This window comes from Strix uralensis, chromosome 8, assembly GCF_047716275.1.
Source record: "Strix uralensis isolate ZFMK-TIS-50842 chromosome 8, bStrUra1, whole genome shotgun sequence".
Classification (NCBI taxonomy): Eukaryota; Metazoa; Chordata; class Aves; order Strigiformes; family Strigidae; genus Strix; species Strix uralensis.
In genome coordinates, this window is record NC_133979.1 from 10231675 (window position 1) to 10372058 (window position 140384).

The following is a 140384-nucleotide window of genomic DNA, read 5'->3' on the forward strand; positions in this document are numbered from 1 at the left end:
GAGACTAGGAGCTGGGCTGCCATGTGTGGATTATTTAGAATAGCTCCTGGCCTTGGAGGGTGTTAGCACCAAGAAGAGCTTTGTGTGCAGATCTGATGTTGGGTTTGGGTATGGGACTGCAGGGGGAACTGTGTTTGGCTCCCTTCCTGTGCCAAGAAGCCACAAGCACAACGCAGAGATGAGGATGGGAATGCTGTAGAGCACCTTTCTTTTTCCTCTTCAGATATGAAGAGACAGGTTTTTAGTGAATCCTAAAAGTCACGTAGGGAACAATGACTGAACAGGGTGAAGGCAGGAGCAGCCTGGCTTTTCCTTCCTAGGGCCAGGAACATTCCCGTGTTGGATGATACAGTTGGGAAAGCAGCAGTGCAGCCCTTCCTCTACCCCTGATTCAGTTCACTCCCAAAAGCCAGACCAGAGGTACCCTGCTGTAACCTTACATCACATTCATTAGCTTCTTAGGGCTTTTGGATTATGCAGCAAAAATGGTGACCTGCTCTTAAAACCTCTGAAAAGGCAGATTCCCCAGGCCACCTATGTCAGGGCTTAAGAAACCTTAGGGAGTGTTTTATGCTATATAATGTGTATCTACCTAAATGCAATTTAGCAGCTGCCATTTATTTACATGAGGACTGTTATGTCAAGTTCCCCTAGTTTGATCCCCTTTTACCTACTTTCTTTAAGTACACCATGATTTCAGCCTTGCACTCCTCATCAGATGTTCTTGCTTTAATCTTTCACATTTGCATGCCTAGGTTCATCCACTCCTTTTTAGATAGCATTTTTTTCAAATCTTGTCTTTAAAAGAAAATTGAATCCAATATAGAGATGCATGTCATTTCCTTCTAGTGACTTCAGCTATTCTGATTAAAAATGTTCTCATTCTACACTTTAGAATATGTAGGCAAGGTACATTTTGGAGTAAATGCAGTTGCCTTTATACTTAAATCTCCAAACAGGGTTGAAGGACACCGTCTCATTTCATCTAGTGAAAGGAGATGCAAGTGAAAAATTTTTGAGAAATATTTGTGTTTATGTATCCAAGTATGATGTTTGCTTTGATTACAACAGCAAGATATTATTGATTCGTATTACCTTTGTCAGCCTCTAAATCTACAAAATACCTTTCTCAGAGATTGCTGCCTATCAGTCATTTCCACTCTCGGTTTTGTGCAACAGCTGTGCCTGCTCTTGTGCTTTGTGCTTGTTCTTATGGACTTGCATTCCATTCACTTCAGTATTTTTTCAATTTATCAAGATAATTTTGTATCCTAATACCGCCCTCTAAAGAGCTTGCAGTGTCTCATAGTTTTATAACATTTTACATTTTAATAAGTATACTCTGTTTCTCTCCATTGCAGAGATATCTCTGATTTCAACTCAAGAGCTGCACCTCGTGTCTGAAGAGGGGACAGGCAGCTGGAGTGAGCAGGCGTTTGCCCGGGCTGCCCTGGTGCAGTGGCTGCAGCTGTGCGAGCATCCCCTGCAATGTGGCCTCCGTTCCTGCTTCTTTGAGAGGAGCTGGCTCAGGCTGAAATAAATTGGATTAACTTGGAAGCGAAAAAAAGTTGAACTGGGATTCAGTTTTCCTGGCAAAGGCAGAAAGCCAAGATTGCTGAAGGGCAGGTAATAGAGACGAAAAAGCACATGGAAAAGCACATTTACTGAGAAATCTTATTTTCATTTTACTTTCTAGTCTTGATCCTTATGTATATAAATGAGGGCAATGGCTAAGGCTGCTTGCTGATTGAGCTGCCATTTGACAAGGGCTGCCTTTACACATAAACCTAAATATATTTTCAAAATATATCTTTCTCAATATAAGTTCACATTTGTTCTTTTGGTGGAATTCATTACAAAGGAAGGGAGTAGCATCATCATTCAGATTGTAATATGGGGCTCAACAAGTTTCTGATTTTTTCTTAAGAATATATTTTTCTTCCTGGGAGACTTTACCTCCAGAAAGTCCTGATTTTCAAAGGAACAAGAAATTTGAAAAGAGAAATGGTATTTTGAATATCTTCTGCTTTTAAGCCCAGAAAATAATTATCAGGTTAGAATGAATTCTGGCCTGTTGTTTGTTTTTTTCATGTGCTTTTTTGCCAGACAGTATGGCATATAAAATAATCTGCCATATTCTTACCCACCCAGACTAGCTAAGGGAAGTAGTGTAGCCTCAATGGCTCATGCTGGCCCCTGAGGTCCCCACTTTCCCAAGCTTCATTCATGCTCTTTCATGAGAAGTTGCTGGAAGCTTCAGTTTTTAAATTATTATTTAGTTATTATTATTTATTTTTAAATTATTCTTTTTTTGAATTATCAATTCAGTATCACAGATTTTCAAGTCTTTTGCCTAAAAAATAGTAGGTCTTCCTGCAAACCCTTTCTAGGCAGCTGTAGTGCTCTCAATAAGCAGGATGGACTCATGAAGGTGTGTGCAGGAGTGTTGGGGGATGCTTCCAGCACTGCCGATGGCTCGTGATGCTGAGAGTGCATGCGCTGCCTGGTTGGGCAGATGCTCTCCAGCTGCTTTCTCAAGGTGATGATAACAGTGAAAAGTTGTCCTCTTGCCTAGGTGGCTTGGGCTCTGCACAGACCTCCACATCAAACTTCGGCTCTGATTCCAGATATCTGGTGTCACTAAACCTTCCTTCAGCTTTAAATCCTCTGCCCTTTTCAAACTCTAAGTGTGAATTTTAAATTGCACTTGCAATTTGCTCCTGTTCCCACTGGTGGGATGTCTGTGTGTTTCCATGGCCCTGCAAAATAGTTTCCATGGGTGTATTTTCCATGGACATAAAGAGCAAAGGAGTTCCTGGTGGGTCACAGCCCAGGATCAGCTTCATTTGAGGCCAGTTTTGTTCATTCAGACTCTGGCTGTGGTGGTTGGACCATAAACTCCTCAGCACAGGAGGAGAGAGGAAAGGGGCTTGATTGGCACCTCCTCTTTCCTGGCAGTTACATGCTGTCTCAGCTCACTGGGTGACAATCTATAGCTCAGGTCTCACTTGAAATGGTAAGTTAAGGGGTTATAATACATTAAAGGCAGGCAGAGGAATGGCAGGTACAAGGTGATGCAATCTTTCGCCATCCTCCTATCATCAGAGCACAGTTCTTCTGCTGGTGAGCCATCTGCCCTGTGGCCTTCTTGGCACAGGGGCCACCTGCCTTATATAAATATTTTCCTCAGAATTCACCAGTTTTACTGCTGTCACTTGTGTCCTTGGTCATTGATATGGGCCATTTTTGCCATCTTTGCTTTATGTCATTCTTTCTAGTGCTTTCACACACAGCCATTTCCATTCACGCTTCATGTACAGCACTCCTGCTGTTTCTGTGATGCGTTTCAGCATGGCTCTGGTGTGCTGAGCTCCACCGTTCTGGGGCTGTTCAATGTACAAGAACAGTTGTGGGTTTGCATGGGGATATTGGCATCACCCCCGATACGTAGCTCCTCAGCTGCTGTAGCTGGAACAGCCCTAGTTTAGTAATCAAGGTGAGGTGAGTTTGCAACTTTTACCCAATGAACTTTTACCCAGTGACCTTGAAATATGGTTAAGCATAACTGAAGAAGTGAGGTGAGTTTGCAGCTTTTACCCAATTAACTTTTACCCAGCGACCTTGAAATGTAACTGAACGTAACTGAAAAAAATGGCTTTTATCAGCTTATTACTTGCCATATCACTGAGGCTGTGGCTGAGCAGCTGTGAGCCAGGTGCATTTACTGCTTTCCTCTTGGATCAGAGCCTCATCAGGAGGAGATAAATCATTGTTTTCCTTTAATTTATTCCAGGATATGGAGTGACCCAAGTTTTGCTCCTTGCTAGTTATGGATGCAAATCCATGGCAGGGTGGGAATCTTCTGGTATTTTTTGTGTACTCAGGCTTAACAAAGTTGTAACTGAATTCAGGTGAAGCTGGATGATGCAGTCTTGTCCTTCGTCTTACCCATACATGCAGGTGATTTCTTTCTTTTATCATTTCTTCTGAAATGGGATATTACTGAATCATAGGTGTTGCTTTAGCAGCCTGGAGGTTTTGCTCATAGGTGGAAATAATTTGTAGCTTGGGTGCCTGGAGCACCATGAGGTATGGAGATCAAAGGTGAAGTTGGTTGATGGATGTGTCTTCTCGAGGCTGCTTCGCTAAGCGAGCACCCCACGATGGGCAGGTTTTATCTACGGTGGCTGGGTGTGCTGGCACAGAGGTAAGTGGAGGGGACACACGAGGGGTTTGGGGGAGACTTGGCGGTAGCTGTGGATACAGCTGTGGTTAGAGGAGGTAAGGGTAATGTGGCAGAGAAGGCGCATGGGCAACCCTATTTGCACAACATACTGGCCTGGTTTTTGCAGCTTCTCAGTTACAGCTGTTCTGAGGACACCTTTGGTGTGACATTTGCAGTGGGTTGGTAGTATGCTCAGAGTAAGAGATGACACAATTTATTTGTATTATGTCTATTATCTATTGTGGGCACCCTTTATATATATAAAATTAAAATTGGACAAAACATTATGTTTGATATAACCTTCCGTTAATGGGGCTCACCGGTGACTGGACTCATGGTGTTGATAGTCTAGCACAGTGTATCGCACAAAAAGGTCCTCCTGTTTCCCCTGCTGCTTTCTATCTGCCTTATCTCTGCAGATGAGAGCTGTATGAAGTCAGCTGCTGTCTTACGGCACAGAGGCCTGCTCACAATGCCGGAACCGCAGTTGACATCACCATGACACTAATTGCAACAGCAGCATTTGGGATTTCCCAGTTTGACACTTTCTGTCCCAATAACGACTCCTGCAGAGGCAAAGGACAGCTCACTAGTGTCCTCCGGTGTACTTCAAGCATACAACTCTCGTAACTTTATCAGCTTACAAAAATTAGAAAAAAAAAAGAATATAAAAACCCTTTCTAACTATCAGAACTCCTCCCTTGCAGCTTTAAATGAAGATTGCACATTGGACGGGGTTGCCCATGGAAAGAGATGCTCCGTTGGCTGCGGCTGGAGACACACAGGCAGGAGTCCAGCCAGACACCCCCAGGGTTGCCTCTTGCTGCTCATGGGTTTCCTCTCCATCTCCCACTTCTAAAGGGCTTTTACACCATATTTGTGATGAAGCAGGAAAGCATCAGCAATAAAAACTGACGCAGCTGCTGTTACAGGAATAATTATTGGTTTATTAACACAAAAATTACAGAATATTTTGGAGTTTAGGCAGAATTTCAGAGCCCAAACTGGAATCAGTGATTTCAACAAAACAGAGACACACTGAGTGTGAGAAGAGAAGACAGAGGTCTGCCACGGGCTGTCCCTGCTGCAAGAGAGAGCTGACCTCTAGGCACTGAGGAAGGTGCTGATGACGGAGCAGGGCTGGGAACGGTTAGTTTCAGCCAGGACATGAGTGCAAAGGCAGGATTTGGTAAGGAGGAAGCTGGTGGGACCTGCAGATGTTCCCAGGCCAGGCCAGCCCTTACGGCAGGACAAGGGGACAGCCAGAGAAGAGGCTTGGCCATGCCCGGCTGCTCCAAGAGCAGCGCTCGCAGAGCAGATGGCAATGGGTCTGTGCAAGGTCACCTAGGCTAGCTGGGCCCAGGCCGAGAAGGGCTTTCAGCTCGTGGAAGAACCACAGAAATCAGGAATCCTCATGCCCAAATCCTGCCCTGCACTTTTTGCCCCAGAGAAACATTGTCCCGCCATCTGCTTGGTCCCTTCCTCTGGCGAAGGCAGGACGTTTTCCAGCATCAGCGGATTTTCTTTAGATACAGGTGAATCCCATTCTTGGAGCGAAGGATGATCTGAGGTATTTTGCAGGGAGGCTTGGAGGGGTCAGGAGAGAGCTCAAAGCGGAGCAGGGTCAGGGCCAGTGCCACCTTCATCTCATTCATGGCGAACTGCTGCCCAATGCAGTTCCTGGGGTAAAACAGAGCAGCTCAGCCACTACATCTCAGTGCTGGGCACAGCAAACTCCCGTGGCCAGAGCCCAGCACTCACACCGGCACACAACCCTTCCCCTCTGCAGCTCTGGGGGCCCCAGGCAGTATTTTGGGTAGCAAAAGCAGGGGCATGGACTGAGCAGGGGGAAGGAATCTCGGGGAGCATCTGGAGCTCCTGGATGTGTGTTCATTGAGCACGAAGAGGGAGGGGAGATGGGGAAACCAAAGGAGACGCCAGCAGAGCCGAGGTGGTGGGTCCCCAAGCAGGAGGGTCTGCAACATTTTTACCTTGGCGGGGTGAGCACAGGACGAAGGGCAGCATTGGGGCCAGGGGAGAAGGGGGAATCAAAGGGTGGGGCAGGGGGTGGGATGGAGTCTCCTCATCAAGGAGAGGAGGAGAGCAGGTGAGCCAAGGATGCTGCAGGCTCCCCACACGATGCCAGCAAGATGCTCCACAGCTTTGGGACCTGGTTCCCTGTCCCCAGGAGGGGCCAAGGATGTTTCCTTCCCATTTAGCCTGCTGGTATCAGAACCACTCTGCGGCACAAATGCTTGTTATATGCTCATGAACTGTTTAACGCTGCAGGGCCAGGACTTCAGGTGGTGGTCTCTGAAAGCACTCTGTGAGTGCTTCCCTGAGAGCAATTATAACAGCAGCACACACTTTTCAGGCTCAGCAGTTTCCAGGGTTGCATTTTTTCTCTCCCTGCTACTCCTTCAGCGTTCAATATACTTTACCTCATTCCAGCAGAAAAAGGCAGAAAAGCATGAGAGTGTCTGCCAGAGATATTCTCTGGGGAAAACCGCAAAGGGTCGAACACCTGTAAAGGAAGAATATGCAGCAAGAAAAAGCGAATATTTAAGGAGCACAGTACTGACTGGTATCTTCAGAAACATGACACCCCGTAATTTCTGAACAACCCCATTGGAGAGAGAATTCAGAGATGGACTGAAACTCATACACCAGACTCCCTTGCTTTCCACTGAGCCTGGCAGCGGTGCTGCCTAGATAAACCAGACATAGATATGCTGAAAACCAGGGAGCTGGGATTCAATTCTCCATGTGCAGGCTGAGCAAAAAATCATCTTTTTGCCTGTTAATACAACAAGCTCTTCGGAGCACTCTGTCTTACTGTTTGGGCAGCACCCAGCCCTAATTCTGCTGTCCGCCCTGTGCCACAGCTGGACGAGACTAACACAAAGCAATTGCTTCTCAGCATGATTCCCATGGGCAAAGATGTTCGGGAGCAAGGGGGGGGCTCCGTTCTCTTGCTAACACATGGGGGGAACATTGGAAGAGGCACAACATAAATGAGAAAAATTATTAGAAGGGCAAAAGAAAACTCACCAGAGGGTCTTTCCATACGGCAGGGTTTCTGTGAATGAGATAAATGCTTATCGCGGCAATACTGCCTGTAAAGCAATTGAGGAGAAAAGGGGTCAGTGACAAAGAAACTAAAGGGAAGGTTGCAGCATGCTCACACATAGATCTTTCTAAATCATCATGGTCTTATCTGTCAACTGGAAACCTTTGAGGGTTTTGTCATTGGCTTGAGAGAAAACTAAACATCTTCCATTTGTTTAGTTGTAAGCAACCAAATGGTGGAAATGAGGAAGGCACTGGCACTGTAGGCTCATCGTCCCCCCACCAACACTGCCCACTTGTGTGTCAAATCAGAGAAGGAAAGGAGGAGCACAGGGCAATTCACATGTTGTGAGCTGGGATGGGACCAGTCCCTGTCCCTCTGCGCCTGCAGTTTGACAAAATGTGCTTGGCCAGGAAGAGAAGGGGCTTTTGGCACAGGCACAGCTGCCCTATAGCAATGGTGGCAGGAAGGATGTCACAGGGATGCTGCTGTACAGCCCAGACCTCAGTCTATCAACAGGATGCCAACATCTGGACAGCACTATCTGAACGTCTGTGCCAGCAAGGAGCAGGTCACAGAGGCAGGGCTGTCACCTTTGTTCTGTGGCAGGCAATGAGGATGAGGCTGATGCCCGAGAGCACAATTTTGTGAAGTGGGAATGGTATTTACAGACCTTCTGGCAAGGTGCGTCCATCAGGGAAGGTGATGGGTTTGCTGAGCTGCCGGGACACGCCGGGCACTGGTGGGTAAAGGCGAAGGCTCTCCCTGATGCACATGGTGCTGTAAGTCATCTTGCCCAGGTCCTCCCTGCCGGGACAGAGGCAGGCTGATCCCCGTGCTCCCCCCGCTGCCCTGTGCTGGGAGGCCCCTTGTCCCATGGCCAGCAGCCCCCTGGGCAGATCCCCTTGCAACAGATGGGGCGTATGGAGGGACTCACAACGTCCAACCACAGACTGCTGCGAGCTGGGGACCCCAGGACACCTCTGAACAGCCTTAACAGCCTCTGAACAAGCTCAAGTGCAAAGTGACAGCAGAAGGTGAAAAGCCACAACTACAACATCCTGTGGTGAGAAAGCAGGAGAGAGCAAAAAGTAATGTTGGTGGCCCATGTCTTGCACGGCATCCAGCATGTCCCTCCTGGTCTGGGGTGGTTTGTCTTGTGTCTGCCCTGGTAATACGAGCCCTGAAGGGCAGGGAAGCAGGTTTAGCTGAAGGATGCAGTGTCTGCTCCATCCTATGAAGTCCCTGTGCATGCAGCAACCTTTAGCACCCCAGCTTTCAAACCCTGAAGACATTGCTCACTTAGAAATAGCAGCAATGGGAAAAAAGTTACCAGCTGAGGAAATGTGCAAGCTTACCACTGGAGCGTCTCCCGGTGCCCCAGGATCCCCTGGATCTCCTCCCGGCACCGTGCCTGATGCTCGGGGTGTGACGCCAGGCAGTACAAGAGCCAGGAGATCCCACTGGCTGTTGTATCGTGGCCCTCAAACATGAATGTGTCCACCTCGGCCCGCAGGTCCTCATCGGACAGTCCAGCTCCGTTCTCATCCTAACAGTCCAGAGATACTTTCAGTGGCCCATATATATAACAATGATATATAGGACATATAGAATACAGATAATACAGATTATCTATATTATAGTGGTCCATATATATATATATAAAAAAATATATATAAAAAAGATAATATCCCTGAAGGGACCATTATATTCTTTCAGCTACTGGAAAGTGGGGTGGCGATGACCCTGGGATATGTATAAACAAAATCAATCTCTGTTTAGACTGAATTCGGGGCGCCTGTTCCTTCACTTATAAATCCCTTTATCCCTGCCATATTAAACCACCAGGACTATAAAATCTCTCTGTGTGTTGCATTCCCCAAGAGATGCTACCAAGATTTCAGTGATGGAAAACTGGATCATCTTGGCTCCTCCTCAACTGGGTGGGACTGGGCTTATTTATTATAATGGCTTGTGCACTCCTGAGGGTCTCTGGTGGTTTGTGGCACCCCTGCAAAGACTGACTGGCTTTTCACAGAATCATAGAATCATTCAGGTTGGAAAAGACCCTTGGGATCATCGAGTCCAATCATCAGCCCTACTCTACAAAGTTCTCCCCTACACCATATCCCTCAGCATCTCATCTAAATGACCTTTAAACACATCCAGGGATGGTGACTCCACCATCTCCCTTGGCAGCCTATTCCACTGTCTGACCACTCTTTCTGTGAAAAATTTTTTACTAATGCCCAGTCCCCTGCTGCCCTGCTGCACACCTATTCCTCACCACTCACTTTGGCACACAGCAGAATGTCCAAGAAGTCCAAATGTCTCTTCTTCTGGATCTTCTCAAATTCCTGTTCATCTTTAAGGGACTCCTTTCGCTCCTGTATCACCTTGTCTGGGGAAGAAAGAGTTTAAAGTTCCAGCAGGGGCAGGAGATGCTGAGCTGCAAAATCACACTGCAAATGCAAAGCTCACCCAAGGGGGTGACCACCACTCAGTCCACGATGCATCTGACGTGAGCTTCTGCATCTCAGGCAGCTTGGCTTTTTCAGCAGCACGGCAACAAATACCGTGCACACTGCCATCCTCTTCTGCACACTTCTTTGTCCACCACAGACTCCACAGCCTATTTTACCCACCCCTCCTGCATTAAAATCACACCTGGCCTGGAAAGGAAAATCATTCCTTTCATCAGTGTTGCCTGCAACACCCATCCCTTGTCTCACCAGTGTCTGGCCATTTAACAGGAGCGTTCCCAGAGGGGAATTCCTCCATTATAATAACCAGTTTAATAACCCAGGAGCTGCGAGAGCCCCTTGCTTCATGCCTAGATCAGACCACTGCTGCAAGCAGATCCCAGCTCCAAGCCTCTGGGCAGGATCACTGGCAAGGAGGCAACTTGATTGTCTGCAGTCAGCCACCACTCACCCTGTTTGAAAGCTTTGGGAGAGGATGAAGGCAGGGAATACCTGTGTGGTCGTGAGCGAGTTGGCAGACCTTCCTGAACTGATATCCGTGGGGGCTGAGCCAGTAAATGATGTCATTGTGGTAGGGGAAGATGCGAAGGCGCTGGTGCACCATGAGGCATAGGCTGTAGACAGCCTGGATGTAGGTGTTTTTCCTGGGGAGAGGGGAATGGTGGAAGTGTGTAAATTTGGGAGCATCATGACAACCAATTTGCCCATTTCCCTTTTGAGCTGCAAACTTTCTGCCAGGGTTTGGGGGAAGCCAGCACTGACCTGTTGGTCTGGCAGTTGCTGTGACAACTGAAGGCACATTTCATGATGTTATCGAGAGTCATCAAACTGACGTGCTCAAAGAGCTCCACTGGTTCCCCGTCTGTGATCAGCTGTTCCCATTTATCCTAGGAGACAGAAATGAGAAGGCAAGGGACAGTTCTGCACAATCTGGAGTCATCCTCTGGTTAAATGAGTGCTCAGCTAGGGATACATCCCAGAGAAATGGTAAAAAGAAGAGGATCTCTTAGTTGCTGTCAAAATCCCAGAGCAGGATAGTTAATACAAGATTTGCCTTAGGCAGCTGTTACTCTCAAATCCTGGCAGCCTTGAGCCCTGGTACACCCTACCCTGGGGCAAGGGCACCCTGGAGAAGCCCAGGATGGGCGCATTGCTGGGTGATGGGGTGTGTTACCAAAGTCTTTCTCAGAGTGCAGTGTCTTTCCTGCACAAGAGCAGCACATGTCAACATTGGGCTTCACCAAATCTGTTCTCAAACACATATGAGTTTGGTGCCTAAGTTGCAAACTGCTGACCAAGCTTTTTCCTCCATCCCATGATCTCTCTGCCGCTGTGCTTTTCCAGCATATAGTATAGGAGCTCTTGCTCAGCTCTTCCCACAGGGGATCCTTAGAGAAAATCTAAGTGTCTTTCTTGCCTGGCAGACATGAAATGATTCTCTGTCCCTTCATGGCTGTAAGGAACCAGTGGACTCAAAAGCCGAGAAGGGGAGGAGATGGAGGAGTACACCCACATCTGAGCTCCCACAGCATGAGACCAGGCTAGGGAACAGGGCTTATATGGACAGATTTATGTCCTTAGCACATTCAACGATTGCCACCTGGTGGCATGGATTCCCACAATAGGCGCTTTGCATTGTCTGCAAGGAATTATAAACTGCCAGGCAGTTGTGTGCATTGCAAAAGCCCTCCTGGCTCTCCAGCCCTGGCTCCTGGCTGCTCCCTGGGCTGGAGGGAGGGAGGACAGCCAGGATCCATGGGGAGCTGCTGGGGAGGTTGGATGGAGTGAGGCAAAGGAGAAGGAATAGATTCGGCACCCAAACTCCTGCTGGTCCACATGCACAAAGCCCCTCACTTGTCATTCACACTGGTTTCCACTGTGCCCAACACTGATGGATGGAAGAACAGTGCAGTTTCACTGTTTATTAGCCAAGGCAGGGATTGCAATCCAGTCATGGGTATGCTGACAGGAAATGATACCTTTTAACCTTAGGTCACAGTATAGCTCTGCTCCAACCTGTATATTTTGAGCATTTATTACAAACCTTTATTTACTTCAATTCTTCATTTACAAAAACACCTTATAAGCAGCTGCAGTTGGGATTGAGATTATGCGCAGTTTGGGGATGGCAGTAACATTAATCTTCAAATTTTAGCCCCAGAGCCCAAAGCAGTATCAGAGACATAGTCCCTGTAGAGAACTCACGGGCAGGAATTTGTGGTGACTCAGAAAGCTTGACTGCCAGGACACAGCCTGTCCTTAAAATTACCAGGTTGTGAGTAAGGGCACTGCAAGAAAACCCTGCTCCAGCATTTACCTACCAGCCAGGATCAGGGTAAAGAAAACAGGGCAGAGAAAGGAGGATCACATATGAGTCCTACCAGCATCACATTAGTAGACTCTGCCATCAGGGCCACGTATGGTTTCAAGATGTCATAATGAAACCCTGGAGTCAGGAGTTTTCGATGTTGATGCCATTTTGGTCCATGTAAGATCAGCAACCCATTCCCTGTGGAAACACAGGCAAGGCATGTTTTGCTGGGCACAAGCAGGCTGCTTTCACCTGCCTGCAGATGCAGCCTCTGCCTGCAAGGAGCATGATTAAATCTGCTGTCTGAGTTGCTATGAGAGTGTATTTCCAAATGCTGCCACCAGCTCCAGGGTTCCCAGGGCCAAGCAGAGCCCTGCTCACTGAAATGACACAGCACTGCCTCTGAAAAGAAGCACCAACACTGCTGGAGCTGAGAGCTTCAGATCATCAGATGCATTTTTCACCGGTCCTCCACTGAATCTGAGTTTTTCCCATCACCACACTTTGCTATCTATGGATGTGTAAGTGGTTCTCATTTGTACGTATGATTATGTCTGAACTTTCTTTCCTTGAATGACAAAAAATAGCATTATTCAGTACCTTTTTAAAAAAATGTAAAAATTTCAGGAAGCTTTTAGCTATAACTGCATCAAGGAACAAACAGAATGCTGTTTATTTATAGCATGATCTTGACTAACTTCAGAATCATTCCTGGTAGACAAAGCCCTGGGAATACATACCAATCCACGGGACAAGGTGTTTATAGCTGATGTTATCCTTGGGATCTGTAAAAAAATCATCAAGAAAGAGAAAATAAAATGGTAAATGTTTCAGTAGCATCAACCCACTGGTTTGCACCTGAAAGCTCCCTCTGGGCTCTCACTTTTGGTTGGGTATGAAGCAGAATTGGTGGCATCCCTGCAGAATTCATCAGTATTTCACAACAAAACAACATCGTTTGGCCCAGCTGCAAGAAATGCTTATAACAGCAGATGCCCAGAGTGGAGTAAACAAGAATACTGGTAGTCCAAAGTCTAGATAAATGATTAACCCACCCAGACAGCACTGGTTAGCACCCTTCTCTCTGGATGCACTAAAGATACAGCTCTACAGTAGGAGCCAGGGGTCTGAGCTTAGAAAAAAGCTTTTAGCTCTCTTCTCCTTGCTGGGATCAGGAACCAAGAAGATAACTTTTCAAGGAACACTTGAGGAAGTCTGATTTGTCAGATCTGGAGAGGCCCCTGTCACCCCCATAGCCCTGTGCCTGATGCACCAAGGGCATGGCACAAAGAAGGGGTATTTCTCCATGACTTTAGATGATTTCTGCAAGACAAGCTCTCTGCAAAACCCTGCCTTGCTGTGAATTTTTAGGTTGGCATGGGAAATCTGCAGGCTATGGTTGTTGCTCCACAGCTGAAGGCACCATCTTCTCACCTCCTCTGGCCAACAGAGCCTTGGCATAGTCAGGATCGGTGACAACCAGGAATGCTGAGAAACTCCCAAACCAGAGAGGGTGAGCATATAGGTACTTCTGTGCCCAGATCTCCACCTTGTCCAGCACCTCTTCCTCCTTGAGAAACTGTAGTGGTGTGGAAGTAATAAGAGAAAGAATACTTAGATTTGGTGGAAAAAAAAAATAATCTCCCAAACCACTGTCTTAAAAAGCTCAAGGTCTTTCTGTGTCACAAAACCAGGCAATGGCAAACAAGGTGTTGTCCCTCTGGTTTTGCAGAGCATCAGAAGTAGAGATGCTTGTTACTTTTAAACCTCATACAAAATAATTCTTCCTTATCAATTTACCCTAACCATGGAGAACATCTTTAGGGACAGTGGTGGTGCCTATCAGTGCACATACATCTTCTGCTCTTTTTCCATGGCCACCCCAAAGAAGACTCAGATTTGCCCCAGACAGCACCTGCATTTTGTGGCGTGCAAATATGTTCTCACTTGTGCATGGCTGAGCAATTAGCATCCTGCAGTCATGAGAAAACACAGCAGCACTTTACAGCAGCGAAGGACATCGCTGCTGTGTCTGCCCTGGTGCAATGATGCTTCTCGACTGGAAAACCTTGGCCACAGCTTCCTCCAGACATTTAGGTGGAGAAGGCCAGTGTCCAGGTAAAATTCAACAGAATGAGTCCAAAGTCACCAACAGACTGTACAGATGAGGGGACACTGGTTAATAATGTCAGGTTAAGATTTCACTGATTTTCAGGAATTGAATGTAATAGGTGATGAAGAGCTGGTGCTCCCAGAAAGGTTCATCTCTGGTCCTTGGAAGCTGCACGCTGAGGAGTAATGTGAGCACCAGCATTTGTATCAGCGACACTGGCAGGTTTACTCTTCAAATGAAATCACCGTTTTATTGCTTTTATAGCCAGTGTTGTTGTATATTAAATAGGCAACAACCAAAGAACAAGTGGAAAGATCAGTGGAAAGATCCAAAGTCCCAGGCAGAGTAAAAAAGATCACAGAAACAAAACCATTTAAGAATTCCCTTTTCTTTGAACAGAAACTATTCTGTCACAATATGCAGGGAGAAGGATTTTGGTGAGCTAGGGCTGACATAGCTGCTGCTGCTTTGACTTGAAGCTTGAAGTTCAATTACATCTATCTACTGGTGTAGAAATCAGCCAGAGAATCACCCTGTGGACTGAGTCAAGTGAATATTTGCTCAATTGCTTTGGTGCTGAGTTAGCTCTGCTCATCTTTTAGTTTGGCTAGTGTTTCTCAGTCTGGGAGATGGCTTGTACTCAAATAATCACCCATGTCAGGCTTGTCTCAGAGAGTATGCTCAGGAGCCACGGGGCATCTGCCAGGGGACTGCACAGGCTGTGTGATGGCACAACCAGACTCTGTGCACTGAGGCTGATCCCCCTTCCTTGTGAGCTGGGGGGTTCCCTGCAGCACATCCTGTGTGTGTCTCTTGCATTCAGCAGAATGACGAACTACATCCAGTTATCATTAATGATAGAAAGTTATCATTCAACTTCTCTTGCTCAGGTTCAATATTTTGGACTTATTAAAGAGAAACATCCATTTCTCTGGTTGCAGGGTTCAAGTTTTGGGGTAAAAGGAGGCAGCCCTCCGCAGTGGCCACCCCTTTGGCAATGCCAGCAGAAGTGGGGCTTGGCATGGTGCCTTTAGCTGAGTGACACTTCAACACAGAAAAGTCCCTTTGATATGTCTGCTTGTGCTTCCTCCCATCATGAAATCACAGAAAACATAAATGGAAGTAATTGGGAGATGCTGAGTAAGCCTCACTGGCAGAAGTCCTAACGCTAGAAGCTTCTGCATCAAACCTTGTTGTTGGAGCGCCAGCCTTGGCTTCTGCTATCAAGAACCATCCCTATGTTGGCAGAGGGTGGGATGGGTTTATTTGTGAGGAGATGTTACCCCAAGGTGAGTAACCTCTACCTGCTGTGCTGAGCGCTCCCCGGGCAGAGGGTGTAAAGAAGTCCTGTGGGCTGCAGAGGAACTGGAACAGAAAGCTCCTGCTTCTTAACCAGGCCTCCAGCTGCCAGGCTCTGCATGAAAGACCATCACTTCTACTTCTTCCCCCCTTGGGGGCTTGAAAAGAAAAGTATAACCCCTTATCGGATCTAAGAAAGAAAGGTTATAGCATGATTTCATGCTGAAATGTGTTTTGAAATAGATCCAACACCAAAAGCATCTGGGAAGTGGTGCTTAAAGGCGCTTTTAATGACTACGCACTGATAGCAGATGAAACAGAAAAGACAGGAACTGAAATCTGAGCACGAAGCTGCGCTGTGCTCAGTCAGAACCAGGCTGGCTCCCCTCCACCAGCTGCCCGCACAGGGCAGATGCAGGCAAAGGGCTGCCAAGGGACTGACAGCTCCCCTACACCCGTGGGGCAGCGACCCTGTTCTCCTCTGCTTCCCACCAACTGTGGCCATGGGAGGTCGGTTTGGCCAGCTCGGGACTGGCACCATGGGTTTTAACTAAGGCTTGCTGCTGCAGTGAGGCTGAATAGCTCTACACAACCTCCCCTGATATTTTAATGTGATTTCTACCAAACGTTTTGGATAAGCAGAGACTAATACCTAAGAATGCTTTAAAACAAAGTGAGGTACTCCCAGAAGATCCACCCGAAGTATGACAACTATAGATACTAAACTGGCCTGAATCAAAACTGGCAATTAATTGCTTTAAATCAACAGGATAGGAAATGTCAGTGCTCTCCCTGAATACAGCTCTCAGGTCCTCCTCTGAGATGCGTATAAATGTTGTATTCAGTCTGTACCCAGAGCATTGCCAGTTTCCTCACTGGCTCAATGAACTGTTGGGCTCTGGGGAATTCAGCAGCATTTAACCAGCAAATGATCAAATTTGCAAAACAGGAACTCTTCAAAAAATACTGTCTGAGGTAAAAAGCCGTGAACAACTTAGCCATGATGGGAGCTAGTGATTGGCCCAAATGGTTAAATCCCATTCCAGGATAAATAGTCACAACTGACAAAAAGGCAAACATACTGTATTTAACTGCAGTTTTAAAGTCTAACTGGCAAAGCAACAAAGTCCTGAACTGGCCCATCTTCATGCTTACGTCGCCAAAAGACTGCCTGTCTGGGGCCACCACAGCACAGACACAAGGCCTAGGAGATCTCCTCCAGATTTGCCAGCTACTTTTCAGGGTGCCAGTTTTTTAAGATGCCAAAGATTTGGCCAGAGCAGGGCATCAGCAGAGCCCAGCAGAGGTCAGGGCAATTTGAAGCAACCTTTAGCATGTATGGAAAAGCTTTTCACATCAGGCAGCTCAGTACTCCTCATGAAGCTGCCGATGAGTTGTGGCAATCTGTTTGCCAAGGCAGGCATGCTGATCTGTGTGGGCAAGCACGTACCTTGGAGAATTATCATCCACGTCGTGAGTGCCCAGAACAAGGCTTAGTTAGTCATGGTTTTAATGCAACCTTAAAAAGATCTGTGGCCCCTGTACCAGACGCTATAGCTGGGATGTTTTGTAGCTTAACGTGGCTCAAATTGATCAGTGCCCTGTCTGGCTCACCTTGCCATGAAACCAGTGCAAGCTGGCAAGGGAGAGAAGGTGCCTCTGGATGCTGGGAGCAGCGTGCATCTGCTCAGGGTCGCAGCGACGGCTGCAGCGGCCGTGCCCTGACTTCCAGAGGCACGGAGAGGTGACAGCTGAGCCTGTCCCGGGACGGAGCAGCATGGTTGGTTACACGCCAGGACGACCTTGCCCACACCCCATTCTACTATTGCTTTCTTTACTTGCGAGCCAGCTACCACCTCTTTCCACCGTGCATTTTGCAGCAGCCTGAGCGTGCTGTTCTTCGGCATCACAAGCAGAGAAAGCGGTCTGTATGGCTGAGAAAAAGGATGCCCACCTTCCCCTTCCCCCTGGGACTGGCAGAAGCAATTCTCCTGGACCACGGGTGTGAGTCCCTGCAGCACCATTCCCCGCGACGTGGGGAAACGGCTCCCCGCCCTCCCCGGCAGTGCAGACCCGGCTCTCGCCCTACCTCGTGGACGTGGCCGAAGAGCCAGTGGGTCGGGTGGCCGGGGAAGTCGGCCAGCGCCCTGAGCAGCTCCCGCCGCCGGTGGTACAGCTGGATGGCCTTCAGCAGCACGCAAGTCAGGCAGAAAACGGCAGCCAAGTGCAGCACCCGGGAGACATCCACGCCAAGCCAGGAGAGCTTCATCCCTCCCGGGGAAAGCAAGCACCGGCCGTCTGGCTCCAGCGGAGGCTGCCCACCCCGCCCGGGCGCCCCGGTCGGCACCGGCCGCGATCAGCCAATGCCGGGCGGAGAGGCAGGTGGAGAGGCCGAGCGGCTGCCAAATCACGACAGCGCTTGTTGGGAGGGAAGGAGCCCACGGAGCCTTGGGAAATGCACCACTTGCCCGCAAAATGGGCTCAAAGCCCTTGCCTGCCCTTCTTCCCCGCTGCCCGCACCGGATTGCACCTCACCGGCGGCGGTGGATGGGGATGAGGAGGAGGGAAGGAGGAAGTAAGATGCCAGCCTGCTCGCATCCCCCACCCCGCCCCGGCTGCCGGCCTGTGCACCGCCACCGGGGAAAGCTGCAGAGACCCAGCCGATCGGGGCTTTTAGGGAAGAAAAAAAAAAGAAAAAAAAAAAGGGAAAAAAAAAGAGCCTGGCTGAGTGGGGGCGTGTAACCACCATCCCACCGGGCGTGGGAAACCGGCATTTGGGAATATCGCTCCTTTACATGTAGGGCTTTAGGCTTTTAGTGCACGCAAGCCTGAAGGAGAAAATAGGCATACCGTGGGCTTCCTCCCCCCGAGGTCTTCATCACATGTTCCTGCCTCCCAAGCTTTCACCCTCATCTCCATCCCGGCATCCCGGCTGACAGCTCCACCCCTCCTCCCCTGCCCGCTGCCAGCCCCCCGAGCGAGATATCATTTCAAGTCGCGTCTTAAAAACGGCCGGGACAACATCTCCTCCACAGCGAGCGCCGTGAATCCTGCACCGGGCCGGCTTTGCGGTGCTGTGTCAGCCGAGAGCCTGGCTAACGTGGCAGCTTTGGCACAGCTCTGTGGCAGGCAGAGGGCAGGCAGCTGCCAGGCAATACCGCTTCCCTGTCACCGTTATCTCCGGGAGGAAGGGTCCCCGCCGAGCCTGGTGGGCGAGGGGGCGGAGGGAGGCACCAGCCGGGCCTTGCCCCTCCGCTCGGCCTCTTCTAGGCTCCTCCCTCACCGCTCGTACCCACCCGCCGGGGGCGGGACGGGAACCCGCGGGCCCTCCGCGCATTCCTCGGCCCCCGTGGAGGCCGCGCCTGGGCCTTTAAGCCCCGAGCGGGGCGGTCCCGCGGCGCCCAATGGGAGCGCGGCTTGCTGGTAGGTGGAGGGGGCGGGGCGCGGCGGGGCCGGGAGCAGCCATGGCGCGGGCGGGGCGGGCGGCGGTAGCGGCGGGGCCGGGCGTGCCGCCGCGGGGCCGGCGGGGGAGCAACGGCCGCGGCCCCGCGGAGCGCCTGTAGCCGCGGCCGGGCTGCAGGCTGGCGAGCCGAGGCGCGCTGGCGGCGGCGGCCGCCGCGGCGGCGGAGGAGGAGGAGGGAGGCGGAAGCCAGCCGCCGGCCGCGCCGCCGCTGCCGCCCCACAAGAGGATGAAGAAGCGGAAGGAGCTGAACGCCCTCATCGGCCTGGCCGCCGACGGCCGCAGGAAGAAGCCCGCCAAGAAGGGCTCGGGCCACCGGCTGCTGCGTACCGAGCCGCCCGCCTCCGACTCCGAGTCCAGCTCCGAGGAGGACGAGTTCGCGGGGACGCGGGGCCGCTGCGGCAAGTGAGTCCCCGGGGTTGTCGCTGCGTCCCAGGCCCGGTCCTACCCGCTTGGGGCCCAGGCCCCGGCCCCGCCGCGGCGGGAGCCCCTCGCCTCGGCGCTGGTCTCCGGCGGGGAGCTGGAGACGGCTGCGTTGCCGTCAGCGGGGCAGCTTCGCGGTTGCGGGCGGGGTGTGGGGCGCTGGGGGCTGTCAGGAAAGATCTGGGGCTGCCCTGAGTGTGTCTGGCCCAACAGGTCGCCTGGCTGGGGGTGAAAGTAGGTATAAACCATTTTCTGGCTTTTTTCTTGGTTTTTCTGTTTTACGCTCACTACAAGTGAAGTGCTTGAGTGGTTTGGGGGCAGTTGCTTGAAGCGTTGGGCGCAGTTATCCGTGTGTGCTCAGCATGGCACAATCCTGTATCTGCCAGCTGACGCAGGGCTGGTTTCCTCGTGGACACGATGTTCTTTTGCCAATAAATAAACTTTTCAGTTAAGTAACAGCGTTATTAATGGACCTCTAAGAATAACTAAAAGTAGGCACGTCGCAGAGAAACTTAAGCTTTTGCAGTTTAGGATAATCTAGAGTACTTGTCATAACATTATGGTAATACCCTTTCCTGAAGCCTGCCTTCCAAGCTATCAAGCAGATGTTCTGAACATAAGTTTATGTGAGCAGAGGGAAAGGGGAGTAAGGGAAACCTGACAGCTGCTCTTAAATATGCTAGATGTACCTCCTGAGAATAAACTGAACAGAGTAATAGCCCTGATCTCACCGTATAGGCTTATTTATTCTTGGAAAAGCTCTTCATTAGCTCTTGTCAGCCAAAACGTGCTGTTCTAGCACTTCCCTTACTTTGATAGAGCAACATTTAAAATAAAACTTTTCTAGGTACTGTTGAATGTTCACAGTCTGTTATTTTGTTTTATTTAGAGGCGACTATCTACGATGCTGCAAGTTCTGTTACCCATTATGCGCGTTTGTCATTCTTGCCGCTTGTGTGGTAGCGTGTGTTGGCTTAGTGTGGATGCAGGTGGCTCTTAAGGAGGATCTGGATGCAATAAAGGAGAAGTTTCGAACTAGTAAGTATAAATGTAATGATGGTATTTCACATTTGCTTTGGGCAGTATGAAGAGCTTTAGTTGCCTACCTGCTTCTTCAAAGTCTGAAGGTACCGAGTAGACAAACTGCCCCTGAGTTGAGGAGCCCTCTGAGCCAAAAACACTTGGAGGCTGGACAGATCTAAGGCAAATGTTATATATTCTTGCCTGCTCTGTATCTTCTGAGGAGCAGGGACACTGGACTAGGTGGGCCTGTAGTTACTTGTACATACATTTCTGAAATTCCTGACTTCAGTCTTGAGAGTGCTCTTTTCCAAAGGAAGCTACTATTTAAAAATAAAAAGTTCTGATCAACCCTGTAAAAGCAATCTAGGGGATTTTGATTCATCCCTTAAAAAAAATTAAAGGAAAACAATGTTCTTGTCTTGAGCTCTTTTAAAAACCTCTAATGCTTGCTATGGTGTTACTCCAATTTGAACATGGCTTTGGTATTATGTTTTTTCTTTGTATCTTCTGAATGTTTATCTTGCTTGCATTGACCTTTTTCTTCAACTTTTATGTTGTGTTGCGTATGGTGTGGAGTTACGTTATGTTTAGTACTTTGAGGTACGGAGTTTATGTGAAGCATTTTGCTTGTAGGTCTTGGGTTGTCTCTGTCCATGTTAAGATTTCAGTATTACAACTTCTGTAGTGCTGAGGTGTAACAAATGGTGAGATTTGCATGTAACGTACACTCTCGGTTCTCTATACCTCACCTCTGGACACAAGATATGTTTTGGTGCCTTATTTAGTAGTATTTAAAATGCGATGTATTGAAAAAGGATAAGCTGAGGAGCTGTGTGAATGGAGCAGAAGAGAGTGAAGCTTGAGCATTCAGATGGTCTCTAGCTGCTTCAGAAAGGCTAGGTAGTCACGTTTTGCTTGAGGAGCGCAGCTGTCCCATAGCTTTGGTCTTAATCTTAGAATTTTTGTGCCCAGGCCATGAAGATGACCTTAAAAATAAGGCTGATGAAATCAGTTAAAAGATTAGGAGACTGCTAGGGCTGGAGGTAAGCAAAGGGCTTGATTTGCTTGTGGTGAAAGAGTTATTGAGGAAATGTGTGTAGAAATTATTTGCTGTTGGTGTTTAGGGCTTCCTGTTCAAATGTGTAATTCTGCTGTGAGGTGGGGAGTTGTTGGTCGAAGTGGAACCTCCTGGCTGGCTGGGAGTGAGAAGAAGTGTTGCTGATAGATGTGCTTTTATATTAACTGATACTGAACTCTGAAAGTTAGCCGTAACTGATTTCCACCAGTTACGGAGGATACCTTTGGTTGCAGGTGCTGCTTTGTGGCTGTGAGGGTACTGGGCAGCTCTGCAGTAGCTGTTTCTGTGTTCTGGGTAAGCTGGCTGCCCAGAAGCTGCTCTTGGACTGGTCTCCTTCAAGTATGTACTGGTAGTAAAAGTTTTGCACGATGACAACATTTGTTGGCTTTGGTGTAGTTAAGTTTCATCGTTCCTGTTCTACATAGACCTCTTTGTTAAAGCAGTTGCTCTCTCTGTGCTTACTGTCAGACTTACAGATGTGCTTGTTTTTTCCTGAATAGCTCTGGTAGAAAAGCTGTGCATTTAATACTTTGTCTAGTGATAAAATAGTCTCAGATGTCCTTGCCACTGTAAGAGCATGCCTAGTTGCTGGATGGGAGACTCATAATGAGGTACAGCGTTAAAAACAACAGCAACAAAAAACCAGACAGCAAGAATAACCTGGTTCTGAAAGGTAACACTGTGCTTTGGTGAGATGTGTGGGTGGATGGAGAAACAAAGGCACAGGATCAGTCTGTCCTACAACAAGTTTGGGAAAAGAACCTTCCTTCTCTGAGTCTTCATCCAGATTTTTTCCCCATAAGAGCAGATTCTTGTGGTAGTATTTGTTAATATTCTGCCATCTTTTGAACAAACTGAGTATGGCATGAATGCTTTTTAATAAGACATCTTTGCATCTAGTATGTTTAGGATAGGGGGAAATCATTGTGGTGTTTCCCTTCAGTTGTTAGTAATGATGCTAAGAATGCATGTAGTACTTAACCTTCCTAGCACTGCAAGAAACTCTTAAGTGGAGTCTCACTGTACACAGTGAGAGCAGCAAAACAGAAAATAATTTCTCTACAAGAGCCTCTGAAACATCAGATTCAGTGTGAACTGCTTGTGTCAAATGCACAATTAGCTCTCAGCCTGTTTTGGCTAAAATACATCTTTCAAGGTCTTACTTAACCAAAAGTGTTATTCAGATCTTGGGTGATCCATGTAGATTACTCTGTACCTAGAAGTGACTTTTAGGACTTGTTTCAAGATAAGTGAAGTGGGTTTTTGAAGATGCACGACTTTCCAGTTGTAGGCATCCACTCCACAGACATGAAGCACTCCAGAAGGCTTCCCCTTTTGACCAGATGGGTCACACATGGAAATTTGTTCTGGGAGCTGCCAGCTACGTACCACATAGGTCCCACTGCTCTTGGCAGTCTGGTCTGAACGATGGTGGTTTGTTGTGGAGCATTCCAGTGCTGCCTTACAAGGTGGAGGTGTATGTTTTGGAGAACTCTGTCAGCTCCATCTCAAAACCTTTGCTTATTTGTTCCCCAGACCTAGGGATTTAGGATTGCCTAATAGTGCTTGCGGCTAAACAGCTTAGTCACTGCAGACCTGAAGAGCTGCATTTCTGAGGCTCACTTGCATTGGTTTGAGCTGTGTGTTTCCCCCTTGCTGTAGTATTAATTGCAGTAATAACTGACTTTACTTCCCAAGGACCTTGTTTCCTTATTTGTTTACCAACAGACGTTACTGTGTAAGCTTATACATTTTTTCCAGTTGTCTTTCTGTCACACGGAACAACTGTAATCACGTTAATCTCTTTGGAATTCACTTCATTGTCAATTGCCCCTTTGCAAGCTTGAAAAGGGCACTGAGGTTCATTTCATGTGCCTCCTTTGCCCTGGTACTGTTGGCAGTTCTTATTCACACTCCCATTACTATTTCATGCTCCTCCCTGAAAGTAATGCAAAATAACTGCACTAAATAAAGACGTGCTGAGGCTTGCCAGAATGACCGTACTATCGCAGAGTGTTAAATTTAGTATGATCCCTCTGGGTTCTCTGCAGATGTTCATACTCTTAGAAAAAAAGAGCTATTATTCTGAACAAACACTTAATTCTGAATTGGCAATAAACCCATATGTAGAAACTGTTATTGCCTTCTTTCACTGATGTAGATGTTGCTGCTTGTAACTTGTTTTCTGCCTTTCAACCTCGTTTACCTGGACTTTTGGGGGTTTTTTAAAAGCAAATTATTTTTTTCACTTTTTTTAGTGGAATCTAATCAAAAAACATCATTCCAAGAAATTCCTAAACTGAATGAAGATTTGGTGCAGAAGCAAAAGCAACTAGAGCAAATTGAGACTGGAGAACTGGGGCTAAATAAAATTTGGATAAATATCACAGAGATCAACAAACAGGTGAGAGGGATCAGTGCTTGGTTTTGAAAAATAATGAAATACTCCCAAGTTTTATTTTTACAGGAATTAATTTCAAATGCAGGGCTGAGCTTTTATCTAAGGACTTTTGTGACCATATGCTACACTTTAAAAATAAAAGTTAAAATGAAGTATGAGCCTCATTATTAAACAAGCAAAAAAAGTTTCAGCATCCAGTTGGACTGGAGACTGATCGCAAAGAGAAGTTACACAACTGGTGGAAAGACTTCGGGCAGAACTTCGAAGAACCTGAGAACCGTGCAGTTTTTAATTTTCCTGCCAGACACTTGTGATAATTATAATGAGAGATTTGACATTGCAAATTTCTGGGAGTGTCCGCAAATGTTTCATAAGCGTGGAAAGGAGTTACCCATATCAGTGCAAGTTCACGTTGCTACAAATGAAGTACTGGTGTCTCGTGAATATAGAATCTGCTAATACACACCCAGAATCTGAGCCAGTGTAAGTCTTAGCTCTGTTTGTGGCTAGAACTAAGCCACTTAACAGAAAGCTGTTTCCTCAGCTGCTGTATTAACTCACGCTTCAAACAATGCATCCAGCAAGGCTGTTACTGAAATTCTTGCCTTGGAGGGTAAAAGTTCAGAGCTGCTCACAGTTAGTGGTATCAAGAGGTGTGGGTATGGAACCCTCCCTGACACTGGTGCTTTGGGTTTAATTTTTAAGAATACTGAGGTGCCTGCTCAGACTGGGTTTTTTTCAGTCCCATGCAGTGGTAAAGTGCTTAATGGGGCATATAAATATATTTGAAAATTTGACTTGCTTTCTTTGGCATCTGTCAATATGCATTACCCACAGATATTTAAGTGCTTCATTGGACTCTTAAAATGCTATCATCTGCACCTGCATGTTAAAGATACTTGCACATGGTTCTTGCAGGCCCTCAAGTTACTTCAGAGACTGGTTACAATCTGAGCTAGCTCTTCTGGGGATCAAAATTTAATTACTGTTTTTCCATGAATTGTTGGGATGTGCTGCCTGGGAATTACTTCAGCCAGTATTCACAGCTGTGGAACCAGAGGCTCTGCATGCCAGCTGATCATCATTGGCGTAATGTAAAATTAGGACCTTGCCCATTTCCTCAGCTTGCGAAACAACTTTTTTTTTTTAAAGCAGAAGAAAGTAGGCTTTATCTGCTCTACTTCTGTGTTGTCAAATGTGAGAAGAAATTATTTTTGATGACTAATGGCTACAAATTGGTCTTAAAGTGATAGTGTTAGCAATTAATGGCTAGCATGTAGTTAGTTTATTTGACAGCCTCTCAGTTGGAATGAGTAAGTAATCTTGAAGACTCATTGAATAATTTGCTGCCTGGGTTAAACAGTTAACAGAAAATTGAGCTAACCTGCTGCGTTTAGGTTGTCACTGTTTCACTTCTGTGGCAGAAGGTTCGGGTGGTAAGTGCAAGTTCTTTGCCCATCACTCAGCTAGAGGAGTTGCATGGCTTTTCTGGGTTTTGCCAGGCAAGTTTGATTGCTAAATACAGAAGTGGATGATTGTTTCCTCCATGTAAGGGTTTGTTGCACAATTTTTTTAAATCTTTCTTGGTCAACAGCCTCTCTCTAAGGGGATGAATGTAAAATGGGCAGAGGGTACCTTATTGAAAAGAGGAGGCTTCTATGTCTTTCATTCAGTTTTAAAAAAATCTTGCTTCTGTTGCAAGAGGCAGAATATTTTTAATGTAGCCTAGGAAGGACTTCTGACCTAGATGGGGGTGTGTTGTGTGTGTACATATATAATTTTGTCTTGCCTTATGTTTTAGTGTTACAAATTAAGTCATTAGTACTGCCAAAGGTCAGAATCAATATTATGTTGACTAATTCTAAATATTCCTCTTTGTTTTTAGATATCACTATTGACCTCAACAGTAAATCATCTCAAAAATAACATAAAGTCTGCTTCTGATCTGATTTCTCTTCCTCTCACAGTAGAGAAACTTCAGAAGGCAAGTACTATAAATGTTGCTGTTGCTAAATGTGATCTGTGGTACTAAGCTGCAGCTGGGCTCCTGGGGACAGCAGTGACAACAGGAGTTACCTGAATTACATGTGAGGAATATTTGCTTCTCTTGTTTTTAAATTGGACTTCAAATACTTGATATTGTATGGTCTTACGATAATGTATGGCAGGTAGAAAATGTGAAGGCCTTGTTTCTTCTTGTTTCTTATGGAGATGCATTTGTTTGTATTATGTTGTCACTTCAGCTTGGAGCTGATCTTTCTGGTTGCTTTCCTTCAGGTTGCTAATCTTAATATCATTTAAGGCACTTGCAAAAAGTCTTGTCTGCAGTTTTACAACTCTGCTTGCAAATAGGTGGTTTGTTTAGCTTTTTTAATTGGAAGAGAAAATGGATTGCTTTCTGGAAAACTTCCTCATCTTCAGCAGCATATAGTTCTACATCTGGCTTTGCATTTACAGTCTTGAGGTGGGTGGGGGTCTAACTTGGGACAGTGGGCCTGGAACATTAGCATGGGAGCTTTCTTGGTGTTCAGTACACACACAGCAAAAGATGAATTGTACTGGGATGGTTTTCTGACAATCCCTTGAAAGATGGGCCCTACTGGGGACACAAGCTGACATCTGAAGTGACTTCTGTTAATACAGTGTCTTACTGTATGTCTTAGCTGAGCATTCTTTACTGAAGAACTGTTCTGTTTATTTTGGGAAAAAGAATGGCTTGTTGAAACTTCCTGGCTCTTCCATGCAGTTCTGTTTTATTTAGTGATAAATGTTTATATTGGGCTAACACCTAATGTCAGTCCAGTCTTTATGGCTTTTATGGGTTTCCACTTCTCATCTTCTATCCCTACAAAATTAATGTATAATCAACAAGCTAGTCATATGCAAAGCAATTAGTGCGGTTTGGCTGATCAGGCTGCTAGGATTTCTTTTTCTGGGAGGAGTACAAAGCTATTTCCTAAGCTTCTAATTTGCTGTTATGAGCATGCTGGATTTTCACTGTGTCATATCAGAAGTAATTCTTAAGGCAGTACCTAGTCTGGAACCTACAACTATTTTTTTTTTTTTATATATATAGTATAGAGAAACCTTGTTGTCATCTTGCTGCCTTTGGTACAGTCAGGACAAAGTGTTAGGGCCAACAGGTTTCAGCTTGCAGAGATCTGCTGAACAGCAGGGGTTTTTCTTGTTGAAATAAATCCACCCTTGGTCATACTTTGTGAAAATCAAATATCTTGGGAATTTTTGAGTTTTTGCCAGTCTCTGCTGTTAAGTCTAAGGTGTTAGTTGTGACATCTGTTTCCAGTGCTCTCTTGATGCTATCTTGTTTGCATTTATGTTTTGAAAGGTTGATGTAATAAAAACAGAGCTGAAATCCTTCCAGGAGATATAGTGTGAGGTGTTGAGTGTAGAAGAACTATTCGGAGGTTTAAATACAATAGTTTTAATAGTTTGTAAGTACGTGTTAATGAAGAGTGACAGGTTTCAAGACCTGGACTTTTTTTTGACCTCTGTGTGCGTGCTGCACTGCCTCCTGTCATACAGGAGAACTTCAGTGGGTGTAGGTGGGTAGCCTGGCTTTTGATAGCCCTGGTGAAAAATCTCCTGCTCAACTGTCCATTGCATCCAGCTGTCTTTGGAATTGCCTGCCATTCCTGGGAGAAATCATCTATCAGCAGTCCTGGCTAACTGGGGAGGTCCCAGTTGACTGGAGGTTAGCAAATGTGACACCCATCTACAAGAAGGGCTGAAAGGAGGATCAGGGGAGCTACAGGCCTGTCACTCTGACCTTGGTGCCAGGGAAGGTTATAGAGCAGATCATCTTGAGTGCTGTCACGTGGCACATACAGGACAACCAGGTGATCAGGCCCAGTCAGCATGGGTTTATGAAAGGCAGGTCCTGCTTGACTAACCTGATCTCCTTCTATGACAAGGTGACCCACTTAGTCGATGAGGGAAAGGCTGTGGATGTTGTCTACCTAGACTTTAGTAAAGCCTTTGACACTATTTCTCACAGTACTCTCCTGGAGAAGCTGTTTGCTCATGGCTTGTATGGGTGTAGTATTCTATGGGTAAAAAAACTGGCTGTGTGGCTGGGCCCAAAGAGTTGTGGTGAAGGGAGTTAAATTCAGTTGGTGGCCAGTCACAAGTGGTGTTCCCCAGGGCTCAGTGTTGGGACCAGTTCTCTTTAATATCTTTATCAATGATCTGGATGAGGAGATTGAGTGCAACCTCAGTGAGTTTGCAGATGACACCAAGTTGGGTGGGAAGGTTTAGCTGCTTGAGCGTAGGAAGGCTCTACAGAGGGATCTGGACAAGCTGGATTGATGGGCCGAGACCAGTTGTATGAGGTTCAACAAGGCTCTGTGCTGGGTCCTGCACTTTGGTCGCAACAACCCCATACAATGCTACAGGGTTGGGGAAAAGTGACTGGAAAGCTGCCTGGTGAAAAAGGACCTGGGGTTGTGTTGGCTGACAGTGAACTGAATATGAGCCAGCAGTGTGCCCGGGTGGCCAAGGTGACCAATAGCGTTGTGGCTTGTATCAGCGATAGTGTGGCCAGCAGGACTAGGGAAGTGATTGTCCCCCTGTACTCAGCACTGGTGAAGCCACACCTTGAATACTGTGTTCAGTTTTGGGCCCCTCGCTACAAGAAAGACATTGAGGTGCTGGAGCGTGTCCAAAGAAGAGCAACGAAGCTGGTGAAGGGTCTAGAGAACAAGTCTTGTGAGGAGCAGCTGAGGGAACTGGGGCTGTTTAGTCTGGAGAAGGCTGAGGGGAGACCTTATCGCTCTCTACAACTACCTGAAAGGAGGTTGTAGTGAGGTGGTTGTTGGTCTCTTCTCCCAGATAACAAGTGATAGGACAAGAGGAAATGGCCTCAAGTTGTGCCAGGGGAGGTTTACATTGGATATTAAGAAAAATTTCTTCACAGAAAGTGTTGTCAAGCATTGGAACAGGCTGCCCAGGGAAGCAGCATTTTAAATACCCATGGAGGAATTTAAAAGACGTGTAGATGAGGTGCTTAAGGACATGGTTTAGTGGTGGACTTGGCAGTGTTAATGGTTGGACTCAATGATCTTAAAGGTCCCTTCCAACCTAAGTGATTCTGTGAAAAGGCTGCTATTCTCAGAATAGGATTTTGGTTTTCTTAAGCCTTTTTCCCTGCAGGTATTGTTCCTGAAAATGGGGAGCTGCCTGCTGGTGTTAGAGTCCTGAAGGATTATTGAGGGAGTTCCTCTTGGACAGCGGCTTTTGTTCAGACTGATGAAAGGTGCTAAAGGTGTCCTAAGGTCCTCCAGGGTGGAGAGGTTGTCTCCTGGACCTGTGTTCAGACTTGCAAAATTAAGAGCTGGAGGAAGATTTGGGTGGATATTGTTTGCATGTAGTCTGGGTAGCTAGAGGCTCGCTTCAGTGCCTTAAGAGCTTATGAGCATAACAGTCATAGGAAAAGGGGATTTTAAAATGGGTTCTGTTTGTTTTAATGATTGAAGAAAGTATTAAAAATGGAATAAGAAGCATAGGGGCATGCTCTGTCCTGCTACTGTAACTTCCACTAGTTTGCAGATATCCTAGCTGACAATCTGACTCTATGTGCAATGCTGTCAGCTGCTAGAACACCAGTACAGCTTTACAGAATAGTTACTTTCTAAAGTTAGAGCTGGGGAGAAGTAGGGGGAGTTCACATAGGTGAAGGCAAGGGAAAGATGAGACAGGAGTCGTCAGAAGCAAAGGCAGCTGTCAGAGCACACTGACTGTACCCACAGAATTCACAGCGGCTTTCCTGATACTTCAGAGCTATTCTTTCATTTTAAAAAAGGCAGTCCTTGCCTGAAAATCTAATCTGCAACTTCTGGCAGACTGATTTTTTTCAGTGTATGATGTGTCTGAAAGACAATTAAGGCAGGATAAATCGGTGATGTCAACATCCTTGTATTCAATAAAAATACTCCATGTAGAGAGGAGGTAAGATGTCTTAATATCAGGATTTTTTTTAATTAATGCCAGAACATTTGTATTGTTTTAGGAGTGAGAGTAGCAAACCTGTAATTGTGGTTATTTAGCTTAAGCTCTCATGGTGTAGAGTGTGTCTTTATTGGCCTGGAGATGTGATGGGTATAATTTACAGTTTTGTCTGCAAATAAAGTCCCAAATACTTCAAATTCACATGCATATTTTTGTGGCAGTCTGCCTGCAGTTTCACTAAGAAAACATTGTTTAGCAGGTTGAAACTTTGGGACAGTGCAGCTTGAGGAAGGCTGAGATTTTTTTGTCATGTTCTTTATTCCAGACTGTAGCGAACATCGGTAGCACGCTTACGAGTGTTTCTCATGATGTTGAAAATATACAGACAGCTATTGAAGAATACAAGAAATCCATAGAAATACTCCAGAATGATGTGGTAAGAAAATGTACTGATTTAACACTGCATTTTAACGGTTACATTTATGAAGCCAAGTTTAAGAACTGTGTGGAGTTCTGCCTTATGCCTTCAAAATACTTCTGAAGTTTCAGTAGGTGCTGGTTGGTACATTAATACTCTAATCTTCTAATCCCTGTGTGGCATCTCCTATATGGTACCGAGTATGTATTTCTCTGGAGCCAGAATTTTTGGTCCCTACTACACTTACCCTGCAGATTTTTTGCTTCCTACTACACAGATGTGGAACCTTGGGAATCTCTGCTTCTGTGTGATTCAGGGTACTGCTTGTGGTAACTCTCTGCACTGTTTTAGGATTGGGGATGCTGGAAGTGTTGAGATAAAGGTTGTTGGTTGAATTAAGGATGTGTATAAGGATGAAATTATTGACCAACTTTACCAGAACCTACTCTCTGTATTTATACTAACCTCACACTTGGCGTTAACAAACTGAGCCAATAATTAAAGCTTTTCGGCTAAACTGCAATACAGCATTACTTTAATAAGAATACTTGCAGATAATATCTAAATTAGACACACTATAAAACTTGATTTAGTCAGTGGGTGCTACAAAAACATTGCCGATATGGCAGTATGTATGGTAGCAGTGAAAAGTGTATCATAATACTTCGTTAAAGGGAGAAGAGCTAATTAGGAGGGTTTAATTAAAATAAATTTGGACCTTATGTGTTTTAAAGAAAACTCTGTATTAGCCTGGTTAAAATACTGCATGCACAACAGACACAAGTGACTATAATTGTAGCAAAACATTCTTAGCTACAGCCTGCCAATTGTTAGAAGCTTAGTATTTTTTTTTACAGGCATTTGGTAACAATTTTCTACTTCTTTCCTTAGAAGGAATTAAAACAGATACCTTCACTTCCCTCCACTGTTGTGCCAAGGACTGAGAGAAATCAGACAGAAAATTGCAAAAAGGTATTTTTCTCCCTTGCATAAGGAATATAGGTACAAGTATCACTGATATGTAACTTTTTTGTGTGTTTTGCAGTACTGTCATGTACAAAAAAGTATGGCTTTTATCAAGACAATACAGATGGCATACTTCAAAACAAAATATAAGATAATTGTTCCTGTGTACGTGCAAACAGGAAAGTATCCTAGTCAGTATTTTTTTGTGTTCTAACTGGGTGAAGAGTAAAAAGACTGAAACCAATATCCAACAAATTATAGGTGTACTTTGCCCATGTAAATGGACATGAGTTAAAGGCTTCTTATGGAATGGATTTTATGGCAGGTACTTGCCAATCAGCAAATTTGGGAGTGGCATGTAGTGAGTCACCCTTAATGTAATGAGGTGTGGAAAGCAGGGATTCAGCAACAAAAAAAAAAAGGATAAGGTGTGCGTGTTTAGCTGAATGGGTTGGAATGGAATCACTGCTTTTATTTACATTTAATACAGTTGATATCTTCCTGAAAAATGAATCTTGTATATAAATATGCCTACTACATGCTTTCTTGGGAAAAATGGTTGTTGTGGTTACTAAGCTTGCCCTGGAAAATTAGATGAATAGGCTTTCTGTGTTGGCTGGCACAGCTGAAGTGATTACATTAGGAACAAAGAGGTTAGCCCTGAGGAAGAGTCTCAGTTTCAGACTTTGAAAGCTGGAATAACTTTCTGGAAGCTTCCAGTTAGATGTTTTCAGCAGTGTCAGTAGAGAACCAGTCTGAAGTCTGCCCAGTTAAACTGGGTCAGTCACCATGTTGTTAATAGCAAGAGCGCTGCAGAGGTTGAGTAAACTGACATGTGCTGGTTTTGTATTTCAGGAAAGCCAGTCACTGCATATAGCTTTGGAAGAGCTAAACAATACTGTAGTGGTGTACCAAAAGTTGAATGACATAAATCTTCTAAATGTGGATTCAGCCATTGGTAACCTTAGCCGGAGGGTTATGCTGTTAGAAAACTCTCCCCTTGCTGTGAATAATCTGGACAAAAGAGAGAACTTGTCTACCAATGTGGTGAGTATTTGATGACTAAGGGTGTCTACTCAGGCTAGTAGTTTTAATACTTGCTATACACTACAGATACAACTTAACCTAACAAAAGAAAATGTCAGAGTGAAACTTGGGACACCATTTTAAAGGCTGGAATTTATTCCATATTTCCGAACAGATAACCAACATAAGAGTATCTCTGAGAGTGGTTATTTCTAGCCTTCAGAATCTACAGAAAAATGTCCAAAGCACTGTGACATTTAAAACTTGTGTGACTGTTTAATGGGACAGGATTCACAAACCTTTTTATGTTTTAGGAAGGCACTCTGGCATGGGTCTGTTAAGACCACTGAGGAGCTAGGTGGGCCTCTGGATTGTTCATCAGTGCTTAGATGTTTAAAAAAAAAAAACCCAACCAACTAATTATGTTTGTAAATACTTCCAGTGCTTCTGTATGCCATACTGGGGCCAGTCTCTGAGAACGTGTTCTGTATGTTTAGCAATAAGGAACATGCTGATGTTGCTGTGGTAAATTACATAACCCACTGTCTTCCATGTTTATTTTAGCATGTATTTGTCCTGTCTTTTTCCTGCTTCATGTCTGCCAAATTTGAAGTAAAGAAACTCAATTGTAGAATATAATAAGCACGTGAATAAACTTGGCTGTCTTCCATTTTTCCTGTAGGATGCAACTACCTCTCTAAAAGTGGAAAATGAAGATCAACTAGATAATGAAACTCATTCAAATAAAGAAACAAAGGTAAAGAAACCCAAATTACACTGGATTAGTAGAGCATGTCATTGTCTTTATAATCATGTTTTAAATGAGACTTAATTGAGGAAAGATCTGCAAGTAGGCTAATCTGATGAAGTTTCTTTTAAAGAAGTCCAGAGTAGGACATCTTATCTACCCCATTCTGGGGACAGGAAGTCAGTTAAGATGGGAGAAAAGTTACAATAGTTTAAAGTTTTGCCATTCTGACTACATATGGGGTAACGTAGCAGAGGTGCTGTAATAGCCTTCCCTGCAGCTGAAAGAATCTTGGGAGGTTCAGACCATGGTCCAGTGGAACAGGGGACTGGCAGCCAGCTCATTGGAGCACCCACTGCAATGCTCTCAGCAAAGCTAGCTCAATTTTTGTGGGTTCACATCGCAAATGGGGTTGCAGCATTTATCCAGCTTTAAAAACTTTCTTGGAGAAACTTTGCACTAGTGGAGTCTAGGAATTGCTGAAAGCCACCTCTCAGTAAGGATCTGACGACTGGTTGTGAGTGAGTTTACCAGACTGAATGGCCAAATTGTGGGCTGGGTATAAGAGGCGGCACTGCTGAGGTTAGTTTCCATGTTCTGGAAAGAAGGCAGGTGACTGAACTGGCTACGGTCAGTTCTAGGCTTGGATTGGATTGATGTGAACTCAACCTATCTTCTGGAACTGACTCATAAAAAGAGCAAAGGAGCTCCAGATTAAAAAATGTGGTGTTTTTACTTTGACAGAGGTATGTGACTCCTGCACTAAGGTAGTCAGTACTGCAGACAAACATTTCAAATGATTATGCAATTCAATTAATGTTCACTACAAGTATGTTTGACTGTTTTATGTGATGATTTTTCAGAGTCTTGATCATTTATATAAGAAATACAGAAATTAAATGTTAGATTCTTTTAAATTGGTGTCTGCAAAATAGTTGCCTACTCTTCAGGTAGGTACTGACTCCGTTTTCTTGCAGACCATGTGAATTTATTCCTTACATCTTTTTAATTTAAAATCTTGTTTATAATTTTAAACTTGATCAGCCTGGAGACCTCCAAGTCTCACTCAAAAGTACTTTTCCCAATCCTCTCCATTTACTGAAGAGGTGCTTCTTAAGAATTTTTTTTTTCTACATATGCAGGAAACAGAAACTAGAGATTCTCAGGTATCAAAACTAAAAGAGAAGCTTCAGCTGATCAGTGCTCTCACAGGCAAGCCAGAAAATGACAGACCCATTGAGACATCAAAGAATGGTAAGAATGTCTTACGGTAGTAATCCATAAACCGGAAGGTTCCCTGTGTAATTCAAAGAATAACTAATGACGGTGGATAACTTAGATTGTTCCTTAAGATTTTGGTGAAGATTAAAGTGGTAGGAAACTGATGGCTTTAAAATAGAAAACTGTATATGACTACAGAAGTTTGAAGGTGACTTTCCATGTCTATAGGAGGATCCACATGTATCAATAGCTTGTATTTGAAGGCATACTGTGATTAACCTGTAGAAATTTATACCCAGTAACATCTATTTTTGCTTTTTCAAAATCTAAGTGTAACATAGAAGAAAGGTCTGCATCTCTGCTGACTTGTCTCAGTTCTGCACTTTTGCTGTATACAGGTAGTGCTGAAGATCAGATCTGAAATATTTCATTACAACAGAACTGTGCTTGTTAATGTGCTAAGCAGCAACTTGGAAGTTTAGACCTTGCTGTTGGGGAAGGTAGATACCTGCATTGGCATGGTGAAAACATCCTGGGTGGGCAGATGTAATTTGCTTAATAAAGTTTTTTCAGCACTTTCAGACTGGGAAGTAGAAAGCACTTCCCAGTCATTCTTTGTATGGGATTTACAAATACACATCTCCTAATACAGCATGAAAGATTAAAGCTGTATAACTGTCCAATAAGTTCTTTCTCTGCTCTTCTTTTTACCAGTTACTGGTAAAAAGAGACAACACTGCTGTATTCGGAAACAGTTTTGCAGCATTCTTATCGCATACAGCATCTGTGATGCAAAACAACCTGAAAATTAATTAGTTTTTTCAGATTTTTTTTTTTGTTTCTACTAACTGTAATTCTGTGGAATTAGTAAGACTAATAGAAATTGTTTTGTAACAGTTGAAAGTAGTCTGAGTACTACAGCAATGCCCACAGACCTTTCAAGGCTGGCTTCAAGGACAGCTGATGACAACACAGAGAGTAACAGACAGCTGAGACATCTGTCCTTACCAGGAGTTTCCAGCATCCAAGGTATGTGTCCTTTGTGGACTGACCTTTTCTTTTTCTGACTATTTCATGTAAATGTTTAGGAGACAGTAAATATAACTGGAATTATGGTGGCATGTCTGGGCGGTCTGGGAGATGCAAGGTCAATTTTAAAAGCTTGAGAACTACATGCTTTTTTTTAAAAAAAAAAAAAAAATTAAAAAAACTAACCAAAACCTAAAATGAAAGAACAGTATGTAAAGAAAAGAAACTGGGATTTAAACAAGAGTGTGAATTATAATTGTTTTGAGTGCCAAAGTATTATACCAAGTGCCCCAGAGATTATGAGAGAAGTCAAGGGCAGAATGCGGGTGCTGAAGAAAAATGAAGTGGGTGTGAGTATGTATGTTTTGGGGTTTTTTTCTTCTTTATTTTAAGAGAACACTGCCTGGTCAAATGAATAGTTCCTGGATCTTGCTGTTCAGCCTCTCCAGCTACTGAAAGGCCAATGCTTTGCATCAGGAAATGAATAGACACTTTTCCCTTTATATCATCTGTGCTGTTGGTATAGCAACAGTCATTCAGAGCTTGCTTTTGTGGAGGATAACTGCATCTGTATGCAGTTAGTGGTTGTAGAATGGGCTATTAGTCGTGGCCAGAAATAGGGATTACTTTTCTCAGATTTAATGTAACTTAATCCAGAAATGTTCATGGGTTTTTTTTCTCCTAAACTGTTACTGACAGCTTGCAACAATGCAGAAGGCAAACTACGTACTTGAGGATGCTTTATTTAGTGCAGTAAAACTGGAAGAGCAGCTTATAGGATATTCCTGTGTATTTAAAGGAGCTACTTTTCAATCCTTGTTCTCTTTGCAGATCTTCAGAATCTGTTTGAAAAAGCAACTGAAGATGCTAATGGAAAACTATCATATGAAGATCTTCAAAAGCTGCTTGGCTCTACAGCCCAAGAGTCACAGAGCTTTAAGAAATTTGATACAGATGGAGATGAGAAATACTCATTACAAGAACTGAGATTAGCATTAGGTGTATAGGATATATATGTAGATATGTGATAATGATGGATGCTACTGTAGCTAAAGGAAACTATGGGACATGAAAAACTATGTCTGCACTTTCCCAGCGTTTTACTGATCTTTGGAGCTAAATTACTGTACACATTGTCACCTCTTTATTTCATTTGCATTTATTGAGAAGAAATTTACAAATTTATGTCGATAGGACATAATATTGGGACTGTGTTAAAATCCAGAAAATTCCCAAACTTGGAAACATTTTCCTCTCATTCTTTCCTTTTCAAGGAATTCTTGTTTTTAATTTAAAATGTGTACATACCAAAATAAAACTATGGTTTTATATTTCACTGAAATTTGCCTTAAATTAGAGAGCTGCACTTTATGTAGAGCAGAAGGAAGTCTGTCTTGTAAAGATAGGCTGCTTCTGCTTGTAAATATTTGAGATAGAGTAAATTATGCATATTTAAGGGGAAGTTTGTGTCAGGGGCTGTGTTGGTAGTAAGCTGTTTGTAATGAGAGACTGAGCCTAAAAGGCATGGTTAAGAGCTTCAGCTAAAGTTCTAATTTTGACTAAGTATATCCATGAATGAGTTTGGACTCAGTCAGAGGAAGGCAGGAGTGGTAAATCATGCCCAACTATAGCAGGATTTATTTTTAGAGGGAAGGGTTGGAAGTGTTTTTATATCATGAGCCTACAGGAGCAATTACCTACGAAGTGCTTGGGTTTTCACTTCAGCATTCTTTTAGCTTTGCTGTATTGCGTCCAGATGACACTTTGTGAGATAAGCCTATCTGTTTTTTAAAAAACAAAGGAAAGTATTGAATAACAGATGCTTAAGAGGTAAAAGTCTACAATGCAACCTGCTGAGTAGCGCCTGAATAGTTCATGCCTTGGGTACAGTCAGTGCCATGCTGATGGTCTCGCTGACAGGTCACTGGAGATCTTTGGAACAGGGTTGCTGGTGCAGCCAGTTTCTTCCATGCACTGTTGTTTGGGTCACTCTGATGGAGTGTCCAGAGTAAAGCTCCTCGTCACTAGGAGTGCGAGCAGGTGGTGAAGGCCCAGAGTAGACTTGTGGGCTCTTTCCTGACTAATGTGAACGTGATCACTTCTTGGTACCTTTACCTTTTGTGTTCTTGCCAACAGAAGGATGTAAAAAGCAGGGTAGGTGTATGCAATCATGTCGATGTTTTCTACTGACACATGCTTCATAAGTGAGGTTTCCTTACTGTGGAGGAAGTTAAGGGTTTGTTATACTAGTGGATCTAAACACAGTGTTTATAACCTTCTGGAACGTAGAAAATGGCTTTTGCAGAAGGGGTTCTCTTGCAGGCTAGATCACAGCCAAGTTGAATGATTTAGCTCACTGATATCACTGATCTTGTTGGGAGTTTTCTGCATGATTAGTGAATTCAAGTTGCCCACCTCACTGAAACATCAGTTTATGTGGAAGTCTGTTCATAACTGACTTATATATAACTTTAGACTGGATGTTTTATGAATAGTTGTATTCTGGAAGTATGAAGTAGTGAAGGAATATACAAAATGGAACCCTGTTACCCATTGCCTAGGCTGCTTTCACTGTTGCTCTTCTATCCTGTTTGGGTAATGCAGATGTGACTCAATACAGAAATGCTTTTGATGTGATGTTTGAGAACACAGTATTTAAAAACAAAACAAAACCAACCAACCTTGGCTTTTGAGAGGATGAGAAGCCACCACTTGCTTCTTGCCGATTCCCATGCCCTTTTATACGCTACTGTATAATTCCTTAACCAAATAAAAAAAAAAAAAGAGCAATAAAATGTAACCATTCTGGTATTTTATTTGTACATACTGTATCATAGCCATATGCCAGAGTTTGCAAAATATTTTTGGAAGTTTGATTTGTATGGAATTTAACTTACCTTAAAATTTAAGGGATTATTGTATTGCCATGTGAATCTATTGGTGTTTTGTTTTGTTGCAGTCTGCTTTACTTCTAGAAGGCTCTTCAACAGCAGTAGTGAAACTGTCAGCTAGAGACAGCGTGTGCTGCCCCAGCTGCCCGTGGCCTCTGCCTGTGGCCCAGGAGCTGAGCTGGTCAGTGACTGGCACTGGGGCACAGCTGTCCACTGGCACTGCTTAATTTGCATGTCAAGAGCATAGTCGATCGCTAATTGCTGTAGTCACTGCTGTTGTAGGATGGGCTTGTGCTGTCAGTTTAACGAATCCGATCCCCCCTGAGCTCAGTGGTCGCTTCTGTTTGGCCTAGGGTAGCCGGTAGCGGTGTGCTGCAGGCTGGGAGCACCCATCCCCGCGAGTTCTCTGCCAGGCCGCTGCTCTCCATCCCGCATGCTTCCCAAAGCCCCGGCGCTGGGGCTTGCCAGGCTTCCTTCCCCAGCTTTTTATTCACGCTGCAGATGGCAGAGGGCGTATAAAAGCCACAGGCAGAACAAATACACTTGTCCAGATCTGCATTCTGCTGTAGCTCGTGCCTACAGACTGCGGGTTTCCAGGGGGGCAGCTCTTGGGCTCATTTTCAGGCTGTATTTGTGCCGTTTTGGGTGACCCCTGTGTAGGGGTTTCCAGAGGGGCGGTTCGTGGGTTCATTTCAGGCTGTATTTGTGTTGTTTTGCGTGACCCCTGTTAGGGACCACTGTGTATCTTTCAGGTCAGTGACTGACCTTTACAGGGAGCGACGCCGTACCGTGCTGGCCGCGCATCGTGCTCCTCTGCTCCGCCGGGTTTGCGCTACGGCACTTCACGCTTTTTTTTTTTATCATGTAACGCGGCTTTTAATTTCTCTCAATAAAAGTTCATTTCGAGCGTGCGCTTCCGGCCGTTTCACTCCGGGGGCGGGGCGGCGGGGCGGGCGGGGCGCTGAGGCGGCCGGAGGGAGCGGGCGCCATGGCGGGGCCGCTGCTGCAGGCCTGGGGGCTGGGGGCGGCCCTGTGGAGCCGCGCCGCGCTCCGCCCGCTGGGGCTGCTGGCCCCGCCGTGCAGGGGGGCGGCGGGCCCGGGGCCGGGGGGGGAGCCGCTGGAGGAGAACCCCTTCTACGGAAAATACCGACACAAGATCCAGGAGCTGCGGAGGTGCGGGGCTGGGGCGGGCCCTGAGGGGAAGGGCTGGAAGGGGGCAGCGGCGTGTGTGTGTGTCTGTGTGTGTGTGTCTGTGTGTGTGTGTCTGTGTGTGTGTGTCTGTGTGTGTGTGTCTGTGTGTGTGTGTGTCTGTGTGTGTGTGTCTGTGTGTGTGTGTGTCTGTGTGTGTGTGTCTGTGTGTGTGTGTCTGTGTGTGTGTGTCTGTGTGTGTGTGTCTGTGTGTGTGTGTCTGTGTGTGTGTGTCTGTGTGTGTGTGTCTGTGTGTGTGTGTCTGTGTGTGTGTGTGCGCGCGCGCGCTGCTTTTTGGGAAATGGGGTAGGTGGGTTTTGCTGAGAGGAGGGGAGGTCAGGTTTAGCTTTGCGCCCTTAGAAGATGAATTTGTTTAGGCCAAATGCTGCCCTGAAATTCACATGGCACCAAGTCAATGAGGGAGTCGTCTCCCAACATGATCAGCTTGATAATTTCTTATTTGTAAAATTATCTCTTAAAATTTGAAGAACATGAACCAGTACCACAGTAAACACTCCAAAAAGCCAAATGACGTTAATCACCCAGTACTGTTAATAGTCCCTTCTCTGATTCAGATCCAGTCCAGATGTGTTTGAATCCCGTATGGAAAAAAGAAATGAAGTGAAAAAGCAGCCTGTGGGATATTCCAATCAAGGAGAATATATCAGATGCATGGAGGAAAAGGCAAGGCCAATTTTTCTGTAATTTGCACGTATCAAAACTATAATGTCATTTATAAAGGATCAGCATAATGCTACAAACATACAGCATGCAGATACTCTGGGGAGCCCCAGAATTTCACTCTCTGGCTAAAAGTATTGTTCTGTATTCCAGTGTAGTATTTTGCAATTTTTTGACTGTAAATTCTGTGTTTGCTGCCTTAAGTGTTTCATTAGTTCCAGATTAGTTTGGCCAGATGGAGTGACATGATCTTGCATTTATCATTTCTTAGTGAATGCAAGAAAACTGTTCAATAATATTGGATCCAAAAATGCGTAATAGCTTGCTTTTAACTAATCCTTTCTGGCCTTGATATTCATAATTCATATTAAGTTACTCATTTGATTTACTTCTGCTAATCAATCATTTGTGTTATTAAAAATACACTGCAGTGATCTATACATATCTTAAACTTGAGCTCCTAGTCAGGAGACTTCTGTCAGCAGCCATGTTATGCGTGGCAAGGAAGGCAAATAAATGGTATTAAAGCATCAGCTATAAAAACTAAAGAAGAATATTTTCTTCTAGGCAGAAGGCTTGGGCACAAAGACATCAAAGGGAGGATTCACAAAGGATAAGGTAAGGGAAATGAACCTCAGTGTTAGGAGAGGATGTGCTGGCAAATCAAGGATGTAGATTAACTTGTGTTGCTACCATCAGTGCTTCAGCTGGGAGGTTCTTGACATAAAACTGATGCTGCACTCAAGTATAAGATTTTAATTTACTATTGGGATCGTGTTCAATCTTAAACTCCTGGCACTCTGGGTTTTTATAATCCTGTCCTTTCTCTCTGATACCCTTAAGTTCCTACTAGTTAGGGGATCTGTACTGAATGCTTGCAGTAATAAATGGGAAGGGTTGAGCTGCCTGCACAACATGTAAGTATATTTCCAAAGATCAGCCAGCAGAGGGACAAGAGAATGGTTTTACTCTCTTTCACATTTTTTATTTTGGCAAATTTTCTGTGTAAATCTGCCAGCAGAGCATGCGTTTGAGATGGCTGAAGGCAGAAGGCTGCAGCTCCTCTTGCAGCTTCAGTAGAGATCTGCACAACTGGAGCAAAGTGTGTCCTGACAGAATCTCTTCTATTCTGCTTCAGTGTGTGAATCCACTTCTCAGTGTGTTACTGCTTATGATTTACTGGTTTCTTTGGCAATTAAGAGGACTACTCCCACTGTAATTTGAATTAAGTTCCTCTGGCTTGATTTTATTATCTGTAATTGCATCCATTCATTCTGGATTCTCACTTGAATCAGAACTGTCATGCTAAATTCCTTATGCTTTCTCTTGCAGACGCTTGATTCGATTCTTAATGTTGAGATGGTGAAAGAAAAATCAGCGGAGGAGATAAAACAGGTGATGGATTTAAATGGAATAAAGTTTGCTCTACATCTGTGTTTAATAGTAATCTACATGTGAGGATGGAAATTTTACTTGTACTGAAAAATAAAATATGGCTATGGATGTAGATTTATAAAAAGCATATTGACATGCATATTAACAGTAGAAGATAGTTTTCTCCCTATAGTTAAGTCCACCTAGGATATATCCACTTGATAGGTAATACATCTGGACTTGATCACTCAAAAACTATCTCTACTGTAGTTCTTACTGTTGCCATTTAATGTGTGGCAGTTGAATTGGCATTAGCAAGCTCCTGTCAGGTTTGAACCCAGGTAAAAGGAAATCCCAGCAATAGCTCATATGAATTATGTTACATCTCTTTTGCAGGAATAAAAACAGAGCTTTTACCACCTTGTACCTTTGCACTATCTGTCATTCAGGAGCCTGTGTACTTGTACTAAAGTTGGTTAGGATAAGAAGGAGGTGGATGGGACTGTTTGAAGAACAGTGTGAATCAAGCTCCTCTCCCTAATATCTGCTTGGCTTTGCACTGTATTTCCTTTTATCTAGTTATAAGTCACATCTTTTGAACATTTCTGATGTAGCTTAAGTTGGATCTGGTATTTTTTTCCCTTATCAAACTGTATGCCAAGAAGCTATGTAGACATGATCATTTAAGGGGAGTAGCACAGCATATATGAAGGAGCCTTCTGGCACAACTAGAAAGCAGAAATCTAGCTGCTTTCCTGATAGTGTGAGAACATTATGGAAGTGGTTATGTGCTCTGCAGGGGATGGTGTGCAACCAGTTGTAGCAGGAAGTGGATTTGATAACTCATGAGTTTCCTTCGAGTTCCTCTCTGTTTCATTCATTAAACATTTTACAGACAATTATCATTAGTTATGTAGGTCTGGGGAAGAACAGCTGAAAAAGTCCCGAACTCTGGGCTTTTACCTGTACTTGTCCATTTATTAAGGGACTTTGAGCTTTTTGTGTAGGTATTGCCATCCTGCTGTGGTGAAGAAAAAGATTGTGAACACAGAGGATTATTATGCAAAGTCTTGTCTTCTGTTGAAAACGTTTTGTATGTTCTTTATTAAAAAAACCCCGAACCTCAGACCCTCTAGAAATCATTAGTGTGATTGTTGGGAAAAAATGTAAGAAGCACTTCTGATGGCTGGTAAATCTTGAGCTACCTCTGAGCCCTCTGCTCATTTCTGTTTCCTAGTTGAAATCTGTTTTTTGGTACAAGTACTCTGGAACCTTAGGAGAAGTGTATCTCATTAGCAGGAAAGTCAGGCTTGATTGAAAATGACCTCTCGAAGTGTTTATAAAGGTTAGTTGACAAATGGAATTCTTTTTAAAGCATTTAATATTATTGCTAGATGCTTGGTTTTAACTGTATCTTATCTCCTTTGTTTCCTGCAGATTTGGAATCAGTATTTTTCTGCAAAAGATACGGTTTATGCTGTTATTCCTGTAAGTAGTTCCCCTGTAGTTATGCACTGGAAAGGCCAGTGTGCAAAGCTTTCCTTTCTAACTCTGATTCTGTTGCTTTTAAAAGCAATCATTGAAGGAAAATGAGGTTTCAAGAACAAACTTCTTCCAGACTGAGTGATCTTATTGCCTCAAATAAAGGCTTTTGTTTCCAAAATGTGTATCACTCTTTTTCTCACTTACATCAGTCTCAATAAATCTAGTACCTTTTCCTGCACACCTGGCTTGAATTTCCAGGCATTATTTTATTATGAGTACCTAATACTCTTTGTGGGGCCCTAGTATTTATTGAGGTAGCATTTGTATTCTCGCATCTTTTTTTCTCAGAGTTGCTAGTTTCTTTCCCCTCTTCCTTGCAGCATGCTCGGCTAACTCAAGTTTAATATGGCAGTACTAGAGCACTTGGCTAGTAACTTGCCTGTGGCTAATCACTTATGACTTTCATGCATTTAAAATTATTGGCAGCACTGTCTTTCATTGAGGTTGCATGGTGCTTCCTGTGATAAGATCATATTTCTTATTCCTGATAACTTTACCAGATGTTAATTGTTGTTAATCTCTGTTAGGCTGAAGGAGTTTTTTTCGCTTTTGGGATTTCTTTTCATTCTTTGCTTCAGAGTCTCTATGTGATTGTGATCTCTTAAATCTGTCGTTTCACAGCTCGGCTCAAACTGTGTGTTCCTTGACTTCTTGAAACCTCATTTAGATCTGGGGTCTGATTTGCAATTGTACTTGGCCCTTTGAGCTGCAACTGAAGTCAGTGGAAGGCTGTTGTACGAAGTGTTGTATACTCTGAAAATGGCAGTGAGGGATTTGAAGTCAAGCAGCTTCATGTTTTAGTTTTCCCAACATGTGGATGTTGTGAAAATAATTTAAATTGGATATTTACTGTAGCAGACGGCCAAAGCCAGGGATTCCAGTTAAGATGGTGTAGGTCTTTCATTAGTGAGGCTGGCACTGTTCTTTGGTGCACTGTTTTAGAGGAGCTTTGGAAGCTTTTAAGGCTTTAATGCAAACCAGATCTTAGGCACATTAGGAAGTAGTTCATGGTGTCATCGGGGGTAAAAAAAACCTACGCCTTTTGCCAGAAGCTTTTTGTTGGCTGGAAGAAAGGACTCGCATAATTCTCTAGTGCGCAGAAACACACATGGAGGAATTTCACGTTGATGAATGGCATATGTTTTCATTCCTGAACACCTTAGAGTAGGTACTAATAGATTGTGCTGGGAAGAGAAGAGCAGGCAAAATATTTGGGAGAACACAGAGAACACGTGAATGAGATTCCCAGGTTTCATCAGGGATGACCAAATATGTTTGTGGTGTTAATATAAACGTAAGCAATAAGTAGTTGAATAAATATGTATGGTGTAAAATCCAGTTTGGGGCCAGGGATATGTCGTCTGTCTTGCTCAACTGTTGTCACCACATGATGCAGTGGAGCTATTGCTGAAAGAGGATGTAATGTAAGCCTGGCACGTGGGCCCCCCACCTCCAAGGAATAAAGCTTTGGATCCGAGGAGTTTGCTGCTGCATCTTAGAGACAGCGTTGTTAAAATGCGATACTGATGACATTTAGGTAACTAAGAAGTAAATATAGTTTTCTATGCACTCATTGTTAGCTGTTCCCACAGCGAGACCTTCTGTAGATGGAAGTTGTGCCCTATAAAGGTTAACGTGATGATTCTGAATAACTCTGCATCCATGTTTGTGTTATGAAAACTGAGTTTCTCTTTCTCCTTCCCCAAAGGCAGAGAAGTTTGATTTAATATGGAAGAGAGCCCAGAAATGTCCATCGGTACGTATGGCAGAGACTCGCAATGCTTGGATGTATAGCTGTAATGCATTTATCCTCTCTAAAGCCTAATTCATCAACTTTTGACGCTCCTGTATTCAGACTCACTGTATCAGCTCGATTAGTAAAGTCCAGGTGTTCAAATACTTGTCTTAGTGTTCAGATAAAAGCAATGGCGATTCATATGTATTAAACAGTTTGATCTAGCTGTCAGATATCTAGATATAAGAGATAGAGGGTTCAGAAATGAAAGCACAGAATCTCGCAGGGAGTGAATTTAGCTACATGCCTCTGGTTTCCATTAACTGATGTCTTGTGGTTAAGTGTCTTCCATGCATTGTTGTGAAGAGCCAAGCCTTTTATGCCAGCTTCACTGATGTTCCTGCCTATCTTTCCTTATTGCTTAAAGCATCCTCACTTTAAGCTGGAGGAACTGTTGTTAGCTATAGCTACATGTCACCATGGCATTACGTTGCATGTACATGGAGAAAGTGAGTTCTCTTGTCTAATGGTTGGTGTGAGCTGCTCTTTCTTTTTATGTTTCTTTACTGGCAGTGAAGATAGGCAGTATCTGAAAGGGAAAAAAGACAAGAAATCAATATGTTGGGGTTCTGTCCAAAGAGAGAGCTGAACCTTGTCATCTATTAGCCTGCTTTTCCTCATCATAAATATGCACAGCCATGCTTTCTTGACCACCATGCTGGTGATCTGTGATAGATAAATGTTGGTAAGCAAATGCCAGCTATTTGCATGGAAGCCATACTGTGTCAGTAATGCACCTCTGTCTCTAAGGAAGTGTGTCATCAAAAAAGACTATATGACATGTACTGCAAAACTTAGTAGTGTCAGTTCTGTTGCAGAGCATTGTAATTCAACAGCTGTGATGGAAAGGAAGGAGGGAATTGGGTGTAGTTGAACCCTTTATTACAGATAATAGAGTAAATACTCTGTGGGTTGTGTCTTAAGTGTATGCCAGCACAGCAAAGCATGAAATACTGAGAATGCGTAATATGGTTATTTCAGAAATGAGTGGATTCCCAAGATTGGGATTCACTGTTTCTCACATGGGTTGGTGGATATCTTGTAAGCTTCAATTAGAAGATTCCTGTGTGAATGAGCATGTTGCTGCTTTGAAGAAGTTAAACTACAAAAGAGCAGAACAGCTAAAGGATATCTTTCTGCAGTTTGTACCACGTGCTGCTGATTAGTATTGTTTTCTGTTGAAAGTAGTGTGTTTTTACAGCAGTTTGTGTGTTGAAGCACGGACTTTGCGAATTTCACTGTGCTGAGGCAGAAATGAAATGCTTCATTCCTTTATGAAAACAAACTAGCTTGACTTCGCTGCATGGAGAGGAGCGCTCTTGTAGATCTGAATGGGAGATGTTCCTGGATTGATGGATTGGTCCTGTATATTTCACTTGCCAAGAGCAAGATCAAATAGATCTGGCCTCCCAAGCTACTTGGAGCTCAGAAGGTTATTTATAGCTTTAAGTGCATTTCTGTACAGTGCATTGGCATTTAGTCAGGTATCCTGCATGTTTTTCTGCTCCCCTGTTGTCCTTTCCCTTGGTGTAGGAAAATGAGCAAGTCCCTAGACTGTGGAGCTGAATGGACTAAATCTCTAGAGAGAAAATGCTTGCTGCCTGCTCTGGAACAGTTGGTGAAATTACAGGATTAAATATACTGAGTGCTTCTTATCTTATATTTGACCATTTCTGCTGTTGATTTTCTAGAAGTGAACGAGAAGGTCAGTGTCCGGATGTTCTCCACTGTCCTTTCCTTTCCTTTGTTTCATATAATAGTGCTAAAAATATGTGCCAACATATTTGCTAATGAAATAGTACTGATAAGGTAATGCTGGTTTATGTCTGCTTTGAAGTCTTGTTCCTGCTGTCCTGTCACTCCTGGTGGAGCAAAGAAACCCTTTTTTCTGTTGTGGTTCTCTTGGTAAAGCATTTGTGCTGGAGGCCAGTATGACATGGGCATCATTTTGTTCTATCAAAGGGAGAACTGGTTTTTTTTTTAATAATTCTCTGCAGTTTCTATATGCTTTGCCAAGAAAAGAAGGCTATGAATTCTTCGTGGGGCAGTGGTCAGGAATGGAATTGCACTTCACTTCCCTAATAAACATTCAGGTGAGTGGTTGAAATAAAAAGTCCAAAAATGGCTTAGGATCCAGCAATACATAATATCAGCATATTACAATGTAGATATTTCCTAGACAGTTTAACGAACAGGTTGTCTAGCTTAACTTGAAAAGAATTATAAGGGAAAAACTGCCATTAATTATGGGTAAATTAGTAAATTAATTATAGGTAAATTAGTAAATTAATTATGTCTCTCTGATCTAAAGGAGAATGAGGTAGAAGTCAAATAGTCTCAAAATAGAAGCAAGAGCCAGACTTTTTAGAACTGTTTGTAAAAGCTACTTAAGATACCAGTAGATGCTCTAAGATGAAATGTCTTCCTGAAAATTGTGGGTTCTTTTAAATGCAAAATGGTTTTTAGTCAAGAAAAAACCCAACACAACTCTGCAAATCCTTTGTTTTCTGTAAATACCAGGAATAATTTTAATTAGAACTGACCCTTAAGCCCTGAAAAATGACTGCCTCCATAGCAGTTAATACACAAGTTTTTGTAATCAGGCCTCCAAATCTGCAGTAGTAGAGCTGAAGTTCTTTAGGGGATGCTGATTTCTTTACCTCCTTCAGACCCAGGGTGAAACTGCTCCTAGCCAGTTGGTCTTGTACCATTATCCTGAGCTGCAGAAGGAAAAAGGGATAGTATTAATGACAGCAGAAATGGACTCCAAGTTCTTGGTAAGAGAAATCTGCTCAGTGGCTTCCTTCATTTTATGCTGCAACTCCTACAGTTTTGAATTAAAACCAAATTAAAGTGAAGTCTTTAAAAGACCCTTTCCCAAAGAATGGTCTCACTAGATTTCTTTAACCTAATCTACTTAATACTAGGGGAAGCTAGAAAGAAATCATCAGTCTTTGTCTGTCTGGAGATTTAAGCTCATGCTTCTTTTTTTCCTTACTTTGTGTATTATAGTTTATTGTTATTAAAAAAAAAATAGAAGTGCTTCTTTTTTTCATATTAATGGAAGCATACTTAAGTGAAAGCTGTTGCTACCTGCCAACAAATTAAAACAGTATATTTGAAGCTTAATGCTACTTCCTAAATCAGGAGACCTCCAGAGCTTTGTGTTAAGTTTCTGCATGTATTTGATCTTTTCGCTAGGTGTGGGTGTATTTGCATATCTGTAAATAGCACAGTGCTGGGACCACTAGCAGTAGGGCTTTGGAACAAGATAACTAAAGCATCCCACCTCTAACTGACCTGCTTATACCAGTTCTGAAACACTGGACAGAGGAATCATTGGTTATGCATTTGGGTAAACAATCAATTTTTGCAAATAGGTCAACTGTAAGAAGGGAAAGATGAGACTTTGGTGAATCTCCAGTGCCCTAGAGTGGGCAGGGATCATGAAAGATGTATTTGACATTGTTTGACTTCTGAGTGTATGCTCAGCAGGTTTAAAGTTTAAAGGCACAGTGCTAAAATGTGTAAGTAGGTCAGGAACAAGAGGGAGGTGGTTTAAGAGATTTGCTAAACTAAGGTGACTTGGAATTGAGTCATTTGGTGAGTAGGACTGCAGCCTTTCAGCTGCTGAAGAGCCATTTTCAGTGGGATACTCAAATACAACAAAACTCAATGGTAATACATTCTTTCTTTTAACTTGCAGGTGGTCCACGAAGCACAGTGCTTGGCAAATCAGGTGCAGCTTTTCTATGCAACGGATCATTCTGAGACCTACAAATTAGTGGAGACCTTCAACCACAGCTCTAGTGAATTTAAGTATATGTCAGTTATAGCAGAGCTTGAGCAAAGTGGCCTTGGAAGAGAACTGAGACCTGGTCAGGTTTCTGACAAGTCATAGATCCTGACCTGTGGGTGAAGTGAGCCAGCAGCAGGCAGGGGATTTCCTAGGTGGAGTGGCCCTGTCTCACTTGTTTCATGAAGTTGGTTTGGCTACAGAAAGGATCTGGAGACATCCTGGGAGTATGGTAGTCAAGCCTGTCTGGCACTGATGCAGGACTTGGGCCATTTGAACGTCAATAACTAATTGCCAGAGTGGAGCCCTGTACTCCAGTGTGACTTCCTCAGAACAAGCCGTTTTCCCATCCTGTAACTTCTGCTGCATGCTGTATTTTTGAAATCTGAAATAAAGTGACAGAAGGGGAGCTATGTAATGGACTGTATTGACATCAGGAGAGAGATAACAACCAGCGTTTCTTCTCAGTAAATGCATTTTAAATGCCCTCCACCATTATAATTGCATGGTCCGGTGCTTTTTAATCTGTGTGGAATTTATACAGACTTGTCCATCAAGAAAAAAGAATAGGACCAATGGTCTAAAACAGACTCTTCTTTGTTATGTTGTGTGTGAGGTTCCTTACACAGATGTACACTGTGACCTGTGTTTTTCTCAGAATTAAAAAATAGAGTGACTAGATTTGTTCTGGGAATTTTGTGCTGCTTAATTGATATATTAATTTTATCCCACTGCTGTGTTTCTGTCTTAGAGATGTTTTTCTTGAGGAGTAGGATATTCTGAGCATGGTTTTATTTTTGTATATTTTTAATAGTGTAGAGGAATTATTGCCTGCTTCATAGAACTAATTTTTCTCAGACTGGCATCTAGTCAGCCAGCTCTACGAATGGTATTTGAAGGGACAGAAAATAGCTCTTGTTCCTGTTTCAGGAAAGGCACTATTCATAATAAAAGCAAGATGGTCTGGCATAGTAACAGAGCACGAGCCACCAACTGGCTTCTCAATTGCTAAGTGACAATTCATGAAAAAAATGTGTTGGTATGAATATGCATAGCTGCTTTAATATGGCAGTGGTGGTAGGAATCTGGCTTTTAAGGACTACAGCTGGTTTTGCTTTTTAAACCTGCCTTCAACAAAAGAATCTCAGAGCATTCAGGCTTTGAGCTTTTCTTGTTTTCATTCCCAGCAGAGACAGCCAGTGTGTCTGTGGACAAGGGCACGCTGCAGCAGCGCGACGTGCAGCCTGCGCATGGGCTGCCAGCACACACCACTGCACAGGCAGACTAGTAAACAGAGGACAGCCCGGAGCTTCCCAGGAGCAACACTAAATGCTTTCCCATGTCCACATCAAATCCTTGGCACTAACTTGCCCTTAGAACTAATTGTCTGTTGAGTCCAGGCCACATCGTGTCTTCCCATCAGCCTGCTGGAGCTGTCAAGCATTCCCTCCTTTGCCAAAGAAACGGAGGCAAGAAGGATATGCAACTTGTCTCGCTGTCAGAGGAAGACAGATTTTTTTTGTGTAGGGCTGGTAACAGATTATCTGTGCTACCCTTAACCATGACATGATACGGAAGGTTTGATTAGTTATAAAGGGCTCTTAATCTGTTTGCTAGTGTAATTGTAGGACCGTGTTGCTCTAATACTGTCACTCCATACTTTCTCAGCCCATTCTTTGGACGTGAACAGTGTTCAGCTAAGCACTGACAGTAGATGGTAAGGTTTTATTGTTGGGGTCTATTTTAGCAGTGACTCGCATATGTTGGGTGTGAACTCTTGTGCATTCAGGGAATTATGTTTTTAGGAGTGGCACATCTCCTGGGCTTTGCTGCAAGAAGATGGTCTTTCTCCCTGGTAATGTCTTTTTTCTTTCTGATTGTGTTGGGTCTGTGAGCGTGTGCATAGCAGGGGAATAATCAGAGGAGGTGAGGATAGGGCTGTTAACAATCTGAACAGCAAAGCACCTTTATTAAAGAGCCTTTCTACTTCTATAGCATTCATGCTCCATTTATCATTTTCCCTTAGCTGAAATAAGGGCAGTTTTGATTCATTATTCACTTCCTGCTTTGAAGATGTCAAAGTTGCTGTATTCATTTTTAATATAGCTGTAATATAACATCCCTGGATGAGTAATGGGCAACAGGAGTGAAATTCAAGGCTTCCAGATCTACACCTGAGCCTCTTTCTGAGCTTAAAAGACCAAAGTCTTCAGTGAAGGCTGTAGCAATCACTACCTGTAATTTTGGGTGGGTTTTTTTTCAACCCATCATGTGCTTAATCCCAACCTAAGAACTTCTCCAAGGGTTTCAGGCTGACAGAAATGGCAAAGTCAAGAAAAGGAAACATTTCTTGCATTGTATGCATTGGAATGGTTTTTAAGTAAGACCCAAACTGAAAAGGTCACGTTGATCATACCACCTGCAGCCGTTTTGCAAGAGACTGCATTTTCTGGCCCTGGCAGAGGTGGAATTGACTGATGGAGGGAGCAAGGGCTTTTTTCTGCAGGTGTATTCATTGAAGCGCATGCCATAACATGTTAGCTCTTGTGTCAGGGTGAGACCACATGGCACAGAAATGACTGACTTGGTGTCAATGATCTGGTGCTGTATTGCATCTCCCTGAGAAGAACAGGAGCAAAGAGGTGGCTAGACTTGTATGTGCGTGTGTGTGCAAGGGCGGGGAGAGGGCTGAGGGTTTGCAAAACTGGAAGTTGCACACCCTCCTGGGAGGTATTCCCAGATCTGCTGCTGGGGATGGGATTTACTGTGGCCCCAGAAAAGTTTTCTGCAGGAAGCCAGTCTGATGGACTGTGCCACTGAAATGCTGTTGTGAGCAGGGAAGCTTCAGAGAGTATTTCCTACTGTATTCCTGTAGGATCTGTATACAGATTACAATCCGTATTTCTACAGATTATAACATCATGTAGGAATACAGATTATAAGAGCAGATGGCCTGGTAGTCTGAGATGCTGCATCATCAAACCAGAGCATTTTAGTCATGGGAAACAGAGTTGTTTCAACATTCAGTGGCCCAGTTGTAGGGTGCAAGTTTGACACAGTGTGAATAAGCTCCCTACTTTGTAAATGGAAAAGTGGAAAGTTTTGGTACTTTTGGAAATATATACGCTAATGTGTGTGCTTGTGCTACAGTTAGGACTTGGAACTGCACACTCGGATCTGTGCTGACTGCTGCTGTGGTGGTGATGAAGCTGAAACTGGGACAAGGACCTATAATAAAAAAGTCCAAGAGAAACTCTAGGTCTGATCCTCCGTCCCAGTAAGGGGGAGTCACTCAGCTGAAGAATTGGCCCCACAAACTGTCCTCGCTGCAGGAACAGGCCAGCAATGTTTCGTGGCTGTGTGGCTTCTCCAGTGCCCGGGATGCACTTGTGCATGAACTGTGCTGCCGGCCGCCTGGTGTGGCCTGGGTGGGAGCTGGCCACGGCGATGGGCACCTACAAGCCGCAGCATGGACACAGACCCCCAGGTCTATCCGCGGGTTTGTGCAAATTGGCAGCTGCGCCGGTTTTAAGCCACTAAAAACTTGCACAGGGTTTGTTAGATTTGATGCACTTAGGATCTGTGTTGAGCCTAAGGGCTCGTGAAAATAACACGTTAGTCTTGGCGTGGGGAAAGAAGGTAACTGAGGTTCTGTGCCGTGCAGCCACTAGAGGGGAGCTTTGTCTCCTTATTCTGAGCTACCGGCACACATGGGGCTTGCATGAGCCTGTCTGCTCAGCTTTGAGAGCTTGGGTGAGATCTGTGCTAAAAACCATTTAGATGCCCAGGCTGCTCCTATATGGTCGATAAGGCTGCGCTGAGTTAGACCAACGGTTCCCCTAGCCCGGCGTCCTAGATCCTAGATGAACTGCCTCAGGGAAGGGCAAACATCCTGCACTAGTTTTCCAGGTCACTTTGCTGATTTCCAGCTGTTTGTGGGCCAGGGTCTTCCTGAGCGTCTGTCTTTAATAGCCCTCAAGTGGGCACGTTCATGGGGGAGAAGCCCAGATCTCCTCATGGTCCTGTGTAGGCTTCAGCCCCTGCAGCAAGGACTTGACGGCTGAACCAGGGACTATAGGAGCCACCTCATTCCCTCAGTGCTGTCTGCGGTCTGCCTCCAGCTGGAGGAGAGCCCAGGGCCAGGGATGTGGTGGCAGTTCCTGCTGGGGAGCAGTGGAGCAAGTTTTACAGCCAGAGGCTCTTTGTTATCAGCATCTCAAACCCCTGGCTTACCCACCCACCCCTGTCGCCCCAGGGAGATGTACCCCCACGTCAGCAGGAAGCCCAGAGCCCATCCTGCTCCACGAGGAGACACCCTGGCTTGTGAAAGGCGGCTGTCGCAGCAATCAAGGAAGTGCAGATTGAAGGATGATGTTCTTACCCTCACTTAAAATGCTGACTCCAGTGCTTTTTCATCTGTGCCTGGTTTTCTTCCCTGTGCCTTAGAAAATGGCAAGACTCCAGTGCCCTCTGATCCGCAGCTGAGGAAGTTCTCGCTCCCTGTCTTGGAGCTTGCACAGGACTCGGAGTGGAGAGGGGGAACTGGCTGTTCCTGGCGCTGTATAGCCGAGGTAAACTTTTCTGGGCAAGTCCTTTGTCTCTCTGGGAATAACTGGAGCAACCCCATTGTTTCCTTTGCTGTGTCTTGTGGTCTGCACAGGCACACAAAGCCTGCAAGCTCTGCCTGGGAACAAGAATCTCCCTGGCTGAAGGGGTGCGCACTGTGCAGGGCAGCGTGGGGCCAGGGAGAGCCCAGCCCGGTGCCACAGCTGGGGGGGGCTTGCAGGAGGCTCACTGCACCCACGCCCCAGGCACGGCTGTGTCCTCCCAAGCCGTGTGAAGCTGCATCACTGCGTTGGGCCTCTTTCCATGACTGCCCGTGAGGTCCGCTGGAGCCGTCCAGCGCTCCAGGCTTGCTTCCTTCCCTGCTTCCTTCCTGATGATAAATTCAGCAATGCACCTGCCTTCGGGAGCAGGGCCAACTCCCCCCCCCCCTCCTTCCTTCCTCCAGGGTAGACAGATGCCCTCTTCACAATAACACATCCCTCCTGCCCCAAGCCTGCCCCAAGCCTGCCCCTCGGACCTTTTCCTCTCTCCCAAGTGACTCCTGTTCTCCCTCCCTGCAGCTGGGTCCTTGGGCGGCTCTGGGACCACAGGCTTTCTGCTCTGCGAGGTTTCCAAAACCTCATGCAAGGGGTTTAACTCCCTGACCAGGACGTGCTGCTCACCCCTGTGGACTTGTGGGGCAGGAGCTGATGCAACTTTGGCCCTTGTGCTGTTTTCCTGGCCCCTCTCCTTTGGCTCCAGAGTGCTGAGGGTGGGAGGACCCCATCTTGCCTCTTAAGTGTTTTGGCTCCATCTCGCCTGGATGTAAATCCTGGCTGTGAGTTTCCTCCAGGATCTTTGCTAAATGGCCAAGCCCCCTCAATTTTGGGTTTGTGCCCATTTTTTGCTGGGTTTCAGTTGAAAGATTCCTCCTGGCTTGGCATTAGCAGTCCGGAGTTACATCTGCTCCGCAGCCCTCTGCCTCCTGCTCATGAGGTCAGAGGACATTTTGTGGTTTCCCACATCCCTTGGGGAGGAGGGTGGACACTGGTGCCCGCCAGCACCCTGGGGTAGAGGGCAGCAGCATTGCTCTGCCCTTGCTGGGACTTGAGGTGGCTGTGATGTGCAAACAGGGAGCATCCAGTGTTGGGGTTGCTCCCCCAGGTGCTTAAAAAAGACTTTGTGGAGCTGCTGTTGCTGCCTGAACCTGCTGGAGCCAGTCTCAGGGCTGGTTTGCCAGCAGCCAGGAAGTCTGCTGGGCTACTTGAGCCAGATCATGATTTTAGGGGTGTTACTTTGACCTGAGACTATCTGCAATGACCAGGAGAGATTTGCTCACAAGCTGTGCAAGGCTGATGTGGAAAAGGCTCAGCCTGCAGGTCCTGGGGTGGATGTACGCACAGAGCCGAGCTTTTGGGGTTACAGCTGTGGTACTGAATGAGCTGAACATTGTGCCTCAGGGGCAAGCCCTGGCACCACATGTAGCTGAGGAAGGAGTCCAGATCCTGCAGAGATGTGTCCTACTGGATGCACGGTCTGTGTAGGGTCGGAAGGTAAATCCACGGCCGCAGCAGCAGGGGAAGCCAGGCAGGGTTCAGGGATGCAAACCCTCATCCTAAACCCTCCTGCTTCATACAAACGTACCCAGGGGCCGGATCTTCCCGCTGTCTCAGGTTGCTGGGTTTGTGGTTTCCTTTCTCACACTCCTGCTGCTCCTTACCGCTGCCTCGCCCTGCGCCCTAGTCCCCAGCTCGCCCCATCACCTGCAAATGCTTGGCTGAACTTGAGTTTAACACACATTAAAGCCTAGAAACGTCTCCCTCGCTAGAACTGTCCTGGTGCCAAACAATTTGCAGACGTTTCCAACAACGCTAGCATCTCATCTTGCCGCGGCTGAGCTGGGCTGCTCCCCTGGGAAAGACATGCCACCGTGTCCGGAAGGGGACTGTGAATGCCGGGGCCACGCTGCAGCCTCCCACCCCACTGCAACGCCCGTAAGCATCACACGTGGGGTACACCAGTGGTTTTATATCCCTACCCAGGAGTCTGATCCCAAAGCAGAGTCCCGACCCATGCTGAGCCATCCCACGCTGGCTGGCTGCTCCTCTGGGCGCTGAGCGTGCTGGCACAGGCTTGCTTTCGCCGAGCAGTATTTAAATACCACAACGTGCTTCAGAACTCACCCCACCTCTGAGACCGACAGTAAGTCTGCTCTGTGCAGCAAAAGTTTTTCTGGTTTCTTCTTTCCCGTCTCTTTGGCTTCTCTGTTTTGGATGGCCTCCAGCTTGGCCTGGCACTGAAACCTCCGGCTGATTTTTGTGTGCGTGCAGAGGGGGAAGGATGAAGGGAGAGGGACTGTGCAAAAGAAGGCGGGGGGGGAAGTACTGCAGGATTTCATCTCCTTTTCCCCAGCGCGTTGCTGTCCCGTGAAAGCCTGGAGTCAGTCAGCGGCGTGGGACTGCACACCAAAAAGGACCTCAACCTCCAGGAATGGTGCGTGGGTGTGGGCGTGGGTGCCTGCCCGTGAGTATGGGTGCCTGCCGCGGCGCTGGCGGGGGGTCGCAGGCCGGCTTCCCCGCGGGTTTTACAGGGACAGCTGGAGCTGCCGGCAGGGTCAGGATGTGACATCACCAGCCAGAGAAAAACCCTCAGCCCTGGGTTTCTCTAACGAAACCCCAGTGAGCGCCAGAGCGCAGCAGCTCTCTCTGCCGCTGCGATCCCCCAACTGTCGACAGTCCCAACGGGGAGCCTCACTTGGGCTTTTTTCTTCTTAATTTTTTTTCTTTTTTTTTTTCCTCAATAAGAGCAGAAAGTGCTGCGGAGGGATTTGGGGCTGGAAGCTGGGAGTGCAGGGGAATGAGGTGAGTCCTGGGAGTAGGAAAAAGCCAGTGCTGCACCTCTGAGGATGCTCCTGGGGTGCTTTTCAGCATGGGTTGGGCAAGACCTAGCTGGGGTTAGCCTGGGAAGGAGCAATCCTTCACTCAGCCGGGGCACGGACGCCTGCAGAAGGCTCTTCCCCTTCCTCCAGCATGTCTCAGCTCAGCTGCCAGGGTGCAAATACCAAGGGAGCCTGTTCTGGGCATGTGTGAGGGTCTGGGAGCCGGTGGCAGCAGGGCAGGGGTTACTGCAGGTGGCCTGCGGTGCGCAGGGGAAGGGAAGGGCGGACCCGTAGGGAAAGGCAGCGCACGGTGTGGGCAGACACCCGTTTCCCGGGTGGGACAGTCCCGGCAGCGGCTTTGCCGGTGTCAGAGGGAGGGCAGAAAGTTGTAGGTGGGGAACTGAGTGAGAGTGAGTGGTGGAGATGGGTTTTCAGCAGCTGGTTTATTTTCTCTCGTCTTCTTCCCTAAACTCAGAGGCCTGGAGCTCCCGGTGTTCGGGATTACGGCTCTGATGGCAGAGTAATCACCCTTGGGACTGAACCAGAGCGGTCAGGCATAGCAGAGGCCGTTGGACACCTCTTTGAAGGGCTCCCAGCAAGTCACTGGTGGCAGCAGCGAGATCCCAGCTCCCAGGAATGAGGTACCGCCAAAGAGCCCCCAGCCCCATCAGGGATCACCCCCAAAATGAACTGGACATGCTGCCTCTAGCCTGGAGAGATGGGGCTTTTCTTTTCTGCTTGGAGGCATCTTGGGTGCTCAGGAAAAACTTTTCCAGTGCCTTTGGCCAGCCTGTGCTCCCCAGGGAGCTGCTGCTTTGCTGGTGGTGTGGCAGGGAGACAGGGCAAGGAGTGAGAGAGAGCAGAGGGCCAGCTGGGGAGCAAGCCAAGGTGCATGTGGTCCAGTTCCTGGAAGCCATGCTGGGTCCGTTTTGTACGAGCTGGGGATTTCCGAGCACTGGGGGAAGCACCAGCATGGCTTCCCGTTGGCAGCTGCCCTCAGCCAGGGCACAGGGGGGTGAGTCCTGCTGCTGCTCCAGAGACAGGTGCTCGGGGCTGCCTCAGAGGATGCTCACACCTCTCATGGGTCTCCGCGGCACCAGGAGGGTTTTGCACAAGGAGGGTTTGGCAGCAGGGAGATGCTGCTGAGAGCTCCGGGCTTCTCTGCAGCTCCCCCAGCCCGCCCGTGTGCTGGGCCTTGATCCCCCTCCCGGCTTCTTGGCTCATTTCCTGGAATTTTCCATCATTTGGGTTATATTTGGGATCGGCAGCCAATAACCCCGTTTCTCACGGACAGCCCAGCTGGGGCTTGGCTCCAGCAGGAAGCACAGAGGGAGCCGGGCCAGCACCCCGAGACTGTGCTCACCAGTATCCTCCTTCTGCAGCCCCCCTTCCTTAGACGATTAAAACCAGACGTGGCTATTGCAAAGTCTGGAAAAGAGGGGATACATTTCCTTCGCAGGGAGCACTGTGCTCCCACAGCCCCTGCCTGGACTGGGGCTGGGGTGGCTGCAGTTCAAGGGTTGCTCAGGAGAAGTACCCTTGTTCTTTGAGGCACAAGCCCACCAGGAAGAAGCCCTGGTTGCAAAGATGCTCTAGGACAAGTTGAAGACCAAACTTTGCAACAGGACTTCTCTGGGGCTTGAAGGGAAGCTCAGAGACAGGGCTGTCAAGTCAGCAGCCAGACAGTAATGCTTCCTAGAGCAGCAAAAAGCCAGCTGAGCCCTAGGGCCAGCTGGTTTCTGGTAGACTGTCCATCTGGAAGCTGGCTGGCTGTTTCAGGGCTCTGGCAGATGGTGGCTGAGCTGATGCCTGCCCTGCTCCTCTGCTGGGGACAGGGCAGGAGGGGGATTTTACGCTGCCTGTGGTGGGGAGTTGGGAATCCCCTAAAGCAGGGAAGCAGAAGTAGACATCTGGGTGGCTGAAGGCAAGATGCCCCAGGGAAGCCCAAGGGGGATGTGCAGAGCTGGTAGAATTTAACCTACAGTTTGCTCTATGGTGCCTGGAGATGCCTGGCACTCTCCCTCCACAGCCTCTTTTCCAAGCAGTAGGAGCCAGAGTCGCCTGTGGCGTTGGACCCCTCGTTGTGCTCCCAGCTGTTGCACCACTGGCGAGGGTTGGAGTGTGCTGCTAAAGCACTTGCCTGCAGTTTCCAGTCAGATACTTGTGAGAGTGTGTAACTGTCCTGGGCTGGATCCAGAGAGGATGCGCTTGGCACCGGAGCTGCGGGAGGTGCCGGTGTTGGAGCCTTCCTCTCTCCTTTCCCTCCACAATCATTAATGCTTCCCAGGGGCACCTCCAAAGCATTTTCTCCCAAAGCCTTTGCTTTTGCAGCCCTTAATATAAAGGCAGCCCGGGGAGGGAGAGGAGTTTTGAAACTGGGGAAACTGAGGCAGGGAGCGTGGGACCATCCCTGGTGTCATCACCCTGGAGACCAGTGGTGTGTCTGACAAATCCTTCCTGCTGGGTTTCTGACTAAAGCTTTTTTGGGGTCAAAACTGGAGGTTTTCTTTGGTGACCTTGCCTCGAGCTTGCAGGATTGGGGGGAGGAAGCCCCCCTCCCACCGCTCTGCCTGCTTTCCCCTTTTGTTTTGCCAGTTTCTAAACAGACCTTTCAGAATTGTTTCTAATTTACAACAAAGCCTTCGCCTTGCTGTGTTCCTCTGTGGTTTTCAAATGATAAAAAAAGGAAAAAAAAAAGCTTAAGTAAAAAACCAAAACAACCCTCAAGTCTGAAATTAGCAGCTTAGTTTGACCCTGAACTTACATCCACCCGATCCAGTTCATTTCCTTTCATCTCAGGACCTGCCAGCAATCTAGGAAATCAGTTTTTCATGTGTCTGCCTGCTACACGCCCAGCAGCAGCTCTGCCTTGCCCTTGCAGAGCTTAACCCTGCGTTCATTTGGTTCTTGCTAAACCCAACTGAGTTCTGCTTCTGCTGTTGCTGGTAAAAATAGGGGCAGGACTGAAGCCAGCAATCTTCACAGCCGTGGACGGGGTTTTGTGGCTGCTCACATGGGTTTGTAGCCAGTCCTCTGCAAAGATGAGGCTATTTCGGGAGCGTGAATGGGGGTGAGCACCAGGCATGCCATGGCGTGGGTGTCCCATAGGAAGCAGCAGCCTCTTTCCATCCAGCAGCTTTGTTCATCCTCCTTCAGCTGCCCTTGGCAGAGACACGGGGTGACAGTGGAAAAGGTGTCTGGCTCTGTGGCTGCCTGCTTCGCTCCCTGTCCACTCCTGCGAGTGGGACAAGGTTTGATTTGGGTGTCTGCAGATGCTTCAGAAAGGGATGTGTGAGCCCCTGGGGTGCCTGCACCACCCCATGATGGGAACTGTGGTGTGGTGAAGTGGGGTTGCAGCCTTTGCCAAGGCTCCTCTCAGGGAAGCTTTGATTTTGTACATGGGAACTGAAGGCAGAGCGCTGCAGGCTGCCACCACAGTGCCGGTCCAGGCCCCGCCAGCACGGGCTGGCAGCGGGATGTGTACGGTCATGTCGTAGGAAGCTGCTGTCTAAGCTTGTTGAATGGCAGCTCACCCTTCAGATTTCCCAAAACAGGCAGTGCGAGCTGCAGTTTGGACTTGGGCGGGTCTCCTGTCCCTCCCCAAGCCCCAGTAGACCATGGCCTAATTTCCAGGAATGCGACAGCTCTGAACATCAGGCTCAGCTGAACTCCACACCACTGCCGAACCTTGGAAGGTCACCCATTTTCCGTCTCTTTATGTGGATCTGTCCCAAGTACTTGGCCGGTGATGGAAGAGCACCGGCCGAGTCGGATCCATAAAGGTGGACACCAGGAAAATCTGGCCTTGCATTTGCTGCTGATGCCCTTTTCCACCAGTTAGACTCAGGATGTGTCTGAGTCCATTCCCAAAGGACTTTGTTTCTCTTCCCAGAAAGCGGGGGTGAGTGCTGGGTGTCTGCCCAAGGGGAAACTGAGGCATTGGTGACTTTGCAGAGCCTGTTTGCTCCGAGCGGGTACATCCCATCTGAGCGCCCCAGCTGCAAGGGCCAGAGCTGGTATTTCAAGCCCTGGTCCTGGCCTCTGTGCAGCTCCCTCCCTACGCTCACATCCTTCCCCGCACATTGATCTCTCTGGGCAATGAAAGCTTTGGAGCGAGGTAGAGAACAAATCTGTTCTTTGGCTTGGTGCCTCTCTCTGCTTTTTCGGATCATAAATCCCAGGATGTGTTTTTGGCTTTGTGTTAAATTTAATTTCTGGAGAACATTTTTCTCCAGTAAAGATTGACACGGCCTTTAAATGACTTGGTAATTTGGTAGTGATGCTGGCGAGGATCCTGAAAGCAAAACAACTTGCGTGACTCCAGCGTGCACTGCTGCCTGGGGAGCAGAGAGGCTGCGGTGCTGTGCTGGCATCCCGCGGGCTCGGGGCACGGGTCTGCTCCGAGCACTTGGGCGGTGACAGGTTTTGCTCCCCTGTTCCCGGGAATATCTAACAGATGCATGGTAGGAAAACACCTGGCAGATGTTTAGCAGGTTTGTTGCTCTTTGTTTTTTTAAACTGGTGTTTTACTTGGTTGGTAGTGAAGCACATTCCCACCTGCCTGATGAGTGAGAGCAGTTAGCAGGGTAACAGAGATCCAGTTGTGGATGATGCAGAGATGCAGTTGTGGGATGAATTATGGGTTTGGCTTCAGGAGATCAGATGCAGAGTTTATTTCCCAGTTAGTGGCTTAATATTTGCAGAGGACTTGAAGTGTGAGGCACAGGAACAAGGGACCTCCCCACCATATTCATGAAGAAATGATTTAACTGCTGATGGCCCCTGCAAGTGATAGTTTTGATGGGATATCATCTGCCAGGGTGGCTTCTCATCACCCCGGAACAACCCTGTCTCTGCACGGAAGAGCCTACAAACAGCAATAGCCCCTGGAGCAGAGCAGATGGAGCTGAGGCCAGCAGAAATGGTGACAAGGAGAAATGTCTGTTGTCACGACTTGCCTTCTGAAATCCCAGGGAAACCTCCTGGGTTAGATCCCAGTCCCTGTCTGTACTGATGTTAACCCAGAGGGACTGTGTAACCTGGTGGGATCAGTCTGGTGTAACATGGGGATAACAGAGTTGTTCATCCTCTGTCTACCTGGCAAAGAGACCGAGGACACAGGCTTGGCATGGTGCTGTGCGATGCCCATCCAGCCCTGCGGGGTGGTGATCACTGGGCTTTATTTGGGTGCTGGGCCAAGGGGCTGCTCAGCTTTGTCGGGGGTTGTGGACTGGCTGGGGATGGGGATGAGGGAGCTGCAGGATGGATTAGTGGGTGCTGCATCATCCCTGTCCTGGGAAGCTGCCAAGTGTCAGATGGGGAAATTCTGACTGCTCATTAGGGGCACGATTGGGGTTTTTTGCTTATTTTAATGGCCTTTATGTTTCAGCCAAAGCCCTCTCCCACTGGCTGGTGACAGGAGAGAGAGAGGAAAAACAATCCACGTATGATGGTATGGACAGCAGCAAGGCATGGACAGCCTGGTTGGTGGGTCCTGGCTTGGTGGCAGAGCCAGTTAGTGACAAGTGCTTTGAGGGGAGGCAAAAGCACCAGAGGTGCTGCTGGCCCCCTCCCTCCCTCCCATGCTGGCTGCAGGGCCAGGCACTGCCCAGCACCAGGGCACCCACCTCCATATGGGCAGACCCTGCTGGATGCCTCATCCCAAAGGGTATCCCAACACTTCCTATGTTATTATATTAGGATCCTCACTGCAGTGGTTATATATAAATATATATATATGTAGTACTTCAGAAACTCTAATGCATTAGCAAACTCCCTAGGAGGCTTTTTTTAGAGGTGTTATCAACAGGATGTGCCTTGCATATGTGACAGCCGAGTGGGAAGCCCCAGATAAGGGCTCTTCTTTACAGCCTGGCTGTGCCCAGAGTCCCCTGGCCTCCGTGGGGCTCCCTCGGGGCTGCTGTACCAGAGACTCTTCCCCTCGGGACAGGTAGGAGTCAGGATGTGAAGACTGGTCCCTCCATTGGCTGGGATTTTGGAGAGCTCCTGATCTTTTTTTGAAGTGGGGAAAAAGCTCTTTGACATGGTTGGAGCCAGCTGCTTGGGTCTGGGGAGGAAAAAGCATCCAAGAAACATCCTCCACTCATTGTCCTTTGGCAATAAATGAGGAAAACAGTGCTGGAGCTGTTCAAATCCCACCCAGCCACATGAGCTGGAGAAGGTTTGCAGATAGCCTGGTATTAAAGGCATAGTGCATAACATTGTGTGATGGCTGTGATCCCCTCCATGGGGCAAAGAGCACCTAAAAACATACAGTTTCAGGTCTGGTTGTACATGGGTACAGCAGAGCGTCGAGGGGTTTGGTACCACCATGGCGTGAGCTACACAACGGTGGCAAAGCAACGCTCCAGCCTGTGGGAAAGGCCATGGTTAGTGCACTAACGGCACTCATGCTGGGGTTTCCACCCACACCTGAGTTTGCACCCATGCCAGGGTTTTCCCCTCACAGCCACGTGCTGGCTGTGGTATAGAAATCCCCATCGGGCAGATCCTGCTGGTGCTTGGGAGGATCACTAGGTCCTGCTGCTTCCTAGTGATGCCCCCATGGGTGGGCTTTGATGGGAGCACAGGGTTTCTCTTGCAAGATGTTTAGCTGATCTCTGCTGGGTAAAATAGGATCTGCCTGTGGCTCAGGATGAAGTTTACAAAACAGAGTTTATATAGCAAGCTTTTAGCTAAAAGCTGTCTTTTTAATGATGAATGTGCATCCAAGTTTTGCTTGGGCACCATTCCCTCCTGCTCGTGACTTTGGCTAAATCACTTCCCCTTTCCATGAATCTTTTTCTTCCTTTTTTAAAAACTCTTTCTCCATCTCCTCCCATCAGGGGGGCGGCTCTTGGAGGACCTTCTCTTCCCTAAACCTCAGCAAAGCATTTAGCACAAGGGGGTCTTGATCTCATGTTACCACCACTGGTGATGAGTGCAGGTTACAAAATTTTCAGCCTGTCCAAGACAGCCTGGGGTGGATGGGATTTCCGCTGGAGCTTCAGGGAGGAAAAGGAAAAAAAAGGGAAATACCACAGCCTTCATCTGTACTGCTAACCTCAGGCAGGAAGGGGTGAGCTCAGCACTTTGCTGAGCTGTGACTTCCAGACCGAGTCACCCAGAGCATTGGCTGGCCACCCCAACGGCTCCTGTGTGCATTGTGTGCATGCCTGGAGGGCCGGCCACGTCCTGGCACGTTGCATTGCTGTGCTGGGCTGCCGTTTCCCTTCTTCAGATGCAGGTTTTGTTCTTTTGGACAAACACATGAGGCAGAACAACAAAAATAATCCCCCCTTTTCCCATTGATCTCGGCACTGGGGCTGTGTGAACCAGCAGCCAGCTGCGCTCGCAGCGTGGTCCCCAGGGCATTGCTCGCCAGCCACCACGGCAGGGTCGGGGGTTATTTGTACTGAGAAATCCCTGGGAAAAAGACGCTTCCCTTTGCTGGGAGAGGAAAGGGCCACCAGGTTGGGTCTGCCCAGGCTGGTGAACTCTGCTGATATCATGACTCTCGCTTTATTGCAGCAGTTATTGATAAAAGCCCTGGAGGTAAGAGGCTGGCTGGAGCCTGGTGAGCTCCTGGCATGTTCAGGAGGGAGGAAGGGCTCTGTCTGCCATCGAGCCCTGCACAGGGCACGTGTGGCGGTGCTCACCCTCTGCGGTGCCGGGAGCTGCTGTGTGAGGTGGCAGCAGCTGCTCCAGGACACCCTGGTGGGTGTGGAGGGGCCAGGAGCTCACCCCAAATCTCCATCCCCATGTGCTGCCAGAGCAGCAGGGCCAGCCAGCATCTTGGTGCGAACTCATCCCTGCGAGCGTGCCCACACGTGCAGCTGGCTTCATATGTGACTGGAATTTGTCTTTCTCCTCTCAGAAACCTCCACCTCTGAAGACCCCAGCCTTGGGTTTCACATTGTGCCAAGCCTCTGCCCTCACCCTGGCTGACCCTGCCCATGATGGCATTGTGTCTCAAGCAAGTCTTCAACAAAGACAAAACGTTTCGTCCTCGAAAGAAGTTTGAGCCGGGCACCCAGCGCTTTGAGCTGTACAAGAAAGCCCAGGCCTCCCTCAAGTCCGGGCTGGATCTGAAAGCGGTAGTGCAGCTGCCTCCTGGCGAGAGTATCAATGACTGGATCGCCGTGCATGTGGTGGACTTCTTCAACCGCATCAACCTCATCTACGGCACCATGTCAGAGTACTGCACGGAAAAGAGCTGCCCCATCATGTCTGGTGGACTCAAGTACGAGTACAGGTGGCAGGATGATAGCAAATACAAGAAGCCAACCAAGCTGTCAGCCCCGCAGTACATGTGTATGCTGATGGACTGGATTGAGATGCTCATTAACAACGAGGACATCTTCCCCACCAGAATAGGTGAGTGTGCTCTGGTTCTTTGTGAGAAGGCTGGGATTGTAACTGGTGCAGGTTCCCAAGCCACTGGTGCACCTCTGGTTGGTATTGCTGAACTTTATGATCCCAAAGGTGATGGCCTTTCCTGTTCCAGGTGTTCCTCGGTGTCTGTCCCCACACCCCTTTGCTGCAAATTGATCTTGGGATTCCTTGTCCTGCTCCTAGGGGATGCGGAAAACAATGTTCTCCTTTTCTGTGCTTGAACTTTTTTCAAGTATTCTGTGCTTGTAAGAAATCGGGGCTGGTAGGTCATCAGCTTCCTTGCCCTTCCTCAAGAAGCTGAGCCACAGAGCTGGTTAGAGGTGGTCATTGCATCCCTGCAGCATGCTCTTCTCTTGACTAACCAACTCAATTTCTTTCTGTTTTTCCAGGTAGGTTCATGGTCCCAAGGTCTAACCCTTGTCCCACCTGGCTGCTTCACTTCTTAGCTCCTTTCCATCTCTGCTAATTCATCTCAGCCCTGCTTATACATCACATCTTGCTATTTAGCTGAGGCATCGCCTGAGCAGAGATACCTGCCCCCAGGATCTGGTCTTTCCAGCTGCCAACCACCAGGGTGTATGATGCACCCCTTCAAAATGTTTGGCCTTAGGAGCTTGCAACAGCTGCTAAAGTCAACATAGCTTGCAAACTAACCCCTCTGCTGCTGACCTGCAGTGCTTGGCAGCTGCCAGGGCCGACAGTATCTCTTCTACTTAGTTGCTTTCTTGTCCTTTGGGGAGATGAGCTCGAGGGTTGGAGCTGATGTGTTGGCGGGTGAGGCTGCTGGAGCCTCGGGTTGTGCCTTGGAGCAGTTGCTTTTCAGATGAAACACAAAGCTACTTGAATGTAAAAGATTTGGGGGGGGGGGGCGGGGGCGGGGAGTGGAAGGCATGGCTTTGCAAGCCTGCTTGAGCTTTTTTGTTTTCCCAAGCAGCACAGTCGACAGAGCTGTATGAAATCAGTGCAGTTTAGGCTCAAAATTTTCATTAATATGCTGGGAAACATTGAAGAAAATGGTCTATGTGGGTTTATGGGCAGCCACTAACTGTTGTAGCCCCATTTAGCTGTGCTGTAGTATCTAGTTGTGTGTCTTCTGAGAAAGTCTCTGGCCCTCCGAGGCTCAGAGGGATTGAGGCTCTCTGCAAGCAAGAGGAGAGCCTGCAGGCTAGTTGTGCTAAACTATTCATTTTGGCATCTGGGATGGGGTGAGCACCCAGACCCCTGGTCTGACCTGGCTGCACTGGCTTTGTCTGGAGTTAGGGGGGTACAACTCCCCTTCTGGGGGTTTCTTTCTCCCTCCATCACTTGAAGCCAAGACCTGCAGGCAATCGCTGCCTTCTTATCCTTGCTGGTGGTCTGGGCCAGGCTGGGCCAGGCAGACAGACTGCAGGCAGATAGGCTGCCTTCAGGGCGTGCAGGGGAGTCAGTCCCGGGGATTCACCAGGGGCATTCGCTGTGCCATGGAGGCATCCCTCCCTCGTGGGCTCAGGGGACTCCACATATCCTGGCAGATGGAGGAGGCTGGAAGCGTGGCTGGCTGACTGTCAGTGCAGGATGCTGTGTGCCGGCAGCCCCAGCTCTGCTGGGAACAACAAAGTCCCTGTTGATTCTGGCTGCAGCTGGGCACAGGTTTGCTGCTGCCAAGGGGCAACATGGCAGCCACAGGGTACAGGCTGGGTATTCCTCTTCCCATGGTGGCTGGTTCCCAAGGAGAAGCTCTGTGCATCATTAAAAGCAGGGGCGCAGTTGTGGATTTACTCCGTTTTCCCTCTGGCCAGAAAGGAGAGTGTCCTGGTCCAATTTCATGCCTTTACAGTGGGATTTGGGATGTGATGCTGCTTGAAAGCTGCTCTGGGGAGTCAGGGCTACAGGGAGTCTTAACACTGCGGAAAACAGGCAGCCACGGAGGGACGATGGTATCGCAGCACCCTCCGCTCTCCCATGTCTCCCTTTGAGGCACAAAAGCCAAGCATAGTTGTGGCCCTGCTGGTTTTAACCCCATTTCTAGCACTTCTCCCTCTGAGGTGTAACACATCACAATGTGGGGAGGGATGGGTGGTGCCTCTGGTTTCCACTTCTCCTTTCATTTTGACATGGGGGCAGTTCTGGGTGAGATCCAGGCTGGCTGCAGGCGGTCATGGGGCAAACCCATTTTTTTCTCTTCCAAAGCCATTTCTGAAGTCCCTGTTCCAAGCCCCTTTGTTGCGGGGACCCTTGTGTCCCTGAGTGACTTCAGTCCCCTTGCCGGCGTGTCTTTGTGGCTCTGGGCTCACACATGCAAAAGGGAACTTAGCCTGAGATCACACTTTAAAACGCATGAAAGGCTGTTGTGGGAGGCAGGGGGAGGAGGGAGCAAGCGGTATTTTGTTGTCAGTGTGTCCCCAGTTAACTGCCTTTCACAGGCCTGCCTTGTGCGCTGGGTAATTGCTTGGCAGCTCTGGCATTTCAGAAGATGGAGGTGTTTAGCTGAAGGGAAATGTCACCCACCTGTTCCTGATGGGGGGCTGCTCCTCGTCGCCACACCAGATGACAGGCTGGGGGGCTGGGGGACATGCAGCAGGGAGAGACACGGGGCTCAGGGGCAGTGGCCAGGGCAAGCAAACAGAGATGCTCAGCCTCCCTCCTAAAGAGCCAGACCCTTAGGAAAAGACCCAGGAGAAGGGGAATAAGGCACCAAGGGGACACAGGGGAGATGCGAACTGTTTTAAGGAGGGGAAAGGAGTCTGATGAGGTGATGGGGGGAAATCATAAATTTCATGCTTTGGAGTTGCATTGAGGCTCTTCAATATTAGTAGCAGAGATGGGATTTAGCATGAAGGTTTGTTACACTCCTGCTTGTACCAGAGAGGTCCACTGGCATGGCTGACCACTGTCTCGGAGGGCGTTTCGTGAGCTGTGTGCATCTCAGCTTTCCCTCCTGGCCCCTCTTTGCCATGTGCAATAAAACTGTCCCAGCACAAAGATTTCCCTGGCTAAGGGCATCTGACCACAGACAAAACAGACTTTTTTTTTTTTTTTTTTTTTTTTAGAAACAGCAAGTGCTCCCGAAGCTTGCTAATGTTGCCTGAGGCTAACCTCAGCATCCTTCTCTGTCCAAAAGCTACAAAGCCTGAAGCAGCACATGATTCAGTGGGGCTTGCTCATGGCTGTCCTGACAGTTAAGAGAGAGGTGTTTCATAGGTCAGAGCGGGGAAATCCTTCACCCTGGGGAGAGAGGCTCAGCTGGAAATGAGCAGAGATGGTTCACTGGCTTGTGGGCTCACAGGGTCCTTTGGCATCATGGGGAAGACCTTGACTAGGGTAAATCGGCACAACTCTAGTGACTGGAGCAGAGCTGGGCTGATTTCCACCACTGGTCCTTCAGCACATGTGAGAGGTGGGAGGGGAGCAGAGCGACCCGGGTGACAAACACCTTTGGTTTAGCCAAGCTACGTGATGCAGAGCTTGTGCCGGCTCTGCAGCCAGGCCAGAGGGGCAGCTGACATCCAAAACGGCAGCAAGGGAGCCTGACACCAGCAGACAGCTTGTGACCTGGCGGAGTTAACCAGCATGGCCGCAGCCCTTGAATGACACACTTGCACCAGCGGAAAATCCCTATGGTGGTTTAATGGGGCCGGGGGGGCTGCCAAGCCCTCTGCGTACCACAGCAAGGGGCAGAGGGGAGATACTGCGTCTTCCCCATCCCCAGGGAAATCCACCTGCAGGGCTTGGTCCCACTTAAAGGCTTTGCTGTATAATCCTTCCTCTGGAGAGGAAACCTGTTTGTCTGCCGGTCAAGATGAGACAAATCCCTGCATGGGGTGAGCTATGCCAACCTGATCGCTATAAATCTACAGCAGCAGCAGCTTTCCCAGATGACCCGTATCAGTTTGCATGTGCTGGTGCTCTGTTTCCACTCTTCCAACCAATGTAGCTGTCCTGAGAAATACATTTAAATGGAGAATAAGCATTGTTCCCATGCAGGGAGAAGAATAAATGATTCTACAGGTGTATTTTTACCATCTGGTAAAACTATATCAGTAGATTTCTTCAGTGAGTGGCCACATGAACAAATTACCACTTGGAAAATATTGGCTCCTCCCCATAATCGTTCTGCCCCACGGTGGCTGGTTTTAGGGAGCTGCTGCTGCGTGGTAGCACACTGGGGAGAAGGGTTGGGTGGATGGTGTTTGCAGGGCCCATGGCATTTGGCTGCGTCTGCACCAGCCAGCCCAGCATCAGGCTGCCGGTTGCACAAGGCCAGGCGTCCTGCATCAGCACCAGCGCAGCTGCTGAAACCTCTCCGTTATTAAATCAGCGCAGACGCGGGGTTTGGGCCAGACCCAGTGCCGGAAACACCCCATGATCTCTGCCAAATGTGCCTGTGGCTCTAGAGAGCATCAGTCATAGGAGATCTTGGAACAGTTCTTGGAAAGCTTTTCAAAACTCAAGCTCTACCATTCAACCATGGTCCCAAAACAATTATAAAAAACAGAGAAAACTTAGTGTAAAAGTATCTGATACTTTCTCCCCATAATAATGGGAGAAAAATGTTCAGAATTCAGCTAATTATTGCTATTCTTTCAGCTGGCTATTTTTTACATGATTTGTCTTTTTTTTCTGCCTATTTTTGTCCAAAATTAACACCACACCAGCTCGCAGCTGCCATCATACCACTAGTTTTAAACGGGGCTTTAAAGACTTATTTTTAGGAAAAAATGAATCACTGAACAGCACAGTCGCCAAAATGGAATTGAGAAATAATAACAACAACAATAATTGATCACTGAATTACTGCTTTTGCAGGGGAAAAAAATACAACCGCCAAGAAGCCAAGTAGCTTCCCAGTACTGATTCATCATGAAAAAATTAAACTGGCTAGAGCACAAGGGTTAGGGACAGAAGGCAATCCAAGAGCCATTCGCAGTCCCTTACCGTAAGTGCAGGCACTTTGTTACCTCTCATTTTCATTTCCTTTTACACACAGTCCCACATGGTTTCCTTATGTTTCGAAGCAATCAGCACAGAGTGGGGAAAACAGATTTCTCGGAGCATTAAATCACATCTTTGGGGTTTTCAAGCAAAACATCCAAGATAAACTGAAGGTGCTAATTCATTTCAGGGCCGTGAGTCATGCCGCTCGCCAGCACCCTGGCTGCATTGCAGTGAGTGAAATTGTACCTGCTGTACTTACAGCTTTTGCCCTGGCTTGGAGCATGGGTAAGGTTCTCCCTTTTCTGTTGCCGTGAATGGCTGCTCTGCTCCGCTCCTGGGATTTGGCTGCGTTTCCGTGCTGGGACAGGGGATGCTCCCAGCTGCCGGCTGTCTCATCTGCGTGTAGCGTCTGGGTAGCGCACGCCTATGATCACGGGTGGAGGAGAAGAGCTGACATTGTGTATAAATCTTTTTCCCGGCATCTGAGCGAGCTCACATTGCATCTTGTGGTCTCCTCCTCATCACTCATCATGCAAGAAGAGTGAGAGGGGGGTTAATGCCTGCCAGATTGTGGGTTTGCTGCTGCTTTCTCCAAGGTTGCTGGATGATGAGCACCAGTGAATTAAATGTAAAGGTAATTTCAATGCCTTTAAATCAGCCCAGGTGGATTTTGTGGTGTTCTGCTGTCCCTCGGGGTAGCTGGGACTAATATCAGTGGGATGCACTGGGATGGTGTTGCTGGGTCCCTGTATGTGTGTAGGGCTGGGAAGGGTGAAGCAAACCCAAGCAGCGTCACCCTGCCAGGGTGGTTTGTCAAAACTGACAATCCTGACTTTGCCCTGGCCTGCCATAATACTTCTGCTAACAGGTCATCTCAGCCCTGCAGAGTCAGTCCCACCAGCCTCTTCCCTTCACCTCACCAAGCTGCTACTCCTGCTGGTTTGTGCCACCATGCACCACCTCTGAGATGGAGAAAGTCCCCCAAGCAGGGGCCACCACTGTCCCGCTCCCAAGTGCCGCTTATTGGCATGTTGGCCACTAATGGGGTCTTTCTGCCGCCGGTCGTAACACTGATTTGCCTGGCAGGGAGGTGGGAGCCGCCTGCCATCCTGCATGCTTGGGGAATGGGTCCCATTGCTCCCTGTTTGCTGTCATGGTGATCTCTTCTAGCAGCAGGATGGCTCAGACATCAATGTACAGGGGCCTGGCCGCTCGGTTTAAAGCTAAACATCTGCAAGAGCAGGATAGGTGTGTGGCCAGTGCCGAGATCCCTGTCCCAGGGCTTCCTCCTTTCTGGGATGTGCTGGCTGCAATGCATGCCTGGCTGCAGGGAGGAGGCACAGCCTGCTCTCGCTGTGTCCCCTCGCGTGCTGGAGAGGATGTCACATGCGTTGTCTGCTGGACATCCATTGCGCTAGCAGCCGTGACCCAGGGCAAGCCATATTTACGCCTGAACTTTCTGCTGCTCTCCTCGGGTTGGTCAGATGAAGCTGTTACTGGGGAGTCCTTTCCTTTCAGCTCTGGGTGAGGGGAGGGGGAGTTTCTCCAGCTCCTCGCCAGCATGGCCAGTGCCTGCTGGGGCTGCTGTGGGTTGCTTTCCAAGTGACTGGAGATCAGCAGTGAGGCACGACTGCTGCTGGTGGAGGCAACCTGCTTATCAGACATCCGCCTTGCTTCCTTCCCGCAGGGATGTGCTTTGATCAACTGGAGCAGGCTCCCGTGCCAGATGCAAGGTCCAGCCAAGCATCCATAGCCTGTATTGAGGGTCCTGGCACAGGAGGCACAGATGTGGCTGCAGCATGGGGAGAGAAAGCAGGACCCGATGGCCCAGGGTTGTGCCCTGTGCTGCTGGGTCTGCCTGTGCCTCCCTGGACATGTGTGCGAGTGAGAGGGGTGATGCAGGGAGAAAGCCAGATCCCAGTAATCCCTGGACCCAAAGGACCATAGTGGGTGGTGGTGTCATGACATGGTAGGGTGAGGGGTGACCTCTCGAAGTCCATTAGTGACAGTCAGCCACCACTACAGCCTGGCCCTGTCTGGGGGGGATGGCCACACGCTGACACCTTGTGATGGACACAGAGAAGAGCAGCCCAGCCTCACGTCCTGGGAGCTGGTGCAGCTGCTGGGTTCATGTGAAAGCACAGTGGTGGGGTAGCCCAGAAGGGTTGTAGGTCCTGGCAGCTTGATGATATCTTTCCAGGCATCATTAGGTATAGGGTAGCTCAGCAGCTCCCATAATTGCCGATCGCGACGAGATTTGGTCTAGATGACCTTTAAAGGTCTCTCTTCCACCCCAAACTATTCTATGATTCTATGATTTATGCTAAATCTCTGTTCCCTGATGCAAGAGCTGCTTTTGGAGAACCCAGGATGTAGCTGGAGGTGTCTTCCCTCTAAGTCTCTCAGCTGTCAGCATGTCCATGAAGACTTGATGGTGACTGATTTATAGGACAAGACAGTTCCTGGCTAACCTCAGGACAAAAGTGGTAGAAGGCCACTTGTCACCGTCTGCCAGCTCTGGAGGTGGCTCATCTAACCACAGTATCTGGACTGTCAATGCTATCAGCCTTGGGAGTCTGAGATCCTTTTGATCTGCTGTTCACCATCTGATCTTATTTCTTTCTCAGCTCAGGACTAGGCTGAGGTTTGCTGCTTTCCTTCACTATCACTCTTCGCAGTTTGACGATAAACACCCAGTGGCTGGTCAGGTCTGATTTCTTCCTCGCTGCCTGCTTTGACTGGAGGAAGCATGAGGCAAGTGGGATGGGTGACAAACTGGAGGCAACAAACACATTGCTGTCTGCCTGCTGGCACCTTGCTGAGTTCCCGGCAGCAACTGCTCACCTCTGGTCCCAGGGAGACAGGCTGTTCAGAACAGTGTGTATTCCCCAACCGGGGCCTGGCAATGCATGCTCATCAGAAATTACTCACCAAAATTAATTCTTCTGTATTAAAAAAAAAGTGTTTCTTGACTGGTTCATCAAAACTGGTCTGCAGGGGCCTCCCTAATGGCACATCTGAGTCCCCAGCTGGGTGATTACAGCTTTGATTTGCTCAGCAAATTCTCACTCAGTGCAAAAATCTCAAATGAAGCTGTTGATAAAGCACCATGTCCCTCCTGACTGCAGGTAAACCTGGAGATCTCTCTTTGATCCCCGCTCTTATGTGACTGGCAGGCAAGGAGAGCTCTGCAGTCAAGGGTGCAGGGCAGGAGCAGATCTCCAGTACCATCCCTAAGCTGCTGGCATGGGGAGAGCCTGGTTGTACTTTGCCAGATATGAACACCTTTCCCAGAAAGTCCTAACGGGATCTGTTAGAGCTGGCAGTAAAACAGGTCATGCTGAGGTCCCTGCTGTGGGAGCATTCCTGGGGCTGCAGCGTGCTCGTGGTTATGCAGAGCAGTGGCTCTGAATCAGTCTCCAAACCACCTCTCTGTGTTTGTGTGATGCTGAGCCGAGATACGTGTCCTCCTCTAAGTGGTGGCTGGGACATCCACCTGTGGCACAAGTACACGTGCTTCTGCGCTGCCTGCTGCACCCACGCTGTGCACAAAGCAAAGTGAGCCTGGACTGGGCTGAGGGTGACGCTATTTTAGACCAAAGATTATTTTCTGTTACGAGTACTGTGATACTGAACCCAGCATCCGCAGAACCCTGGCCATTCAAAACACAGGCTCCACGCATGATGCTGGAGGGACAGATCCTTTGCATTTGCCACCCACGGAGGAGAGGGGCATAGAACTGCTGCTGGGAAACAAAACTGCCAGAAGCCTTTGGGAAAAATACTTTAATTGCATAGCAAGGCTGATGAGAAAGATTCAAAGATAATATTACCATTTTAAATTATTTTAGCGAAGAGATTTGCTGATGCTTTCCACAGCACAAATTGTGTGAGCTGGCCAGGGTTGAGTGGAGATTGTTTGGAAAGATTTTTAAGAGGTTATGTGCTGCATTAATAAGAAGCTAAGGGAGGAGGCTGGTACAACCGTGGGAAGGGAGGTTTTTATTTCGTTCTTTGCAAATTTGCATTGAATTGCTCAGGGGAGAGGAAGAAGCTTCAGGAAAACAAATTCCAGTTGTTTTGTTTTCCTCCTCACAAAAAATATGTTCAGAGTTTCAAAGCCCTGTTTCCTTTAGAGATTTACCCCAAGCTTGCTGACACTCACTGTATCACACCTCTGAGATTTTCACTGTAATAGCAGTGCATTTAGACAAGGATGGAAATGTAGAGTATGAAATTGTGTCCTTGTGTGGGACAAGGCTAAAAGTTATAGAGCAAAGTGTGGTGGGTCCCGTTCTTGAACAACGTGGGAGGACATCTCAGGAGGGAGCATCATACAGGTGCAATGAAATTACAACCTAAGCATCATTAAGATGGGCAGTTTTCTTCCTGTTTTGATGAGACATTTGTTTGAAACGAGTATCAGGAAAAAAGATAGAAACCCCACCTGTTTCTGCTGATACATCAGAAGTGATGGCTGAGGGTGTGTGGAGGAAGAAAAACAGTATGAACCATGAACTGATTCAGAGGACCAGGGAAGGTGGGAGGAGGTTTAGTTTTGTTCATGGACCTGGGTAAATACAATTTGAGTTATGCTGTGCCTGCTCTGCCTGCACAGGTTTGTAGGGGAAAGGCAGGGAGAGAGGGCAGAAGGATCCTCTGCCAGATTGCTCTGGATAGAGCTAGATGTGGAGAGATTTGGCCTCCTCCACTAAATGAGAAGTTTCCTCTCCTAGGGCAACTCTCCAAATCCTCAGACCATGTCTGTGTGAAACTGCTAGTTGGGCAATGAGGAAGTATATAGGGAGAGCTAGATGGCACATTGCCCCATTGTAGCTGTCACTCTTGACATCAGCCAAGGGAGTCCTTCCTCATCATCCATGACTGCCTGTTAAGCATGACAGTGACATTTAAAAGTTAGCTGGTTTTTTTGGAAATGGTCAAATGGCTTCCAACTTGCTTCTGCTTTGCAGGTGTTCCCTTCCCCAAGCAGTTCCAGCAAGTTTGCACTAAGATCCTCACCCGCCTGTTCCGTGTCTTTGTCCATGTCTACATCCACCACTTTGACAGCATCATCAACATGGGTGCTGAAGCTCACGTCAACACCTGCTACAAGCACTTTTACTACTTCATCAGGGAGTTCAGCCTCATTGATCATCGGGAGCTGGAGCCTTTGGTAAGGATGCCCCAGGGATGGGGAGGTGGAGGGGGTGAGAGTGGTGTGGCCTGAACACAGCACTGGTAGATTCAGGTGGGGGCTGGATTCTGAGCAGTGCAGTCACCCTCTTCAGACTCTTTCAGCCACCCTACCTCAGAAGCACACCCACATTTTCTGTCCTGTAACCATCAGCCTTAGTGCTCTGAGAGAAAAATTCCCAGCAACACTGAGGAAGCCCTTTACCCTTTGAAAACCCTCCTTAAACTTTGCCTCTGCTGCCATGTATATGAATCGCTCTTCAGTATCCTCAGGACCACCGTAACATAGTGTCATCCGGTCTTGGTAGCTCTAATGCAATTTGCACATCAAAGTGTTTCCAGCCAGTTGTGTCCACATGACTTTCAGGGGTCAGATTTGAGCCCAGGTCTCCTCTCCACAGTCTTGAGTTTTCCTGTTAGCAGACTGAGGTCCCTGCTTGAGATCCTAGTGTGAATTACAATGAGGCTCCAGGACATGTAGCTCCAGACAACAGCTACAGAGTCCAAGCTGGAGAGGCCTCGCTGGAGCTCCAAGTTTCTCTGCAGCCTCCCTTGGGAAGCAATTAGCCAAGCAGAGAGTGAGAGTCCTTGAAAACAGCAGGACTGGTGGGAAGCAGAGGCCAGACAGCCCAGGCACATATACTAGAAAATGCATATAGTTTTGTAACAGAAGCAAGTGTGTCACAAGCAAGGTTGAGTGTGGTCTGACCTAGGGAGGACATGTTGCAATGGGGAGAAGAATTAATAGGGAACCCAGTAGGTAGCATGCTGTGTAAAGGGCTAGGTTGCAGAAAAGGCTGTGCCCAGCAGCAGAGCACCAGGGAAGACCAAGAGGATCTAATCCCAGAGAGAGAAAAAGCTGAGAAAAGTCCAAGCATGAGCTGCCTGTTTTGGAGTATCTGGAGGTGGGTGGGATGCCCCTGCCCCTAAGTGCTGAGCGCTTTACTCCTTCTCTGCTTTCATTTGTCTCAGTCAATTTGTTGCCTGTCTGCTCTGATCATGATTTGGGGGGATGGAGAGATGATCTAATCAGGGGAGTCTTGAATGACAAGAGCATCGACATTAATTATTTTGTAGATTGTGACCTATATTATCACAATGGCCCTCAGCTCCAGAAAATGGCAGCTCAGTGTCACTCTGTCAGTCTTCCTCACCACTGCTGCCTATGACAAACTTCTTTAGCGTTGATATACAGCCCATAATGGTGTCATCTCCTTTGACTGATGCTTGTTAATGTAAATAATTAGCACCTAATAGCCAAAGCAGAGGCTGACATTGCTAAATAGGCTTTCAGTGCCAGTGACTCACATGCAACATGAGATGATTTATGGGTCTGGATGAATCTAAGATGAACAGATTTTCCTCTGTGATGCAACCAAGGTTAAACTACAAGGAAATGACTCACATTTACCTCTGGTCTATCTGTGTCTCATTTCTTGGTGTGCCCATTGCCTGGCATCCAAGCCCCAAGCAGACCTAACCACATGGGAGACTTCCTTCCCTCAGGCAATGACTTGTAGGTATGTATGAGAGTGTCCTGCAACCAGAGGATGGCTGTGTCCTGGATGCAATGCTGAGCTGAGGGGGGAGATACAAGTGGCTGCAGCTTGTGAACAACTTTCAAAAACTGCAAGTGGTCCTTCTGGCCATGCTGCTACCCCAGGGAGGCTGTCACTTGACACTGCCATCAGTCCCAGAGTTATGGTTTAGGACTGATCCAGTAGCTTCCAACTATTTCTCTCTGCTGCAGTCAGGGAAAGCAATAATGGGAAGCTTCTTCATGTGCATCCCAGGGGCTTTCCAATGAGTCCCCAGCAGCCTGGTGTGGCTCGGGTTCACTGTGCTGAGGAGCGTGTGGGGAGCCCAGCATTCATGGTGTTCTGGCTTTGCTTCAGCAGCGGTTGTGAAGATGCACAAATAGTAACATCCAACCTCTCCAGCACTTTACACTTGACCTTAGTCCACTTTCCTGTGGCTAATTATTCTCCCACGCCCAGGGCAGAGCACCAGAGACTTGCTTTGCTCATTCCCCTTCTCACTGGGCTGCACCATAGCTGTTGCCCGCTCCTAAGTGTTTTTAAGTCCTGAAGGATTCATCAGCTGGTTTGACACTTAAGCAAGGACAGACAGTGCATTGCATCTGCCTTAATTTTAGGCTAAGACTGCAGGGTTTAGTTTCTGTAAGTTCTCAAGGTTTGTGGAAAGACAATAATCTCTTAGTAGGGATGAGATGAACTGTCCTTGAGAGGTTCAGTCTCTCTTGACTGCCTCATGAGCCGAGACAACTGTCCTAATCTTGCATTTAGATGGCCAGAGTTAGTCCACGTGAATCCCATGACAGGAGACTCCTGCCTGCAGAGGTGCCTGTTCCCTGCATGTGACTATGGAAGGCCACTAAGCATGTGGAGGAAGAACATCTGGAGCAGGACAGCAGGTCTGAGTGCTGTATTGTGGTTGGAGCTTTCCAGATGTGGGCTTTATACTGAGGACACCCAGTTTTCAGATTTAGGAGTAAGAAGAAAGAAAAAAACAGCACCTCCCCAGCCAGAAAATGTCCTGTTAGGTCCAAATAGTTTAGAAAAATTACAGGGATTGTGGGATGAAGGAGTTCTTGGTTTCTAAGCATGCCTCTGGCTGAATCTTCCTTTGCTGCCTTGGTTTCCCTTTTGTCAAGCTTCTCTGGGACGTGATTTCTTAGCAGCAAATCTTGGGAGCTGAGAATGAGATAGATCCTTTGTGCAGGCAGAACTAGCGAAAGGCAGTGACTCACTCTCTTAAGAAATCAAGAAATATGGGAGCAGAGAGAAGCCATGCACTTGCTTCCTTTTCAAGGGCAGGTCATGGTGCTGGGCAGCAGCACTGGCAGAGGTCCAGCTGGTGACATACGAAGGCAGAGCTGTGGGGATTTCCAGAGTGTGATGAATGCCTTGGACATTTGGGGCCAGCTTGAGGAGCTTGCAGGCAGCTTGGCAACCCATCCTGTTCAAGGCTGCCTTTGTGCGTGCTGCTGTGCTACTGGGGTGGGCTGGATGCTGTTGCAAGAGGATGTTCCCAGTCCTCTCACTCCCCCTCTTCTTTCTCTTTCTGAGATGTTTGCAAACACTTCCCGTTTGAAACGTGATCTTGGGGGAGAGCATCAGCTTTTCATTTGATGGCAGGGTTCTGTGCTCGAGTGATTTCGCATGTTACTCCTACAGAGAAGACCTCTCTTTGCCACTCTCCCCTGATGGATTTTAAAAACAAAGCTCTCAACACTGAAGAGCTGAGATTGCAGCTTCTCTCCCCCTCGGTTATATCACTAAAGGGCCTTTTATAGGGTTATTCAAGGGTCATCCTATTTTCCTAGTTCTTTTTTCAGAGTTGCATCCTTCCTTCCTTCTCCACAGACCAGTCCTACTTCAGATCTATTTTGGGAGTACATTTTAATGCACAAACCTTCCTCTGGGGTGCATGAAGGGGTCTGTGTGCACAGGCAGATTCACAAGCCATGAACCTGATGAGCTGGAGAGGATCACAGACTTGCCTCGCTGCAGCAATGTACGTGATTTGCAAGCTATAGTTGAGCTCCTTAAGGCAAGGACAAACACCATCTTCCACTAGCTGAAGGCTGGGCACCTTCCTAATGCAGCTGGCATGAGCCATCCTGGGTAAAGAAAACAGTCTGTTAACCTAAACAGAGCAGGAGGTTTCCTGTGGCCCTCTGTTATTAGCACTCATTTGCGTTGCAGTGTGACTGTGGGATCCCTCGCCAAAACCACAGGTCCTTTGGATGTCACCTCCTGGAGTGAGAGCCAGGAGCAGCTCCATGTCCTGTCTCCCAAGGCAGCTGCAAACGGAGGCTGTGAGAGCGGCACCGCCTTGTCTGGCTCCGCGGCTCAGTCAGGAGCAGGACCTGCATCTTTCAACATCTCAGCCAAAGCTCTTTCCTTGGACTGCTCTCAAAGCTAAGGCACGGCCAAAATAACCTTGTGCCACAGAGACCGAGGAGGATGCCAGGGAAGGAGCTGCTGAGGCAGAGCCGTTCCCAGGAGGGCTGGCTTGGGAAATACAGAAATGCTGCCTGAGACTCCCACGGTCACTTTCTTGGGTTGTTTTTGGACACCTACCAAACTGCTTGACGTGTCACTCTCCTAAAACCTGTCTTTTGCACTTACTGTTTCTTTCTTTTCTCTCCCCCTTCAACGCAGAAAGAAATGACAGAACGAATTTGCCACTGAAGCATTTTGGCAGACAAACTCAGCTGGCTCGTTCAGAGTCTGATGGGACAAGACACTCTGTGGTGGGAGACCTCTTCCCAAGGACTCGCTCTGGGCATTTCAACTCAATGGACTATGAACGCTGCAGAAGAGCCTCTTCAGGCCAGGGCCGAATCCTAAACTTGTCAAGCACCTCTGGACAGATGTTTTTTTTAACAGATCTCAGTCTTAGAAAGCCACTGACTTACTGGAGAAGGAGGCAAGTCTGGTTGACTTTTGCACACTCTGGTTTCCAAGACTCGATCCCATGTCTGATAACATCCCTTCAACTTCCTTTCCTCTTGTTTCAGCCTCAGCTACACTGATCTCCAAATGTTTTATTAGTGATTCCTGCCCTGTGAGCAGGTGTGACCTTGTCTACCAAGTAATGCCTGTTACCTTTCCCACACGCAGTGGGTTTGTGATAACATCATCTGAGATCAGCTCTGCAAAGCTGGTGATTTGATCCCAGCTGCCTCCCTGTGGTTAGTTGCTCATGTTTTCTACCACGAGTTATGAATGTCTCCCCTTCTGCCCTAATTCATGCTTTACCAAAGGGACCATTTTTTCCCACAAGGGATTTTTCACGCTTGGCAGAGGGGACTTCATGATGTTCGAAGATGCATCCAGCACTGCTTCGACTAATGACAAGGTGGCCCCGTGACAGAGAAGGAGAACTAGGCCACTCTTCAGTGTGATCAGCAGAGTCTACCCGAGAAAGACTCGGAAAGTGGTGGAAAGAAACTGTTGCCAGAAAACAACACTTTCAACATGTCAGCATTTCCTGACATGTTGTTTTGTCTCAAGATCAGTAGATGCTGGCTGTAGAAATTCTTGTTTTTTCATTATCCAATCCTACAGCACAGTAAATCAGGTGAAGAAGGACTTGAAGAGACATCTAATCTATCCTGTTCTTCAAAAAAGACAAAATCAGTCCTTCTTAAACTTTTTTGACCTTTTGAAAGCATACTATTGCTACCTGGTCTGTGCCATTATTCCTCTGAAAGGTATCGCATCTCAAAATTTCTTCCCCATCTGCTTGCAATGCCTGGTAACTAGTGCTGTGTTCCCTGTGCCATTTTTCTTTTGACAAGAGCTGAAGTGTTTTTATTTTTTTTTACTCTTTTTGGGGAGTTAAAATCAAATTGTCTGAGCCACAGCATTGTTATGTTTGTGTTTCCTATCCTTTTTCTGGGAAAGTTTTGTATACCAGACATAGCTGATATTTATAATCTGGGGTTTGACCATTTTTGGGGTAGGGAGAGGATGTGGCTAGAAAATGTAAATATTTAGGCCAACATTAAAGTGCACAAGTGAATTTTTAGTGCTCAAAGCACTTATTCTGTTGTGAAAATCTATTTTTTTTAAATCTTGTGTACCAGATGTATATTTTTACACAGAAATAAAACAGAGCAAAATGGACACAAAACCACCTGATATATCATTCCAGTATTTTCTGTGTAAAATAATCAGTAAAAATCGAAACATTTTTGTTCTGTTACTAATTAAAGAAATGTTAATAAGCCTGGTGTACTTCATTTTTCCCTGATTCATCTGTATTAAGACAGGCACCATAAAAAAGCACCCAGGATAACCTGAAGAGTGGATTTCCCCTGAAAATTGCAGCACTGATAGTTCTCTGTGCCATGTTGAGACCTCAGCTTGCATCTCAGAAAGCAGCTTGACATAGGCTAATGTTGCTGGTCTGCATCCTCCCCTTGCTGACTTTTCACCATCATCCCACCTGAAGGATTTTTCCAGTGATACATGGTGGTGAGTTTTACTCACTACTTTTTGCAAAGGTTGTGGTTCCTGGGTCCTGGGATCCATGTTCCAGCCTCTTCACATAAATCAGAACTACAGGCACAAACTGCTGTGTAGTGCAGAGGCAGGAGATGACAATGGCTCTATCAGGAACCTTCTGCCCTCCTGGGAAGTAAGGCCTGGTTGGACTCAGGGCACAGGACCCACTGGGAGCTGGTAAGGTTGGGGCTTACGGAGACACTGTCTCAACAGCGGGATCTAAGTGATGAACTGACAGCAACCTCCAGCTACTTCAAGGTGAGTTACAAAGATGTCGGATTCAACCTCTTCTCAACAGTGGAAGATGGTAAGACAGTGACCAACAGCTACAATTTGTGGCTTGGGAGGTTCAAATTAGACAACAGAAAAAAAATCCAAGAGGGTGCTGCAGCCAGTGAACAGACACCCAGAGAGGAAGTGTTAACGATCCTCAGTTTAACAAGACTTAGTGTAAATAATGTCCGTGCACAGAGGCCTGCTTATATTTTTGTCCTTCATGTTGTCCTGTAGCGATGAGTTCCACCAGGTAATTGTGCACTGTGCATTACAAAAGGGGAGTGTACTCTGTTTATTTTTTAAACCCATGCCTGAAGATTTCAGCCCTCCTGCTTTGGGAGTGTTTTCTGTTTACCTCCTCGACACCACAGAGCTCTTACTGGAACAGAAAGCACTATTTGCGAAAGATCAACTCACAGGCTTATCTCAAGCAGCAATTTAAAACAGAATTTCAAAGATTCTCCCCCCCCCCCCCCCCCCCCCCCCCCTTTCTTTTTAATCTGCTTTACCCAAGAAAACAAAGTTCATGATTGTGCTGTGACAACTGCATCTTTAGTAACTCTGGAAGCAGTATAGGAAGGGGAGACATGGAAATCAGTCACTGCCAGAAAGGTCTTTCTGTCTCTCTCCAAGACACTGAGCTATTCCCCTGGTCCTCATCCGAGTGCCTCCCAGCCTGAAGAGTTTATGCCTGAGCACAGCAGAGATGTTTATGAAGCAGAAAGCGCTGAGATAAGTACCCAAGTCAAACTTCTCCCCTCATGAGGCTGCAGTGTGCCTATGAGGCTCCAACATCTCCATAGCTTCAACAAACGTCCCTGTGCAATTTGAAAGCAGGCAGGAACCTTGGGATGCATTAAATATGCACATAGCTCTTGTTAGCCCTAGCTCCCTAAATGACTCATCTGCTCAGCTGGCTGCCAGTAGCCAGGACTCATTTCTCCCTTTGCAAAATCCCTGGGTTCTCCTGATGAAGAGGAGATGTGCTACTGCTAGGATTTTATTTTCCTTCTCTGCAGCCACCATGTCCTTCAGCACCAAAAAGGCTGTGGCGCTGGTCACCAGGTCAGATAGAGGCTGGCACGAGAGAGACGCTGCAGACACTGGAGAATTTAGGAATAGCCTTGGATGGGGGAAAAAAAGGGCTTTGTGGAGCATAATGGCTCCTGTCCCAGTGCCACAGGGATGGGACACAGAGAGGGCTTGGGCTCAGCCAGTGAAGCATACTGCCTGTGGCCACACACAGCTGGGATCAAGACTGGCCTACCCTGGCAGTAGCCCCACTGGCAGGCCAGAGGGGTTGGGCCATGGGGTGGTTTGCTGGTCTGAGTGGTGGCTCCTGGGTTCAAGGCTGCCCACGCCAAGGCTGGACAGTCCTCGGTGAATGCTCACAATAACCATGACATGATCTGGTCTGAGATATTCCTCCTCTCTTGGTGAAAGCTTGTAAAATATAAGAGAAGATTTGGGAAGAGAGAAAAAGGAGCCAAGGAGAAACTGTTGTTTCCAAGGGTTAAAAATCTGTCCATGCTGGGAGATGACCATGAATCCACTTGGGATCAGAAAGGGATGAGATGGGTTAATAATACTACATCCATTCCTTGATTGCTTTCTTAGAGTTGGGCTAAGACGCTGATTCTAGCAAAGAGTTTCACAACTACAGGCAAGAGTGTTTCTCTTGAATGTGTGCAGCTTTTACTTTCTGCAGGCTGATGGTTTTGCTAGCGCAGCCTGGTCAGCCACATTCCCTCATGCAGGTCAGGGAAGGACAAATGACTCATAAGTGTCAAGAAAACCTCGAGGCATTCAGCTCCCTGCTGAAAAGAGACCCTGAGTCAGAGCTGAAATGCCAGCGGTGCGTGGGGAACTACTGCATGTCTGCAGGGATGTAGAACATAGCAACAGCAAATGAGGTCTCTTAAACGAGAGAGTTTCTTTCTGAAGAGGTGGCTGGGGGGGAAACAAAAGCATGGTCTGCCTGCAAATTTCTTGAAGGTCTCAGTGGAACAGAATCCATTCTACTTCAGTTAGGCACCTTACTTTGATGCTCTGAGATACCAGGTGATAGCATCTGCTACTGACACGCAATAGGGCAGGACTCACTACCTGTGTAGTGACTCAAAGCTGGCCACCCTTTGACTGCCCCAGGGTCTCCAGTCTCTTCCAATGTCTGAGCTCACCCAACCTTTCCCCATCCAAGCTGGCTCACGGCTGGGGCCAGCCACAGGTTCCTCAGTAGCAACAAGGATAACTGGAATAGCTGTGTTCAAATGGTACCCATTGGATCCTAAGTGAGTCCAGCAGCTCCAGGACTGCTGCTTCTTAAAAGTATCTGGCACTTGTTCTCCCAAATCATGTGTTTTGGTGGAAAACTTGAAGGAAGTTTGGGACTTTGCAGGAATGCTGGACTGTAGAGCTTCTCTTGCAGAACTGTTGGGTCCAGGTGCTGGCTGCTGAGCTACAGAGTTGCTCCATACTCAGCAAGTGGTGGTGTGCATTTAACACCCTCCTGCCCGGAACAATAATCATGATGGGGAGGAAGAGGATCCATATTTTCAGGATTCTTCAACTTGTATGACTCTTCAGCCTGTGTTAGAAGGAGAAGCTTCACTGCCATGTGGGTAATCCTCCAGCAGCTATTTTATTATTAACTTTAATGAAGCTGTACCATCTGGGAGTTGTCATACTGGATCAGGCCTCTCCTTTGTCATTTAATATTTTTATCCACTGGGCTAGTTAACAGTTGCTTTGGGCTATGCCCTAATGATGGAGTGAGGTAAGCATTTTGCCATCTATTCATGTGGCTGTCAGGTGAGCCTATGTAAGAGCTGGCAGTCTCAGGGCAACTTGATGTAGGCATCCTGGGCTGGAGGCCAGGACCAGCACTGCACTCATGGTCTCCCTCCCTTGGGTCTTACTCATATCAGTTTTCCAGTAGTGCCAGGATTCTCCACACTTACGTGCACTGGTGGGAATAGGAGCTGAGATGTACACAAGGTCTCAGTCCCAGCCTAAACTGGCAGGGTGGATGTGCTGACTTTTGTAGCTACATATAGGTGGAGATAATGTGGGAAGTCTTGATTTCTACTGCTGTGGCAAAATGTTCTGCTGTTTTGGTGACTGTGCTCATTTCTGAGGACTTGTTTTCTTTCAGTCCTTGGATTTCTTCTGTAACCTATAACCGGCCTTGCTAGGAACTCAGCTAGCATCTTCTCTGTGCTGGAAGCAGCAGCCACAGCATCTTCTCCAAGTCCTTCTTGCTTGACTTTGCAATCTGCTTGATATTACTGCTCTCTGATGCAAAAATAAAAACCTAAGTAGAACGGGAATGCAGTGAAATGAAATTGGGATGCTGCATTTGAAAATGTCACCACTCAGAAGGAAAATCATCTTCCAACTTTTGTTCCTAGCAGTTACAACAATTTCCTCCCCAAGGAACCCTTTTTGTACTATGACTTCCAAATTCTTTAAAACTCACAGACATTCTTATATTATACTTGTAATCAGCCCATAGCAATAGGAGGATTAAAAAAGCCCCTTCTCCTGCACAAGCATGTTGCAGACGACTCTGAAAGCCTCCCTCTTTGGTGCTGATGGCTCATACAGCAGCACCTCTCATGTCTGAGGAACCTCGTAGGGTAGGATATCAACCCTTGCTTGTCAAATAGACTTTCTGAGAGCTTTGCTCATCCCTAGCCCCAAGACTTTTGTTTTATCCATATACAAATGCTGTCTAAACCTCTAGACAGCACAGATAGATGTGGCATGCACAGCGTCCCAGGATGAAACTGTGGCATCCAGAACTTTGGCCAAAGAGGCTGTTACTCATCTGGGTAATATCCCAAGGAACCCAAGGGCATGAGACAGCTTAGCCCTGTTCATTTTAATAAGAATGTATCATCAAAACACCACGTGTAACATCAGATCTCACCCCTCTTGTCCATGTTGCATTGACAATGATGGCACAGGCACCACCTAAATAATCAATACCAAGTTGTAACGCTTAAGTCAGACTACTTGGACCCAGCCCCATGTGTCTGCAGTGGCTGTCCCGGGGCCTAGTGTTTGGGACAGATGCAGTCTGCGCTTCCCCCTGCTCTCCTAAGCAGGACACCATAGGAAATGGACTGGAAGGGTCTGTAATGGGTCTTGCTGAGTCCGGCAGAAAAGTGAGGAGCCGTTGAGGATGAAAAGCAATCTGGACTCGTGGAAGTAATTTTGCTGCTGCTGAACAGCTGTTTGGGGTAGATGGGGAAGTTCAGGGGTACGCAGTAACAGCCTCTAATGATTGGCTTGTACAGTGGAGACAAGCGTTTTTCTGCTTGTTTCCAGCAAGTTTGGTTTGTTGGTCTCCAGCAGACCACAAGTTTTCCAGGTCCCATGTTACTTGGGCTTTCCATTAAACAGAGTCAGATCAGGATGTCTGTTCCACTGGGCAGTGGGGTAACACTGTGTGAAGGTGTGAGTACTCCTCATGGGTCTGGATACAAAGGGGGTTTCAGCCTGGCATTCACACCCATATGGGAACTTTTAATGTCCATTTTGAGACCTCTTCCTCATCCCCTACTGTCAACAGCTTTGCCAGATGGGACACTGAAAATTGGTCTCTAGGGACAGAGATATCTCACACTACCCATAATGTTACACATGAATCATAAGGTTTCCTGAAAGAAACAGGGCTTTCTCTTTTCTTTTTTTTTTTTTTTTTCATGGGTGGAGAAGGGACATTCACAACAAAAGAATGACACAGAAGCTTGATCCTGGTAAATGTGATTGCATAAGCCTGTCTCTGGATTTAATCGCCTAAATGAGAAGTATAATTTTCAGAGAAATTGAGCCTGTACAAATTCCTTGAACAGCAGAGGGAACAGTACATGCTCTGTGTCCTGAAAATCAGACTAGACTAGATTGCAGGTGCTTAAATATAGATTTAGGTGCTTGGCTGTGGGCAGATAAGAGAGGAATAATTCTAGTCAAGGCTTGGAATCATTTTAGTAGTAAAACATAGGCCAAAGTACTGTGATCCAATTGTAACACTGCTAAATCAAAACTAGCTTTAGGTAATTACTTCTTATTTGCCTAACAGCCAGCATAGATGGCTCCTTATCTTCTCTGCTGTGTGCTGCATGAGTAAAAAGCAGACATGTACTTGAAAAGCTATTAAAAAGTAAAAGGAAAAATCATGTGGAAGAACTACTTATTTTACCGTGGTTAATAAACCCATTATACTGTTTGAGGAGTGCTTTCTTCTTCAATTTTCATGGGACAGTCCTGAAATATTATCATAACCATTTCCTAGAAATACCATGCCTATTCTATTAAAAACAACAAAATGAAAAGGAAAATACTTTTTTTTTTCTCTTCCCCTCCCCCCCCCCCCCCCACCCCCTGCTTTATAACAGGCTAGATCGAAACTTAAGATCTGCCCTCTGGTTAAGTGTGTTGTGCAGATGGGTTATCTTGCAAGTAACAAAAGGGACAGAAAAACAAGGATTCAGGTATGTACATTTTGCTTTGCGAACTGACGCCTGCTTTCACAGGCAGAAGATGCTGTGTTGTGCAAGAGCCCTTTAACCCAGCAGAGAAAGGTATAACAAGAAGCAATGGATGGGAATTAAAAACCATGATGAATTCAATTTGAAAACACACTACAAAAGTTTGAGATGATCTCCCCTGAACTGATAAAGTCCTAGAACTGAGAGTCTGAATGTTCTTGTGTGGATTTGAGCTACTCTTGCAGACTACCCTTTACTTCTGTTCAAGTGGAGGTATACATAGGAAGATGTCCAGACATACGTCCTGAACTCTTCAAGGATAAAAGGCTTCGATGTGTTGTGAAAGAGGTGGTCAGCTACTGGAGAGCGAAGATGACTAATGTCCTCCCTGAGGGAAGAGAGAAACAGGAGCGTCCTCAGCCTGCATGGACCACCAGAGTCACGTGGGGAAGAGCTGCCAGGAGTGACTTCACTGTGGAGAAATCTTCACCTGGGCTTGCACCTTGTTAGACATCAGAGCACTGCACCAATGTGCACACATAAGCACATCCCTAGGAAACCAGGCTTCAGTGCTTCTGCTGTTTATAGGACCTGCTCTTCCACACCAGTGGAAAGAACAAAGCATGCTTTCATCCTGGGAGAGGATAGCACAAAGGTACCATTGATGTTCAGTAACCCCATCCTGTCCTAGGACCTGCAGGCTTCAGCTGTCTCAGGCACTGCTCTGCTTCTGGGCTGTTTCCTTTGAACCCAGGTGACAAATTGGCAGCTCAAACTGTGGTGCATCTTCCTGGCCCCTTGGCAGAGACGGCAGCAAGAGCAGGTAGCATACGTCTTAACTTGACTTAGATTTGATGAGATTGTGGTTTTGAGAGTTGTGGGTACCAAGCTGCACGTCCAGACTGAAACCATATAGTGTTGGGATGCTCATAGGTTAAAGCTCTAATTCACTAACTAAGCTGAATATGGTGTTTCTCTTGAGCTGTTTTGACACTAGCCAACGCTAGTGGAATTGAACAGCTTTGGGTGAAAAATACTGTTATCAACATCAACCTATTGACCCTATATGTGGCAGCACAGTTGAAAGTTTTGGGCTAGTATAACTAAAAGAGGTCGCTCTCCCTCCATGGCAACTTGGAGATGGTTTCTGGGTGTGGGAAGGACTATATCTCTATCCAGTCCTACAGGCTCTTTGCTATGTGGCAGTTACCATCTCCCAGCTGAAATGTGGTAACACCATGTGCAAATTCCCAGATCTTCACAAATGCAAAACAAAATGAGTTAGAACATCTATATATGCTGACAGTTAAAGTCCTGCTAACTTGATAACCTGCAATTTGCTTTGATTTTTCCAGGCATATTCAGGTTCCACTTCAAAGTTTCCCATTATCTATCTGATATCTGTAGCTACACAGTGCAGCAAAGCTTGCAGACTCTAGGCATGAACATCTCCCACTTCCCAGCAAAGCTACTATCTCCACTGATGTTTGAGATCCTTATGGAGAAGATACTATATCACAAATGAAGCAGGGAGTAGCATCTCACAGGAGTTCCTGTTGGACTTGATTTCAATCTACTATTTTTATTTTTTTTTAAATACAAACTCTAAATTTTCTCAAGTTTATGTCTTTTCATTTAGTCTATGACAATGAGTGGAGAACTGAAATGTCATCCAAACGGAGAATAACCTTATAAAATGTCAATCTGAGTTGATATGGAAAAGAGCTATTTCTTACCAAGGATACTTCTCTGCAAATGAATCCACCTCCCTGCTCAGCCTTATGGTGGGAAATCGCATTGATAACAGTCTCTTCCCGAGCCTTTTTAACAGCTGATAAGTAGATCAGAGCTTCTCTTTTTGTAAAACTAAGAGGGATTAATCTGCAAATTCCAATGCAAGATTTCTGCTATTAGTGAGCCTTTTTACTCTTGGAGTTCTTGTGCAGAGCTGGCACCTTGTGTCTCTGCTGAGAAGAAAACCTGATTGTTTTTCCAGTCAAATATATTTGCAGACAATATAACCAATCTAAAAAGGGATAAAGCTGGCAAAATGAAAAGCCTCATTCAATAGTAATTATTTAAAAAGATTTCAAAAAATATTTGAGTACCATGCTTATCTTTGCCCCACTGCTCTTACACTGCTGCCCCTCACCTGTAGCTGTATTGACCACAAAGAAGGAGACTTATCTTTCACTGCCAGATAAAGAGGTGCAGCAGTTCTGGGGAGGTAAGGAAGTAGCTTCAGGAAATAAGGCTGCTCTCTAAATTATTCAAGAGAGCATGGAAAAAAATGAGAAAATACATCCTAATGTAGAAGCACTGTCATTTATCCCAAAGGGGGTAGGAGCAAGTGAGGCTGGGATACAGAGCCACTGCTGAGAAGCAGGAAGTCAGGTGTACAGCACCGCCTTTCCAGAGTCCTTCGGACATTCTGTCCCATGGTAGGTTTTCATGCTGTGCCTCTCTAGGTTTATCCCTAGCTCTTGGTTGTTATTACTGCACTCTTTCCTTCCATTCTTAGACTGGTCTGCTTGAAGGTGCACCTGGCTTACTGAATGTCCCCAAACCCCTCTGCTATAGCCACACTGCTTTGAAGGCAAAGGTGAGGGACACTTTCCCCTTGTCAGTTGAGCAACTGCCAAGGTACATCGGCAGTAAATCGGTCCTGAGGAAAAACGGAAAAATCACTGTCTCATGCAAAACACTTGTGGGGAGCACAGGAAGCAGAGAAAGCAGGCAAGGAAATGAACTTCCAAAATATCTATGATGCTGCTGGCATTACACAGACAGTACAATATCAACTTGTAAAGCTAAGACAAATTTTCCTTAATAAGGTTACTAAAAAGTTATCCTTATCACCCCTCCTGTGCCCTAGCAGTTTTGTGGGAGACAGTACTTGGTGCAGGCAGACGTGTCTTAGTGGCTTTTTTAGCTCACTAGGGTCTTTTCTGTGAAGGTGTCATCTGAACAGCACATGCTGAATTTTGTTTGTTAATCACCGCAGTTTTTCCACAAGCGCTTCTCAGCAACCCCGCAGCGGGATGGGGGCCAGCAATACAAGATGGCAGCCACCCAGCCCCCGCCTCAGGCTACAACAGAGGGTCCCCACACAGGCCACCTGCCCTGGGGGCCCCTGCACCCTCCGCTCACGAGTGGAAAGGAGAAGATTGCAAGCTGCCAGCCTAGCTTGGGGAGCAATGCCTCGGTCCAGACACCCCCCATAATGCCCTGCCCTGCCGCCTTAGCGCAGGGCCGCAACAACGGCCCCCCAAAGCACCACTGCGCCTGCCCGCAGCGCCCCTCGCTCCGCGGCTGCCGCCCGCCCCCACTGCGCCTGCGCGGCCCGGCAGCTGGGCGTGGGGGTGTGGCTTCGCCTGACGCGCGTGCGCACAGAGCGGCGAGCGCCCGCTGCCGAGCGCGCTCCCGGGGGCGGTGCCGCGCGCATGCGCGCTCCCCGCAGGCAGCAGCAGGGGGCGGGCGGCCCGGCAGCGCAGCGCCGCCCCCGCCGAGGGACGCCGGCGGCCGCCATGGAGGTGAGGGCGGGGGGGAGCGGGGTTCCCTCAGGGCGGTGCGGCTGTGGTGAGGGGGAGACGCGGCTGGCCGCTCTCCCCGCCTCGGTCAGCTGTGGGAGGGCAGCCCTGAGGGGGAGCCGTCCGTGCCTGCAAGAGCCGCTGGACTCCCCCGGCTGCGAGCGCGGGTCTTCTCACCGGGGCTGGTCCGGGCTCCTCCGAGGCACGGGGCGTGTGGAGGAATAAACATTTTGAACGCCGGGAGAGGTGGTAGCCCTGGTTTCTGGGGGTGCTGCCGGTGGCTAAGGACAGCTGGAGGGCGGTAAAATGCCTCCAGCTCGCCGGCCGGCCGCTTCGGGTCTCGGGGCCCTCGCGGAAGGACATGGGAATTTCCTATTGCTTGGAGCTGGTTATTCCCCGGAGGCTTAAACTGCTGTATTTCATACATAGTGCGTTTTTTAATAAAGAGTGGTAAGTCTGTAAACTCCTACGATGGCTGCCTTTCTATTAGGAATATTGCTGGTGTGGAAGAAGAGCAGGCAAAGGCAAATGAACCTGTTCCTAGCTTTGATCACAAGTAATCTTTTAGATCTGGTATTTTTCATCTGTCATAAAACGATGAGACCTATGAACCCCTGGGAACACTGAAAATCTATCTAGATTTAATCTATACTTCACCTCTGCAGTATCTGTTAGCCTGCCCAGGGTGACCTTCTGAGGCAGCTCACAGGGAAGAGAAGCAAAGGCAAGGCAGCGGTACAGCCCTGGTGACAGCTCGGCTGCTAGCTTCAGCAGTATGGGCGATAGCCAAAAACTAGCCCATTCCCCTGACACCACTGGCACTTGTTTGTGAAGTGTCAGATCTGCTTAGAAGTAAACAACTCTCTAGATACTTTTTTTCTTTCCTTTTATGAGCTTGCTGCTCACAAAAGCCTCTTTATCATACAAATTTACACCCTACAATTAGCTTGGAAAGATTGGCATATATTCTGATAACTTTGAAGAGCTACAGTTTGGCATTTTTTTCAGAACAGAGCTCCTCTTCATGCCTTCCAGGTGCTGGATGGAAGAAAGGCAAAATACACTTGCAGAGCTGAACCTCTTCCACTGCAGTTCTAAAGGTAATTGGTTTTGGTATTGGCAGCCTTCCAGGTAAAGTGGATTTGGGTGCCTTGGACACTTGAAAGTGTCTTGACATGGAGTATTTTCCATCGTGATATTACTTCATGCTATGAATGCTGTATCAGTACTCCCTAATGCTTTCAAAAAAGGTATTTACTGCTATGAGGAATTTCCTCTCACCTTCCAGCACCTTCCTGGTAACAAATGTTAAAACACTGGTATGAATTTTATGTGACATCAAATGTGAAAATACAATCAAGTTTAATGACTATTAATTTTAGAGTTGAAAGTACAGAGGAGGGGAAAAGAAAGAAAAATCAGTCTTGCTTCAAACTTTAAAAACACATTTAGTTGGATTAACCTCTCCAAACAAGGCTGCTGGCTAATATGGGAGTATGTTGTGTAGCTTTTTTTCCAGTGACAAATGTCATTATCTGATCATTGTAGGGTGTGGAGTAAAGCAGGAAATGCTTATCTTGTTTCTGTATGAAATCAGAAGTTGTCTTCTGAGAAGTTTTTCTCTTTGGTTTAGACTTGAAAACTAGCAAGGGAACTGAGTGGGGTTAGAGGAGGTAACTGGCAATGCAGAGACAGTCTGCTGAGAGTTGTTGATGCCATCAGACGTAGAAGAGAGTAAGCAGCTTACTGTTTAGTAAGTGGCACTCAGAACTTACTTGCCTTGTATATCTCTTTAATTTAAAAGTGCTGTAGGAGTTAGATAAGCTTTGGGTAGTTGAGTCAAAGTACTATTGCAAGGCCTGTTCTCATTTAGAATATGTGTGATCTGGAGGTTAAAATAATTTTGCATCGTAAATTCCTGCTGTGATGGAAACTTAACTATGAGTTGTCTGTCAGTGGTCAGTAACATTAAATACCTTGTTTGGCTGTACTGCTGTATGCAGAAGGAGGGAAGAAGGTCTTTAGACCGATAACCAGTGTGTATGCCATTTTGTTCCCAATTAGGCTTACCATTCACATTTGTTAGCCCTGTGAAATACACTTTATTATGTCCTCTCCTCCGTGTGGCTGCCTCGGAGGCATGTGGTCCTAGAACAAGAAATTAAAAAGATTACTGTATGTTTTTAAGCCACCTTCAGTCTCATTTGTTATCCTTGTTAACTCCTAGCAGGGTCAGCACACTTGTCTTGTTTGCCTTTGTCTTTCCAGTGGGGATGATAACAGTTCTTTTGCTGTTACTCTGAATAACAACTAATGCTTCTAAAGAAATGTGTGTGCATCTGTGTAAACGTCACCAGACCTTAGCAGAAGATCTCATGTCTACAGCATGTGTGCTAAAATATGCTATTTGCTCCCAACAGGACAGGGAAAGGAATGCTGCATGCTTTCCTCTCTGTTAAGGTTCTCCCTGCTTCCCCAGTAGTAATCACGGTGAAGTAACAAATTGAGGTGGGAGGAATCTATTTGAAATAACTTTGTGCTATCCTGCCAAGTGAGATCCACCCGTCGCTGGAGGGTTTGACTCAGAACCTCAGAAACCCCATGCTTAATTTGCAAGGGAAGTGGCTAGCTGAGAGTGCGAAAAGTTAAGACTCTGGAGGTTGCATACACAGAAGATGACCGGTCTTCTAAGTGTGACAGCAAGGAATCACAGAGAGAAGTGTAGAGGTAAAGAAAAAGGTTGCTGTAACCTTTTCTACAAAGTGAAGGATTTTAGAAGGATGGTGTTCAGCTGTTACATTGTTTAGGTGTTACAGTAATGTCTGTGATAAGGCAGAATTGATATTTTTTTCTCAGACTTGCTCTTTCATGAAATCAGATTGCTTGGGCTTCCTGTGGACTTTTGGGTGTTGATTTTAAAATGTTAATGCTCCTGTATCTTTTTGGGAAGATAATTGGAATGTTTTAAAGTTCACCGTCCTTCATGGATAATTCAGATTAATGAGCTAAGTGATACTGAAAGTTCTCTTGCAGGTGGGATGTGAAGGTAACTCTGATAGCTAAGAATGAATTAGGGCAAACTACTGTAAAGATAAATGACCTGTAAGCAACTCACTTCTTACGATTTGAAATTAATATTCTTACTTAATGCAGTACAGAATGAGTATTAAAATAATCTGCCTCTGGATTTGACACAGGGCTGTTCTAAGGAATTGGGCATCCTTCCTCTTCAAATTGTGTTTCGCTTGATCTGTAGTGTTAGAAGCACAGTTAATCGCTATGTAGTCGCTTTATAAAGATAGCTTTGATTACTCTGAGCTTCCTGCAACGAGCAGGTTTTGGCAGAATCGGCACCTGCTGAGTGAGTCCTGTTTCATTATGTGCCACATCTACAGTAATCAAAGTGTTGCTGGAGAAGGGAGGGTCCAAGAACAATGTGAGAAACTGAGTTGGGAGGAAAATGACTGAAGTCTGTTTCCATCTTGTTTCTTTGTCCAAAATTCTGGATGTCTGAAACTTTAAAGTGGCTTAACTTCTGTTTTGAGTGCACACTTTTACATTTGAAGTCTGAGAGTCACAGGTGTGTCATGCTTGTGGAATCAAGGGACTTACTCATGCCTATTTTATTGAATTTGTTGGTAGCTCTTTGACTAAGTAAACAATGGCTCTGAAAATAAGCATAAATGAACTGAGAAGCCTGATGCTGTTCATAAGGTGCAACTGGTCTCCCTGTTGTTGCTCAGTTAGTCAAAACAGTATTTTTAAATTTCAATCAGAGAAGCCTTGTCAGAGATCTTGGTGGGCTTTTATTCAGTCTGAATAAAAAGCCTTTGTTTTTACAGTATCTGTGGGACAGTAATATTTTTGTAATTGCAGCTGTTTAGATACCACCTCAGTGGTCTGAAAGCATCCCATGCCAGCACATCAGCTTTAAGTTTGTTTCATCTGTTGAATCCTGGGTTGTGGCTATCCTCTGTGAATCCACAGAGGCTTTACATGAGGCTCCTGATTCTTCTTTTCTTGAGATAGTGTTACCTGAACATCACTGCCTTGTTTGTCGCTTGCTAGGAGTGAATTCAGTACTAGGGGTACCTGTTCTCAGGAGAAGATTTTCAGCTGTGGAAAATGGTTTCTCATGCTCCTGGTCTGTTGGAGCCTGTTTGGCTGCCTCCAAGACCAATTTCAAGATTTGCTTTAACCTTGGTGCTGTTATGGCTGTAGTTGTGGTGCTCTATCTTGAGTGTTGATCTAGGTTAGGAGAATGATAATTCTTGTTTGTTAAGAATAATTCTGTATTTTGTATCTAAACTTGTTGTGTTTCTCCAATGGTATAACAACAAGAACTAACGAACACCATAAATCATTGTTTTTGCAAGACTAACAAGGGGGTCCTCTCTTTGGTTGAAATGACTGGAGCACTAGAAATAACACTGTGTTTTGCTTCTGTACTTAAGAGTTATAAAATCTTTAATGCAGGGGTGTGCTTTTGCTGTGTGCTCACCCGAAGCCTGGCACAACAGGTTCTTGCAATCTCTTGAGACTCTGGGCACTACCTGAATGTATGTGACAACGTTTATGTGATTTCTGAATGTAAGTGTGATTGTGTTCCTTTTCAGCTGCAGAACAACCTGGCTCAAGCAAGACCCAGTTTTGAAGCAGATGGTAGTACCTGAACACTCTGCTTTAAACTGTTTTCTTCCATTGAATTCAAACGCACAAACAAGGTATCTTCTTAACAGAAAAAGACATCTGTACTGTGTTCTCCAAGTGCTTCCTGTACGTGTGTGTGCTTGTTTTCTAAATATACCCTTCCTTCCTTTGGGAAGCAGATTAGAATGAGAGGGGAGTTATGTCTGGGTAGTGGATTTTGGCATGTTTGTATATGGAGTGTTAGGAAGCAAGATGAAAGGTGATTTAAGATCTGGATGAAGTGAAACTTGTGGTAATTGTTCATTCTTCACTTACATTGTTTGCAAGTCATCTTTATGATAAATGCTTTTGTTCATCCTTTTGAAGATAGTTGTAGAGGCCACAATAGCAAAAGGGAAAGGCTGTAACTATACCTTCCCACACAGGCTCTGAATAATGTGTGTGTTAAATATTGTCTCAACACTGAATTATGATGATGATAATACAGGACTTCAACAAAACTGCAGCTAAGACAGAAACTTGTTCTTTTTTTGCTTGCGGTATGGATTTTGCTGGGTTACATTATCCTGTAAGCAAGAATCCTAACCTGACCAGAGGAGAAGGACAGATCAGAGTTTGAACTGTTCCCTGTTTCTTCAACTTTTGTCAGACTGCTAGTCAGACAGTATTAGAGAATAGTCTGACTGTTACGGTTGAGTGGGATGTAAGAAGTGCTTTTTATCAAAGGTTTGGCTAGTCTGCTCTGAACACCAAGTAGTGTTCTACTCCCACCTCCATGCAGCCAGCCAGAATAGATTATAAAGTGGGTGAACAAGTTGATTTGGTGGAAGCAGGGGTTCAAAGCTTCGGGCCACATTGTAAAATGACCTTAAAATGACAGCAGTTAGACATTCATCTTGAACCTGACGTGTCCATGGGCCATTTCCCTCCAGAGCAGTTCATCCAGTCTCTGAGCTTGCTGTCTGGCAGGGTGAGCGTCCTCAGAGCCCGCAGTGTCGTTGTCACCAGAGGTAGTCCTGCAGCATGCAAAACACCTCAGCATTGCTTGGATGGTTGAGGCACACTGTCTTTCAGTGTCATCAGAAACTCTTTGGTATATGGTCACAGAGGCACAACCATTTTTTTGAAAGCTTGAAAAACCTCTAAAGCATTTGTCTGGGCTAAAGGCATTTTCTTGTTATACTAGCTGTTACTTAAGTACTGGTTCGTTAAAGTGAATAATGAGAATGAAGCTGTTATACCTTTAAAGCAAAAGCAGTGTGGACCGAGGTGAACTGCACAATGATGTGAAATAGCAGACCAGAAGGGTAATAATCTAATATAGCAAAGATTTCATGCCTGTCTGGTAGCAAATTTGGCCATGTCTATAGGTTGAAAACATCAGCTTGTCAGTAATTTGGTTTCTGTACACACAACTAGTGAACTTCCTGGTTCAAGGAAGCAGTTCTGTGTAACTTAGGAATTGAGTCAGACTAAAGGGAATTGAAATAATGTAGTGAGTTAATAAACACTACTAAATATCATAGCCAGCTGGTAGAGTGCGGGAGATGGTTGTGAAGAAATACGTCACCTGTGCTAAGATGCAGGATTCCTCTCCGGTCTTTTTGCTAATTTTTAGTCTGTTACAAGCTCTGAAACCGTGTAATATTTGAAATGGAATAGAACCTGTCTAGGTATGACTTGTTGTCTTGCAGAAGTTGAGGTCATTAAAATGGCTTGTTTGATGCCTGGAAATTGAGCACCTCCTTCAAGCAGACCAGCTCCATCTCTGAGCAGCTTCATATGTGTTATTTTGATCCCAGTTCTAAATAACTTCTAATGCAGGCTGAACTAAAATTGGGGAGAGCTGGAACTTGCTGTCAAAGGCTAGCCTTCTCTTTATGTTAAAATTTGAAACTGTATGTGTGCCAATTGAAGTTAAGAAGGAGCTGTTGCTTTAGAAGTTGGTAAAATGTATGCCTTTATATTTCTTACTGTATTTAAGAACTTACATATGTCATCCATCATGATTTCTTAACACATTCTGCTTAAGACTTGAAAATGAGGATTAACTATTGTCTTGAGGCTTTGAGTGATACATTTTTAAGTGTTTCAGTAAGTTGTTAAAGAGAAAGGGCTTTCAAAACAGCACTTGCCTTAAATTTTCAGAGTGTGAGTTCTAAGTGATGCTCATAATAGCTATTGTTGACTGATATTGACGAGGGAAATACAATGAAGCAGAGAAAAAGTATTTCATGTGTTGGGAGATTGTTGTGTAATGTTTTGTGCCTTGGAAAGGCAGAAAAATGGCTATTCACAAAGGCTCTCTGTTAAAGGAGAATTGCCAGAAAGTTTTTGTCATCATTGTTTTTAGGGCTTGTTCTTCTTTCATTAACAGTGTTCTTATGATTATGCTATTTCTAGGTATTTAGGTTTTTCTATAGTACAAGATCTTTAGTTGTGAATTTACTTCAAAATCCTTCTGGCTGTAAAATGTCTTAGCTGTGCTTTGCTACTGCCTTGAAGACTTTGAGCTGGGATTTTTAACTGTTAGGGCCAACTTGGCAGGATGTGACTGGAGCTGTGGAGAAATGCTCATGTGATTATAGTATGGAATCATTTAACCTCTTTGGAGATAGGTTAGCTGTATGAAGCAGCTTGTGACAGAGAAAGTGTATGGTAATGTTTTTATTTAGGCCTTCCATAAGAATATGCAGGTGTTTTTTTCTTGTTCTGCCATATTATCTTGCATCAGTGAATTGTTATCTCTGACTAAGCTCCTGTAATATCTGCAGCAAGTAATGCAGGAAACAAATATCTAAATGCCATAAACACTGCTTGTGGAGCATAAGTTATCCACTGATCTGTGGTTTAGAAAGGCACATCATGGTTCTGTGAGAAATGTTTTTTTTCTGGCCTTTTAGCAGCGTAAACTGACCTAGATCGCTCCTTTGACCTGTTAACTCCTGTGGTTGCTTTGTTTCACTGGGTTGTTTGACACTTCCCCACACCTTCCTCCTGTTTTGGAAGCTCATTTTCTTAAGCTGATTTAAAAAAAAAATCTACTTGTAAAACAGTAGAATAGCTCAAAGAATAGCGCCCTGGTGAGGGCTGTAAATCCTGTCTTGCATCAGGGCATGCGTTATGTTGTGGGTAGCTCGTCATGGTTGTTGACAAGGATATTCCCATGCTTTGCCCTAGTGTACTGCGAGAGGAGGATTCAGCATAGATGCATAGTTATTTTCTTCTGTTTTTACATTCGTTTATCAAACCTCCCCAGAACTGTTAATTAGCACCCAAATTGTCTTTTTAGGTTTCCTCTGATATTTGGGGGAAGAGATGGCAGCCTACGGAGAGATGGCAGCCTGTGATGAAGACAAGCAGAGAAACTTTTGGATAGCTTAAGAACATAAACACACAAGAGCATGTTCATTTTCTCCTGAAGTGAAGTAATTGATTGTGTGTTAAAGGCACCTTTATGTTCTGCCACACAGAGATGGTCAGCAGTCAGGCTCTCCCCATAGCAGACAGTGGGAAAAGGAAAAAGAAAAAAAGAACCAGAGCCACAGATCATGTCCCTGGGAAGTTTGAAGGTTGGTGGCAACTTCTAAGCTTTTAATTGTAATGGTCTGTTTTTCCTCTGCTGTTCTCAGTTTTCTTAGCTAAACGTTGCTTTTTGGCAAACATTATAAGTTAACATTTCTGTTTTTCTTTATCCCCTATGTTTCAGTCTTCAGTCTCTTTTTTTTCTCTTAGTGGTGAAATCTGTGTTCTATTCGTAATCTAGTTTAGTGGTGTGGTTTTTTTTAGCAGGAACAGTGCTGATGTCAAAATGTTTTGATTGAATAGATGTGAGCACAAATACTGTGAAGCATTGTAGGTAAAATACAGTTCAGTGCAACAAAGCTGACCAGTAGAAAACTTTAGTGGGCAAGTAGCCTTGTAAGGTATGTTGCAAATCTAGATGGTAGCAGTCTTCTAGGTTTAAACCTTCAAATTTCAATTATACTTAAAACACTATCTCTGCAAGTAGATTTTGTATGGTAGGTATTTTCTGATCAAGGCGTGAAATGTTTTCCACCTGAAAAAATTGGTTCTGAGTTTTACATGAGGACAGGGAAGGTGGATGAGGTCCTAGCGATTACTGAGCTATAAAATGTTTCTTGTGTGAACAAACTTGTAATTTTGATGCTGGAATGAAGTCTACTTTAAATTTTCCTGGAACTTGAAGGGGGGAAGTGAAAAATGAGGCATAATTAAGGCTGGCACATTTACTTTAATACTGCATAAATCTATTTTCCGTCTTCATTACCAAGGGAATTTTTTCAGTTGCTGTCATATGAGGATGCTCGTCAGATAAATAGCTTGTCTTGATGTTACTCACTGAAATGCTTTGACTAATGTGTCCTTTCTGCGGGATTTCTTTGGCAGACTTGTACAAGCTGACTGCTGAGCTTCTTGGTGAGGGAGCGTATGCCAAAGTTCAGGGTGCTGTCAGCCTCCAAACTGGGAAAGAATACGCCGTAAAAGTAAGTATAGAATAAAAGCAGCATCACTTGTGTCCGTGTCATCTTCTCCCTCCTGGTTTCTCAGTGAAAAGCTGTAATAGGGTGGGTAATAACAAAACCTTTTAGAAAATTTTTGATGCTTGAAATGAGCCTGCTTTATAACTGCTGAGATATGTCGTCTTAAGTATTGTGCCTCTGGAGTAAAGCAGTATATCAGGTGCAGATAGAATTCACAAACAGTGAATGACTGTGTGATGGTTAGATGTCAGGGCAAGCTTTCCTCTCATGTCCTGATTTGATTGTAGTCCTACCAGTTTTTATCTCTTATGAAGGAAGAGGCCAAGTCATTATCTAGCGTGGCCCTCCAAATAATGTGAGCTTTTGAGAATGCTGCTATGAGTTCAGAGAACATCAGTTACTGCCATTAGTTCATGCAACGCTGTCTCTTCTTTTTTTGGTAGAGGTGAATCTTCTGTAATACTGTTATATTAGCTGTTAGGGCCCATTTACAGATTTGTGGTTATCCTGTGTCTTCTATTTAATTACAAACACAAATAATAGTAATAGGAAAGCTTTATGTTTGATTCTTTTGCGAAAACCATAGGCACAAAATTTTAATCCCCTTTAAAAATCTGGTCCTGTAGATGCTATAATTTTGTGTGTACTTTGCAGAATTGTTGAAGTTGAAAGTCTGGAATAAACCAACCACTATACTATGGATTAGATGTGATCAGATACCAAGTCCCATGTAGTACTGGTGAATGATTGCTTGTTCTGTACTGGATAACTCTGGCTGTAAAAATGAGAAACCGATACTGGATACAGACAGTGGTAGTATTTGCAGTAATGTCATGAGCTTTCCGTTCACGTAGCAATCATTCAGTCTCGGCCTCTGTGGAAAGCCTTTGTCCTTGTCCTCTTTCAGCCTGAGGAGTGTGTGAAGGAAGGTGACTTCTGATGGCAGTACAGAAGGGCTATGAGGTTGAATGTATGTTTTCTTTAATACATTAGGTCCTGTTATTGGGTCTCCGTGAAGTTTGCAGTATGAACCAAACTCTCATTTTGTGGTGAATGTAGTACTTTTAACTTAAATGCCTATAATGACAAATCTCTTCGTTTTGACTGTTCAGTGTCTGATGTGACTCAAATCTATTTTTGTTAGAACTCAAAAGGATATCCTTTTCTGCACATTGCAAAGTTAAAATGATGCAAGAAAAAGCTTGTGGTAACTTTGTCAGTGACTGTGTAATGTAGATACAGTTCCTTTCTTCTCTTCCTGTCCATATTTCTCTTGTCCTTTGAATGCCTTCCAGAGCTCTGCTGACACTGTAGATAAATGACATATGAGAAATTAAACAAACAAACAAAGGTGGAGTGTTTCTTTCTGGTGGGCATGCCTGAGATTCAAGCCTTAGATCAGTTACAGAGTTCCAGAGCCACATGCACAGTTTCTGCAGTAATTTTTCAAATATGAGCTCTAACTCTTTCCACAGATCATTGAAAAAAATGCTGGGCATAGTCGGAGTCGGGTTTTTCGTGAAATAGAAACACTGTACCAGTGTCAGGGTAACAAGTAAGTATAGAGTCTTGTGTTTGTTTATTTATTTAAAGTATCTTGACTATTTATTTCAAATTTTTAAGCCTGTTATATATGACTAGGTTAGGAGTTTTGCAATAGTCTCCTTAAAACCAGTTGAAATCTAGTCTTGACCTATTCAAAATATGAATTTCCCCTTCTCTTACCTGTGAAATTTAGGGAAATATTTACAAGCTACAGGTCGCATAACTCAATTAGCAACCAGGTCAGCGTAGCCTGAATGTGCTTCAGTGCTGCATGGCTTTTGTCTGAATGAGGAATTAACATTTTGACACTCTCCTCTGATTTCACCATCAGCAAAAGCTGACCTGATACCAGCTGCTCTTGAAAGGAACGGTCTTGCCATTCCTTTCCATAATGTGTGGTTTGTCCTCCTCTGCGTCAGCCTTCCTGCTTTTGCACTGGAACAGCTAATTTAGTTTTCATTTGGATGTGTGCTGACTTCGCGTGGCCACAGGATGAAGTGGCTTTATAGCTGTTACTCGTGTCTGAAAAGGAGGGAAGGGCTACGCAGCCAGTGGCAGCATGCTCTGTGATGAGTTTAAGCCAATTCTGAAACTACTCCTTTAGATGTCTCTGTTAATCTAGAATGTATACAACAGCTGTTATTTATACTACAGTGGTGCAGCTTATATCAAGCCTTTTTTTACAAATTTTTAGTATAACACCTAAAGAATTTAAGAACAAACTTGTCTAGCAAACTCATGGTCTTAAGTTGTGCTGTAGAGAAGCAGATTATATCTTTGTTATGTGTGTGGTTAAGAGCATGTGGTTATCCAGTTCATAACTGATGAAAACCTCAAGCTCTCATGAGCATGTGCAGAATTTGGATTTTGTGTATAAGTGTAGAAAAATCTGACTTACATGTTTGACATTCTCAAGGCAACGTGGGGTGTTTATGTTGTGCTGCAAACACTATGCTAGCTAAACAGGAGTGAGTTAGTCTAAAAATGGTAACTAAGGCACTGGATTTAATGTCATGTTGACAGATGCCTGTCTCCTTCGAGCCCTGTGTGTTCTGTCTTGTGATTTCCAGAGAGAAAGAATGCCAGTTGTTTTTTTTTGTTGTTGCCTTCAGCACAAATGCGATGTTCTAAATTATTAAATACAACCTATTACCAGTTATCTTCCTGTCAGTTGAGCAGCAGCAGAACTCTCACAGTCCTGTCTGATTTTGGTGTTGGGCCTGTTTCCCCTGCTTAAACATGTGAGTTGGAAACGTGGTTTTAATGCCATAGGCAACCAAGGCAACTTGTTTAATTAGAACTCTTATATTTGATTACTTCTGGCAGTTCCCAATTATCCATGCTGAAACTCTTCATTGCTCTGTTTACGCTCTGTGCCTGTTTCTTCTATTTCCCCTCTTTTTTTTTTTTTTTAAAAGGAACATTTTGGAGTTAATAGAATTTTTTGAAGATGACACAAGATACTACCTTGTCTTTGAGAAGCTGCGAGGAGGTACTGTGCAGTAACTGTGCCTTTGTGCATTGAATCATCATGGTCCTGTTTGTCTCAGTGCTTTAAAGTAGAAACTGAAGAGCTTATTTTAAATGCTTGAGAATTTTAAGACGAAGAAGTAGAGGAAATAATATACAGAGCTTGAAGTATGGTTATTCTTGAATATGTATGGGTCTGGTCATACATTTGCAATCCCTCTCTGTAGTTAAGTGATGGAAATGTCAGCTCTGTTGAAGTGGAAGCTTTGGAATATAGTTAGTAGGTCACAGTACCTTCAGGCAAGGGGAGACACACAATATGTCAGGTATTATGCATGATCTTAGTACAGCATCTATATACTCTGGGAGCATTTTCACTTGATGTAGGATTGACTTTGTTTCCTGAAATTCATGGAGCACTGTTGTGAAAAACATCTTGCCTCTGCCTGGGGTTGCTTGTAACTGTGAAGCAGTCTGCTTGTGGCTGGCTGAGGGCCAATCAATGAGCAAGTGTGATCACTGGTCTCCAGCATTTAACACTCACCTGGGGAATGAGAAGGCTACATCAAGCATTTTCTCATATTTGTCTGCATTGAGCATAATTACAGTATCCATTAATTGCATGGCTGTGCAAAACCATGAGTTAAGTGTCACCCAACCTTCAAAGAAAACTTGAGTTTCTGAAGGAGTGTACTTTTGTCCATAGAACATCATTTATTATCACTGGTCAGGAAGGTTTTCAGTAGCAAACCATATGTGCAAGAAATGCAAATTCTTGCAGTATAGATCCAGGACTTTTTAAAAAGAGGAGGACACCTTTTTTTCTTGAGTAAAAGCTTTTGTTTACTGTCCCTTAAAATTACTGCATCATTTCGTTGTGATTTCCTCTAACACTGTTCCTCTTAATGCACAGACTTCTCTGACAAATTAGCTGTGATAGGGCTTGATTGGTACAAATTTGCATTTGTCTATTTTCCCATCTCCACATTCTTCCATTAGTTAACCCTCTTTGACTGTGAGACTATGGTTGTCAGCATACCTGCACAGCTACTGAGAGGATAATAACGCTACACCACCTTCCCTCTCTTAGCTACTGTTTTTACAGTGGTCAAGTAGGGCTGAGGCTAGTTTTCTCTTTGAAAAATTTCAGCATTTGGAGTGTTAGGTATGTGGGTTAGAAAAAAAAGAAATAATAGGAATTAAGGGTTAGACTAGCTTCTGATGCACTGCAGATTCTGATGTAAGCAGTGTGGCTGGCAAGAATGAGAACATTAATCTTCAATGCAAACCTTACTCCAGTAACTCCAATCTCAGAGACTGGTGTTACCTGCAATGTAATGGCATAACTTGAGCTTTCCATTGTCAGCTTTGCCTTCCTGTAGCTGTGGTAACTGAAGGAGCTCTGCTCCCATTTTAGCTGTGTTCAGTTTGCCATGATATGCAGAAGCTGTTTAATGTCCTTGCCTGACAGCATTTTATAATTGAAAGCATTAAAATCCAGCTTATTGTACTGAACTTGCATGATTTAAGAGTCCTTTCCTCCTTTTTACTTCTTTGAAAAGCGATTTGGGAGGTGCTATATGATGCTTTCTCTCTGCTGAATACTGAAGAGGTGGTAACAGCTGTGGCAGGAGTGCCCTGCTATTCTTTCTGTTTGTGGGATTCCTCTATGTGGGCTGAATGTAAAGGCTGTAGAGTATGTTTTCATTGATATTGATATAATTCTTCGCTGAGAGTTTGGAACATCAGCTCTATTCAGAAGAGTAATTTTAAATAAACCTGCTGAATAAAATGAACACTTGAGGTGGCTCAGTATTGTTTCCTGCAAAGTCTGGGATCTTCTCCACAGACATGGAAACATTCAAGAACTGTTAATACTTTCTAAAGGAGTAAAGAACAACTATACCAGGAAACCCCTTTGAACTCTGTGCCCTTAAGAAATCTGTAGCAAACTAGAAAGTGGTGTTTCCAGCAAGGGAAACCTTCTGTCTTTGAAATCTGATAACCCGGTCCAAAGTGGCTTTCCTCCACCTATCTGACACGGCATACCTGTGCATATCTGAAGAGTCTTTTGTCCATCTTTCTTCTTTTTGACTGTCTTTCCTGTTTCCTCTCTGAATCCTTGCTGTGAAGGAGTGGCAGTGGCATAGATGGTATAAGAATAGGAATTACTGCAACAGAGAATGGGAGGTTTTGTTCCACATCTCAAACTGAAGAATAAAAATGAAATCACCTGAGATATAAAGTGTTTACTGTATTGGGGGCCAGTAACAAAGGACAGTTACTTCTTGAATTTTTCTGCCTGATTGCTTTTATAAATATACCTCTCAGTAAGAAAATGGAAGACAGTAGTAAGGCTATTTAGTGCAAAATTAATTATTTTTTTTAAGATATTTTTAATCTTTTGAGAAGATTGATGGAATTGACTTAAAGAAGATAAGGAATCGAATCTCCCTTTTTCCTTTGTTAAAGGGATACCAGTGGAGCTCTGCCTGCAAGCTACCAGTCCTTCAATGTATTCATATTTGAGAGGTCTTTTGTCAGATTTCATGTCCCAAGGCACATCTTGCCTTAAGTCAGTGTATGAGCCTTACTTTGATGTCAATGGGAATTTTAGTGTCTATTTAAAGGTAGAAGGGTTTTTTTTATTTTGATGGTGTTGAGAGAAAAAAAAGTGTATACTTACTTGACTTTCAGTGCAGGGTCTCAGTTGTCACATTACACAAAATGAGGAGAGTTAGTTTGAGCATGGACACCTGTGACCTGGGGGAGGGTGGGTTTTGCTGAAGTGCTGTCTACATCCTTAGTTGGTGTTTGAGTTTTACTAGTACTACTAGCAAGTCTCTACTGTTCACGGTCTGTGGAAAACAGACCAGTCGTGTGCTGGGGCAGTAAAAAGTGATTGCATCTCATGCTGTGCTTAAACTAGAGGGCTGCAGTGTTTGAAAATTACGTTCTAGCAGTCTTAAGTATTGAAGCTGTTCAGTACCTTTTTCTTAGTCATTCCCCTGTTTGGTCCACGGAAGTTGCTTCCTGTGAAAGGCTGGTACAAAGTATGAGAAATGAGGTTGTGGATTCATGATACTTGGTACTAGTTCATCATTATTTTCTGAGGACCTTTTCATATAAAAACATGGGATTGTGACACTTCAGTTTCTGCCATGTAAACATACTAGAACAGAGTGTTAGCCAGTAACTTTTCTAAATGACTTCTGGCCCTGTTTGCACTGAGATCAATTCTCCCTTTATGGCAGACTAGCAGTGTCTATTGTGTTTTTATCCTTGTATTGACAAAGCCTCTTCTCAGCCCAGGCAACATTCATATTAAGGTTTTCCTTTTCACCTGTTATTCTGACAGGTTCAATCCTGGCCCATATACAAAAGCGGAAGCACTTCAATGAACGAGAAGCTAGCAAAGTGGTGAGGGATATTGCCTCTGCTCTGGACTTTCTCCATACGAAAGGTAAGAGGAGGCTGTCTCCATCTTTACTAGTTGACATTGTACACTTCAGTTATGGAGCACATTTTATCTGTAAGTAGTCAGCCTTTGCTAACATTTCTGTTCACAGCAATGCCAGATGACTTATGCTGTTTTCCTCTATGATATTATTTTCATAATATGGTAGCTTAAGTAATCAGCTATGTTAAGGTGATATAGCCTTTTGAAGAACAACAGTTAAATTGTCATCCAGGGAGAATTAGCATTAGGGTTGAATCAGTTTGCTTGTTCTTGTTACCTAAGCCACCATGTAAAGGGAGCTAACATTCTTTTTAATTTCCTCCTCTTCCAGGTCTACAGAGATGCTTTTCTGTATTTACCCAGAATTTCTGCTGGTTACAAGACCTCTTTGTAGTAGCTTTTGGTCTCCACATTTAGACCCCCACTGTTGAGTTGAGAGACCTACAAGTGAACCATAGTCCTTGTTTGAAGGTGTCCTCATTTCATTTGGGATTTGTTCAGATTTAAAAGCAATTCTATTTGTAGAGAGTTCTTTTATGTTAAAATGTTTTTTCTGCTGCTTTTTCTACTTGGGAATACTTTTTCATTTCAAAATATCTGTGTGCATTATGGTCATCTCAGATTATATGTTCGCGTTGAATGTGATAGATACCTTTAAAATCTTTCTTATGTCATGGTTATCTGGTCTTGCATAGATTAAGCGGCTTCAGTTAATGTTACGGTGACTACCTTTGAATAGAATGGCATGTAATTGGAGACTATGTTTATTGGTTATTTATTTTGATAAGCTTTCTCTCCATTTGTTTTGCCATTCTAATTAGCCAGGTAGATCTCAGCAGATCTGCGTTTGCTAATTGTTTAGTACTGGCCCCAGTTCAATAAATGTTTAATTGTAGGCTTTACTTGTAAATCACGGGACTGCTTATATGCTTGAGTTGGAATCACAGCACTGGTACCCTGATAGGTTGAACCTATTAAAAAGAAAAGCGTAGCAGTGCATAGGGAGTTGAGAAAGTGGTAGAGGAATATGGATCTTGTCACATGTTGTGACTTTGTTATGAGAGGTTAATCTGAATGTGGAAACAAATTTGGCCTGGATTAATATTTTTGGTAATCTTCATAGACTGTCTATGTGATAATTTTTAAACCTGCAGAGAATGCACTCTGATACCTGTGTTTAGAAGATGTTGACTTTGAGATATGGGTCAAATAAGGAACAGGAAGCTTAGGCTGAACATGTAGAGAAATACTTACTTGATGTGTTAGGGGTATAGCAGGTTGCTTAACAGCTGATGGTCTAGGAGCACTGTTCAAGGAAGTTTAACATCGACTCGGCTAATATCTTTCTGTAGTTCTCTGTCAGCTTTTAGTTTTAATTCCCCTTTCCCCAAACAAGAAGGGAGTGATTTGTTAAAATGCCTTTAGAGCAGCAATCCACTTTCTTGTCATTTGCTGTGAATTGGTACGGTGGGGACATGGCTTGCAGAATCGACTACAACATCCCCTTTCATTTTATTGTTCTCTTTATGGTTCTTTCATGTGATATTAAAATAATTAGTAAGTAGCATACAAAACACTGAAGTAAACAGGAAATTAAAGCAATTTTATTGCACAGTTTAGTGGTAAAGTGCTATAGCTAGATGCTTTAAAAAAAATAAATTTGAATGAGGACAACTAATTCTTTTGCCAGGAATAGTTTAAAACTCAGCTGGATGATACTACTGCCTTACACCCACTTGGGATGTATGTACTTTATTGCTAATAATCTGCTGGAGGAGTGTTTAAAGGCAGTTGTTTTCTTTGTACTTTGTGCAACTGCACAATAAAATGTTATATAATCAGACATTTCAAGTCAAACTACAATACAAAAAAGCGCTGTTGGGTTTCACATTACAAGCCAACTGTTGGGGGTATGGCTGGCCTTGCTGTAAATGTCAGCTCAGGCAATCTTGATGGATTCATTATGCCATCTTCCATGCTTAAGCAATGTGCACTGCATCACTAGGAAAGCTCTGATTCCTTTAGATTGGTGTTATGCTACGCTGCTAATGTTACATTTTAAGTCATGTCTTGTGGAGTGTGCTGAAAAAAAGACATTAGAAACTCCTTTACCTAGAATTTGGTGGGATATTTTCTTTCTCATACTCTGAAGTAGTATCAGGTGTGCTTGGAGTATAATTTTTAAGCAAGGCTAGAGTGCATTTAAATTACAGCCAAGTTGCTCATTTGATTTGATTATTTTGCTTCTCATTTTCTGCCTTCCCATTATGTTTGATCATATTAAATGGAGAACTTTCAGAAATTGTGTGTTTAGGCATTTGAAGAACTGCTTTAACAGTGCAGAAGTACCTTTGCATATGAATTGCACGGATAGATAACCTTCTGATGCTTTCCTGTTGGATTTACCTATTCCAATAGCAGTTGAACAAATGAAGAAGCCCTTTGGTGGTTCTCCTGTATCTTTTCTTCAGCATCTCCAACCAATCCCTTTAATTTTTCTTTTGCTTCAGCAATGAGTATGTACCTCACTGTTACAGGGATGTTTTCATCTGAGAATTCAGGGTTTTTTTGGGAAGAGTGTCTCAAGTATTGTCTGTGCTAGTAGGAGTTCAGCAAACCACTAGTTGATCCATCTGGAAAGAAGGACCTTACTGTAGAAGGCACAAAAATCTTTTGACTAAACTGTGTACACAAGTAAACTTCCCTACAGGTCAGTCATCTTAATAAGCTGATTTTAATTAACATAATTAATTTGGCTAAGCCAAAAAGTTCCAGTGTTAGCAGGTTCTTGTTTGCTTGACTGACTCTCATGGACATTTAAGGATGATAAAGGTATAGCAGGATGCAACAGTGACTTTTAGCAAATACGCTTTGCAATTAAATTATTTGCAGTATCATTAAGGGGGGTTGCGTAGCAAACTCGGGCCTAGAATATTTCCCAGGCCACCTTCTAATAGAGAGAAGTAATGAGAAATAAAACAGGAGAGTATCTTCTCTAATGAACATTTGTGCTCTTATTTAGGTATTGCTCACAGAGACCTGAAGCCTGAAAACATCCTGTGTGAATCTCCAGAAAAGGTGCTACTCTGGTCTCTTAACGTTCTGTATAACTTAGTTTCCAAAAACAGTCCTTGTGTTCTGCCTCTTCTCTTCTTGAAAACTTTTGAACCCATTAGTGATCTTCAGCTAAATTTAACAAAACTGAAGCCTGAAAGAGACTAAATTCTTCTTTGAGCTGTAGAAATGTGAGCATCTGACTAAGATAAAAAGCTAACTGTTCTTAGGCAGGGCGTGGCAATTACAATTTAGCACCTCATCTGTTCCGAGGCAGTACCCAGATGGACAAGCAGTATTTACAGGCCAGCTGGTCACATCACGTATAGTTCCCAGAGTGCCCTGATGTATACTGGTGCTTGCCCAGCCAGATTTAAAAAATAATGCAATAGGGGCAGATGCTGGTGGCATGGGATCAACTGGGACAGAGGAGGCAAATGCAAGGAGTGGAATATAGCTGTAAGAGACTGGATTTCACTAGTCCTGCTGCTAGAACAACTTGTGTTCTGTCCTGGGGTTTTCCACGTGGTGCTGTGTTCATATATATTGCATTAATCACAGTCTTCCGGACCTCTTATTGTTTTGTCCTTGTTTTTAGGTATCACCAGTAAAAATATGTGACTTTGATCTTGGTAGCGGGGTGAAGCTGAACAGTGCGTGTACTCCTATAACTACTCCGGAATTAACAACGCCGGTAAGAGACATACTGTGGCTTCATGCTCTTTCTATTCTACCATAAAACAATTTTTATCTGCAGAGGAGAGCTTCAAAGGGCTTACAGCAACTACACCCAGTGGTGGGTGGTTCATTTAAAGCAGGTGTATGTGTGATAAATACTGTCCTGGGTTCCCAGTCACAGAACAAATATACAAAAGCACAGGAGCTCACTGTGTTAATTCTCCTTTTGGCCAGAAAGTAACACATGGATCCTGTTCATCTCTTCCTCCATCAAATGAGGAATCTTTTTGTGGGGGTGTTTTATGTGCTTATGGACTGAGTTTGAACCTTAGTTTTGCGTTCATTTCCCCGTGTTTGAGTTCTGTGCCTAAGACCTGTGAGCTAAAGGGAATGCAAGCTCTGTAATCACGTATGGCTTTATAATACACATTCATTTGAAAAACTACAGTGCTATGCTTTTGGACTTACTGTGAAAGAAAAATGTGACAGTTTTGCAGGAGTCCGTTATAGAAATCACCTCCCATTATATAGTTGTTTACTTTCTGAAAAGCCTGATAACTAATGGATAAGATTTAAAAACCTGAAATGTATAAATTAATATTTTGACCCTGTATAAAGGATCATAGATTCATATGGAACAGCTTATGATCCTGCTAAAGAACAGTAGGAACTCTTTTGCCTTCTGTTAGGTCTCTGTAGTCCTTACACCTGAAATGTGTTCATTTTTTCATGTGCAGTACACTCACAAAATGTTTCAAAGCTCTTGGCGACTCCATTTAACCTTTGAGGGATGCAGCAGTTGCAATTTGGCTTAACAAAATGAGACCTGCACTGAAAGCCAGCAGTAAACTTCAGTAGTCCCTGATGCCTGGTCCTGCTTTTAGACCAAGCTGCCTACTATAAAGAGAGGAGAACGATAAACCTGAGTCTTGTATGGATTTGACCCTCCTTTTGAAAACTTAAGCTTGAATTCGGTTTCCTAGTGTGGGTCTGCAGAATACATGGCACCCGAAGTGGTTGAAGTCTTCACAGAGGAGGCCACGTTCTATGATAAGCGGTGTGATCTTTGGAGCCTGGGAGTGATTCTGTACATCATGCTCAGCGGTTACCCCCCTTTTGTGGGCAACTGTGGCACAGACTGTGGCTGGGACAGAGGAGAAGTCTGCAGAGTTTGCCAGGTAAATGCACGTGTCCTGAGCATATGTAGGAGACTAGTTTGCTTCATGAACTTAGGGTGTAAGACTTGCCATAATGCCAGCAGTGACGAGCTGTGTTTGTAACCCAACCAGTTATCTAGGAGGATAAGCTGTGACTGAGAAGTGAGGGTGGTAATAGAAAAGTTGAGTGATGATATCCCTTTCTAAAGTAAGGTTTGGCAACTGCCACCGCCTCCTGATGTGAGATCTCAGAGCTTCTCCTCATCCTCTCCCCCACCCCACAATCCTCCTGTATTCTGTAATTCTTGATCTGGTTTATGGTAGTTGCCACAATTCCTCAGGTGAAAGTTGAGCCCCAGGAGAGTCTTCATGCAGGGCCTGCTTTTATTCTTTCTAAAAACTGAGTACGTTGGTTACACTGTTACGGGGTAGTGGGGAAGGTGTTCTCGGCAGACAATGTATCATGTCCATCTTAGGACGCACTGAATCACTGTGTGGAGCTGCCTGTCACTGTCCATTGACTCCATAAGGACACTGGATGGTTTCAGTTGTCATCCACCACATTAGGTGGATAAAATTGAGTGAGGGGAGTGTCACTTGGGAAGCCTTCTGGTTGCACTCTAGTTGCTATTTAAATTAAAGAAATTTTCCTTTACTAGAACAAGCTTTTTGAGAGCATTCAGGAAGGCAAGTATGAATTTCCTGACAAGGATTGGTCGCATATATCCTCTGAGGCCAAAGATCTCATCTCAAAGTTGCTGGTTCGTGACACCAAAGAACGACTTAGTGCTGCTCAAGTTTTGCAACATTCATGGGTTCAAGGAGTATGTATCCCCCTTTATATTTTTTAAGTGTTATTCTTCTTCCAGAATGACAAACAAGCTGTTCCCTGTCTCTGAACTTTTAATAGTCATTGTGTGTTTTAGTGCTCTTATATTGATTAATTAAATTATACACAGTGGCTTTATTCTTTCTGGAGCTCTGTGTGGTAAGTATTTGGATGAATCTGCCAAGCTTGAAGTGTTGGGTTGGGTTTTTTTTAATTATTGCTTTATGCATTTTAAATGGCTTTCTTGTGAATACCAAGCACTGCAGTACACGAATTATGATGTTACTCTTTATTACAGTAATGCAGAATGCTGGTAGATAGAGTTTTAAAAGAACAGCAGTGTCCTTTTTTGCTTTAGTTCCCAGTTCAGGATAGAAGGGATAGACTCTAGAGAGCTTCCAAAGCGTTAGTCTTATACCTGCAAACTGTGGTGGTATCTTGTGAGGGGAGACAGATTATGAAATGTGATTTGTAAACCCACAGTGAATTAGTTTATATGCAATACCCATTAGTTGTAAAGATTTGGGGGAGTCACCTGTTTTTTATTACTCTCTTTTGGGAAAGCATGGTTCCCAGCTGCTAATACATAACTAACTTTTCTTAACTGCTTCTTCTAGCAGGCTCCTGAAAGGGGATTACCTACCCCTCAAGTTCTTCAAAGGTAACTTTTTTTAATGTCTGTAAACTTGGCCAAGAATTATTACTGAAAGAATGGGGAGAGATAGGAGGTGACAAATCAGTGGGTAAGATCCCTGGTTGAGAGTGGAACTTCATAAATGTGCAGCATTAATTTTAAGAACATCAGAAATATTAAAGCTCTGATTTTTCTTTATGATCTAATCTTGCGTGTTTGTGGGAAAGGCATTGGAGATAATTCCTGCAGTGCTAATCTTAGACAGGAAATAATGATGGTTTTGGCAGTTCCCTGCCCAGGAGGGGAAGAAAGGCATAAAGGCGTGCATTATCCAAAGAGACTACTTTCTGATGGGTGAATAATCATCATGTACACATGAATCTGACTTCCATTGCAGTTGATGGTAATCACAGTATCAATTTAACTGTGAACAGGGCAAGCCTCATTTAAAGTGATTTGATGGCAGATTCTGTATGCCAGAGAGCCTGAGTCACACATCTCCCTCTATTTCCATGTCTGCCACTGGCAATTCCAGGTGGTTCTTCCCATCAGAAATGCATTTCCTTAAGCTGGACGTGCAATTATAGTGGGATTGCAGTTCTCTGAGGAAAGACAACAGTATTGCCCCATGTGTCCATCCTTTTATAACATGTAGAAATTAAGCATGGCATCTCAGGTGGCTTCCTGGGTTTACGTTGGAAGTCCTTGGCAGAACGAGGACTAGAACTGTGGCTGTTTCCAAAATCCCAGAGTGTTTTTCTTATGTGTGACTGGTCCTTGCAGTGAGGAGAGATGCGGGTATTGACTGGTCATTTTGCCTGCTGGGTCGATGTTTTGATAGGAGAAATAAAACTGCCTGGAAATATCTATTCTGCTGTGAGGGTAACCAGGTGAAGTGACTCTTTGTGTGTGTTGTAACTGCTTTCTCCTTTTCCCTTGAAAGGAACAGTAGCACAAAAGACCTGACGCTATTTGCTGCTGAGGCTATAGCCCTTAACCGCCAGTTGTCTCAGCACGAGAACGAACTCAGCGCAGAGCAGGAGAACGTTGCCCATGCTGTGTGCTCCATGAAGCTTTCTCCTCCATCCAAGTCCCGCCTCGCCAAGCGCAGAGCAATGACGCATGCCACCAAAAACAGTGACTTTCAGCCAGTTCCCCATAAAGCTTTTTAAACTTCTTTCCTGCTATGGATTGGCAAGATCAGCCTGTGTTCTTATTTGGATTTTCAGTGCTGATAAAAGCTTCTCTGCTTCTGACAGTTTGATTAGAAGCTTGCTCTTGTGATGTGACTTGTAACTTTAAGGGGACAGCTTTTTATGAAAATGTTTTTTGCTTGTCAGATTTGGTGCATTAAGATAATTTAACTGATCTTTTTAAACTGGAGAAGATGGGTTTGCTGCTGTATTAGCTGAGGTGATAAATCACTAAGCTTTCCTTATTTTCTTCTTAGAAGAGCATGCTTTAAAATGTGAACTGGAAAATATCAGGAAAAAAAGCTTGCTTTCTTTGCCCAGCAGAGCATCATGTCTCTCCCTGCCTATGGCTGCTCTCCTTGATGGCACATCTTGCAAGGTGCTGCTGCTAGTGTCAGCAGCAGGGACTGTTTTTAACCAACAGTGCCCTTCTCTCTTCTGTAGACTCAGGAAACGAAGATGATGACTGGGTCCATTACCTTCATTGGGCTTAAATTGTATGAGGATGATAGTGTAAAGGTGTAAGGATCACTCAGGCTTGTAGAGATGAAGAGGACCGGGTTACTTTTTTATCCTGTTGGTAGTTTATGTGTCAGCATGTGGGATGAAAGCTGGGGGTGTGTTATTTCTTTATCTGACATCTTTTTGTTCATAACTAAAATGTAGTCCATATGATCTCTTTTTTAATTGGGTTTTTTTTGGTGTCCCATATGTCCCCTTCTCTGGCAGTTGCATTCTTAAGTCTGATAACCACAGTATGTAACAGACCATTTATATAAACAGTTTATATTTAGTATCTGTTTTTTTCTAAATTAATGCTATCCTTAGTTATACCTTCCATGCTGTAAACTCATATTTCTCCAAGTCCTTTTTTGTGTGTTATCTGAACTTCTTAATGTGAATGGACAGGCTTTGGTGAATTTTGGTGTGTGAATAATTTAGGATTATCAAATGCAGAGGTACGTCTGTACAAACATGGTGCTGCAGCTGTTGCATTCTGCCTCCTGCAGTGATCTCAGGCTGGGTGTCTAGATTTTCCCTTCCAGTTTTAATACTGTGGTGCACTGGGGGTAAGGAGTAGCTTGGAAGGGTACTGGCTGAAAAGCTGAAGATTTTGAGTGACCAAGGTGAGGTGTCCATGAAGAAGGACACGGATGTTGAGCACTTTCTGAAACATAAGCTGTGAAAATAGGGCCACTAAGATGCCCAACATGATGCACCTTTAAACTTACCAGCCATTTCTGAAACCCTTTTGCCAGGGCATTGTGTGCAGGGTGGAGAGGGGGAGGAGGCGGCCCCCAGGTGCCAGCACAAAACCCTCCCAAGCAGAATGAGAAGGAATAAAGTAGCAGATCCAACAAGCGCTTGGAAGTTGAAAGGTCAAAGCTGAATGTCCTTGCATGGCCTATTCAGAGCGGTTTTACATTCTCTTTTAGCAGTGTGCATACAGCTATTTTTATACAACATGCTGTATTTTGTGACTAATATTAAAGTTGTTATTTAAAAGATTTTATACATGGTGCCAGTGGACGGATTATGACATGTATTTTGCTTTGTTTTTATTAAAATGCTTTAAGTTATGGATTTAACACATGTAGCAGTTCTGTGTGGTTTTTTCTTCTTGATTTTTGGTGATGTAGAAAAATAGAGAGTTGCTTACTTCCTTACTTCTCCGTGTGCCATTGGATTTAAGACAACTGAAGTCTGAAGACTAAGCATACCTCCCTCTTCTATTGCTCTATCAGTCTCTGGAGGCTCCTGCGATCTCAGCTTTCTCGAGGTAGAATGAAGATATGACTGCACAGAGAGGGCTGGAAGGGATCCTGTGATCCTTTTGACCTTCATAAGAAATCAGGTAACAGGGCCATTGGGTTCAGGAACTTACCTGCACTGTTACATTTCATGTTCTTCCCTTTGATTTGTGCATGAAGCCAAAATCCTGAAGCTTGGCCAGGAGTGGTGGTGCAATGCAAAATACTCCTCTTGGATGGAGACCTGAAGCCTTTCAGACTCCAGAAATCATTAGCATGGAAGTGTGAAAAGGGGCCATTAACGGTGCTGCTTGCCTAGAGATCACAGGGTCTGTTGGATTTGTTCAAGGGTTGGTAAGCGTCCCTTCACAGACTTTGCTCTGCACCTCCTGCCTTTTCCTGGTGGTAGAGGTAGCCCCCAGAGAGTGAGTTAGTGGAGTGAAGACCAAAGCTGCTCTTCCTGTGTTCTTGGGTGAACTATTGGTCTGGACAGTCAGTCCTTTCCTCCCTCTGTCCAAAAACCCAGCATGGAAAGTGAATCCAATGCATGTGTCGTCTGCACAGCGAGGAAGAAGCTGGCTTGCTAGTCGGCTTTTTTTTTCTCTTTACAAAAGAGAGCTTGGGAGGAGAGAGTGAAATGTCTGAAGAAAACTGTAGTTCAGGGATATTCATGCCATTACCTTTGGGTAGTGGAACTGCTGTCTAGGCAAGCAGCTCCTCTGGGCTTGAAGCCTCCTCCTGCATGAGGAGAACACTTTAGTAGTTGGATGTGTGCATTGCAAAGGATTTTAAGCAGTGGTGTGTGAAACATTGGAAGTGCCCAGCAGGACTGGCACTAAGTGGTTAAACTTTGGTGGTTATCATGAGCCTTTCACCTGATGGCTCAGGGCCCCTCTGGCTCTTGTGGTGCTCCCAGCTGCCTGGAGGATGCTGCCAGCAGCTGCCTCTGTGTGACCTGTGTTAGAGCATCCTTGCTCCCCACTGGTACATACTTGCAAACTCATCTGTTCAGGACTTGAAGGTACTATGTTGGGCTTTTCACTGCAGAGCTAAAATCTGGACATGCTCTCCTTCTGCAAGACAGTAGCCTCTGGCAGAGCGGAAGGCAAGCAGCAGGTAGCAGTAGATGCCAGACCTGTGTAACGCTGTGAACTGAGAAAACCTCCCCAGTCAGGGAAGAGGGGTTGATTTAAGCCAATTGTTCTGCTCTCAGCTGTAGTCTAGTTTTGACTGCCTCTTGCAGAGTAATTTTTAAAGTTTCTTTGGAGGTCTCTGGCTAACAGCTTATAATAGAGTTTGGGTGGGGAAAGTTGTTTTGCTGGAGAGGCGGGTTGCAGCACTCCCCATTGCTGTGAGGCTTGTGCCTGGCATAATCAGATCAGTCCATCTGTGACAGACAGTGGTGGGTTTTAGTTCCTTTTCCAGTTCCTGAACAGAGCAGGGATCCCAAACCAGGTGGCAGGCCCTTTATTTGTACTCACCTGTCTTTCAAAGGAAATCTGCAATATTCACTTCAAATGCTTTTGTTTGAACTGTGCTTTAAAACCATCTGCTTCTCCTTCCCTCTTCTTCCCGGCAAGAGAGGTAGCAGAGAGCACAGGAGACCTTGTAGTGGTGGTATAAGAGTGATGTTTCAGTGATACAGGTCTTGGATCTTTCTTTGCCCCAAAATGAGAAGTCAGATTCAGGTGATGGTCCAGTAGTCTCTCATCATAGGTGCCTCTTTCCCTCTGACCTTTATCTTTCAATGAGAGTTCAGCTTCCTTTAGGTATTTTATCCTCAGAAGGCCTAATTTGGTAGGCCTTCATGTTGCTTTTTTCATGTCAGTAGGGAGAAGGCAGTTGTTTCTAGGTGGGAAGTCGCTAAATTCAGAGAATCTGTGATCTATCCTGTTGAAGTAGTGCTGGGTTTACTTTTGTCACCTGAATGTCTCTTGTTCAGGCAGCCTGTAGAACATGACTCTGCTTCATTGCTGAATCCCATGGTCTCATTTGGAAAGGGCTGAATCTCTGTGCCATGCTTTTTCAGTTACTGGTGATAAAGTACACCAGGCAGCTTATGTGGACTCCCTAGCTTCTGAAAAAAGAAAGGGGCTACAGAAAATGTCTTTTTAGTGGGGAAATGGGGTGGGTAAGGCAAAAGGTGACTTTCAAGAAGTCAAAAATACATTCTGACCAGCAAAGCAGCTAAGCTGCTGCTTGATGTTGGCTAAGGTGGGCCCCGGAAAAATTCTCCTTCCCTTCCCCAAGCTTTTCCTGGAGGTGGGCAAGCAAACCAAGGGAGAGGCATCAGCATGATTAAGGGGGGGTAATTTCAAACAAATGGCAACCAAACAGCACTAGTCTCAAAGCACCCCACTTTTGTCCCCTCGGGAGCTGGTGGCACAGGATCCTCTGTAGGATTTTGCAGACCTTTATGCGCAATATTTCACAAAGAGCATTCAGCCTTGTGCTTTCCAGTGCGGTTTCTGCATTGTCGGTTGCATAAAAGGAAGCTGCTGTTTTTCATTGTGTGGTATTTTCTTCTGCTCTCTCTTTCTTCTCCACGTGTTTATTGAATCCTTTATCAGGGATGGAAAGATGCCTTTATTTTTTTGAGGGCTGTGGGTGGGCTGGCTTTCAAGGTAGAGAGCAGCCTGGTTAATTTTCAAAACTAATAATTTTCTTAGGGCCACTCCAGTGGCAGCAACAGGCTTCAAATTTGGCTTCCATGGAAACATACTGCCATGGTAACTGAAAGGCCTGACAATCCTGAAGAAATATTTGCTTGTACCCTTCCTTCGTTCTGTTTCCCGTGCGATGTGTGTGTTTGGTTACCCCTGCCAGATTCAGTCAGTGCATTTAAAATGCTCCAAGCACAGAAATGCACTTCACTGAGAAGAAAACAATAAAAGTTGTAAAAGCAATGGTGGCATTTCACTGGCATTGTTTGTAAAAAAAGCTGTTTTGAGTCTGAAGGGAGACGTGACTGAGCCACAAATTCCCTTCCAGTGGGGGGAAAAAAAACCCTAAAAGAAATGCTTCATCCTTAGATTATTTTGTGGGGGCTGGCTGGCATGGGCTGGTTCAGGGAATCAGACCTTCCACCCAGTCCAACATCTGTAACACTGAGGAGGGTGAGGATTGACTCATCCAGTGCTTATGAGACAGAGTACCAGGGTTTTGCTGGTTCCCTTCCAGCTAATTAATTTGATGCTAGATTTTCTGTTGCTGCCTGTCACAGCTGCTTTCACACCAAGATTGGTTAGCAAAGTTTGGCAGGGTGACAAGCAGCCCCAGTTCAGCAACTTTGCTCTGATTGTCTGGAGTGGGAGGGAAGAGGGAATGGGGCCTCCTGAAATGTGTTGCTAAGTGAGAAGCAGGGTGAGGCCAAGGACTCTGCATGGCAGAGAGTGCAGAGGAGCTTGGAGTCTGATGCTTTCTGTTTATGCTTTCTGTTTGATCCAGAGCAAAGCTCATGACCTAACCTGGCACCACATCTAATCAAAATCCTATGGCCAGTTATTAGGCAACACTATGTACGTGTATGGGCATGAACCTTATGTCTTCCACTGTTTCCTTACCATAAATCATCACTCTCTGGAATTCAGAGACTTTCTGGTCATCTGCCGTGAGAACTGTAGTGCCTGCACCCAGCTCCAGGCTACTTGTGGGGAAAGCAGGGTTGCCTCATTTCCTGCTCCTTTTTTTACTCCCCAGTTTCACTCTATTCTTCATCCAAATGTTCCCCTTGCAGAGGCTCTAGATCTGCTTGCTTAGCCAGAGGGTGCTCCTGCAGACTGCCATGGCCTCTACAGACTTGATGTGGAACAAAATAGAGAAACAACTCATGGAGCTACATGTAGGAGGAGAGCAGACACAGACTGTGACACAGGTTGGTGAATTGGGAATGTGGGAAGGGTCAAGTCCTGTCCTCTTCACTCAGTGAGCTGGGTTATAGGAATAATCCCAATATAAACTGTTCTAGCTTTAAAAGAGTTACTAGGGGCAATAAAAGGTATACTTATGTGTCTGTACTAATGTTTTGTATGGCTTAATTGCAGCTGGCTTGACCAGTACACTAGTTTGTTTCACGGTTGCTGTGCCTGCTGTTTTGTATTAGAAATTAAAATTGCTTTTGGGGGTACTACCTGCTAGCTTTGGGGATGCAAGAGCTGCAATGTCCTTTTGTTATGAGCGAAAAGAGCTGTTTGCTGGAGATCTGTGTGGATGGTCCTGCTTGTCACTAAGCTTTGTCAGGGGCTTTTGTTTGTGACACCAACAATCCAGTTGCTTCTGGTGATGGTGGACGAAGCAGACTGGCTTTTCTTCTCTAGCAGAGGGGGAGCTGAATGAAAGTGAGAGGTTGTATTGGGTTGAGACAACAGGTGATGCTGGAGAGGGATGGTCAGAAACAGCTGCACTAGCACTGTGGATTGGATTCCTTTTGATAAGTTGCAAGTGAGTATTGTGGGTTTTTTCTGTGTGACATTATCCATGGGGACATGCTGTTTTCAGAGAAAAATGTATATCCCTACCATGAAAAACTTTGTAGAGCAAATGCCTTCCGTGCTCATCCTAAGCACTGAGCTCTGGTACAAAGCTTCCAACTGACTTCAGCAAATGTTGGTCCCACACTGGCTGGTTTCCTTTTATATTGAGTCATGTCATATCCTTGCTGCTCTACAGAGTAATCTTAACCTAGTTTGGATACTCTCAGGCTGTGTTTACAGCAGAGTGCCAATGCTCTCCAAGCTAAGTGGGGGATGCCATCTAGAACATGGTCTTTGCTGTCTTTTGTGACTACATTGTATCATCCCTGACACCATGCACCGCACATCCTTCCAGCAGCAGCTGAATGCAGCTTTCCTTATGTCCTGCCTTAAACTGTCTCACAGTGCTATCATGCTCTGCAAAGCCATTTTTGTGGTGTTTCATCAGAGCAGAGCTCTTTCTCTCTCATCTCTACACCTGCTCGCAGCTTCATTGTAAGGCAGGAAGGGGCGTCTGTAAAAATTCCCTGTTCTGAGCAATTTACTTCAAGTTTTACTTGAAACTGGAACAGGCTCCATCTCCTGTGGGAAATACCATGAGGGTCCTCCAAGGTTTGGCCATCCCCCTTCTTTTCATTTTAGGTCTAAACCCCTTGGGCAGCTTGGCAAGCCTTCATCCCGCCATTCACATCAAATGTGCTACTGGAGCATCCAATTTGGCTGGATGGTCGCACTCAAAGAGTTGTGGTCAACAGCTGAATGTCCAGGTGGAGAGTAGTGATGAGTGGTGTTCCTCAGGGGTCGGTGTTGGGGCCAGCACTGTTTAACATCTTTGTTGGTGACGTGGACAGTGGGATCGAGTGCACCCTCAGCAAGTTCACCGACAACACTGAGCTGTGAGGTGCGGCCGACACGCTGGAGGGAAGGGATGGCATCCCGAGGGACCTGGACAGGCTGGAGAGGTGGGCCTGTGCGAACCTCATGAAGTTCAACAAGGCCAAGTGCCCATGGGTCAGGGCAATCCCAAGCACAAATACAGACTGGGTGAGGAGTGGATGGAGAGCAGCCCTGAGGAGAAGGACTTGGGGGTATTAGTGGATGGAAAATTGACTATGAGCCAGCAATGTGCACTCACTGCCCAGAAAACCAAGCGTGTCCTGGGCTGCATCAAGAGAAGTGTGGCCAGCAGGGCGAGGGAGGGGATTCTCCCCCTCTACTCCACTCTCGTGAGAATCCCCCCTGCAGTGCTGTGTCCAGCTCTGGGGGCACCAATATCAGAAGGACACGGACCTGCTGGAGTGGGTCCAGAGGAGGCCACGAAGATGATCAGGGGGCTGGAGCAGCTCCCCTGTGAGGACAGGCTGAGAGAGTTGGGGGGGTTCAGCCTGGAGAAGAGAAGGCTCCAGGGAGACCTTATAGCAGCCTCCCAGTACTTAAAGGGGGCTACAGGAAAGATGGGGAGGGACTCTTTATCAGGGAGTGTAGGGATAGGATGAGGGGTAAAAGTTTTAAACTGAAAGAGGGTAGATTTATATTAGGTATAAGGAAGAAATTCTTTACTGTGAGAGTGGTGAGGTACTGGAACATGTTGCCCAGAGAAGCTGTGGCTGCCCCCTTCCTGGAAGGGTTCAAGGCCAGGTTGGACGGGGCTTTGGGCAACCTGGTCTAGTGGAAGGTGTGCCTGCCCATGGCAGGGGGGTTGGAACTAGATGATCTTTAAGGTCCCTTCCAATACAAACCATTCTGTGATTCTATGAATTTTTCCATGTAGTTGCATCGCAGAAAGCCAGCAGTGATATCTGTACTAGTGTCTTGAACACAGCCTTAGGGCTTGGGCTGGAAATGCAGAACAGTCTGTCTGATCCTAACTGGAAACCTCTCTGGCATATAAATAAGGTCTGCTGTAGTCACAGGCTGCAATTATGAATTTGTAAGTGAAGTGATCAGATTAATTGAGCAGCAGTGGAGGTGTTCAATTACACTGGCTTCTGATTAATTACCCTTTGTCGAACCATGTCAGCACACTTCCTAATGCCAAAAGCATTGCCTGAGGTCTGTGTAGCAGCAAGGCCTTTGCTTTAACCAATGGCAAAGCAAACGTGCCTCAAGATTAATAGTTTCTCCTCTGCCTTCTTCATTTTGTGGAGAAATTTGCCGAAGTCTCAACTAAGTATTTGAAGTGATTTTGGCCAATTTGCTTTTGATTCTAAAGAACTGGGGTGATGGGGGGGGCATTTCTGGGAAATCAGATGGCAACTTGGACTGGTCCTCTCGATATGGATATATTAGCTATCCTCAGTGTAGCATTGCAAATGTACACCAAACACTGTCACCTGAAAGTGATCCTGTTAGTATTTTGGTTTTGTGCTTTCCCTCCACACACATTGTCCCAAAGGATGATGAATCTAGGGGGCCTCTGTGGAAGACACTAAGCTGTCACTGGAGCTGCTCCAAGAAGAGTTGCTCCATCTGTTCAGCCTGTGTCTCATGGCTTCCCTGGAGCCCTTTGCAGAGCTGGAAGCGATGTAAGCCCTCTAGCTCAATTTGCCTGCTGGAAGTCAGGGCTACTTGTCTTTCCCACGGTCAAAGCCATGTACAGATGCCTTGAGAGATCTGGGGTGTTGTGAAGGCTGGAGGAGAGCCTGAAGGGAACATCTGAACCATCTGTAGACACTCTCTACCCCTTAGTTCATGCAATGACCTCATCTTCTGGTGTAAATATCTCTACTTTTCTAAATATTATTCCTTGTTATCACATTCCTTCTCAGCCTTTGCATGTCCAGGTAAATACACTGAGCCCTTTGGGTGGGAAAAGCCCCCCATCTTGGCTCTAGCTTAGTGCACAAAGGCACGTCACTGTCTTACTAGCACTGATGCTTCCCTGCTCCCCAGAAATCTCTCACCTGATTATGTTAAGATTTCTCTGGTATCTGGCTATGTGCAGCCACTAACTTTCTTCTGCATACCCAGTCTTTTCCTCTCCTCTGGGAACAATAGATCAGAGGTTGAGTCTTCACTCTTACTGCAAAAGTTCTATTTGCCCCCTAATGGCATTGCTGTCGGCTGTTGAATTTCAGCCCTTTTACGTTACTGAGGTTCTCTGCATCATGTTTGTGATAATCTGGTCCTCTTGTCCTCTTCTAAGTGATGGCTCAGTGTCATCAGCAGTTCTCATTGCCTGACTTCTCTTTCTGTCTGGGTCATCAACTAAAATGATTTAATTGCTTGATGAATTCCACTGTTGCTGCTTTCTCCTCATTTGTAAGATCCTCTCCTGTCAGCACAACCATGGCATAAAAATTCTGGCTTCTGTGCAGATTTCCTCTGAAGTTACTTTTACGCATGAGATGTATGTATAACCAATCCCTTCACAAAAATATACAAAATCTACTTGTACAGTGTTTCTGGGTGAAAGAAAGAACCTGTCTGGGAATGAGTGAGTGGGTGGTAGCCTGCTGCATAAGCAGCACTGCACTTTCAAGCCCTGCAGTAGCTAAAGGACATGCTTCCCAGATCTCCAGATTCAGGGTTTATCTTCCAAACATCATATGCCAATTAAAATAAGCAGATCCCCACAGCTTATGAAGTTTCATAAAACTCATTGCCTTTTGCTTTAGCACAGGAAATATACAGCTGTAAGAAAAAGTAGAGATTTTATGTGCGATTTTTCTTCACTATTTCTGAGTATTTTTGGCATAGCCAAAAATGTTTTGGTGAGTCCAGATTTCTTCTACTTTTGGTTAGCAGTTGATACCTAAATCTCACAGTCCCTGTTTCTGAACCCTACAAATAACACCCTTCTCCCCTGTCCATGCTGCTTCTGGAATATGGACAGTTGTCTGTGCTCTCCTCTACAGTCCAGTCTGCATACTGACTTCTCCAGTGAAGGACTTTGTTCCATAATCTTGAGGCATCTCCAAGATGCTAGCTCTGGTTTCATCCACCTGAGAGGTAAATCTTTCACCAGAGGCTGTGTCCTTAGCCACCTCCCTCGGGAGTTAAGATTGAGATCCTGATTTTGCCCACCTGCATGCAGTCCACCGGCAATATGAGGATCCTTAAAGTCTTGACCACCCTGCTTAATTTTGTGCCTCAATCAAGCACTTTCTCTTTTCAGGTTACATGAGAACAGAAGTCAGACAATCCTGAGTTTCCCATGAGAGTTTTTGACCCAGTTCATAGCTTTGTTCAGGGCAAAAGCTGCCACGTCCACTCCTCTTGCTCTTGGCACATGCTCCTCTCTCATGGGTGGCTAAGCTCTTCTGAATTACATGGTATTTATTACACAATAAGAACACACGCACACAAACTATTATTGTGGATCCTTATGGTGAGTTTTTTCAATCCTGTGGCTGGATATGGAAGATTTCCAGCACCACCAGTTACTCACAAACTGCATATAAACAATCCCTTACGTTACGGTTTTGGAAATATTCCCCACTTGAGCTTCTTCATTATCAGTTCAGGACAGCAACAATGCAGTCCAATATCTGAATTATGAATGCCAGCTTCTGTCTGCTTCCATGCAGCCATTCAGCCTTGCCCGAGTTCCTTAGATGGGTTGAATCCCAAACTGAGTTTCAAGGAACACTGCCAAACTTTTCCAACAGCACCAAAGTCAATAAGCTTCCCTTCCCTCTCCACTCCTGTTGTAGCTCTTTTTTTTTTTTATGTGTTTTTTCTTCTGTTGAATAATTCAGCTAATAGGTTGGCACTTGAGCACTGTGTTCCCTAATGAGGGAAGCAGCTTGCCAACTTTTTATCTTTCCAGTCGTTTGACTGCAAACCCAACATCGTTAACAAATCACCATGGAATAACTGTGGAAATACAGAACAAAATGTTGTTGTCTTAAGTGAGAAAGGAAGAAAAAGTAAACAGAATGAAAGAAACCCAAGCCCTGCACAGGAAAACAAAGTACGAAAGTGAAGTGTGCATGGAAGGAAATGATGATAGTAGAAATCTCTTTGCAACCTCATTTTGTCTCAATATATGCAAGCAGGGAAGCTGTATAGGAGAAGGGACATCAACTCACCAAAGAGACATGGTTGCACTAATTCAGAGGATGGGTGTAGGTGTATCTGTTGGCAGCTCTGCATCTTTCCATGTTTACACAAATAAAGGTTTGTATAGAGAGCAGATTTTTTCTTTGCCAACTTTATTTAAAAGCTGAATATTTTACAGTCCAGGTGACATAGATGGGATTTAAAAAAAAAAAAAAAAGTGATGCCTTTTTGCACATTGCTTAGTCCCCTTTAAAATAGCATTAAGATCATATTGGCTTGAGTTTGTTTAGATCAAGATTCACACTGATATCTTTCAGACAAACTTTTAGTCCTTGGCCCTCCCTGCATTTATTCTTTCCTGGATCTCCACATCTGTTTACCAGAGCAGGGTTCAGCAGCTCTGGGTGCCTGAAGATTCCCACTTGGCCTCCAAGCGGGGGCATTTGCAAGGTCCCTCATCTCCGTTTCAGGACAATAACTGCCATAACTTGGGAATTAGGCAGAAATGCAAGCTGATGTGGCTCAGATGACCCCTCCCGCAAGCCAGCAGCTTGCTTGAGACCAGAACTCTCATCTTGAATCCCCGACCAGTAAAATTCTGCAGCTGAATTAAAGTTACACCAGGTGCTGCATCCGAGTTCAACATTGTTATCTTAACTGTGTGATGTTTTCTGCAACACAGGGAAGATACTCATCTTAGGTCTTGAGGCCAAATTCTCAGCAGTGGATGAGGGATGGGATGCTTAATGCGATAAAGACTCTTATCTCAAATAGTGACTTAAAAAATGTACATCTGAAAATCTCACATATGGCACAGGTCCATATTATGCTAGCTACTGTACAAACATGGCTCCAAGAGATTGTCATGATCCCAGGAAGTGTGTGTTCTAATCTCTTTCCTGTTGTGTTGCCAGCATTTATACAAAATGCAGAACACTAAGCTGAATGGCAGAGCTGGGCAAAATTTGGCACTTATGAATTGAGCTATGCTGGTTTAATTGGAAATTAAAATCCCACTCATCTGGCCTGTGATTGCTATTAAAGGGTCCTTTGAAGACACAGGCTGAATTAAATCAACCTTGCTATATGAATATCCAGGGAACTGCACCAAATTAGGGCAGTTAAAGATCTGACTTGTTATGTTTGTTTGCACTCAAAGCCTGGAGAAAGGAAATTGAGATGAACAAGAATGATGACAGTAGAAAAACAAAGGAAAACAGACAGAATGAATGACTGAGATCTCTTTGAGCATTGCTCAAAATGGGTCCTTAGGGAATGCAAACTCACAATTGTTGCTTCTGGAAGGTGGCTCCCCTTTTGTTTGCATGGATGTAACGCTGAGCACCCTCCTCTCTGCCTCTTGCTTGTTTATAATCTATCTTCTGTTTCATATCAATCTCGCTTGATTCTTAGTCCATCCTTCAGCTATTGCTGGCAGGAGATAAAATACCCTTTTGCTTTGCATAGCAGGGATATATGTGATATGAAGCCAGATGGCTGCCAAGATGAGCAATTGAGAGTGTCTGCACGTTATTAATTGCAGCTGCTGTTTTTGCAGTTGGAGGTGATGGGAGGGTTCCCAGCAGCAGCCAAGAGCAGATGGACAAAGAAGGATATATCTTGGTGGTGTGTGATTAAAATCCACTGGGATGGGGTATGCTCAGCCCCGCTCTGGGTTTGGGCCTTCTGTCGGACAGTGGGATCATAAGAATGGATTTATTTTAGCCTGCCTGTAAAGGTGATGGCCAGGAGCTTGCTTTGATGCACTGGTGTGATTCCATTGTATTTGGTTGGAGCTGAACTGATTTTTGTTGTTTCTTGCTCTTCCTCCTTTGTTTTCCTCTTACTGCTGCATTACATTACTAAAAATACCTAAAACCATAGCATTTACTGAGCTACTTCCTCTGCTTGTTCTTGTTCCAGGCACAAACATCCATCTCTCTCTAAACACCTATCTCATCTGCCCAAATTAAGTCACTGCTTCAAAGCAGAACTTCACCTTTAGGGAACCTGTTATTTTGTAATCCTGGTTTATCTCCTCCTGCGCTAACAAGAGATCTGGCACTCAAGGTAGGGGTCTAGTTTGGTAATAGCTGAAGGGAAGGGTTGATAATCCCATCATCCTCTAAACTGGAGGTTGGAACTTCTTGCTGAGAATTAGAAGGCTGTTCTGGGTCAAGCTAAATCCTGTCTAACACTGCATCCTGTTTCTGTCAGTGGCCAGGAGGAGATGCTGAAGGAAGAGATGTAATTAGTATGCTTTCCCTGCCTGTAACCCCCAGCCTTTGGCGATCAGCAGCTTGAGGACTTCATGAACTGGAGGTGTGCTGTGCAGTCAGCAAAAGGCAGAGATGTCTGTCATCTCTATGAAGCTTAAAGAAGACTTGCTATTCCATGTTTCCCTCCTGTCTGCTTCACCCATGACATAACATTCCTACAGCCTCATGGCTCAGAAGACAGGCTGAATTTTAGCTGAAGTTGTTCTTCTTGATTCAGGATGTTTCAGGGTAGGTCCTGTAGGTGATGAGTTTTGCTGTGTGCTGTCTCCTTAAGCTGTAAATTTGCAAGCTCTCTTCTGGATTTGCATTGATAGCGGCAGTGTCAAGAGTTTTGTGTACTGGCTGTGATGTCTTCACTAAAAATCCTGCTCTGCAGTTAAAAGGAAACAACAGCAACAACAAAAAAACCAACTTGAAAAGAGTCTCTGTGAAAGGACCCTTTGACAAAACAAAGTTGATGTAAAACACTTTAGCTTTGTTGGTGATGTCGTGAGAACTATTCCAGTTCAGAGCAGGAGAGGATCTGGCTTGTCATATTTGGAAGTCTGTGGTGTTGACAGTGGCCTAAGGTGGTAGTACCTGACCACTGACCACTGAGGTACCTGAATTGCTAGGAATGTGCTTAAGTTTTTTTTTTCTTCTGTCCATGTCTGCCATCTGACACTAAGGAATGTCTGGTGCACCAGCTCTATCTGTGAGGGATATTGTGCCTCAGGCACCACACACTTCCCTGCTTAGAGCTTCAAGCATTTTGACAGCTGGAATGTGGGGGTTTTCAAACTTGGGGCTCCTGATTTTGGCCTGTTTGCAGTTTCTGTTTGTCTCCCTGCCCTGAGGATGGGCAGCAATAGTTGCCAGCCATGGGGTGAGTCAAGAAAGGGAGATCTCAAGCATATTCCTTCATGAAATATATGACTTCAGGATGGTGATGTTACTATGTTGAGGGCATATTGTTGTCTGGACCATGTGTTTTGGGATAGTGTCAAGGTTTTTGTACTAGGACGTGGCCAAGAGGTCCCTGTGTTTCTTCTCCAGAAGAAGCCTTCATGGGAGGGAGAATGAGCTGACAGGCAGTTTGGGATGGGATAAGGTACTTCTCCAAATGCCAAGCTATAGCTATTGTACACTGTCCTCTCCCCTAGGATGGTGGTAGGCTCAGTTACACTCAACACGATGGCTGTGCAGAGATATCTCTGTTCTATGTGTCTCTGACATCAAGTCCAATTTGGTTCTATTTCCTTAAAAAGTGTATTCCCCATATAAAAATTTTTTTTTACATGTAGTTACAGCCACATATGCAATTACATATATTTTCTGTGCGTGTGTTTGCACATACAATTGCTCTAATTCTGTGTATGGCTATTTCCTATCTGTTGTGATCTGACTACAGCAAAAATTAAAATAAAGATTGGATTAGTTGCCGTGGTAACAGCTACCCCTGCCTCATATGACGCACAGATTCTATGAAGCGAAGGAGCACATATCAATTTACACTCTTAATTTTTGGGACACTGAGGGTTCAGCTCTTCCCAGGAGGTCCTCTGATGACAGCAAGTGATATCTCCCAGTTTCCACTCAGCAGGCTTATCCTCTTTGACTTTTTGTAATTCGTAAGAGCCTCAGAGCTGCTGCCACCATCTCTTGGTAGAAACAATCTCATCTTAATTTCAGTTTCTTTCTTAAAACAAAACAAAAGAGTGGGAGGATGATGAAAAAAGTCTGGTCTGGGGTACAGTGAGGTGTTTTTGTCCCCTTGGGAAAGGAAACAGCCAGGGCCTCACAGGGCATCAGCGCAGAGGCTGTGCATGGACTGGAGTTATATGGCTAATAAGTAATTGCTAATGAGGGGGAGAATTGTCACTGAACATCAGCAGTCATGAATTAGCAAAGAAGCACGCAAAAGAAGGTAACTGTCAGATTTGCTAGGCGCTCGGTTCATTTGTTCTTGTGACTGTACATCAAGGTTTTAAATGTTTCTGCTTTGTATTGGAGAAAAATAAACAGCCTTGAGTAAATGTAGTCAGACTAATGATGTCTTGCAGTGTGAGATCTCACTTGTTGCATTTCCCAGCTGTTGGATCTTTTAAGGTGTAGCATGAGATGAATTATCAGGTCTGCAGGAGGAGAGCACATGAAGAGATAATACACTTGACTGCAGTTAATGATTACTGCTGTGTGTCTGTGTACTTTACAGGGATAATAGGTCTTTTTGATTCTTGCCCATCGGGCGCATATCCATGTTGTCTTTCAATCTGCATCCTTGGTCCCTTATCAGAATTTATTCCAGATCTACCACCATTCCCAAAGTTACATCTTAAAGTGCACAGTTGTGAGTCCGCTGGTAACGAAGGGGTGAGAAGGGAAGGTCTGGGGGATGCCTCTTCCCCCACTCTTCCCACTTCATTTCTTACTCGTTTCCTGTCACTTTTTGTCTCTGTCTCCTAAACAAATGTATTTAAAGCCCTCATCTCTAGAAAAACCTGCTTACCTCAGGTGCATTAGGTATCTAGTTCAACCACAGACTGAGCAAACCACAGGCATTTTGCAAAGAGGAAGTGGAAAATAAGTTTAATACCACCTTGTCCCTCTGTATCTAGCTTGTTTGTAAAAATCAATCTCTCCTCCACATGTGATGGACATCTCTCCCTGCTGATCTGTCTAGCAATTCGTGAGTCTGCCTGATAGCACACCTCAGTCTTCCCAGCTGGAAGCTCAGTTCAGGATTTTGTGCTGCCTTCTCCAAGGACACAGACTATGCCACCTGCTTGTCCGCTTCGGGGAGCTGGAAACAGCTTGGGGCTTCTCAGCAGTGTGGCCAGGACTGGATCTCACTAAAACATTTCTAAAGTTGGAATGGGGAACCATGGGCTCTTGTGAAACATCAAATAATCCATCGTCCCGAGTTTCCCATGGAAAACCCATTAGGAAGAACTTTCTTTGTGGTAGTGGTTTAACATGCTGAAAGAGGACAAAATGTCCCAGCTCACACTGGAGAGGCAGCAGTATAGTTCGAGGTGTCTGTGTTGTCACAGCTGTAAGAACAGAAATATATTATGAGTGCTAATTATATTAATTAAATTTGTGCTGCTGTTTATGTGAACGTTTCCAGAGAGGAATGCAGATTTTTCTCATTGTTCTATTTCCAGACAGAAGCTGGAGGCCTGACAGGGGCCAAGTCTGTACAATGCAAGAACATACGCAGTGTGATTCCTGAAATATAATACCCAATGTATTTTAAAAATGCAGTCATTGAAAACAATATTCCTCTTCATCAGATCGCTTCCCTAGAGATTTTGATGCATGAAACATGTTTGCTTTCTCTAACATCCCTGACTTGAGCCATGCAAACAGACACCTATGCTGGGAACTGGTTTGTGCCTCAGTTTACCTCCAGTTTCAAGAAAGAAAATGCGATAATTAATTTTCCTCTGTCTTCTTTTTTTATGTGGTACATCCAGTCTTCAGGACCTTAGCCTGTCTCTTCACATAGCCTAACGCTATGGGACTGTTTCTTTTTCACTCTGATTGTAACAAAACAATGTCAATACTAAATATGTGCTCCTCTGTATGGTCTGGGAGGAATCTTGGACTGTGGAGAACCCCTCTGGTTTCAGGGATGAGCTGGCCTGTTTATTGAGCTTGCTGTTCCTCCTCCTTCTAGCCCCCGCTGACCAGCTCAAACCCCAAGTGCATTTCCTGGGGAGCATTGCTGTAGGTTTCCTGGCGCTTTGGTTTCTGGTACCTTCATAAAGCTCTCACTGCTGTTTTGTTCTCTTTTCCTCCTTTCCAGTCACCAGCGCCTCACTGCTAATAGCTAAAATAAGGTACCAGCTCTGAAGGGGCAAGGTTCTTTATTCCGCAATGTTCTTGCCATGGCTAGGAGAGGGCAGCTGCTGGCGGAGTAAGTGGGAGGAGTGGACTGTCTCTTAACACAAGTGCTCTATTTATGGGCTGTTAAGGACTCCCACAATAATGCAGAGTACTGACTGTCTCCTTATGGGGGCTGCAGAAAGCATTGTCTCTTCTTATGACTTATTACCAAAGCAAGCTATTGTGGGATGGAGACTATAGGAAGTATGGGGTTACCTGTGCCAGCGTCTGTCTTGTATTGATGCAATTGCCTTGACTATATTAGCACTAAGCATTTGCAGAGCAGCTTCAGTCTGCCCTGGCCTAGACCTTCTAGTTTTCTATCTAGATTCACTTGACAGTAGCCAACTGTTCCTTCAGCAAGAGCATTTATCCCTCTCTGCTTAGCAGCCTACTTTCTTAAAAATTTTTATGAACACAACCTCCTTCCCAAACTGGCTGGGAGGCTTACAAGCTATTACAGAACCACATCCTCTTCTGCTGTGAGCATCATGATGCTTAATGCAAAAGGTGGAACAAGTGGAGGGGCCAGTTCTAGTAAAACCTGAAATAAAATCTCACTTTAGTAAAATGTCATTTGTAAAATTAGTGAAATCTGGTGCAGGAAGGAAGATGCGTGTGCAGGTCAGCAATACTCATGTTTACCTGTTGTCTTCAGTGCCTGACCTTTATATTGGTGTTGTGTCTTTGTCTCACTAGATTAAAAAAGCCTGTCCAGCTGCATCCCAGCTTGTGTCTTAAGGAGGAAGAGTGAAAATCATAGATTTTGGGACTGGAGAAGGCTTTGAGAAGACTTTCCTGCTGCTCCTAGGTGAGGTTGATACATTAATAGGATTGGTACATGTATTTTTAGACAGTATTAGATGCAATAACTGTTATGCATCTTTATAAGCCCCAGTTTAAGATAGATCCATGCTCATTTGGTATATGGTTTACTACAGAGAGAGAAAACGAGGGCAAAGATTTTATCAAAATGATATGGGTGAGGGAGAATGCTTCAAAAAAGAGCAGGTTTGGTCCTTGGCCCTACTAAAGCCTTGCGGTGTGATCCAACACATGCTGCTTCATTGCAACATGTGAAAAAGGGCCAGAAGTATTTCCTTTGTGGCACATCCCAGTTGCCTGTCAGCGTCTTTTGTAAGGGCTTGATCCTGTCCTGAAGAGCGGATGCAGCTGCACTGACCACAGTGGTCATGCCCACCCCAGTGGTCTTGCAAGATCTGAATGGGGGAAGCGGATGCTAGCCTTGCTCATCAGAAGCAAGGGAGCTGTTAGCAAGATATTTTTGTTGCCCTACATGTTATCCCTCACTGCTGCAGCCCCTTGCTTCGCCTCCTACAGCAGCACTGTTTCAGCAGTGTCTAAAAGACTATCAGTGCAGCCACACTCCCTATCTCTCTGCTCAATTTTCCCCATTTCGAATGACATTCAGCTTTCTGTTTGTTTTGCTGCCATTTTGTGGTCCAAAGATTTGAGTTTTTCCGTCTTTCAGCCTGATACTTTTCAGAGAAGATGTAATCTAATGCTTACAGCAGGCTTTCTCAGGCACAATGTGATGTGCTTCCCAGTACAAACTGTCTCTGTTGGCTCTAAACTGCAATAACAACTATCTTTAATCATCTTTCTTCTTCAGCTTGTAATAGGTAGCTTAACTACAGAAGATGAACTTGACAATTTTCCTAGCCCACATCTGGTATGATCCCAGGCTGGTTTCTATTTCCTACCCCTTTGTAATAATTAGTTGGTGGTGAAACCTGAGTGGAAGTTGTCTGGCCTCAGAGAGCTGATGTTCACTTCCTCTGACGGATGAAAACAGGAGGAGAGTGGGTGAAAAACACTGGGTCACACTGCTCTCACAAGACTTACAGAGAGAAACAGCAGCTCATCTTCATCCTGAAATAATTGCTTGCAAAGTCAGAGCTTTCCGGGTGGGATGTGTCAGCTGCAATCTTGGGAAGAGTTCCTGCCTTCTGAATATGTGACCAAACAGTCCAGCACAGCAGGTGATGAATATCCATTTTCATCATCTTCTGCTTTCTAGTGCCAGATCTTCACCAAAAACAGTCACAAAGTCTTTCTCACCCTAATGGCACGTTTCCCCAGGGAGCCTTGCTCTGCTCTTGCAGCCCCATCGCCTCAGGATGGTGGTGACTACACGTGAAGCAGAGAAGGAGACCTGTGCCGGGTTAAAGGTGGCTGTAGGTGGGGAAGAAAGGAGGAAATCATGCTAGGACAGAAGGGTGAGAGCACTCAGGTCTGGCAGGATGGGGTGGTATGCTGTTCTAGGGTGAATGGTGATCTTGTTTAATGCTAGAACTGTCTTCCCCCATCCCACACACCTACAATCAAAGCGGGTGCTCTGGACAGAGATGATGGAAACTGCTGGCCACAAAATTGTCTTGCGTCTTTGAAAATCAGGGAGATTGCAGCATTTCTCACACATCTGCAGGGTGCCAGGCTCTGGGGATTGCACCTCGCAGTACCTGGGCTATGGGAATATTACAGGAACCTGGTTTAGGTAAAGGGCTTGCAGGTGCACCACATGTTGCTCTTACTCCCTTATTTTCTGTGGGTTCACCTGTGGGTGAGCTGAACAGTGTGTTGTTTGACAGAAATTGTTTCTGATATACTGGAATCAATATTTGTCCTTGGCTGGACCTAGAAGACCTGTGTAAGTGCCTCATGCAGTGGGACCAGGGACATTAACCCATTGGGGGGTTGGAGCCTGCAGTGCTTCCCTCCAAAAAGCATCAAAAATCGCTAGAAAGAATGTTTTGAGAAGTGTCTAAGATACAGTTTGCCTGGCAGTGGTGCTGCCTACCCAAGGGAATTTTACAGAAAGCAAAAGATGACAGGGGAAAGTGGGAGCTTGGAGTGATTTTTTTCAAACTGGCCTGAAGTCAATCTGTGCAAATGAAACCCCCTCAGGCACCAGGTGTCTAACTTGTAATGTTTGCTGGGTATTCAGGGGCACTTGGCAGGACAAATAAAGCTTTAGCAGGTGTCAAAAGACAATACCTTATCCTGGATTCCTTTTCCAAATTAACTGAGGGCTGTTCTGGTCTAAGTCATGCCACTTTCCTCCCATCACAAAATATCTAAGCAGCTAAATAGCTTTTGTTATTTATGTTTGGGGATTATAGCTGTCCTTGAGTGTCTAAAACAGGCTAGCTTTGGCTTAGAATCATGTTTTTATGTGAGCTAGATGCTTTCAGGCCTGGTAGCAGCTCAGGGATATTGGTGGGTTTTGCACTGATTCTGGTTTCTTTTAGTAGAGGCAGGAGGCTTTGGGGATTGGTGGCTCTGGCCAGCACACTGCCGTGGGCCCCAGGCTCTGTAGGATCTTTGCAGCCATCTCAAGGCTGCATCCCAAGGTCTCTGCTGCAAAGCTGGGAGCTCAGCCCTGCTTAATTCATGTGTCACCAGGCTGTGGGACCTGGTCGGTCTAGGAGGAAAGAAGGCATCCAATCTCTGCAAGAAAATCAGCTTAGATTCATGGAACTTGAGGCATTTTGGGTGACACCTTGTATGGTTTTCTTGGTGAAACAAGGGTTTCAAAGACTTCTGGTCAGCTGTGCCTAGTTCTGCTACTCACATCTCCACTCAAGGAACTGTGGTATCCAGTGTGGCACTGCAAACGCAGAGCAGAGAGGCAGCTTGCTGCCTTGAAAAACTGGGACTCTCTGATGTGGGTTAGTTTCTCTGGGTTCCTGAGAGGGTGCCCCATGTGATCTATGTCCCTGCATTGTTCCTTTCGTGTATCATTCTTAGTCTGTGTAATGTTCTGATTGCATTGTGATTTTTTTAATGCTGCTGTTGCAAGGAGCTCAAAATGTTACAGGACAGAAGCAGGACACAATCTATGTTTAGTTTTCTCAGTGAAATAGCAGCCTTCCTGGCTGTATCCCCAGTCTTGATGTTGATATGGTTTTGTCTGCTCCAGGCTAAAAGCAGCACCTGCATAATACTCAGCACTAGATGATACCTACTGGGCAGTGTGTTTAACAAATTATGGGTTGAGCAAATTAAAAGCAAATGGAAAAGGAATGATAACTAGTGGAAGAGGTGGTTGTTGGCACTTTCTCTGAGAGATCCGTCTATTTAATTCTTGTCTGACTCTGTAAGAGGCTGCTATTTTTCTCCATCCTTTACATTGACTTCCTTCCCTTCCCTGCACCTTGCTGCAGAGTGATCTCAGCTGGATGCCTTGCGGGGCTGGATGCAGCCACTGTGTGGGCAGGAGCCTGTGTGACCACTGCTCACTGCACAGGGAGGAGGAGGAGGCTTGGAGCATCACCTTTCCCACTCCTCATCTCCAGCACAGTAAATCTGACCCTGGCTGTTCAACGCTACAGACCAATATCTGTGGTGCTGCAGAAGCAGCACTCTGAAATGCCCGGGCAGATGCACGTGTCTATTGCTGGGTGCAACTGGCTAGGATCTGAATAGATCTTAATTATTTTTTGGCCATGTTTCCTTCAGAAGTGAGGTTTACATGGTGCTGTTCATGTGTGTATCTTTGTGCATCTCCCCACTCTGCTCTTGTTTCTCTATCTGTTCAGCTCTGCTCTGAGCTGAGCTGTGTCCTGTTCTTTCCTTCCTCCATCTTGCCTCCTGCTCTCTCAAGGACTAGGGGTACAGTTGGGAGGGCTAAAATCAAATGTCCATTTGGCTTCTGCTCTGGCAAATGAAACAGCCAGATCGGAACCTGAATCAATGGCCACACAGTCACTGCAGCATTGTGTGGGGCAATTTCCTCTGCCTTGGAGGGACCAACAGCCAATTTGGATGCTCTGATCCCTTACTGGCATAATGCTAAGTCCCACAGAGATTCCTGACACCCTAAAAGATATTTCTCTCCTCCCAGTTTTCCCCTCCTGCTGTTTTGGAGAGCAGGGAGAGCTTCCAGCTGGTCCCAGAGTAAGTCTTCTAGAACCTGAGCCTCAGTACTGACAGCATAAAACTTTGCAGCAAACCCATAAATTCCTGTGTAATGTTTCCTATGAATCCTCCTGGATTATACTGCCGGTTTTATTAATGCTTTCTAACAAACATGCCACTTGTGATATAACTAGCCAATCAAACGCTATCTGGGGAAATCTTATTGCATTAAATTTTTTTATTTTTATTTCTCCTCCAGTCAAGTTTTCTACTACTCTGTCCCCACACGGACACTCTAGAGTATTAGAGTCAACTTTATGTTGTCTATAAAACTGGGTCATTGTCAACTCAGTCCCTCTGCTGCTATTTCTATTTCTCTCGTCATTCAGATGGCTGGAGACTCGGATCAAGGTGCAGAAGCAGGATAGTGAACAGATGAGCCAGGGAGACTGAGATGCTCAAAATATAATTAACCATGTTTTGCTGAAGGGGTGAGCAAGGTGCAGAGAGACTGTCACACCAAAGGTACCATGTGGGAGTTGGGACAGAGGTAGGAAGAAAAGGGCACATTTCCTCATTTCCTAAGTTACAACAACCTTTTCTCAGTGCCTGTCTGGTGCAGGAATCCCTGTCCTGTGTCATGGGTGGTGTGGTAATCATCAGGAGCTGAGAAAAATCTCCAGGTCAGGAAAAAACAACCAAAACCTTGTTGCATGATAAACACAGGAAGGCTTGCATTTTCAAACTATCTGTTATCCTCTGGGCTGCTCCAGGAGCCTCTTGCGTGTTTGCCTGCGGGGAACTGTGGACCTTGAGGCACTGGTCCTTCGCTCCCGCTTCCTGTTGAAAGAGGGCTAAGGCTGTACAGGAGCAGCTACGGAGGAACCACAGAGGTAAGCTAGATGAGAAAAGCATCTTTCTGTGTACTGCACTTGTGCATCCCCAGACCTGGTGGAAGATCCCTGGAAGGAGCAAATGAGTAAACTGGACTCAAAATGCCAGAAAACAGCACTCTGGCTGAGCCAAGGGGTGAACTGTTTCCTTAGTGGCAAGGGTGTTGCTGTGCTATGGGGATAAATAGTTACACCTGAAATAATACTCATAGATTTCCAGGCATTGATCCAGTGCAGCTTGCAGGTCTCAGGGAAATATGCTTGAATGGTTAAAAGGTATAAATTACTTTAAATTAATCATTGATTTAATCTGTCTCCAGGAGCTGGGATCACCATGTTATTGAATCAGGAATAAGCTGCAGTTGCACACAGAACTGTATGAGAAACGCACATACTCAGTACTTCAGCTTCTTGCTCTTTCTGTGAAGCATATACCATTTCCCACTGAGATGAGTAGGTGTTGTACAGGCCCCAGCAGCGAGCAGAAAATCTCATAGGGAAGTACAAGTGCAGTTTCAATCCACCCAGCATCAAATTGCACCCATTCGAACATGCAGAGGAGCCAACAGAAGATTTCTCCTGGGTGAGATGGAGATGAGAGGAGTGTTTGCCTCCAATTTTATAAAATGGGGTTAAATGTGACAAACACTCAGCTGAGCCTGTGATCCTGCTGTGCCTGGGGACACAGTGAGCAGTGTGTGGCATAGATAAAGGATCAGCTTCCTTGTGGGTGAGCTGGTGGTAAAAGCCTGGAGACAGAGAAGATGTGGTGCCCTCCGTAGAGTGGAGCTTGTAAGGAGGATGGAGGCCCCGGAGAAGATGGACACCAGCCGATGAGCTGCTTCCCTGCCAAAGCAGTTCTGCCTTCTCTTGTAGGCAGCCTGACAGCTGGGATAGCAGAGGGGGAAGGCTGGGGGCACTTACAAGAAGTACCCCCAATAATTTCATTGTAGGAAAGATGACAGCAAGGTGATGGCTCGAGAACTTGTTAAGGGAGCAGCAAGGAGTGATAAGAGGCATGCTTAATTATTTAGAGACCATCAGACATGGCAAGTTATTGAGTCACTGCACTTAATGAGTTAGCAGGGCTCCTTTCAGTGGTGTGAATGCTTCAGGCCCATCTTGGGTGCAAAGGAAAACACATTAGCTGAAAGCTCTCCCCGAGGTACTTAATGAGGTGCCCCTTGTTAGCTGAATCTCTAGAGCTGGCTGTGTGTATGCTCCCAACCTGCTCTGGTCACACAGTAAAATTACTGTGTGGTGCTGCTAACACAGTAATTGGAAGGGGATGGGAGTGTGAATAGTCAGTGACTGCAGCTGAGCTGGTGGCTGATAAAGGGTTATTCCATGGGCTCTTCACTTGTGAACATCTTTCCCAGATGTTGAGAAGAGCTGAGAAAACCAAAGCCTTCACGGAATCCAGCAACAGTCATTAAGAAGTGGGTTTCTTCAGTGGAGTTAAGCTCTGCACTGGCTGGGCAGGGACTGCATGGCCGGGGACTGTAATTAGCAGCAGGTCAGAATTGCAAATGAACCCTAAGCAGAAGCTCTGATCCCAATCTCTTTCTCTGAGGAGATGGGAAAAGCTCAGTCCTTTTCTGACCAGAATGCCTCCACATCCCTTGGTAACTGCCTGTCCTTTTTTAGAGAAATTAATGATCAATTAAAGAGTACATGTGAAAAATGAGGGGGAACCTTGTGTTCAGAGGAGACCATTTTACTCCTTTCAAACAGTTACAGAAACACTCATCCAAGGTCTTTCCAGTTGTTGGGTTTATTTTTCTTTCTCTTCCTTAATCATGCTTGCAGCATCTCAGGCTTTTCAGAAAATAGCTGATGAGTTCATCCTATATCTGAACACATTGCAGTATTTTTGGGACAATCTCTTGCTTGCTGGGCATGAGAAAATGGTTGCAAATCAGCCCTGGCTTCATTAGGTCCTGCAGATCTTTCCCCAGCAGTTTTTTATAACACTAACCACCTCCCCTGGCCAAATCTTTCTCTCCTGGCCTCTGTTTCTTACCCTCAGCCTGAGCTGCTGCTTTCTTTATTGCACAGTTTGATCTTTGGGACATTGGATACACAGGCTATTTTTTTCCTATTTGCTTAAAATAGTGGTGAATAATTTTAGGCACTGCTTCTATTGCCTAAGGAATAGGCAAACAATGACTCCTCACACAGGCAGGTTAAGTGTCCTTACTCTCTTTTTACAGATGATTTAGTGAGAAAACCAGTGAAACCTTTATCTTCTGCAGACCTTAGAGAGACTGAGTGCTCAGCTGATGGCTGCTGGTCCCCTGGGCAGCGGGGTGGGATGCTCACAACATCTTTGCAGTTGTGCTGTGTCTCTGGGTGATGTACAAACCCTGGAAATCCTCTTCTCAGTTGCCTCCCAGACTGGAGGAGACAGGTCTGGACCATGGTCTTGGGATGGGCCTCATCTTGGCATAGTCTCCGTGCCTCAGTTTCCCACTCAGCCGAATGTGTGTATTACCATTCCCCTGTCCTCTTCGAGACAGAAATACCTTACACCCATGCATTTATGTAGAGCTTGGCACTTTTGGTCCCTGTTCTCTGTGGAAGGCATGAAATGTGAGTCTTACAAAAAGGATATTGAAAGGTGATGAGGGAAGAGGTGTCCGGCTTTGACTACATCTGTGGTACTGGAAAAGTGCTCCTATAAACCAACATCAGCTTCTAATGACAATTTATGATTTCTCAGCTCTGCAAGTCTTGCTAAAGAGGATGTGAGATTTAATCAGAATTTCACATTATCCTGGTAGTGATGATAGCTGAGAGCCCTGTGCTTAATTTTTACCTGATCTTAGTCTGATGGGTCGAAGAGTTAACAGGGTCTTACTGATGGTTGAGGTCGCTTTTCCCTGTACCTGCACTGCCTGTATGTGGGATGGGGAAAGGGAAATAGTTCAATTTCAGTGACTTCTGAAAACCTGACTACAGAAAGGTGCCTCTCTGTAGCTCCTGTCCTACCCCATCAGTTGTCCACCCAGCTGTAGTAGCTGAATAATGGTTTCTCTTATCTGCCGACACAGTTACAGGCTGGTGTTGCTTGTCTGGATTCTACTGCTCTGAACTCACCTACATCAACAGTTGCTGGCATGTCCCTGAAAGGGTGTGTGCTGCAGAAGAGAGGTACGTTTCATAATTCACTGCTTTATGGATCACATCGGTCTGTGAATGACACGGTGAAGTAGGAGCCTCTGTTGTGTGACAGTTGCTTAAAAGAAAAGATTCTGTTGTCTTGGGGGCAAACACTTGTGACTGCTCTTGGCAGGAGGTGAAACTTGTTTGACTTGGGGCTCTTCTCTCTCTTCAATTACTGTAAATAAAACTCTGCAAAGGTTATATGACCACACTACTGCTTTCTGCTGAGGGTCTTGTTCTACAGCCTGCTGAATTAATCATGTATGAGCTGCCATAGTTTTCATGGCACATAATTATCATGGGATTCTTTTCCTCCTCTGCATCCTGCTCTTGAAGGTAAAAAGATGTCTACCACATGCAGCTGATCTCAAACCTGTGAGAAGCAGTCACTGCCTACAGAGCAGTGAGTAGTTATGGGGTCTGGTGTGGGGTGTGTGCATGTCTGTCTGTTACAGACAAATGCAGCACTTCTGGTCTATGGTGTCCGAGAGCTGAATTCATCCTGACAGCAGGTTCTTTGAGGGAGAGGGGACCTTGTTCACTGTGTGTGGTGATGACACTGGGAGGGTGGTGTAAGAACTGAGAGGCAGAAAGATTAAGTGTTTTATGAGAGGGGCTTTGTGGCAGAGCTAATGAGTTGGAGTCAAGTGTTTTAAACAGATGCTTCCCCAGGCTCTGTGTAAAATAAAACTTGTGCAGGCACAATGATGCTAGGCAATGTTTGACGTTGTGACCTTATTATCACTTCATTTAAGGATGTGATTAATGATCTGTGCTTGCCATGTTATAACTTGATATCCCATATGGAGGCCGCAGACATCTGCTCTCTACCAGAGGTTAAATATTCACAAGGCAACATCCTACAGACCTTGTTCACAACTCACTGAAGTCACTGCAACAACTTTCATGAAGTTATGTGGCATCTGGCTAAACCACAGAAGGATCCAAACAGTCTGGTTTTTAATGCACCCTGCAGTTGAGGAGATAGGGTACCCACTGAATAGCTTTCCAAAAGCTTCACATAAGGACAAATAAGGACTCCTAATTCAGATCTTTAATTTTCACTTAAGTTTTGCTTATTTTGCTGCTCTGAAGAGTTA

The 140384-nt window shown here is 45.5% G+C and overlaps 6 protein-coding genes across 19 annotated transcripts in view; 5 read left to right on the forward strand and 1 right to left on the reverse strand.

Moving 5' to 3' along the window:
* Window positions 1-5151: 5151 nt before the first annotated feature.
* LOC141946404 (cytochrome P450 4B1-like) lies at window positions 5152-18852 on the reverse strand. Of its 2 annotated transcripts, XM_074876111.1 has the most exons (13): window positions 18352-18852; window positions 17591-18171; window positions 13524-13668; window positions 12830-12874; window positions 12160-12287; window positions 10541-10665; window positions 10271-10422; window positions 9590-9696; window positions 8654-8844; window positions 7969-8102; window positions 7277-7341; window positions 6667-6749; window positions 5152-5905 (listed from the first exon to the last, which is right to left on the reverse strand). In XM_074876111.1, exons 2-13 carry the CDS (start codon window positions 17768-17770, stop codon window positions 5737-5739), a joined length of 1524 nt encoding a protein of 507 aa, XP_074732212.1. In that variant the 5' UTR covers window positions 17771-18171; window positions 18352-18852; the 3' UTR covers window positions 5152-5736. The 2 variants fall into 2 exon arrangements, with proteins under 2 accessions (XP_074732212.1, XP_074732213.1); XM_074876112.1 differs by lacking the exon at window positions 7969-8102 and having other exon boundaries at window positions 17591-18852.
* Window positions 18853-19039: 187 nt separating this feature from the next.
* On the forward strand, window positions 19040-39055 carry EFCAB14 (EF-hand calcium binding domain 14). Its single transcript, XM_074876114.1, has 11 exons — window positions 19040-19366; window positions 20274-20422; window positions 23744-23889; window positions 25772-25870; window positions 30176-30286; window positions 31160-31240; window positions 32090-32281; window positions 32943-33017; window positions 34151-34262; window positions 35127-35258; window positions 36090-39055. Exons 1-11 carry the CDS (start codon window positions 19191-19193, stop codon window positions 36263-36265), a joined length of 1449 nt encoding a protein of 482 aa, XP_074732215.1. The 5' UTR covers window positions 19040-19190; the 3' UTR covers window positions 36266-39055.
* Window positions 39056-39097: 42 nt separating this feature from the next.
* On the forward strand, window positions 39098-49209 carry ATPAF1 (ATP synthase mitochondrial F1 complex assembly factor 1). Its single transcript, XM_074876115.1, has 9 exons — window positions 39098-39322; window positions 39913-40021; window positions 40586-40636; window positions 41351-41413; window positions 42830-42880; window positions 44646-44693; window positions 46730-46825; window positions 47402-47509; window positions 48439-49209. Exons 1-9 carry the CDS (start codon window positions 39138-39140, stop codon window positions 48631-48633), a joined length of 906 nt encoding a protein of 301 aa, XP_074732216.1. The 5' UTR covers window positions 39098-39137; the 3' UTR covers window positions 48634-49209.
* Window positions 49210-55527: 6318 nt separating this feature from the next.
* On the forward strand, window positions 55528-80119 carry MOB3C (MOB kinase activator 3C). 3 transcript variants are annotated; one of them, XM_074876118.1, is made up of 5 exons: window positions 55672-55934; window positions 56427-56592; window positions 63828-64327; window positions 74233-74435; window positions 78643-78786. In XM_074876118.1, the coding sequence occupies exons 3-5, from the start codon at window positions 63907-63909 to the stop codon at window positions 78670-78672; spliced, it is 654 nt and encodes a 217-aa protein (XP_074732219.1). In that variant the 5' UTR covers window positions 55672-55934; window positions 56427-56592; window positions 63828-63906; the 3' UTR covers window positions 78673-78786. The 3 variants fall into 3 exon arrangements, with proteins under 3 accessions (XP_074732218.1, XP_074732217.1, XP_074732219.1); XM_074876117.1 differs by lacking the exons at window positions 55672-55934; window positions 74233-74435 and adding an exon at window positions 55528-55566 and having other exon boundaries at window positions 78643-80119; XM_074876116.1 differs by lacking the exon at window positions 74233-74435 and having other exon boundaries at window positions 55669-55934; window positions 78643-80119.
* Window positions 80120-89724: 9605 nt separating this feature from the next.
* MKNK1 (MAPK interacting serine/threonine kinase 1) lies at window positions 89725-114562 on the forward strand. Of its 11 annotated transcripts, none has more exons than XM_074876125.1 (14): window positions 89756-89797; window positions 90808-90894; window positions 94411-94518; window positions 97737-98016; window positions 98855-98952; window positions 100425-100504; window positions 101913-101986; window positions 105323-105427; window positions 108447-108502; window positions 109077-109172; window positions 110140-110334; window positions 110973-111137; window positions 111760-111803; window positions 112720-114562. In XM_074876125.1, the coding sequence occupies exons 4-14, from the start codon at window positions 97902-97904 to the stop codon at window positions 112946-112948; spliced, it is 1257 nt and encodes a 418-aa protein (XP_074732226.1). In that variant the 5' UTR covers window positions 89756-89797; window positions 90808-90894; window positions 94411-94518; window positions 97737-97901; the 3' UTR covers window positions 112949-114562. The 11 variants fall into 11 exon arrangements, with proteins under 11 accessions (XP_074732221.1, XP_074732231.1, XP_074732220.1 ...); XM_074876126.1 differs by having other exon boundaries at window positions 89765-89797; window positions 90803-90894; window positions 94411-94570; XM_074876124.1 differs by having other exon boundaries at window positions 89765-89797; window positions 90803-90894.
* Window positions 114563-131127: 16565 nt separating this feature from the next.
* The window catches only part of TMEM275 (transmembrane protein 275), a 21384-nt gene continuing 12127 nt past the window's right edge, over window positions 131128-140384 (forward strand). The window contains exon 1 of the mRNA XM_074877179.1: window positions 131128-131156. The gene's annotated coding sequence lies outside the window, so the exon portion shown is untranslated. The remainder of the gene's footprint in view (window positions 131157-140384) is intronic.

Excerpts from the sequence above, each read along its gene's own strand:
- LOC141946404 (XM_074876111.1), bottom strand. The coding sequence starts at position 17,770 with ATGAAGCTCTCCTGGCTTGGCGTGGATGTCTCCCGGGTGCTGCACTTG. Across the intron at positions 10,423-10,540 it reads AGCAACTGCCAGACCAACAG|GAAAAACACCTACATCCAGG; the intron begins GTCAGTGCTGGC and ends CCCTCTCCCCAG. Across the intron at positions 8,103-8,653 it reads CACCGGGAGACGCTCCAGTG|GGAGGACCTGGGCAAGATGA; the intron begins GTAAGCTTGCAC and ends CTGTCCCGGCAG.
- EFCAB14 (XM_074876114.1), top strand. The coding sequence starts at position 19,191 with ATGAAGAAGCGGAAGGAGCTGAACGCCCTCATCGGCCTGGCCGCCGAC. Across the intron at positions 23,890-25,771 it reads TCACAGAGATCAACAAACAG|ATATCACTATTGACCTCAAC; the intron begins GTGAGAGGGATC and ends CTTTGTTTTTAG. Across the intron at positions 35,259-36,089 it reads AGGAGTTTCCAGCATCCAAG|ATCTTCAGAATCTGTTTGAA; the intron begins GTATGTGTCCTT and ends TTCTCTTTGCAG.
- ATPAF1 (XM_074876115.1), top strand. The coding sequence starts at position 39,138 with ATGGCGGGGCCGCTGCTGCAGGCCTGGGGGCTGGGGGCGGCCCTGTGG. Across the intron at positions 42,881-44,645 it reads CGGTTTATGCTGTTATTCCT|GCAGAGAAGTTTGATTTAAT; the intron begins GTAAGTAGTTCC and ends CCTTCCCCAAAG. Across the intron at positions 46,826-47,401 it reads CTTCCCTAATAAACATTCAG|ACCCAGGGTGAAACTGCTCC; the intron begins GTGAGTGGTTGA and ends TACCTCCTTCAG.
- MOB3C (XM_074876117.1), top strand. The coding sequence starts at position 63,907 with ATGATGGCATTGTGTCTCAAGCAAGTCTTCAACAAAGACAAAACGTTT. Across the intron at positions 64,328-78,642 it reads CATCTTCCCCACCAGAATAG|AAAGAAATGACAGAACGAAT; the intron begins GTGAGTGTGCTC and ends CCTTCAACGCAG.
- MKNK1 (XM_074876120.1), top strand. The coding sequence starts at position 90,819 with ATGCCTTCCAGGTGCTGGATGGAAGAAAGGCAAAATACACTTGCAGAG. Across the intron at positions 109,173-110,139 it reads CTCCGGAATTAACAACGCCG|TGTGGGTCTGCAGAATACAT; the intron begins GTAAGAGACATA and ends TCGGTTTCCTAG. Across the intron at positions 111,138-111,759 it reads AACATTCATGGGTTCAAGGA|CAGGCTCCTGAAAGGGGATT; the intron begins GTATGTATCCCC and ends TGCTTCTTCTAG.